The sequence below is a fragment of the Panthera pardus genome, unplaced genomic scaffold (assembly GCF_024362965.1).
Source record: "Panthera pardus isolate Hobbes unplaced genomic scaffold, ASM2436296v1 HiC_scaffold_19, whole genome shotgun sequence".
NCBI classification, from domain to species: Eukaryota; Metazoa; Chordata; class Mammalia; order Carnivora; family Felidae; genus Panthera; species Panthera pardus.
The window spans coordinates 13,307,013-13,448,200 of NW_026526754.1; the positions used below are offsets into that span (position 1 = coordinate 13,307,013).

Below are 141,188 nucleotides of genomic sequence, written 5' to 3' on the forward strand. Positions count from 1 at the left end.
GGGCCCCAGCACTATGGCCCCCCCCCCCCCCCACGACTGCAGGCCAGGAGAGGGCCAGGCAAGCAGAGGAGACCACGTGATGCCCTTGGCTGACTGGAGTCCTGCTGGGAACCAGTCAGGCTCTAGACAAACAGGCAGTGTAGCAGGAGGGCAGCAAATCACCGTGATGCTTTGGGGCCTAGCCGAGGCCTACACAGTCCCACCAGAATAAATTGAAACAGATCCGCACCGTGGCCCACATTTCTTAGAAAAGACGAGGCTGTCCCGCAGGCCCTACCCAAATGCCCATATCCCTCTCAGGGGAGAGCAAAGTTTATTCCGCCACCGCAGAGGATAGCCTTGGAAGCCAACTACTTCCTCCTTCTGGAGTCTGTGTGACCTCTGACCTCTAGGCCAGCACCCTCTCAGAGCCAGGTGTCAACTTTTGGCAAACTCTGCTGAGACCCAAGTGGGCTTGGGTTTCTGGGGAGAAGCACTGATGGAACGTGTATTGTCTTCATGGGGGGTGGGGGCAGGGCCAGGCACAAGGGCCCGTAAGCTGGCCTAGGGTTGTGCATCCCCCCCCACAGACTACCCGGGCCTTGAGTGTCTCCTCCCTAAACGGATGGCCAGACAGCCTCAGAGTCATCCTGTCTGGATCCTAGCAATGTTTAACGATAGTGTAGTGACCTCTTTCTGTAGAGCTTACAAAGCACATTCATACACGTGAGTTCCCTTAATTGTCGCAACAACACCGCGCAGTAGCAGTCACCCGTCTTGTAGATGAGGAAGCCGGGCTCCGTGTGTCTGAGGGACTTGCCCCAGGTCACCTGGCAAACACGTGGAGGGTCCCAGCTAATCCGGGGTTTCTGTCTTCACATTCCTGGACACCGGTGCAAATCTGGCTTAATTTACACCGTGGCCTTTTGAGTTCCCCCACATTCCCACAGCCCTGCACTATGCCGGGTAACAAAACCCAATTCTTGCTCCTGGGCTTAAGAGATAAACGTGGCGGTTCTCCCGTGTAGCATGATGCCCGGCACTTGGGACAGGTCGGAAAATATATTTTGAGGCCCGGGGGGGAGTGACTTTTGAGGGGCCCTGGCCCACTGCAAATGGAGGCCAGGGTGAGCCTAGCTTCAGGAGCTAGAAGAGGAGGAACTAAGGTGATAAAACACCAGACTTCTGACTGCCTGGGTTCTGAGATACCCTGTGTGACCCTGGGATTGTCACTTCTACTCTTGAGTGTCAGTGTCCAATGGTGTTAAGCAGGCCTTGTGCCTTGGTTTACGTGACATTTAGTTCTGGGTCCAGACTTTTTACAGGAGCCTGCTGAATATTTGGGGTGGGCACCTCCTTTCTTGCCTGGCAGATTGTCCCAGTAAGCATCTTCTAGTCTGATTTCTACCACCACAGATTAGTTTTATTGTTCTGAATTCCATATAAACCAACTCCTAGGATACGCACCCTTCAAGGCCTAGGTTCCTCTGCTCTCCAGGTCTATGAGATTCACCCGTGTTGTGGTCTGTATCAGTAGGTTGCTTTGTTTGTTTGGCTGGTAGTATTTCATTGGATTTTCATTCTCTTATTGATGGGCACTTGGGGTGTTTTAAGCTTCTGTTTATTATGAATAAAGTTGCTGTTGGGGCACCTGGGTGCCTCAGTCGGTTAGGCATCCCACTCTAGATTTCAGGTCATGATCCAGGTCATGATCTCATGGGGTGAGATCGAGCCCTGTGTCAGTCTCTGTGCTGGGTGTGGAGCCTGCTTAAGATTCTCTACCTCACTCTTCCTCTCCCTCTGCCCCTCCCCCTCCCTCTACAAAAATAAAGTAAATCAAAAGGAAATTGATTATTACTACAAGTCGCTATCAACGTGACTGTACAATTTAAATTTTCTTTTAGCAACCAAAAGAAAGAAAGAAAGAAACAAAAGAAAGAAAGAAAAGACAAAATAACCCAATTCAGGAGGGAGACATCATAACAACCGATACAGCAGAAATAAAAAAAACTTGGAATATTAAGAACAACTTTATGTCAATAAAATAGACAATGTAAGTACAATGGAAAAATTCCTAGAAAGACAAATTACTAAAATTGACTCACGAAGAATAAGAAATCTGAATAGACCAATCACAATGGAAGGCATCGAATGAGTAAGCAAAAATCCTCTCAGAAAGAGAAGTTTAGGTGCAAACAACTTCATTGCTGAATCCCATCAGATATTTAAGGAAGGAGTAATACCAATCACACATAAACGTTTCAGAAAGCACAAATGGAGGAGCATTTCCCAACTCATTCTGTAAGGTTGGTATCACACTGATATCAGAGCAAGACAAAGATGTCACAAGAAAATAAAACTATTGATCAATATTATGAATATGGCATGAATACTGACCCAAAAGTCCTCTACAAAATATTACTTACCTAGTAACATAGAAAAAGGATTCAACACCATGACCAGGTAGGATTTACTCCAGGAATGCAAGGTTGGTTGAGCATTAACAAAAGTCAGTTAATATGGGGCGCCTGGGTGGCTCAGTCAGTTAAGAGTCTGACTTCGGCTCAGGTCATGATCTCACCATTCATGAGTTCGAGCCCCGTGTCAGGCTCTGTGCTGACAGCTCAGAGCCTGGAGCCTGTTTCGGATTCTGTATTTGTCTCTCTCTCTGCCCTTTCCCTGCTCACGCTCTGTCTCTCTCTCAAAAATAAATAAACGTTTAAAAAAAGAAAGTCAGGTAATGTAATAGAACAAAGGGCAAAACCCGCACAATCACCCCAAAGACACAAAAAAAGTATCTGATAAAATCCCAAGCCAATTCCTTGTGAAAGTTCTCAACAAGCTGGGAATAGAAAAAAAAAAATCCTCATCCGGATAAAGGGCCCTGTTATGGGCTGGAATGTGTCCTCCTCCCCAAATGTATATATTGAAGTACGAATCCTGGTACCTCAGAATTGGAATACATTTGAGGACAGAGACTTTTTTTTTTAATGTGTATTTATTTTGACAGAGAGAGAGAAAGCACAAGCAGGGGAGGGACAGAGAGAGAGGGAGAGAGAGGATCCCAAGCAGGTTCCACACTGTCAGAGCAGAGCCTGATGCGGGGCTCGATCTCACGAACCGTGAGATCATGACCTGAGTGGAAATCAAGAGTCTGATGCTCAACCGACTGAGCCACCCAGGTGCCCCGGAGACAGAGTCTTTAAAGAGGTAATTAAGGTTAAAGGAGGTCATGGGGGTGGGCCCTGACCTAATATGACTGATGCTCTTATAGGAAGAGGAGTTAGGATACACATAAACGCTGAGAGGAGATCATGTGAAGACATAGAAGGTGGCCGTCTATAAGCCTAGGAGACATCTTGCAGAAGAAGCCGGTCCTGTTACACCTTGATCTTGGCTTTCTAGCCTCCACAACTGTGAGTAAAATACATTTCTGTTATTTAAGCCACGCAGTCTGGTACTTTGTTATGACAGCCCTGGCAAACAAATACAGACCCTGTGAAAATCCTACAGCAAACATCATACTTGATGGTGGAAGACTAAACACTGTCTTTCTAAGATCAGAAACAAGGCGAGAATGTGTACTCTCACCACTCCTATTCCACATTATGTTATTGGATGTGTGATTAGTGCGAGAAGGTGAGAACACTAAAGACATCCAGAAGGGAAAAGAGTTAAGTAAAACTATCTTTATTTGCAAATGATAGGCTCCTATATGTAGAAAATCCCGAGGAATGTTTTAAAAAACTACTAGGGTGCCCGGGGTTGAATACCCAACTCTTGGTTTCAGCTTGGATCATGATCCCAGGGTTGTGAGATTGAGCCCCATGTCGGGTTCTGTGCTGAGCGTGCAACCTATTTGGGATTCTCTCTCTCTTCCTCTGCCCCTCCCTCACACTCATGTTCTCTCTCTCTCAAAAATTAAAAAATAAAATTAAAAAAAAACCCTACCACAAAGGTTTTAGGATATAAAATGAATAGACAAAATCAATTGTATTTCTATAAATTAGCAATAAACAATCCAAAATAGGGGGCGCCTGGGTGGCTCAGTCGGTTAAGTGGCCGACTTCAGCTCAGGTCGTGATCTCACAGTTCATGGGTTCAAGCCCCGTGTTGGGCTCTGTGCTGACAGCTCAGAGCCCGGAGCCTGCTTTGGATTCTGTGTCTCCCTCTCTCTCTGCCCTTCCCCTGCTTGAGTTCTGTCTCTGTCTGTCTCTCTCTCAAATAAACGTTAAAAAAATGTTTAAAGAGAAATAAAAGAAGGTGAGAAATAGATCCTAAAATGTACATGGAAAAGGTGAAGGAATTAGAATAACCAAATTGTTTTCAAAAAAAAAAAAAAAAAAAACAAAGATCGAGAACTTGTACCTGATTTCAAAATGTGCAGTGAAACTATAGCAATCACAAATATGCGCTCTAGAGAAAGGATAGACCTACAGATCAAGGGAACAGAATAGACAGCTCAGAAAGAAACATTAAGTTTTATGGTCAACTGATTTTTTTTTTTTTTCAACGTTTTTTATTTTATTTTTGGGACAGAGAGAGACAGAGCATGAACGGGGGAGGGGCAGAGAGAGAGGGAGACACAGAATCGGAAACAGGCTCCAGGCTCCGAGCCATCAGCCCAGAGCCTGACGCGGGGCTCGAACTCACGGACCGCGAGATCGTGACCTGGCTGAAGTCGGACGCTTAACCGACTGCGCCACCCAGGCGCCCCAATGGTCAACTGATTTTTGACCAAGGTGCCAGAACAATTCACTGGGGGAAAGGATAATCTTGTCAGCACGTGGTGCTGGGATCATTGGATATCCATATTCAAAAACACAAATTTACAGTTATTTCAGAGTACCCACAAAATGAATTTCAAATGAATCATAGGCCTACATATAAAAGCAAGAACTGTAAAAGATCTAGGGGGAAAAAAACATGGGAGAATATCTTTGTGACCCTGAGTCAGGCAATGATTTCTTAGATATGACACCAAAAAGACAATTCATAAAACCAAAAAATCAGTAATTTCATAAAAATTAAAAATTTTGACTCTCAAAAGACACCAATGTGAAGATGAAAAGACAGGCCTCAAATTGAGAGAAAAAAAAATTTTAATGTTTATTTATTTTTGAGAGATAGAGACAGAGCATGAGAAGGGTAGAGAGAGAGGGAGACACAGAATCCAAAGCAGGCTCCAGGCTCTGAGCTGTCAGCACAGAGCCCGGCGCAGGGGCTTGAACTCATCAACTGTGAGATCATGACCTGAGCCAAAGTCAGATGCTTAACTGACTGAGCCACCCAGACTCCCCAATAGGAAATATTTTTAAATCATATATCTGGTAAAGGACTCATATGCAGTACACAAAGAACTCTTACAATGAAATAATGAGAAGACAAACGACCATTTTTAAAAATGGGTGCAGCACCTGGGTGACTCAGTGGGTTGAGCATCAGATTCTTGATTTTGGCTCAGGTCATGATCCCAGGGTTGTGGGACTGAGCCTCATGTCGGGCTCCGTGCTGACGGTGTGGAGCCTGCTTGGGATTCTCTGTCTCTGCCTCTTTCTTTGCCCTTCCCCCACTCACACTTAAGATTCTCTCTCACCTTCTGTCCCTTTCATGCTCTCTCTCGCGCGCTCTCTAAAAAAGGGGGAGGGCAAAAGATTTTAATAGATGTTTCATACAAAAAGACATATGAATGGAGAAAAAGCACACGAAAAGATGCTAAACATCATTAGTCACGAAGGAAATGAAAATTAAAGCTACAATGAGATACCATCACGCACCCAGGAGAAAGGATAGTCCGAAAGACAGGTCCAAGTTTGAGTGAGATGTGGTGAAATGGGAACCCGCATATATTGCTGGTGGCCGGGTAAAACTGTACACTTTGGAAAAGAGTGTGGCAGTTTCTTAGAAAGTCAAATATATACTTACCACGAACCCCAGAAATTTTACTTCTAGTTATCTGTCCAGGAGAGACAGACACACACGTCCATACAAAGACTTGTCCACAAGTGATGGCAGCAGTAACATTCATAACAGCCAAAAGCTGGAAACAACCCAATGTCCTTTGAAATGTTGAACTGATAAACTGTGTTTAGCCATAAAATGGAACACCATTCGGCATTCAAAAGGACCAAACGTTTTCCCCACCTTGCTTTACTGAGATATAATTGACGGTAATGGAACATGCTTTTGAGTCATAGTACAACTTGGATGAACTTCAAATACCTTCAGCTAGGGGAGTGGAATCACACAAGTGATATGTTGGGCGATTTCGTTTATAGGAAATGTCCACAAAGGCAACTCTCTAGAGGCAGAAAGCAGATCAGTGGTTGTCTAGGGGAGGGGGTGCTTGGCTGGCTGGCTTGTGTAGAGCACGCGACTTTGATCTTGGGGTTGTGAGTTCCAGCCTCTTGTTGGGTGTACTTAAAAAAATCAAAAATCTTTAAAAAAAAGGTTGCCTGGGGATGGGAATAGGGCTTGACTATAATTCATGAGAGAGGGGCGCCTGGGTGGCTCAGTCGGGTAGGCGTCTGACTTCAGCTCAGGTCATGATCTCACAGCCCATGAGCCCAAGCCCCGCGTTGGGCTCTGCGCTGACAGCTCAGAGCCTGGAGCCTGCTTCGGATTCTGTGTCTGCCTCTCTGCCCCTCCCCTGCTCACACTCTCTCTTTCTCTCTCACAAATAAATAAACATCAAAAAAATTTTTTTAAATTTCATGAGAGAACTTTTTGGGGCGACATAAAGGTTCTGAACCTGGATTGTGGGGACAGATGCCCAAATGTATAAACGGACTGAAAATCATTCAACTGTACATATATGATGGATGCAATTCCTGGCAGGTAAAATATATCCCTCTAAAGCTGTTTAAGAGAACAAACAAACAGTAGGAAACACCAACTCATTTTATGAGTCCAGCATCGCACAGATACCAAAACCAGACAGAGATACCACACGAAAAATTTTTAGGGCGACGTGTCCCTATGTCTGTAGTTTAGTTTGAAATGTGCCCAAACCAAGACTGATTGATAACTAGATGAACAAACACATGACAAAGGATGTTTAGTAGAATGGTAGGATCTAGCATTAGGTATTTGGGCATTCCCTGCAAAAATCCTTCAACTTTGCAGTACCTTTGAAATCTTTGATAATAAAACGGAAAAAGAAATGTATCCATAACACAGGACATGGCTCGGCTGAGAATAAATTTTATGAAGTCAAACAGTATAAATAATATCGATGTAATCCAAAAAGGAGAAGAAAGACAAAGTTTAAAAATAGGTGGCAAGAGGAAGGGACAAGTATGGGGGTGGGGTGAGAGCTACGTGGCCGTCTAAGTCGGTAGAGAGTATCTGGGCTTCAAGTCTGAGAAATACGAGTATAAGGGCGACTGAGGAGGTTGAGTTAATGACCAGAAGAAAGAGCTGTAAGAGTTGATTGAGAATTGCAGGGGTGGGGTTGTTCAGGGACCTGCTGTTTATCGTTCGTTATCGGCCTCGTAGTATTGCTCAACTTAAAACTGGTGTCTGTGTTACTTTGATAAAAATAAAAATTAAATTAAAAAAATTAGCCACAGGGGCGCCTGGGTGGCGCAGTCGGTTAAGCGTCCGACTTCAGCTCAGGTCATGATCTCGCGGTCCGTGAGTTCGAGCCCCGCGTCGGGCTCTGGGCTGATGGCTCGGAGCCTGGAGCCTGTTTCCGATTCTGTGTCTCCCTCTCTCTCTGCCCCTCCCCCGTTCATGCTCTGTCTCTCTCTGTCCCAAAAAAAAAAAAAACAAAAACAAAAAAAAAACGTTGAAAAAAAAAAAATTTAAAAAAAAAATTAGCCACAGGGGTGTCCGGGTGGCTCAGGCGGTTAAGCATCCAACTCTTGATTTCAGCTCAGGGCATGACCTCGAGGTTGGTGAGCTTGAGCCCGTACCAGGCTCTGCAATGACAGTGTGGAGCCTGCTTGGGATTCTCTCTCACTCTTTTTCCTCTCTCTCTCTTTCTCTGCTTTTCCCCTGCATGCTCTCTCTCAAAAATACATCAATAAACTTAAACATTAGTCACAAAAAGCTCATACTTAAGCTCTTGGAAATATAATAAGACCGGAAGCCTTTGCCTGTTTGGGGCAGATGATCAGGGAGAAGCCTGAAATTGCCCAAGACTGGCTCACTTAGGTCAGGGCTGCTTCTGTCTGGGGATGGCGTCTGGGTGCTGGAGGGGCCCCCACCCTCCAGAGTCTCCAGATCCTGCCCCTGCCTCAGTTGGGGGCTGGAGTTTGCAGGAGCCTGGAGGCTGTGTGCCCATCTCCTGTTCCTCTTGGCTCCTGGCTGGCTGAGCAGCTGGAGTGTGAGTTCTGGAATCCTGCCTGGGGGAGGAAGGCAAAGCCTAGCTAGGCAAAGAGAGTTTTACATTTGAGAGTAGGTGTGGCACTAGGTCATATGGAGAGAATCTGTGCCTAACCCTTACTGAGAAGAGTAGAGGGAACACACATTTACAAAGCATTTTGAGAAGAAAAGGTGGAGTCTAGAACAAGCAAGTGTTTCATCAGGCCCAGAGCTCTGGACTAAGTAGATTTGGAAAGGAGAATGGGAACTTGCTTTTTTGCGTCCAAATCCTCCATGTGTGTTGCCACTGGAATTTCTCCCTCCCACAATTCTGCTGAACTTCCATTGGAAAAGCTGCCAGAAAGGAGCGTCTGGGTGGCTCAGTCGGTTAAGCGTCTGACTTCAGCTCAAGTCATGATCTCACAGTTCGTGGGTTTGGGCCCCGCATCAGGCTCTATGCGGACAGCTGAGAGCCTGGAGCCTTCTTCGGATTCTGTGCCTCCTTCTCTCTGCCCCTCGCCTCCTTGCACTCTGTCTCAAAAATAAAAAAACATGAAAAAAATAATAAAATTAAAAGGCCAATGCTTAAAAAAAGAGTAGTAACAAAGGCAGCTCTCAGGCACTGATTGTTGTGCAAGGAGCCAAGCATTTTATACACATTGTTTGAGTCTTGCAAAAAAAAAAGTATCATTGCTAATTTTACAAGCAAGTAGATAGAAGCTAGGATGATTACTTTTTTTTAAAGTTTATTTATTTTGAGAGAGTTGTATACACACAAGCTGAGGAAGGGCAGAGAGAGAGAGAGAGAGACAGAGAGAGAGAGAGAGACAGAGAGAGAGAGGGAGAGGGAGGGAATCCCAAGCAGGTTCTGCAGTGTCCAAACTGGACACGAGCTTGATCCCACACTGTGGGAGCATGACCCTGGGAGCGTGACCTGAGTCAAGATCAAGAGTCAGATGCTGAACTGACTGAGCCACCCAGGCACCCCTAGGACGATTAATTTTATGCATCAACTTGGCTAGGCCATGGTGTCCAGAAGTTTGGTCAAGTACTCCTCTGGATATTGTTGTACAGGTATTTTCTAGATATGATTGACAGTCGACTGTTTGACTAAAGCAGATCACTCGCTATAACGTGGGTGGGCCACATCCATTCACTTCAGGGCATTAAAAAAAGCACCAAGGTCTCCAGAGGAAAAAGGAGTTCAGCCCCTAGCCTACCTTTGAACTCAAGAACCCAACATCAAACATTCTTAGGTCTCCACCATGTCCACTGCCCTACAGATTTTGGATTTACCAGCCCCTACAGTCTGGTGAGCCAAATCCTTAAAATAAACCTCACCCTCCATACACACATCCTATAGGCTCTTTCTCTTTTTCTAGGCTTTTTTAGGGTCTAATACAGAGGCAGGGCTTCCCTGCACCACACACCAGATCTGTGGATTGCCTCGTCCACTCACCACAGAAGACCGAGGCTGGAACAGAGAGGGCTGGAGGACTTCTGAGGCACCTGAAGAGGCAGAGAGGATAGTGACCCACTCAAAACAACTCAGTAGTCCTTTATTAGACACTGTCAGCTCAGCCGAAGCGTACCGTCTCACCAGAAGGCTATTTGACAATACCTGTCAAAACTGTACGTCATCACACTCTGTGATCTGGCAATTTTATTTCCATAAATTTACCTTAGGAAAATAACTGGACTCAGGTATATTGGTAGACCTACAAACAGGACTGTTATAATGAGAAAATAAATGTAATTAGAGGAGAGGATAAAGTTTTAAATGAGACACCCGGTCTATGCAGTACTATGCAGGCCCCATAAAAGGAAAATGAAGAACTCTCACTTCTGGGTAGGATGGAGTTGTTGGCAGCCAAATAATGTTCCCACTGAAAACAACTAGAAAAGCCAGAGGAACAGACGATATTTCAGGTTTAAGAGAGGTACAGAAGCAACAGTGGCCAGAAGGGTTAAGGATGTGCAGAGGGAGGAACCACGGAGGTGCAAAGTGACACCTTTCAGCCACCTGCAATTGCCAATTCTGGCAAGAGGCTAAGGATCCGGGTTTTCCCCAGGGGGAAGGCTGCAGGTGAGACAAGAGAAATCAGCAGAGCCGTTTATAATCCCACAGGCTGCAGTGACAAAACCGAAAGCCTGAGGAACCTCAAATATATGTTCAGTTATCACCATTACCTGAAGTCTGAAATTTTATAAGATGGGAACCTTAAAAGCTAAGCCCAACCTCTGTGAAGCAGAGCGGAATTTTGCAGAGTCACGGTGCTGAGAAGATAAATGATCAGAGTTTGACATCTCTCAAAAGGAAACCCTCTGCTGTATACACCAGGATTTCAGTTCAAGGTCCCAAACGGGTCAGCCCTAGGAACAAGGCAAATGAGTAGTAGATGGAACTCTATTAAAACTGCATTCCATACACTTCTAATTGTAGAAGGAATTCTGGAATTAGGAAGCCACCATTTGACAACCACCATAGGAATCATCACTCAGACAAGAAGCATCAACAGATGATAAAACATTTTGGGTTTGGGTAAGTTTATTTATTTATTTATTTATTTATTTATTTATTTTGAGAGAGAAAGAGCACGAGTGGGGGAGGGGCAGAGCGAGGGAGAGAGAGAATCCCAAGCAGGCTCCACACCATCAGGGCAGAGTTTGACCGGGGCTCGATCCCATGAACAGTGAGATCATAACCTGAGCCCAAATCAAGAGCTGGACGCGGAACTGAATGAGCCACCCAGGCACCCAGCCACGTGAGCAAAATTAATATCAACAGGAACGGGGCAAATAGACATCATGTGCCTCCTGATACGGGGCACTGAGAACACAATCTTTCGGTGGTATTCCTGTCATAAATGCATGCCTGAATCTGATCACGAGGAAACATCAGGTTTGAAGCATCAAACCCAAGTTGACGTATATTCTACAGAATAACTGGCCTGTACTCCATCGTGAAAGGTGAAAACTAAGGAACTGTTCCAGATGAAAGGAGAATAAAGAGACATGATAACTAAATGCAGTGTGTGATCATGGATTGGATCTTGGACCATATATATATATGGTCCATATATATAGAGAGACCATATATATATATATTATATATATATATATATATAATATATATATATATATAATATATATATATATATATATAATATATGTATTATATATATTATATATTATATATATTATATAATATATATATATTACTCTAAAGAATATTGGAGAGAAAACTGGTGAATTTTGAGTAAGATTTGTAGATGGAATCATATTAATGTTGGCTTCTTCATTTTGATCATTGTACTGTGTTACACGAAGACTGATGGATGACTTCTCATCAGAGATGATGGAAGCCAGAAGACAATGAAAAGACATTTAAAGTTCTTGCGTGAAAACAAACCAACCTGTCAACATAGAATTTTTTCTTACCTAATGAAACCATCTTGAAAATAAAGACGTTCCCAGATAAAAGCTGAGATAATATGTCACCTACAGGAATCCTAAAGGGAAATCTCCAGGCAAAAGAAAAATGACCCTAGATGGAAACAGGGAAATGCATGAAGGAATGAAGAGTAATAGAAAGGGTAAATATGTAGTTAAATATAAATAAATATTGTCTGTACAAAGCAATAGAAATGTCGACTTGAAATGTCTTGTAAGAACAACACAGAAGTTGGGAGGAGGCAAGTGAAGTTAAAATACTCTAACATTATAGCCTCATTAGAGAAGTGGTCAAAGTAGTATTATATTAGACCATGAAGTCAGAAATGCATATTTTAATCTGTAGGAGTAGCCACTAAAAGAATAATAAAAGAACGTATAATTAACAAGTTTTTAGAGGAGGGAATATTTTTTAAAAGAATCCACGGGCACCTGGGTGGCTCAATTGGTTGAACATCTGACTCTTGATTTCATCTCAGGTCATGATCTCACAGTTAGTGAGTCTGAGCCCTGCGTCGGACTCTGCACTCACAATGTGGAGCCTACTTGGGATACTCTGTCTCCCTCTCTCTCCCAAAAATAAATTGAAAAAAAAAAAAAAAGAATGCAAAAGAAGACAACAAATAAGAGAAAAGGGAACGAGAAACAAGGACTATAGTAGGTATAAACCCAAATATATTAGTAAATACGCTAAATATAAGGGGACTAAATTCTACAATTGAAAGACTAGGATAGACAGAATGGATCAAAATCTAACAACTATAACCTGCTAACAAAGATCACACCCTAAATATTAGGCCTTGAAAACACTGAAAGTAAAAGTATCATTATCACTGATACACCTATGCTAACATCAGATCAAATAGGCTTCAAGGCAAAAAATAGTACGAAGAGATGAAGATGTACACTTAACGATGTAAAAGGGTCATTCCACCAGAAAGACATAAACCCAGCCATTTCAATAACCATATTAAATGTAAGTGGTCTAAACACCTCAATTGAAAGTCTGATTGGACAGGAATCCTGTGGATATTCCATCCACAAGAAACCCACATAAGGACAAAAATAATTTAAAAGGAAAAGGATGGAAATGTCATACTATGCTACTATGATTTTTTTTTTTAACAAAAGGGGTAGTATCAAAATCAGATAAAGTTGATTTCAGAGCAAAGAATACTACTAATAGTAAAAAGTCTTATTTCATAATGTTAAAGCGTTCAATTCATTAGGAGAATGTAACCATCTTAAACACTTACACACATAATGGAATTTCAAAATAAAAGAAGCAAAAGTAATAGAACTGCACAGAAAGACAGACAAATCCACAATAACGGCCAGAGATTTCAACACCCATCTTTTAATATTTGATAGAACAAGTAGGTAGAAAATCGCTGAGGATACAGACGCCTTGAATAATACCATCGACCCATTTACAAAACGGTACTTACAGAGCCCTCCACCCAACAACCCCCAATTACGCTTATTTTTCAAATAAGGTTTGAACCTTATTTGAAACCAAATAAGGTTTGAACCACGGAACCTTTATCAACTTAGATCATATTCTGAACATAAAACAAGTCTTCATCCATTTACAAGGATTCAAGTCACACACACAATGTTCTTTGACCACAGTGGAATTCAATTAGACACCAATGACAAAGATGTTTGGAAAATTCCCAAATGTTTGGAAAATAACTTAGTTCTAAATAACCCATGGGTCAAAGAGTAAATCTGGAAGTATAGCAGTATTTAGAAGTAAATGAAAATAAGAAGGTGACGGGTCAAACAATGTGTGAGTGCTGCTGACACAATAACTGGAAAGAGACCCGGGGCATCTATCCAGATGATAAAAGTGCTCTAAGACTCAATGCTGGTTACAGTTGCACTGGTACATTGGTAAATGTACCGATAAACTTGGTACGTTTGTTGAAAACAACTAAATTGTACAGTGCAGCTAAACTGAGTGGATTGCGTGACACGTATACTTCACAGAAGTTGTTTCTAAAAACACCTAAGGACTGTTAAAGAAGAAATAAAATCGCATTTGCAGACAACCTAGTGGTAAACATAATAAAATTTTAAATGTATAATCTGTTAGAATTAATAAATGAGTTTATCAAGGTCACTGGATATAAGGTAAGTATAGAAAAATAAATTATAGTTCTATATTAACTATAAATAGACAATAAATTTAACAAAATACTACTTATGATAGCATCAAAACCAACAGATACCTAAAAATGAATCTTTTTTTTTAAGTTCATTTGGAGAGAGAGAGCACGCACACAAGCTGCAGACGGGGAGCGGGAGAGAGAGAGAGAGACCATGGCAAGCAGGCGCCGTGCTGTCAGCGTGGAGCCCCATGTGGCGCTGAAACTCTAGAACTGTGAGATGATGGCCCGAGCCGAAATCAAGAGTCAGACGTTTAACTGACGGAGCCACCCAGGTGCCCTCCCTAGAAATAAATCTCCTAAAACTATGCAAGTCCTCTACACTGAAATCTACACAACATTATTGAAAGAAATGTTTACAATGTAAGTAAGTGGAGACAGATACCACCGCATGCATTAAAACATTCACTGTGATGGAGTTGTCAGTTTTTCCTAAAGTGATACACAGCGTCAAACTTAGCTCGTCTTCGGAGCCATAAAACAAGTCTTAGTACATTTAAAAGTTCCCATCAAACCCCAGCAGGTCTTTTTGTGGAAAATGATAAGCTGATTCTAAAATTTTTATGCAAATGTAAAGTTCCTAGAATATCTAGGGCAATCTTGAAGAACAGCAGAGCTGGAGGAGTTACACTCCCAAGAACCAAAACTTTCAAGGGGCTGATGTAACGAAAACAGTGTGGTATTGGTGCAAGAATACACAAGGGATCAGTGGAACATGAGCCAGAATCCAAAACGTGTCTACAGTTTTATGACAAAGCGATGCTATAAGGCTATGGAGAAAGGACAGTCCTTTTGTGCTGGGTCAACTGGATATGCACATATGCACAAGCAGTGAGTTTGTTTGTTTGTTTGTTTGTTTTGCACAAGCAGTGAACTTTAACCTCCAACTCTTACTGGATTACAACCAAAAATTTCAGCTGGATTACACATCTAAATCTGGAATGTAAAACAGGAAAGCTTGGAAGAAAAGATAGGATAATATCTTCCTTCCTTCCTTCCTTCTCTTTCTTTCTTTCGAGAGAAAGAACGAGAAGAGGAAGGGCAGAGAGAGAGGGAGACAAAGGATCCTAAGTGGGCTCCGCGCTAACAGCGGAGAGCCTGATGCGGAACTGGAACTCACAAACTGTGAGAACGTGACCTGAGCCGAAGTCAGAAGCTTAATGAACTGAGCCACCGAGGCACCCCGAGAATATCTTTACCAGCATAAACCTCGGAAAGAAATCTTAGTAGGCAAAGATTTCTTAAATACGACACCAAAAAAAGTCCGTTATAATGGAAAAACTATTATGTAAACAACATTAAAATTGGGGGTGGCTGTTTATCAGAAGACACCATTAACAACAGCGAAAAGATCCATGGACTGGAAGATACAACACAAATAACCAACAGAGGAGTTCTATTTAGATTTTTAGTTATATAAAGATCTCCCATAAATCATGAACAAAAAGTCAAATGAACCAATAGAAACATGAACAGAAGATTTGAACGGGCCCTTCACAGAACAGGATATCCTAAAGGTCAACAAACATGAAAACGCGCTCAATGCCATTATTCATCAGGGAAACAGAAACTAAGACTATGGGGAGATTAAAAAAAAAAAAAAAAAAAAGACTAGGAGGACATCAGGCGCACGAGTACCTCAATGGCTAAAATGAAAAAGACAGGTAATTCTCAAGTCTCGGCAAAGATGTGGAGGAACGGGAATTCTCTTACACACGTACCTATCTGTTTTTGCTAATATCCCAAAACCTGAAGGAATTTTTAACCGTTAACAGCACTAGCGTGTGGGTTCGGGACCATGGGAGGTCTTAGGGCTTTTAATAAATCTACTGCTGTGTAATTTTACTTTGCAGGCTTTACTCTCACCGTCAGAAATGAAAAGTTTCACATTTTGAAAAGAACAAGTCTCTCCCATCACGCTCGAACACCAAGACCCAGGACGTAGTGGTATTTCCTCGCCCTCCTCTCTCTTGACCTTTCTGTGGCACTTACCTTGACCACTCCTGGGTCAAAGCCGGGTCTGCCTTCAAACCCCAGGGGCTGACCCCACTCTGCTCCCCTCCCACCCGTCCATCAGCCCTTCCGGTGCCTCAGTCTCGGTCCCTGGGATCTCTCCGTCACCCTCTCTCCTGGCTCCTGGACAAGCGCACTGGGGGTAGCTCTTCCCTGAGGGCTCCTCAGTTTCTCTCCGGCCTCATTTCCACCAAATTAGAGTGAGGAAGATCCACCCCCCCACCCCTGCATTCCCCATCCTCCAGCTTCCCCAGCCTGCAGACAAGTCCCAGTCTCCAGGTCCTGCAGATCCTGTCACACAGCTGTCCTCCCCTCCACCAAAGCCTCTTGAGCCTGGGTCACCTCCTGCCACCCGGATGGCCCCCAGCCTCCCGCTGCTCCTGCTGGCCCCAATGTCATGCCCCAGCCCATGTCACACACACCCCCCCAACTCCACCGCTTTCACCAGACCCCCATCTACTAGCTAGCTGTGTGACTGTGGACACCTTATCTAAGCCTCAGTCTCCCTCTAAAATGAGGGTTGTAGAATCTACCTCACAGAATTGTCATAAGGATTCCATGAGATAAAGTCCAGCATACAGTGCCTCCTTAATCAATGTCACCAGTTTCTACTCTTTCTGTTCAGCTCCACGGGACCGCAAGGCATGGGTGATCTGACCCCTTCCCCAAGTACTGAGACCGCCCCTCCCACCCCTCAACTGCCCCGCCCAAGCCCCTCTGTCTGTCCAGGTCCGGCCCCTGCACCTCCCCCGCCCCCCTTCTCGGTACCCTGCAGTCACTCAGGCCTAGGTTCCTCATGGGAGGTGGGAGTGAGGGGTCCACCCGGCTGTGCACCAGCCGCTCTCCCGCCTTCCGCTTCCAATAGTCCCCGCTACGCTCCTAAACCAGAATCTGTCCACAGTCACAAACCTCCATCCCCATTAAACGCGAGAGGGGCGCCTGGGTGGCTCAATCGTTGAGCGGCTGACTTCGGCTCAGATCATGATCTCACGGTGGTGGGACAGCTCAGAGCCTGGAACCTGCTCCCTGTCTCTGCCCCTCTCTCGCTCTCTCTCAAAAAATAAATAAACATTAAAACAGTATTTTAAACGGAGCGAGAGGCCTAATTAGGATCTGGGACAGGGAGAGGGGAGAAGCTCACCTGAGACAGAGCGCAGCAGCCAGACACACAGGGCCCAGCCACGCCAGGACGCCGGGACTCTACTCGGGAGCTTTGGTGGCAAAGCCATCTCTCTCCGTATCAGCCCGAGGCTGGACTGAGCGTGCAGCGCTTCTCCAACCAGGCCCTCACCGTGGCCCCAGAACGAGGGGCCTGACGTCGGCTTCCTCCTAGGTGCGGAGGGGGCGCGGTGGGGGGGCGGTGTACGGACACAGGCGCGGTGCAATTGTGGGCCAACCCCAATATCCGGGTCTCTCGGAAAGCCCCTGGAGGGGTGGGGGTGGGGCATCTGAGTGCTGGGGCGAAGCACAGAGGACTACTTGGTTTGCAAGCAGTTCAGCAGAGGACTTGGTTTACTGGCCCCTGAAACCAGTCTCGGAGAGGTCCAGGCCTCGGGTCTGGCTGGGTCCGCAGGCCTGAACTGTGATGTCAGAGGCACACCCCTTTCTTTGTCTCTGCTCTGTAGCCGTCTTTCTTTCCGTTTGGTTTGCGGGCAGGCTCTCCACACGTGATGGAAAGATGTCCCCCAGGGCCCAAGGCTCAGGTTGGCCAGCGTAGCCACCTCGGGGAAAAGGAAGAGTCTCCTTCCTGTTACTTGAAGCAGAGGTCGGACGCTGATGTTGGTCGACCTAGCCTGGACCTTGCACCTGCCCAAACCCATCCCTGTGATCAGTGGGCTGGCTGGGCCTGGGTCACCTGTGCCCTCTGGAAGCTGAGGCATGGGGGCAGTTTCAGAGGGTCTTTGGGGACTTGGAGTCACAGCATGGTGGTTCCCAGAGGAAAGCTGGATGCAGTCACCAGAGGGTCCAGAGCAGGCACCTACCTGTCCAAAGGGGCTAATGTAACAGAAGAAGCGGGGGGGGGGGGGGGGGGGGGGGACTCTCCGGCCCAAGAGGGGCCCCTCTGCTGCCTCCTTCCAGCTTTTCAGTTCGGCAGCCATGTCCCCACACCCTCTCACAAAGCCCCCACCTGTTTCTCCGCGTTGCTCTGCTTCCTGACTGTCCCAAGAAGTGGCCCGCAGTTTCTCCTGCGGCTCGGGAAGAAAAGCCTTGATGGCCTGCTCACCAGAGCCCTGAGACATCCTTCCGTCCCAGAGAGACCCAGACCTCGTGGTTCTGTCATAGCAACCAAGATAATCATAACAATAGATAATTGGCCACCTCCTCATCTTCCCTTCGGGTTGGGTTATCCGGTGGACTCGGCGCCAGTGCCACGAGGCACTTAGCACACACGGTACCCGGCATGTTGGAAGCACCTGGTGAATGAGGTAGGTCATGTTTTCCAACATGGCCTCCACAGTGCCTCTCCCCCCACACGCCCTTTCTGCTTCCACCCGAGTTGGTATTCATTTTCCAAGCTGAGATACAACTGACGCACAGTAAGCTGTACGTATTCAAAGTGTGCAGCTTGGTAAATTTTGACGTGCGTACGCCCCTGAAACCATCACCGCTGTCAAGATGTCGAACACATCCACCAGCCCTAAAAGTTTCCTGATGCCCCTCTGTCATCCCTCCCTCTCCCCACCTCTAGCATCTGCAGGCAACCGCGGGCGTGCTTCCCGGCACCACAGGTCAGTTTGCGTTTTCTAAACGTTTTATGTAAATTGAATAATACTGTGCATGCACTTTTTTGTCTGGTTTCTTTCACTCAGCGTCGTAACTTTGAGAGCCGCCCACGTTATTCCATGTACCCATAGTTAATTAATTTTTATTCCTGAATTGTACTTCACCGTATGCCATAATTTACTTACCTGTTCGCCTGCTGGTGAACATTTGGGGTGTTTCTCATTGTCGGCTCGTTCAAATAAAGCTGCTGTGAACATTCACGTGTAAGCCCTTGTATACACTCTCCTTCCTTTCGCAGTGATTGCCTTGGAGTCACATGGCTGGGTCACAGGGTAAGTGGATGTTTAACTTCCTAACAGACCGCCCGGCCCTTTTCCAAAATGTTTGTACGAGAGCATCCTTGACACCCCTGCGCATGGTCAGTCTTTTTTGTCTCAGACATTCTGGTAGGGGTGTAGTGATAGCTCATTGTGGTTTTAATTTGCCTCGTCTAATGACTGATAGTGTTGCTGGGTTGCCGTGCTGGGAGGAAGCCAAGCAGCGGCAGGCAGAGCCCACGTGTAGGTGTTCAGCTGACGACCAGCCACAGGCAATAGACATGTGGTGACCCTCAGATGGTCCCAGCCCCCGGCCTTCAGGCCCCCCCCTCCCCCCGCCGATGCCACACGGGGTGGAAATAAGCTGACGCCACCAAGCCCTGCCCAAACGACAGATTCATGAACAAAGTAGACGACTGGTGTTTTAGAGATGACTTTTTTAAGCTTATTTATTTATTTTGAGAGACACAGAGACAGCACGAGTGGGGGAGGGGCAGAGAGAGAGGGAGAGAGAATCCCAAGCAGGCTCCACGCTGTCAGCACAGAACTGGACGCGGGGCTCCAACTCCCGAGCTGCAAGATCCTGACCTGAGCCGAAGTCAGACGCTTAACCGACTGAGCCACCCAGGCGCCCCCAGAGTAGAGAATTGAGGAGCTTAAGCCCTCCTGTTGTGCTGCCTGGATTGGAATCCTTCCTCCACTACTTCTCCTCTAAGTCAACCAAATTCTTTAACCTCTCTGAGCCTGAGTTTTAGCTTCTTCAAATTGGGAACAGTAGAACCTGCCTCAGAGGGTGGTTATGAATCTAAAATGACCCGTGTCTGGCACAAAAACAGACATTCAGATCAATGGAACAGAATAGAGAACCCAGAAATGGACCCCCAAACGTATAGCCAGCTAATCTTTGACAAAGCAGGAAAGAATATTCAGTGGAATAAAGACAGTCTCTTCAGCAAGTGGCGCTGGGAAAACTGGACAGCGACATGCAGAAGAATGAACCTGGACCGCTTTCTTACACCGCACACACAAAATAAACTCAAAATGGATGAAAGACCTCAATGTAAGACAGGAAGCCATCAAAATCCTCGAGGAGAAAGCAGGCGAAAACCTCTTTGACCTTGGCCGCAGCAACTTCTTACTCAACACGTCTCTGGAGGCAAGGGAAACGAAAGCAAAAATGAACTACTGGGAGCTCACCAAAATAAAAACCTTCTGCACAGCGAAGGAAACAATCAGCAAAACTAAAAGGCAACCGACGGGATGGGAGAAGATATTTGCAAACGACGTATCAGATAAAGGGTTAGTATCCAAAATCTAGAAAGAACTTATCAAACTCCACACCCACAAAACAAATAGTCCAGTGAAGAAATGGGCCAAAGACATGAATAGACACTTCTCCAAAGAAGACATCCAGATGGCCAACCGACACATGACAAAATGCTCAACGTCACGCGTCATCAGGGAAATACAAATCAAAACCACCACGAGATACCACCTCACCCCTGTCAGAATGGCTAACGTGAACAACTCAGGCAACCACAGATGTTGGCGAGGATGCGGAGAGAGAGATCTCTTTTGCACTGCTGGTGGGAACGCAAGTTGGTGCAGCCACTCTGGAAAACAGTATGGAGCTTCCTCAAAAAATTAGAAATAGAAGTACCCTAGGACCCAGCAATTGCACTACCAGGCATTTATCCAAGGGATACAGGTGTGCCGTTTCGAAGGAACACACGCACCCCAATGTTCACAGCAGCGCTAACAACAATAGCCAAAGTAAGGAAAGAGCCCAAATGTCCATCGATGGATGAACGGATAAAGAAGATGTGGTACGTATGTACGATGGAGCATTATCTGGCCATCAAAGAGAATGAAATCTTGCCGTTTGCAACTACATGGATGGAACTAGAGGGTATTATGCTAAGTGAAAGTAGTCAGCCAGAGAAAGACAAGTATCATAGGACTTCACTCATAGGAGGACTTTAAGATACAAAACAGATGAACGTAAGGGAAGGGAAGCAAAAATAACATAAAAACAGGGAGGGGGACAAAACAGAAGAGACTCTTAAATGTGGAGAACAAACCGAGGGTTGCTGGAGGGGTTGTGGGAGGGGGGATGGGCTAAATGGGGAAGGGGCACTAAGGAATCTACTCCTGAAATCATTGTTGCACTATAGGCTAACTAACTTGAATGTAATTTAAAAACATAAAAAATAAATAAATTAAAATCTAAAAAGAAATAAATTAATACATAAAATGATCCATGGCAAGAACTTAGCCGACTCGGCCTGGCACCTGCTGCTGGTATTTTTACCAGCGTTGTCCGATGGCTGTATGGATATAAAAACGCCCTCCCTCATTCTCTCCCAGGGAGCTTGTCTGCCCAGCTCCTGGTGGAAAGGCCTCAGGTGTGTGGGTCGGATGAGTTAATATTGATTGGTCTAGGCAATCTACAAACATGGGATCGCTTGGGTTTTTAAAATCTGGACTCTCTCTGGGGCGCCTGGGTGGCTCAGTTGGTTAAGCGTCCGACTTCGGCTCCCGTCATGATCTCACAGTTCTTGGGTTCAAGCCCCGCGTTGGGCTCTGTGCTGACAGCTGAGAGCTCAGAGCCCGGAGCCTGCTTTAGATTCTGTGTCTCCCTCTCTCTCTGCCCCTCCCCTGCTTGCGCTCTCTCTCTCTCTTTCAAAAATAAACATTAAAAAAAAATTATTTAAAGTCTGGATTCTCTCCTTTTAGGGCATGTATTGCCAGGCAAATGTTCTATCCCTCTGAGCCTGCTTCTTGCCCCCCAAAACAGGGTTAAGGCTGTCTACCGAACAGGGTGAATACGTAGGGATGTTATAAGGCACCGTTCTGCCACAAAGTGAGTCCCTGATAAATAGCAGCTATTAACACTAGTAACACTTATCCTGTGATACAGCAGGTAACAAATTAATTACTTTGGAAGGAAAACAAGGGTGGGGGATAACCTTTTTTTAAGTTTGTGTTATTTATTTTGAGAGAGGGAGAGAAAACATGCATAAGTGGGGGAGGGGCAGAGAGAGGGGGCGGGGGGCGGAGAGAATCCCAAGCAGGCTCGGCACTGACAGGCCAGAGCCCAATGCAGGGCTCGAAGTCATGAACCGTGAAATCATGACCCTAGCCAAAGTCACATGTTTCACTGACTGAGCCACCCAGGCACCCAGGAATCACTTTTTAATGCAGAATTTGGGGAGCTTTAAAATTTTTGTATTATCTATATTGTTTTAAAATTGTAATCCACATTTTAATAAATTTTAAGAAGACTAATACATTCAAATTATCAATAAAAATTTAAATATGCTATATTGTGTGCCACATACAAATTTTTATCCCCATTTACAGGTGACTTGAGGCTCTCATTCGTTTCTACCAGACATTCCATTTGTGACCAACGGCCGCTGGTCAGAGCTCGGTTTCCCGACCGTGGTCACGCCAGTCTCCCTCCTGCTGGCCTTACAGAAAATCAACCCAAGTATCCCACAAACGACTAAATTCTAGAAAGTTACACAGCTGTGGAGGAGGGGAGGGGCTGTGCTCTTGGGGAGCCTAGATGGGGAGGGGCAAGGCCACGCCCCGGGTCCGCAGTGGTACAGGCTCCGCAGACTCCCGATTTTCCACCAGTGCCCTCCTCCCTGAAGAGTCCACACCTCGCAGGGAACTGGAGAATCAATAAACAAGAACAACGACATAATATCCTGCCTCCAGCGCTTATGAAGGTCCCTGCTTGAGGGGAGAAGACGGAGTGAGGGGGAGAGTGCTAGATTCATGTCAAAAACCAAGGGAACCAGCAGTTATCCCATAACAAAGTCCTCCAGCTCACGGGAGAAACCAACAGACAGACCTCCGTGGGATTCGGGGAGGATAAAGAGCCAGCTCAAGACTCTGCTGTGCCAGGAGGCGCCTGGGTGGCTCAGTCGGTGAAGTATCTGACTTCGGCTTCGGGCCTGATCTCATGGTTTGTGGGTTCAAGCCCCGCGTTGGGCTCTGTGCAGACAGCTCAGAGCCTGGGGCCTGCTTTGGATTCTGTGTGTGTGTGTGTGTGTGTGTCTGCCCTTCCCCTGCTCGCACTCTGTCTCTTTCTCTCAAAAATAAACAAACATTAAAAACACAAAACAAGACTGCGGTGCCTAAGTAAGTGGGTGGAGTGAGGGAAGGGAGAACACCGCAGCAGTAGTTTTGATTCATTCTGCAACGGTTAGGTCTAGTCACTTAGCCGTGCGTGGTAAGAGACTGGAAAACAATTGAAGAAAGATTCCCACTAACTCTGACGTAGGAGTTTCTCAGCGTGGGGCATCGATCGGGTTGTCTGGTGAGAGCTGGTGTCCTCAAAGCAAAGAGAAAACAGATTTTGCTCAATTACTCGCCACCGACATAACGGTCCGAGCGTCTCAAAGTGCTCACGTGAGCAGCAGTGAAACAGATACGATTACCTTGAAAGGGAAAAAGAAGATTCTGAGAGCCGACCACTGTCAGGTGGGAAACAGGAAGCCAGTAGCCCCGTGCTAAGTGATTCATCAGCAGATAACGTTGAGTGGCTTAACGTAAACACCCTGATGGAAGGCTGCCATTAGAGCTTCAACCCAAACCCCTCGAGGAAGAGGAGGAAGAAAAGCAGGAGTTTTCAGTTTTTAAACAGACAAATTTAAAAGTGAGTATTTCCTTAAGAAATAGAGGACACGTACACTACGCCCCCCCCCCAAATGTATAAGAAATGGTACACGTAGGTTTTTCATTGTAATTAAATTTTACTCCCTACCCCCTAAGAAAACAAAACCAAAAACCAAAAACTTGAAATACACATGGAACTCTAGTTAATGATACAAAAGCTGAACTGTTTTGGAGGAGGAGGGGTCAGCTTCCATGATGAAAGAGAATGCTCCTACCAAACTGACCTTCCAAACGGTAACAGTTACACGTTTAGGACAAAATACAGAACGCAATGACCCCAGCCGAACAAAGGCAGGCAGTTTTTAGAGGGCAGTCAAAACGGAGCAGCAACCTGACCCACCGAGCAGCTAAAACTCCAACAGTAAAACCCACCAAGCTCTGGACACCAGGAAAGGCGCCTCAGAAGAACCCAGGCTGCAAGAGAGCCAAGGGGAGCCTGAGAAAGGAGACTGTCAGAGAAGGAACATGCCCAATTACAGTGAAAACTCACTCAAGTCTTGGGCTGGCCCTAGAAATGTGCTTTGTGGTGCAAATCGTTTCAGATATGCCAACCCCTAGTCCCGGGAGCCCAACTTTTCCAATCTCTACTCTCTCCATCTCTCTCTCTCTCAGTATATATATGGGGAGGGAGGTATCTGGATATATACCCACATACCATATATATATATATATATATATATATATATGAGGGGAGCTTTAAAATTTTTGTATTATCTATATATAATATATATATTTATATATCTATATGTATAGATATATATCTATCTCCTATAGGGTCTCTCTCTCTCTCTCTCTCTTTCCATATGGTCTCTATTGGTGCCTAATCCAGAGGCGGCTCAGGAAAGCTAACATCCCAGAGTCATCCACCAAGGAAGAGGCAGCGCAGGCATTCAGACCCAGGCCAGGTCAGCTCCAAAGTTATGCTCTTGACCAAATAGGACAGCGACCCTCTGACCTCGGACTCTGGGGGACTGAGTCAGATGATGCCCCAGATCCAAGTGTCTGAGGGCCCCTAACTCTACAGAGGCCCCTCGAGGTGAGGACAGCAGGAAGGAAAGCGCACCTCCCTCTTTACGAAGCCGCACCAAAGAGCCTCTCCTCAGTCCCTCCCGTGCCACGGGGGCCGCATGGATTATCACCTCTCAGGGGGAGATTTGACGAGTCGGATTTGGGTTTCTAGTTAATCCTGACTACCTGCACTCCAGATGCGGGGCTGGGAGACCCGGGAAACCTCAATTCACGTGTCTCAGCGCCACCTACCGGTGAGTTGGTACGCCCAAGGCAGAAAAGAGTCCCCGAGGCCACGAGGCCACGACGAAACTGCCATTTCACAGATTGGCAAACGGAGCTCGCGCTCACCGCTTTCCCTCAACTAATCATCTGGTGGATGCAGGGCGCAGCACAAGATGGGTACGGGGAAGCCAGTCCTCTTGGGAGGGACTGACACGCGAGGAGGGGAGAGGACCACGTAAAGACAGAGGCGGAGAGAGTCCAGCGGGCCACACCAAAGGGAGACCAGGTATTGTGGGGAAGGGGAGGCTTCACCGAGAGATGGTGGTGATGTGGGCTGAGGTTCTGAAATTCTGGACGGTCTGCCAGGCTGACTGGAGGGGCTTGGAGGGGGGGGGATTTGATTCTAAATGGAGAACTCTTCCCCCAGCACAGCGGGACAGGTGCCAGGAAGGGCATCTTAGCGAGCGAGAGATGGGTCTGGCGGGTGTGAGTGGAGAGCAGGGTGAGAGGAAAGATGAGCCGCACACACACACGGGGCAAACAGGCCAGGAATCGGGCCCCAGCGTCGCACAGTGTGTGGGCCCAGAGCGAGTTCCACCATGAGGACCGCGCTCTGCCATATGCTAAGGAGTCCGGACGCAACCTCCGCAAGGACTGGAGTCATGAGGACGTGCTAAGCCAGGGAGTACAACGATCCCACGTGTTTTGGAAAGACAGCCCTGCAGAGCGAGGACAGGGTGGGAGCAGGAGCGGGGCCATCTCTTCGGGGATCGTCATCAAAGCGAGGGATGCTACTCTCTGAACGCCGGCAGCAGCGGCAGGAACGAGAGGCCGGAAGAGACCAGAGGTCCGGGGACACCACTCGGTGGTGCTGGGTGACGAACCGGAGGTACGGGGAGAAGCCAGCGGGGCGACCAGATGACCCCGCGGTTTCTGACCCGGTTGACCATTCGTGGACTGGAAATAAAAGGAGATTTGGATGATGAGGTCGTTCGCGACGTGTCAGCTTGTGGGGTCCTCACACGTAGCGGCTCAGAAGCTGGTTAGATGAGCGGAACAAAAGACCGGTGACTCCCGAGTTCGCGCCAGTGAAGAGTCCCTCAAGGAGATGGAGGCCCTGACTGCGTCGTTCCTGCGTGGCCACGCGGCCAGATGCCCTCTATTCGAGCCGCGAGATGGCTGCTACACCCCAGCCCGGGACCCGGTGCGTCTCACGAGCACTTGGCCTCACGCTTACGGGCCCGCAGGGGGCTGCGGTTTGGCGGGCGGCCGTTGCGGGCTGGGGGTCGGCGGGCTGGGCGTCAGGCCGGGTTCAGATCTGTTTCCCGAGTCTCCCCTCGGGTGTGATCCCATGACCCTCCAAGACACGGTGGCCGCTCGGGGCACCATCGCTGATGAAAAGCCGCACCCGGGAGGGCTACGGACGCCCGTAATTTGCCTTAGGGCCTCGCTCCGGGCCTGCACACCGCGGTCTCTGCCGACCTTTTATAAAAGTCCTCAGGACGGCTGACACGTATACTCCAACCCTTTCACGCACTGCAAGGTCACCTGGCAGACGGCACGAGGGCCTGGAAAGATCCGGGGAGCACAGGCTCCTTACTGTTACATTGCGTGCTCTTTTCTCGCTCTCTGTCCCCAGCCTCAGACGTCCTCCTGGCCACCTGCCCTATGCTACGGCGCAGATGGCTTCTGGATTCAGAATGAACACCTGGCTCCGTTTCTAGATCTTCCCACAAGCGGCGTGATCGTGGAAAAGTCACGTTACCTCTGAGCCCACATCGTCGGCTACAACCTCACCTCCTAAGATTGTCACAAGATCAAATGGGATGAGGTATGAGAAGAGCCCTGTCCGGCTCTAAGTATCTTCCTTAGGAGCCAGCGAGAGTCCTTCTGAAGCCACAAAGCTTTCACGGCTACCATTTGTCCTCCGGACTGCTCAACTCTTGGCACACAGCGGTTTCTAGACACGAGAGAAGTTCCTGGAAGCCTCTCGAGAAGTACGGGTCAGACTTCCAGCCTTGGTGACTCCAGTTCACTTAGAGGGTGTTGCTTTACGTGTCCCGAGACGATTCCGAGGCACCACCGCTGGTGCCTACCGCGTGCTTAGCACTTTCTTGGCTGGTTCAGTCTTCCGCGTGTTAAAGACTTAGATGGAGTCCTCACAACGTTCAGAAGAGTAAGGGAGGCTGTCTGTCTCTAGCCATGCCGCCACTGCGCAGAGGGTGATGGGATGCCTGTGTGTGCTGTGCCTTGGTTTCCAAACCCTGTTTTATGCTCTGGTAACACAGATGGATATGGTTTTGTGTACCGTGTTTATCCTCTGTTATGGCAAATACTTAACACCCTGTCGCCCAACATGAAGCACGTTTCCCAGTGGACTCAGCCAGAGTAATTAACGTGTCTGTTTATTCATTTGCAGACCCGGTCGCATGAAAAGAACACGTTAATTAGACTCCGGCTTGATGGAAATACAGGGTAGGATGTTAATACCGCGCCCGCGGAGGCAGAAATGCTGGTCACTCTGGGCGCCTCAAGTCCCCGGGGCTCCTGTGAAAGAGCCCGTGCCCTAAAATGCCTCACGTGTCCTCAGCACCCCATGCTGTCACTACACACACACAGAAAGGGGCTGAGCAAACTGCACATTTGCAAAATGTAAACAAGGAGTTACAGCGCTGTACGATAATTACAGTGGCATTTTCCTGTATCCCAAGAGCACACCGGAGAGTGAAGCGTTAACTGTGCTGCTAGAAACCCCTTGATTGAAACAAGCTGCAGAAACTTTCTACCCAGCAGGCCAGGCCTTTGATCTGGGGAAGAGAGGCTATGGGGGGTGGAGGGGAACCCTCAGACCGAGTGATTGACTTTCTCTTTGTCCTTCCTGTCTACACCTACCGTGGGACATCCTGGCGTAAGGCAGGAGAACCGAGAACCGAGAACCGGGCTTGGAGCAGAGAGGTGCTCCGAGCTCCAGTTCCTGGTGTGCAAAGGAAATCCTGGCATGGATCTCTTGAAACAGATGCTGAAACTATCCTCCCCACCCCTGGTAATTTCAGTCCTTGCGAGACAGAAAACCAAGAAGGCAGAATGTTTGCAACGGTGAATCCAAATACCACGAGTGAAAAGTCCTGTCAAGACGTGTAATTGTGCATGGGATGGTCTGCTCTGTGAAGTATCGTACAAGAAGTCACTCTGACGTTTCATGGAGTAGAAGCCCAGAAGACAAAACAGTCAGTCCTCCTGAAGAATAGGGCATTTGGTGGGTATGAGAGCCTCGAAAGTACAAGAATCAACGTCGACCATAAAGGAGCCGTGGGACTTAGCTTTTGAACGTGGAGATGTAAAATAGTGACGGTTGAGGGGCACCTGGGTGGCTCAGTCGGTTGAGCCTCTGACTCTTGACTTGGGCTCAGGTCATGATCTCAGCGTTGGTGGGTCCCAGCCCTGCATCCGGCTCTGCACTGGTGGTGCAGAGCCTGCTTGGGATCCTCTCTCTCTCTCCTTCTCTCTCTGCCCCTCTCCCCCGCTTGTTCTCTCTCCCTCTCTCAAAATAAATAAACATCAAAAAAATAGTGATGGTTGAGGTAAGCAGGGAGAAATGCGTACAGCGTGTTCACTACTTAACTGCACGTAAACAGAATGGAATTTACAACACCATCACTTCATTTCACCCACCATTTCGTACAGACAACTAGGTTTCTCCCCAATTCACAAGCCTGAAAGTGGCATAGGTGAAACTACTCATCAGGAAAACTTGTGAAGTTTTTCTCCCCAAACTGCCACATCTGGGCCGTCCTCAAGAATACAACCTCAGATGGGTTGGTCTATTTCCTCTCCCTTTTGGGCAGTCAGGGACACCAAGCTCTAAGCCATGAGCTAAAATACTGAAGAATTTCTCTGCACAGAAGCGCAGAATGTCTTAAACTTTTATGTGTCAGACTAGCAAGAGGCGGAGTTTCCATCCTCAGGCAGCCAGAACCCGGTGCAATGTAGCATGTGAGTTAACTGGCGAGTCAGTGGGTAGACAGTTATGCAGGTTGTGGGCCGGCCTGGTGCCACCGGGGTCCCTGAGCTTTCCTGCCCCCCCCCCCCAAATGGCAGCAGCCCTCCGGTTCTTGTGCACTGCGGAATCCCATCATCAGAGGCCAGAAGGAAACAAGACTGGCTCGTGTGGCAAGACGGGCTTCAATCCCAAGACCGGGACGTGCAGAGTGTGGCCCACCGTGCAGTGGCGGCCGTGCCCTCAGAACGCTCCCCGTTCAAACAAATACTGACTGGACCATGCGCCGAGCGCTGCTGCAAGTGCTGCGGTGCCTGAGATTGAGGTTCTGTCGCCAGGGTCCGGGACCTGCAACTGGTGGCAAAGGCAGTCAGCGAACACATACTTTAGATAGTGATGAGTTCCACGAGGGAAGGAAAACAGGGCCAAGCGATAGGAAGGGAGGACTGGACGGGAGGCTTCTCAGAAGATGGAGTGAATGACTCCGCTTCCTCGGGCCCAGGCCAGCCAGGAAGGTGCAGAGTGAGATCCCGCCCAGAGCTCAGGGTCGCTAAACCCGCCTCCGAGGTCGGGCCAGGCCCGCAGACCGGATTTCAGACGCTCTGCTAGAGCCTGGCCCAGGAAGAGCCGAGCGCCTTCCAGAGACAAGGGACTGTCGGTCCACGCCGCCCTTTTGCGCCAGGGACTGGAGTGGCTTTGAGCCGCGGACCCGCTCGGGGACAGAAGCGGCAGGGCGCCTGGAGGGCAGAGCGAAGCCCCGCGCTCCCGACACCCCGGCAAGGCCGGCGACCCACCGCAGCATCCCCGCTCCACTTGCACACTTCAGAAAGCAGCCGGGACCACTGGGGCGGGGGCCGAGCTCCCGGGGCGGGGCCTCGCGAGACCCAAACAAGCCCCACGTGGCAGGGGCGGGGCCGCCGCGGGGACGTCACGGCGCGCGCGTGCGCGTGTGCCAGCACGCGCGGGCGTACCCTTGCCGGGGGCCGTAAAGCGCGGAAGGTCGCGGTCTCCCGCTTCCCCGGAACTTTTTACTCCCTCCGCCCCGCCCCCTTCCCATTCCCAGTGCCCCGTTTCTGGCGGCGGGACCCCCGGCAACTGTTGTGGCGGCTGTCGCGCTGCCGCCGGGGTGCTGCTGACGGCGGAGCCCGCGGCGGCCCGTGAGGTAAGGAGACGGCGGCGGGGCCGCTCTGGCCTCCCCTCCGCGCGGGTCTCAGCGCCCCCCTTTTCGCTTTGGTCTTCCTCGGGGGTGGTCGCGGCCGCCCCTCGTTTCCTGTCGCTCCTGCCGGGTCGCTGGGGACTCCGGCGGCCCGGGGCGGGAATGGGTCTGCCTCGTCTCTCTCAGTCGGTCTGCGGCTGTGCGGCGTCCGGCCGAAGGGGTCCGGGGTCCGGGGTCCGGGCCTTGGGGCCCCGTGCACGGCTGCCCCCGGGCCTGCGCTCCGGCTGCTCCAGGCGTCCGCGGCTCAGCCCGATGTCCAGAGCGGCCGGGGTGCCCTCGCTTCGGGCTCCCCGCCTCGGGCTTGCACAGCGCCTGGCGCGGGTTTGGCTGGTCTCGCCCGCCCTTCTCCCTCTGCAGGTGCAATCGTTTTCCCGCCTGGAGACGTGCGGTCCGCCTCTGCTTCGCTAACTTGTACGCCTGCTGCAGGGTGCGGCAAGCCGAGTTACCGGGAAAAGTGTAGGCCAGGGTGGTGAACTGTCTTCGTGATGTTTGGTCACTCGGGACCCCTGTGAAGGACATTCACATTAGATTCGGGAATCTCTGTAAGCGTGACCTCCGGGCACGCGGGGGGAGGGGGGGGAGGGTGGGAAGGGGAGGAGGGGTGCCGGTGCCGGGCCACGGGGCACACTTTTCCAGCGCTAGGGATATGTATTAATTTCTTAAACTTGCCTGATCACCTGGTGGCACGTTTTGACAGATACTCCCCCGGGACCAGCAGGATCAGACTCTCCAGAGAAAGAGCCTGGGATAGTGTTGGGGTTTTTGTCTGTCTGTTTGAAAGAAATGTCCCAGGTGGCCCTTCTGCTGAGGCAAGAGTGGGAAGTGTGTCGGTGGAGCTCCACTCACTAGGCTTCCTTGTGGCCAGCGGCCCATTTGTACACACGCTGGGACCATACAGGGGAACAACCCAGAGGGACTTGGAGCTGTCCCTTGCTCTTCTTGTCGTAAGCAGGTGTGAGCATAACCAGTCCCAATATTGAGGTTGCCTTAGCGATTCTTCTTAGAGGGGGAGAATATTATAGGGCCATCTTAGTTTTTTGTTTTTTGTTTTTAAATATAACTTATTTTAAACCTGGCTACACCTTTTATTTCTTTGTCTTTGACATCTTCAGATTCTTCTCTACCGGCCTGGGTGGCTCAGTTGGCTGAGTGTCCCAGTCTTGGATTTGGCTCAAGTCACGATCCCAGGGTCGTGGGATGAGCCCCAGATCCGGCTTCATGCTCAGCGTGGAGCCTGCTTAAGATACTCTCTCTCCCTCTGCGGCCCCTCCCCGGCTCCTGCTGGCTCCCTTTCTCTCTCTAAAAAACAAAAAAAACCGAAAACAATTTTAAAAAATTACTCTATGTGATTTAGATATCCCCTGAAATCTTGGAGCCTAGCCTCAAGATCTCAGAGTCCTCACTGAATTTTTTCCCATCTCGTTTATTGTATATTCTCATTCCTCCGTTGATTATATTTCCTAGGTGCCTACCCTGAATGCCGGCAGAATCACGTTGAAGCGGTAACTGGTCTCAGCTCCCAGAGAGCTCCATTGTAAGAGGAGACTAAAAACTAGCACTTACTGAGTGCTTCTCGGGTGCCAGTTACCATGCTTTTCCTGTATTGTCTGACGTAGTCTTTGTGGCAACCCGGCCAGGCAGGTGTTCGTAGCTCACCTTGTGGATGAGGAGCCTGGAGCACAGAGGTGGAATGACTTGCTCAGAGCCATAGAGCTGATGAGAGGTGGGGGAGATTTTCAGACCCATACCTGTCTGCCCCCAAAGCCTGCATTTTCAGCGGGGTCGTTGTGCCGTTTCCCTGATTGGCAAACAGGCCGTGACAGTGTGGGAGGCTCTGTGCTGGAGAAGTGCAGGGTGTTGTGGGAGAACACAGAAGAGTCACCTGAGGCGGTATTGGGGGAGAGGGGGTCTGATAAGCTGCGAAACAGGGTGAGAGCTGAGGGGATTATCCATGTTTGGGGGGCAGGGGGGCAGGAACTATGCCGTGTGGTTCGAAGGAACAGTGTGCCCAGATCCTGGGGGTTTCAGAGAGACTCAATGCCTGTCCTGTTGGAGGAATTATGAGTATGTCCGTCTGGCTGGAGAGGAGAGAAAGAGACCAGAGGTCAGGAATGAGCCTGATGATGAAGGATCTTGCACACTTCCTGTTGAGGAGAATGCTTTTTTTCCTCAGGGCATCAGAAAGCCATTGCAGGGTTTTGAGTAGGGGTGTGAACAAGAGTTTCATTTGAGAAGCCTCCCTCCACGCCCCTCCTCGGAAGGATTGAGGGGGGGTGGGGAGAATGGTGTGCGGAAGCCCTGTCGGGAAGCTTCTGCCTTCATCTGAGCGGGGATGGCGGTCTGTACTCAGGTAACGGCAGTGAGGAGGGGGAGAAGTCGATGGTCTGAGGGAACTGTCGCCTGTGGAATTGTTAGTCCATGACGGTTGGCCGTATAGAGGAGGTGAGAGAGAGGGAGGAACCCAGGGTGACACCTGGGATTCTTGTGTATGGTGTCACTGCGGGACACAGAAGTGGAGCAGATTTGGAGATTGAGGCAGGTGGGTTTCCCTTCTGGATGTGCTCGGTGTGACCCACGGGAACCCAAGTGGACATGGCCATTGTTCAGCTCGAGGTGCGGATGTAAAGCTCGGGACTGTTGTGGGCTTAGACGTCAGTCTTGGTACGCGTGAAATGACCCTGGAGGGTGGCAAACTGAGAGGAGAAGCTGGTCCCAGACACCCCGAGGGACAGCAACACAGAAGGATGGGCAGGGGAGAGAAGGCGGTGTAGATGTGACCGGGGTAGTCGGTGTCAAAACAGGGACAGAGTGCGTGAGTAGCGGGAGCGATCGGCGGTGTTCAGTGCTGTGGAGAGGGTGAGTGAGATGGGCCCAGTGTCCCTGGAAGGTGGCAACAGTGGCATTCTTGGTGAGAGCAGTATTCCGGCATGCGGGACAGGAGCTTAACCGCTTGGGTTCAGGACGGTGGAAAGGGGGGAAAGTGACAGATACCATAGGAAGCCCTTCTTGTCAAGTGAAAAAGACAGGTTGTGACGTCATAGTAAATTTTGGTGTAACCCGCCGGCAGACTGTGCAGTCACTGAGGTGTAACAAAAAGGACTTTAAGACAGGTGGTGGCACACGGGTGGATGTCAGGGGAGCACGTGCTGCAAGATAAATAAGTCTGGGGAAATTTCATCAGCCCTGGAATTGAGTATTTTGCATGATGGGAGATCTTAATTTCCTTCTGCGTTTGTGTTGTTTACAAAGACCACAATTTTTATAATTCAGAATTTGTAAAATTAAAAATCAGCATTGGAAGACTGTTATGGAGCCTTTCTTGTATTTCTTAAGTCAGTTGGGAGGGACTTGAGCATATTAAAATGCTGAGGATTGGAGGGGACACTGAAGGTACGTGGAAGGGGACAGTTGATGGAGCGGAGTCAAGGGAAGGAAGGAGAGAGAGGGATCCAGGGCACGTGGGGAGGGATCAACTTTTGACCCTACGAGGTTGAAGGAAGAGGTGGTCGTAGATGCAGGTGGAGTTTCAGGGGTTGAGGAGACAGGTTTTGCGTTTGGAAGGAAGGAAGGAGGTGGGGGTCCCAGGTTGGGAGAGGAGCAGTGTTGTGGGTTCAGCACCTGAATGTCGACAGACATCTGCCTGTGGCTGAACGCGCAGTGGCCCGGGGCTCGCTACGGGGTGCCTGCTAGTGTGAGCCATGAGGGAACAGGGTCTTTTCAAGCATGACCAAGTGGTAATGGTTCTGAAGGGAGAAGGGTGCCCGCCTCCCCCCCTCCTGATGGCAAGGTCGGTGGGACGGGCTGGCCACGTGGCAGTGGCATTTCCCTCAGTAGAGCTGTGTCTCTGTTGAAGCAGAGGTGGAGAGAAGCTAGGTGAAGGGCTGCGTGTTCCAGTCTGGAAAGGATGTTCTGGAGGACACGGTGGAGAGGTTTGGAGGGGAGGACAGCAGAGAGAGAGAGAGAGAGAGAGAGAGAGAGAGAGAGAGAGAGAGAGAGAGAGAGAGAGAGAGAGAAATTGGTCATATGGAGATGAGATTGTGGGAAGTCTGGCTGTGGAGAAGCTTCTGTCTTGAGACGGTTTGGCGGGGACCAAGGAGGTGAGGCCTGGAGATCACCACAAGGTGGCCAAAGTAATCAGCCCTGCTTGGATGGGATTTCCTTGGGACGCAGTGGAGGCCTGCTCGGTCTCAGTTCTGAGATCCTGTCTGATGGATGGGCACCCACACCTTAGCCTTGGACGACCTGGGCCGTCGGGGGCCCTCCGTGGGTCCCGGGCTGGTAGCGGCGTGCTGGTGGGCGCACGGGCTGCCAGGGCTCTCCTCTGAAGTGTCGCCGTCTCCCCACACTCGGAGACCGTGCCTTCGCCCACAGGGCTGTCTGCAGTTTCTTAAAAATTGAACAGTCCTCTTATGCCCTTAGAGTAATTCTCCCTGGTGGCCGGAACCTGTCCGCTCCCTAATCTACCTCATGGTGTTAGTCATCTCCGAGGGACATGCGCTTGGTCGCAGCCTGTGACTCCCGTGGTTCGTCATAAGCCCGCCATGACCGGTCCTCCCCTGCTTTCAGGAAGGGGCCGTGGGACCTGGCGTCTCCAGTCCGTGGCCTGTGCAGACGCGGGGCACGCCGTCCCTCACTGCGGCTTTGGGTTCGTTTTCTCTTCTCTTTTCTCTTCTCTTCTCTTCTCTTCTCTTCTCTTCTCTTCTCTTCTCTTCTCTTCTCTTCTCTTCTCTCTCCCTCTCTCTCTCCCTTCCTTTCCAGGACCTCATTCTTTGTCACCGCCTCTCCTTCCTCCCCCACCTCTTTCCCTCTTCCTGGCCCTTCTCGCCAGCCCTGAAACAGTCTCCGTGGCTCCCACCTTTACAGACAAATAGCCTTGCTCCACCCCCATTCTCTCCTCCTGTCTGGGGTTTCTGCTCCCTCCGGGCAGCACGTGAAGAAGCTGTGCACACTCCCTCATCTCCTTGCTCTTGAGCTTGCTCTAGTCCGTGCTTCGTCCCTGGCACTCCCCTGGGAATGTCCTCTTTGAGGACACCAAGGACCTCTGTGTCGTCAAGTCCCAGCAGGCACATGGCCGTCTTGCTCCATCCCTGGCCACCCTCTGTAGTGAACCATCTCCTCTCTCAGCTTCTGTGACACCTCTGCCCGGTTCCCTTTCCGCCGCTCAGCCGTTTGGACGCTCTGTGAGTCTGCCCCAGCGCGCAGTCCCCCGTCCAGTACTTTCTTTCTCTTGCCAAGCTGTGCCTGCTGGGGAGCCTCAGAGTTGTTCCTCAGACTGCCGGGTCTCCGGATACCCCATGTCTTCCCCAGGCTTCAGGCCTGGTTATCTAGCTGCTCGGCACTTCCACGTGGATGCCTGCTAGGTGTCTCGCCCTTGACACCTCGGTATGCGCGCACGCGCCCTCACCGCCTCCCTCTCCCTCTCCTTCCCGCCTCCCTCCGCATCCCTAGTCCTTCACACCTTAGGAAGTGGCACCCGTCGCTTAACCTGGAAAGTTTGCCATCGTCCGTCTTTCTCCCGCTCCCCATCTTAACATCCGGTTTGTTGGCAAGTTAAGTACTGTCATTTCACCATCCACAACGATCCAGTCATGGCTCTGACTCCACCGCCACCATCCTTGTGTGAGCCTCCGTGCCCTCCCTCTTGGACTCCTGCGGTAGCTTCCTAGCCCTGCCTTTCCTCCAGTCCAGTCCCCACTGTGGAGCCAGGCTGATCTTAGGAAAAGCGTATCGGATCATTTCATTCCCTGCTTTAGTATTTTCCTTTGCACTTGGAGTAAAATCCCAGCTCCTCGTGAGGCATCCAAGCGCTTGTGTCATTGCTTTCTGCCTGCCTCTCCGGCCTCGTCTCTGGTCGACTGTGCCTTGCCGTCGAGCTGTGGGCACACTGGCCTCCCTTCTGTGCTCGGACTCCTTAAGGTGTGCCTCCCCTCAGGGCCTTTGCGTGTGCTTGTGCCTCTGTCTGGATGAGGCGTGATGACTATCATTCTCTGTTGCCTCCTTTTCTTTTGTCACTAATCCGGCGCACTGAGTACAGTGGAATGAAATCTGTTTGCTTTCTCTGTCTAGTTTGAATTGGGGAGAATCTCCTCTTTGGCCCAGTGGGAGCACATCTCCGAGCTGCTGACTGACAGACGTGATGTTTTCCCGGTTGCTGTCGGTGGCCCGGAGACAAAGGACCGGCCGAGGATGGCAGAACTGGTCGTCGGGGAGAAGCGGTGCGCCAGCTGCCGAGGCGCATTCTGTCGCCCTGCCTGCCCAGGCACAGGTGGTCATCTGTGGCGGTGGAATCATGGGCACATCCGTGGCCTATCACCTCTCCAAGATGGGCTGGAAGGATATTGTCCTTTTGGAGCAGGGCAGGTAAGGACCAGACGGGACCCGGCTTGGGGCCATGTTGCACCAACTGCGTGGGCTTCCCTCACCCCCTCTGCTCCCGGTAACCTGTCCCGGCAGTGGCTGACCTGTCGCTAAGCAGCATGAGAACAGTCACGGAAAGGCGAAATCTCCTGTCCGTGGTTTCACGATGTGCAATACCCGTGTTTTTGGGCTCTGAGACAGGTGGCAGATGCCGCGAAGCCGAGTATCCGAAGAGGGTGCGTTTTATTTCAGGGTCCGGGCACATCTTACCATCTTGTTCTCTGGGTAGGGGCGGTCAAATGGCAACGTAGACCCCGTGACTCTGGAGCTCCCTCTATGGGCTGAAATGAAATTGGCTGCATCCTGTCTTATTTCTGTTCCTTTTTTTTCCCCCACTGAATTAACTTATTTTAGAGCCGTGCTAGATTTACAGAACAAATGCAAAGGTTGTACCGAGTTCCCGTGTGCCTCACGCCTGTGTGCACCTGGGACTGACATCTTAGGTTGGGGTTACCGTTAAATATGATGAATCAGTATGGATACCTTATTACTGACTAAGGTTCACACTTGGTACAAGTTGTCTCACTTTCCCTTAAAGTCCTTTTTTGTTCTATTGCCTACCAGAAATTGAATGACATTTAACAAGTCTGTTGTAAATCTCTCCGAATAGGCAATGCATTTACACGATTCAGAATTAAAAACTGTAAAAGAGTGTGCAGGGAAAGTCTGCTTCTCATCCCTGACTTCTAGCTGAAGTTTCCCTCGCTGGAGGCAAATTAAGTTCCTGGTGTGTCGTTCCAGACACCCCCCGTGTATATAAGCAAACGTGTTGGTCAGTGTGTACACGTGTACGTGGGTCTTCACTTGCTATTTTTTTCTCTTTTTTTGTACAAGTTAGTAGCATATTAAGTAGTGCTCCTCCCGTGCTGTTTTCATTAGGATTCCCATATTGTTGCAGAAGAGCATTCTCGTGCCTTTTTTATGGCTGCGCGGCGTCCCGTCGTGTAGGTGAACGCCAACATTTGAAATCCCTCTCCTGTCGGGATATTTAGGTTTCCATCTTTTGATATCACAGTCGGTGCTAGTAACGAGGGTCTTTGAACTAGTTGCATTCACAGATATGCGAGCCTACCTAATAGCATTTTGGATCCATCCCGCAGGCTGGCCGCTGGCTCTACGAGGTTCTGTGCCGGCATCCTGAGCACCGCCAGGCACTTGACCATCGAGCAGAAGATGGCAGACTATTCCAACAAACTCTACCAGCAGTTAGAGCAAGAAACAGGGATCCAAACAGGTAAGCAGGTACTCGGCCATTTACTGGTCTGCCTGTGCCCCGGACTCGTTTAGTCAGTACCGTATGCGGTCCGACGCCACGCCTGCCTGGGGATTTTAGTTGAGGCTTGAGTTTCAGTCCGAGCTCTGCACTCGTCCTGGTCTCACCTCGGGCAAGTGTGTGAGCGTGTTGAGCTGTCTCCCGTTTCCTTATCTATCGAGGGGATTCGGTCATTATCTCGGATCCTATCCAGATGCCAGAATTCCTATGATGTGAAAGTTTTCCTGTGCCATTTCCTAGTTCGCGCTCTGAAGTATGTATTAGGTGGCCACATCTGGCTCCTGAATGAGGAAGAGAAGGAAGTGCTTAAGTTTTGGTGCTTGACAGTGAAATCGTAGTCTGGGCCACTGAATTTCACCAGCTGCGCTTAAGGATATTTGTGACTGTAAAGCTTAAGCGTACGTTACCCCTTGTGTGCGTCACCAAGGGAAAAGAACCCGGGGAATCGTGAGCCGAATACGACTGGAGCAGGTAGAACGGGGAGAGCAAGCTATGGGGCGGTCCCAAATGATAACAAGTAGGAAGCAGGTCTGTCAGCTTGTTGCGAGGTGACGGACTAGCCAGAAGCCCAGGGTTGGGCCTGTGTCGTAGCTGGTGAAACCGTTTGGCGGCCGCGGGAACTGTCCTAAGCGAGTAGCTGGGCCTAGTCGCTCGTGTAGCTCAGGGCTGCTCTTCAGAACACCTGCGTGATTCACATCACAGAGAAGTCAAGACTCCCCCTGACAAGGACGGTGGCTCGATCTGTGTGCCAGCTGAGGTGGCTCTGCCATGTGGTCACGGGGTACGCACGGCCTGTGGCTCACTTTGCCGGCCAAGTGGGAATTATGTGGCATATGACACAGTTTCCACTGGGGAAGGTGAGATTATAATCATTAGAGATTCTGACGACAGACTACGGTTTTCTAGCTTTCCCTTTCATATAATTCGTACTCTGGTGCAGTGTGACCTTGTTTGTCAATTCTGGGTTAAGATGAGCGTCCTGTAACAGGATCGGGTAGATGTGGCAGTGGAGAAGGGGAGATGCCAGGAGAGGAGCTACAGGCAGGCAGGAAGAGGCTGTACATGCTTGGGCACGTGAGCAGGGTTCCCCGGCCGGCCCTGCGCTGGCCCAGCGCTGAGAGCGGGCGCCTCAGCCGCCTCACCCTGGTCCCTGCCCGGTAGATGAGCCCGACTCCCGTGGTGTCCTCGCTCTCGGCCAGGCTTGCTTTTGAGAGGCGAGGACTCGCGAGCGAAGACGGTAAATGTGCTTGGTGCCTGCCGCTGCACCGTCTCGGGCTTCTGTTAGGGAAGATGCGGGATACGCGCGGGACGGGCGGGAAGAGTCCCTCTGGGTTGGATTTAACTTGATGGCAACCGGTACTTGAATCGGGTATCTACCAGGGATTGAGTCAGCAGAGGGTCCGTGTAATGGGCCCAGCGCCAGAACCGCTGACTTCCGGTCCACCGGTTCAGTTCCTCGTGCTTTGCCCGGCCTTGTGGTGCTCAGCTGGTTGGGTGCTAGAGGAATCAGGTCCTAGGCCTCCATTCCATAAGGTAAAACAATTTCCTTTGAGTTTTGGGTCACCATGAAACCCTTATTAGGTCCTGTATCCCCTTGATGCTTGTGGGACAGCACGGAAGTCAGGCAAGGGAGAGTCCGGGGATCAGTCAGTCCGTCACCCCCAGTGCAGTTTAGCGGTGGTGCAGTGAAAGGTGACTTGGGGTACCCCGATGGAAAATTCTGTACCCGGCAGAACGCGCAGGTGTGTGCTGCTTGGATCGCTGCCAGTCAGTGGGCTGGTTTTGAGACATTAAATGAAGACGAGTGACCTGTGTACAACCTGGACTTCACGATTAGGATACTACATGCTAATCTTCTGAAAATAGTTCATTTACGTGAGGGGTATGTTCCCTACTTAAATATTGTGACACATCAGTACTTCATGCAGTGCCTGTTCCAGACCATGTAGCCCACGCGGATCTTTTTTCTCCAAATTTTGCTTTACCTTTGTCGGTGCTGTTTATTTAAGAGTTTATCATAGGCTCTTTGTCCCATCTTTTTATTGGGGATTATTTCTCCACTCTGTGTTACTTTCTTGTTCCTCAAATACAGAAATACTTTTAAATATATTTTTAAACATTTATTAATTTTTGAGAGACAGAGTATAAGCGGGGGTGGGGGGGGGCGGGCAGAGAGAGGGAGACACAGAATCCAAAGCCGGCTCCGGGCTCTGAGCTGTCAGCATAGAGCCCGACACGGGTTGTGAACTCACGAACCGTGAGATCATGACCTGAGCCAAAGTCAGAGCTTAACTGATTGAGCCACCCCGGCGCCCCCAGAAACATTCTTAATAATAGTTAGATGAGGGGCGCCTGGGTGGCTCAGTCGGTTAAGCGTCTGACTTCGGCTCAGGTCACGATCTTGCGGTCTGTGAGTTCGAGCCCCGCATCGGGCTCTGTGCTGACTGCTCAGAGCCAGGAGCCTGTTTCAGATTCTGTGTCTCCTTCTCTCTCTGACCCTCCCCCGTTCATGCTCTGTCTCTGTCTCAAAAATAAAAAAAATAAATAAAAACGTTAAAAAAAATAATAGTTAAATGAATGTGTTTTATTAAGTGCTCTTCAAATCAGCTCATATAAATAACTCGTCGTGTTTGTTTATACCTGCAGAGGAATGTGCCATAGTATGTGTTGGTTTGTTTATCCATTTTCCCCTTACCTGACATTTACAGTTTCATCTTCTTTTTTTACTCATTTTTTTAATGTTTATTTTTGAGATAGAAATAGAGCATGAGTGGGGAAGGAGCAGAAAGGAGGGGGGGGGGGGGTACAGAATCCAAAGCAGACTCCAGGCTCTGAGCTATCAGCACAGAGCCCAATGCAGGGGTCGAACCCACGAACCGCAAGATCATGACCTGAGCCGATGTCAGGCACTTACCGACTGAGACACACAGGCACCCCATAGTTTCCTCTTTTTTTTTTTTTGTTCTAAATAATGATGCAGTAAAGATCCTTGTCAGTATATCTTTGTTTTCTCTTGTTATTTCTAATGGATAGATTTCTAAAAGGTGGATAATTTGAGCAAAGAGTGTGTGTATTTTAAACTCTGCTAGGTATTGCCAGATCAGCCTCTGAAAGGGCCACCCTCTCACCATAAGTGTTTGAGAGCAGTTATATCTTTTTAGTCTTTCAACGCTGGGTATTACTTTTTATATTATTTTTTTCTTAAGTAATCTCTGTGCCTAACATGGGGCTCCAACTCATGACCCTGAGATCAAGAGTTGCCGGCTCTACCCGCTGAGCCAGCTAGGCGCCCAACATTGGGTATTATTCTTTTTGCTAATCTGAGAGATGGAAGAAGTTATCAGATCCTAATTTGCGTCTCTTTCTTTTAAACATTATTTTGTGGGTTTATTGGCTATTTATATTTCTTTTCTAACTCGTCTTTTAATATTAGATGTGTACTTTGTTCTTATTGAATGTAAGAGTTCTATTTTATGGCTTCACACCTGTAACAGGAAATTTTGTGTCAGAAAGCTCTAGACCAAACTTTAAAAGTCCTCTGTGGGAAAACAACAGACCATTAATCTTGTTAACAGGTGATATGTTGTTATCACAGGTGGTTCTGTTGGGAAGAGCACAATTTGACATCACGTGTGAAATGCGATGCGTTGTGTAGCTTTGTATACAGTGACACTCTCCTCCCATGTGGGATCTTTGGTAGGAAGTAGGAAGTGACTGCTGAACCCTTTGCAGTGAGATTCAGAGTGTGATGAGCCAGTGAATTACTGGCCAGGATCACTGCACTGGTCTGGTGTAGCTACAGTTTTTATTTTTTATTAAAAAAAATTTTTTTTAATGTTTATTTTTGAAAGACAAAGTGTGAGCAGGGTGGGGGGGTGGTGGGTAGGTGAGGGGGACAGAGGATCCGAAGCAGGCTCTGCTCATGACCTGAGCCAAAGTCGGATGCTTAACTGATTGAGCCACTGAGGCTCCCCTAGCTATAGTTTTTAAAAGCCATTCTCTGAAATTTCAGTTCTCCAAACTTAGATAGACATTCTTGTCATGTCAGGGAAGGACATATTTATCTGATGGTTTCAAAAGAGATGAGGAAAATGTTTAAATGATCTTCTTGTACTGCCTTTTTAAGGTGGCTCAGTCAGTTAAGCATCCAACTTGGGCTCAGGTAATGATCTCACAGTTTGTGAGATCTCACAGTGGGTTCGAGCCCTACATTGGGCTCTGTGCTGACAGCTCAGAGCCTACAGCCTACTTGGATTCTGTGTCTCTGTCTCTTTCTGCCCCTCCCCTGCTCATGCTGTCTGTCTCTTTCTGTCAACAGTAAATAAACATTTAAAAAATTTAAAAAAAAACCAAAATGGTAGCTGATTCAGTTTTTTCATTGTTAGAACTGAGAGTCATTGCACATTAGGGGGGTCGTCACTGACCAAAGCATGATCACGGGTGTGTCATATATGTTGACTGCAAAGAGCAGGAATCAACTCTGGCCAGCGTGGGCAAAAGGAGTTTGTTGGAAGGCCCTCGGAGCCAGTGAGTTGGCAGGAGGCTGCCGGCTGGAGCAGGCAACGTGGAGGCCAGGCTGTGGGGAACCCACAACAGGTAGCCCCTCAACTGAAACAGGGCCGGTCTGGCCAGGACGCTGCTGCTTCCGAGATGACTGGCCTCCAGCCATTCACCCACTTGCTCCAGACCCAGTATCCCAGGGGGTCTGATTGGCTGAACTTTGGCCACGTGCCCATTGGCCATGCTGGGGAAGGAAAGGGTGGGTCTAGCTCCTGGGTGCCCATGTCGTGAGTGGCCTGCATTTAGGGCCATACTCCCACCTAAACCATGAGGAGAAAGCCTAAAAAGACCAAAGAAAGAGGTGGGTTCTGGGGGTACATTCCCCTCCCAAAGGCTTTGTAGCAACAGTTATCTCTCATTTTGACTTTAAGAGTGATTATTTAAAGGGGCACCTGCGTGGCTCAGTCAGTTAAGCATCCAACATTGGCTTAGGTCATGATCTCACGGTTTATGAGTTCGAGCGCCACCTCTGGCTCTGTGCTGACAGCTCAGAGCCTGGAGCCTGCTTCAGATTCTGTCTCCCTCTTTCTTTGTCCCTCCCCCACTCATGCTCTGTCTCTCTCTCTCAAAAATAAACAAACATTTAAAAAAATAGAGTGATTATTTAAGATGTACATTAAAATCCTACTCACTCCGCCCCAAACCCCAGCTGAGTATGTTTGGATGGGGCTATGCCAGGACCGCTCACGTGTCTTCTAACCTGTTACCTAGTGGGCTCGCCCACCTGATCCCTGTAGCTGGCCTGGTCTGCTCAGTCTGGGCTGGTTTTCCTTCCAGGTTACATAAGGACAGGCTCCATCTTTCTGGCCCAAACTCAGGACCGGCTCATCTCCCTGAAGCGTATCAACTCCAGGCTGAAGTATGTATGAGACTAGAAGCCTGTCCTGACACTCCTGTCAGACTGACCTCTGCCAGAGGGCCATGCATGTCATTGTCCCCTTGTGTTCTGTGGCAGTGTCATAGGCATCCCTTCTGAGATCATCTCCCCCAAGAAAGTGGCCGAACTTCACCCTCTCCTAAACGTGCACGACCTGGTGGGGGCCATGCATGTTCCCGAGGATGCGGTGGTGTCCTCTGCTGATGTGGCTCTTGCCCTGGCAAGTGCTGCCTCCCAAAATGGTAAGCATGTTTCTGGGTGAGGAGGAAAGAGGTCATGTAAGAAGGTGTCTCCCAATCGGCAGTGACCCCAACTCGGCTTCCATATTTGAACACTGGCTCTTAGAATGTTTGTTTGAATATCCTCTCTTAAGTTAATAAGTGTTTTTCCTCACGGACACATTTTTCTTATTAAAGTTCTAAGGAACTGCTTTTTAGTAATGACCATAAGTTCAAACTTAGGGGAATTCCCCCCCACAGAACGTGAGAAGCTCCAAGGGCAGAAGACCTGGTGGGAACTGAGTCCGAAAGCTGGTCATGTCCTGGGTTTGGAATGAATGAGGGGAAGACTAAGTAGCGTCCATGGTGTTCTGCACTTTGGATGAACTGATTCATGGTGTGGGTGGATTTGGATTTAAGACGCCCTATTTAACCTTCTTCTCCCCTCCCCCTTTTATGGTTCCTAGAATTGAATTGTGTATTAAAGTAACCTGCTGTTTTCAGTCACGAAAGAGGCCCATGGACACTGCCCAGGATGTGGTTCCTGGAAGTTTTTGTGTTTTTAAATTAAAGCATTGACCTGGCTTTTTCATCATTTCTCACGGGTTTAGAATCTGCTGCAGAATCTGCTGCTGCCTTAATTCTGGGCCATCCGAAGATGGATGCACTGCCTCTTTCTTTACCTTGGAACAGGTGTGCAGATCTATGACCGTACAAGCGTGCTTCATGTAATGGTCAAAAAAGGCCAAGTAACCGGTGTGGAGACCGATAAAGGACAGATTGAGTGCCAGTATTTTGTCAACTGTGCTGGTCAGGTAGGTTAGCAACAACACTGGGTCACTGATCTAACGTAACAACAGTCACTGCCGGGATTTGGGGCGTGAAGACGTAAGGTTAATACTGTGACGGACTAAGCAGGTGTCAGGGACCACCTATTCCTTGTTTGGACTAGAAACCTCAGAATTCTTGTGCACTCCATCAGAAGCCTGTAGCTAGTCCTCAAGGAAAAGCACCGTCGTGACCTTTTCCTTCCTCTACCCTGGGTTAATGCATGCTCTCCTGGCCAGGAAGGCCACAAAAACGGTTGGGCATTGACACATCCTCGTTGTTGGGTCTTCCTGTGGCATTTCATTTTATTCTACAACCCAGCACATAAGTATTAGGCTATCTTTTGTGTCAGGAGCCTGGATTCAGTTCAGAGCACTCAGCTGCTTCTACTTTTAAGGCATATTGGTGCCTTGCCTTCCACTCGACAATCTTCAGGTGACCTACGGGTACTTTTTGCCTCATGAAGATCACATATGATGGTATTTGGGGTTTGTAGTCAAGATCAGGCGTTTTGTTCGAAGGGCCTCACTTGCCCCCCACGAGCTCCTAAGTCTGTCGTTCTTTGGTATAAGAATAATGGTTATGGTTTAACAAGCATGGTGTTGCTCCCCCCCATGGAACTGAGCTAAATAAAGCAGGCTGCAGTGTGGCTTCCCGCCCCAGACGTTGGGACAAGAGCACACATAGGCCACTTGAAATTAAACTCTTTTCAAGCGGCTGAACTTGCTCATTTGTCTTTCTGTTCCTCTTCCCACCCACAAATCAATCCGTCCGTTTGTAGTGGGCATACGAGCTGGGTCTGTCCAACGAGGAGCCGGTTAGTATCCCGTTACATGCCTGCGAACACTTCTACCTTCTGACTCGCCCCTTGGAGACCCCTCTGCAGAGCAACACACCAAGTGAGGACTTACGCTTTGTCTTTAATCTCATTTCCTTGCCACTGTTCTGTCCTCTGAAAAGGAAGACTTTGTGCTAAGGACAGACTCTGCTTGAGAGAGCCTTGTCTTTTCTGAAGCATGTTACAGGGAGGCGGACCCAATCCTGACTTTCCCGTAAGAACTCCTTACGAAAGGATGGATAAAACGGGCATTCCACTGAAGCCGTGTTTTGGTTTGTTAGTTTTGTAAGCTAATTGCAGTCCCAAACAGAGGTCCAGATTGAGAATATTTGGAATATAACCTGGAGTTTTTGACTTGAATGGCATACGTTGTAGAGAGCTTATAGGTAAGCTACAGAGTCAGGTTGCTCAGGGACCCCAAGCACCACAGGAGAGGGCTTGACGTCACGTGGCAGGTCTCAACCCCTAGAATGAGCTCGCCGTACCCCCTTTCTGCTAGGCTTTCACGGTCACTACAGCAGTTCCATAGTCTGGTTGTGAGGACTGGACAGAGCTTCTAGGGAACTAAGCAGGTCAGGGATAGAGAAATAGTCTCCACTGTAATCTGAGAGGGAGGATCCTCCCCCATCACCTTGAAAGCTCTGTGTTCACTGGATGCTCTTCACTAACAGAGCCAGTAGGCGTTTTTGTTCTGCTTTTTTGTGTCCCTTCAGAAAGCTGGCTTGCCTCTAAACCTTGCTTTTCCCTTCTACCCACCCCACCCCCCACTCCCCTGTCATTTCTCTTCCTCAGCTGTTGTGGATGCTGATGGAAGAATTTATATCCGGAACTGGCAGGGTGGCATCTTGTCTGGGGGCTTTGAGAAGAACCCGAAGCCAATATTTACTGAAGGCAAGAACCAGCTGGAAATTCAGAATCTGCAGGAAGACTGGGATCACTTTGGTGTGTGAGCTACAGGATAACTATAATGCCCTGTGTTTGCGTAAGATGCTGTCTTTTTGAAAGCATTTTCAAGAAGAGATTCTTCTTTGGTCTTTGTAACAGCCCCATGAGGTGCTTACAGAAGGCAGTCCGCAGGGTCTGCCTGGTCTAAGGCTGCGGTCACCGGGTACTGGATTCGGGGGATGAAAATCTTGGTTAGGGGACCCCAGGCTTATTACTTAACTAAAACCATTGCTGAAATTCTAGGCTAGGAGGAAACCTTTTGCGTAGGACTGCGTGTAAGACTGAAGACGTTTTCAGAAAGCAGAATTGTTTTGTTAATACAGTCTTTTACTCGGTTTTTGCTTTTATTGAAGAACTGACAGACAGTACTGTACTAGTTTCACGTGTGCCTCACAGTGATTCGATATTTATGTTCTACTCAGTTTTGTGATAATTTTATTTACTGGCTAGTGAATAAAGGCCCATGTTTCCAAATTCAAAAGATAAGAAACTGTCTATAATGAAGAGTTTGCCTCCCAACCCTTGGTGGACCTTTTAAAAAATAAACTTTTTATTCTGAGGGATTTTAGACTGTCAGAAGTGGAGACAATAGTACACAGAACCTTCCGTGTACCCACCAGCCAGCTTTAGTCTGGTTTCATCTCTTACCACTGTCCCATACGATGGACTTATTTTCAAACAGGCCAAGGTCCTGTCTTCTGCAGCTTTTCCAACTGTAGAAATCCTTGCCTTTATCCTCTGTCTCCTCGAGTGTCACTGAAGAGCTTTCCACAAACAGTAATCCCTTGGAGATCTTATCTGTAGTCACATGTATCGTGTGCCCTTCCACAGCTCCTGGCCTTTGCAAAGAAGTGTCCTTTTTCTTAGTCTTTATGCCATGCGCTTTGTAGGTGTGTCCATTAATTACACCAGGGTTTCTACTTTCTGATCTAGGGCCCATTTGGCTCTTCTGAGAAAACCCCTTTCAAGTGATTTTCTGAAAGGAGAGGGAGTAGGAAAGTATAAGGAGTCTGAAGTCTTTGAATTCCCTAAAGCTGAGGACTCTATTTGGGTTTGTTTTTATGGCTCAGAGCCCCTGCTGAGTTCCCTCCTGCGTCGGATGCCAGAACTGGAGACTCTGGAGATCATGAAGTTGGTCAACTGCCCCGAGACCTTCACCCCAGACATGAGGTGCATCATGGGCGAGTCTCCGGCAGTGCAGGGCTACTACGTCCTGGTGGGAATGAACTCTGCTGGCCTGTCGTTTGGAGGAGGGGCTGGAAGGTAAGTCTCTCTTGATTAGACTCTGCTTGCTGGGCTCTGCTGTGCTTCCTAGAGTTGCTTGTTACCAACATGGTGTGTAGTGTGTGTATATAATCCGGTGTGTTGATAGTAAGGAGGAGATACACCTCATTTGAGAGTTGTCCCCTTCACAGTAATCACTGTGGGATATTCTAGCAGTGTCACTGTGCACAGGGTTTCAGTAACTCTTTTTGGAATTAGTCACGGAGCCTGTGGGATGTACTTTTCAGCTGTTTTGATCCTTTGAGTGTGCATTTGAGTTTGTAAACAGTAAGTATGGTGAGTGACACAGACGATCATGTTGAGTAGTACAACTTTTCTTTAAAAGTTACATATTGATTATGGGGCACCTCTGTGGCTCGGTTGCTTGAGCTGCCGACTCTTGACTTTGGCTCAGGTCATGATCTCAAGGTTCGTGAGTTCAAGCCCCACATTGGGCTCTGCACTGACAGTGTGGAGCCTGCTTGGGATTCTTTCTCCCTTTCTCTCTGTTCTCTCTCAAAATAAACAAATAAACATGTATGTGTATATGTAATAAAAAAATCACATACCGATTAAACAAGCCAGTCAGAAAGGACGAATACTGTGTGCAGTACCGTTCATGAAGACAGACAGTATCACAGTGGTTGCCAAGGCTGTGGACGGGAATGGAGAGGGACTGCTTCTCAGGTGGATGGAGTTTCAGTTTGGGAAGATGAAGAGTTCTGGGGGTGGATGGTTGTGATGGTTACACAGCAGTGTCAGTGTACTTAATGCCACTGAACCTCACAATTAGAAATGACTGAGATGGTTGATTTTATGTTCTTTGTATTTTGCCACAATTAAAAGTTACTTTTTTTATCAATGAGGCAACTTTTTTTTTTTTTTTTTTTTTAACTGAGAGACTGGTGGGAGAGGGGCAGAGAGACAGGGAGAGAGAGAATCCCAAGCAGGTTCGGCACTATTAGTGTGGAGCCCGACACGTGGCTCAAACCATAAACCATGAGATCATGACCTGAACCGACTGAAGAGAGTCAGAAACTTAACCAACCGAGCCACCCAGGCACCCCGAGGCCACTTTGTTTTTTAATTAAAAAAAATTTTTTTAATGTTTATTTTTGAGAGAGAGAGAGACAGAGTGTGAGTGGGCAAGGGGTAGAGAGAGAGGGAGACACAGAATCCGAAGCAGGCTCTAGGCTGCAAGCTGTCAGCACAGAACCCGATGCGGGGCTTGAACTCACGAACTGTGTGGTCATGACCTGAGTCGAAGTCGGAAGCTTAACCAACTGAGGCCACTTTTCTTGAGTGACTTGTAGAATGGTTCTGAAAACAGTCATGGAAGAGGAGTTACCACAAGTAGAGATATGATCAGATAGATGTATAACCTCCTGAAGGTTTTCCAGAAAAAGCCCATTGGATGTATGAATAGAGTATGTTTTTCATAGATGTCACTTATGTCTTAAAACACTTTCTAGGGAACCTTATCATTAGAACTAAGATTGTCATAGCAGATTTGAAAGCAGTAGATGGATCCGTGTTTGTTTCTTCAGAAAAATTAAGGAAATTGCCCAGAATTTCTCAACCAGTCTGTGACAAGACAGGATGTTTGATTCTGTTGGTTCTTGTTTCCTAGTACAGTTAGGAGAGTATCCCATCTGAGGCCCAGCAACTTCCCCATCTAAACAGGTACCTCGCTGAATGGATGGTGCATGGTTATCCATCAGAAAGCATCTGGGAATTGGACTTGAAACGTTTTGGAGCCCTCCAGAGCAGCCGTACCTTTCTGCGCCACCGGGTCATGGAAGTCATGCGTGAGTAGAGCTTGATCCCATTTGCATCTAGTCGAAGGTGTCTTCCTTGGGGGCTGTTGGATCATTCAGAGGAGCAGATCTTTCCCTCAGTTATTTAAGAATCGCTTCAAGTTGGCCTCTCAAGTTTGACTGGTAGGGGGCCCATGTTGGGGCATTAGGCCCATGTGATCTTTACATAACCATCTCTTTAGTATGTTGTCCTTTATTTACCTCTGGGAACAGGAAAGAAGAAAAGGACTTACAGGTGGTAATTGCCATCAGACTTCCCGCAGCAGCTTCTTGTATATTCCTAGCATCGTCTGCTTTCCACTTTGCTTGGAAAGCGCCCATGTCAGGTGAATGTTCTCTCTCCTCACTTGATCTTTGAGATTACAGTTTGCTTTCCAAGGCAGAGAAATCGATTTGGCTTGTTCTCAAAGCTTCAAGCTTCTCTGAGTGATTTTTGTCATAACTGTCACATGCTAGCAAGATAGGAAACTACTTCTCATATAAATACAAAACATACATTTCTGTTCTCCTCATTCCTACTTCTCTCCAGCTTCATTCTAACTTGTTACTCTACCATACCGGCATGAGTTTCTACATATGCTGTGACTGCCATCCTTTGACGATGAATTGTTGGTTTAATAGCAGGCGGTCCCGTTCACGGTGAGGCCTTTGAACGACCTTTAGCACCTGTGTGTTCACTCTTAGCCTGTCGTAGAGAACTACTGGTGGGAGACAACCCGGCAGCAGTATGGGTGGCCGCTAAGGTTATTTTTGGCAAATATTTTGGTTAAAATGTTGACTCGCCAGAAGTCTCAATTTCCCCAGCCATTTGTTACTTTAGAACCCGTGCAAATCATAATGGAGCTCGAGTTTCCCTGTGATGACCTGACACGCTGGGTAGCCTTCTCTGATTCTCATGTAATAGAAATGGGAGGCATGACAGGAAACGAGAAAAGGGTGAATAGAACCTAAAGTACCGGAGAAGACTGAAAAATTGTCGCAAGATAAGGCAACCGGCGTGGCTTCCTTCTCTTTAATTTCTCAGCCTCCTCCCCATTCTGATGTACCTCTTGTTTGGAAGTTTGAGGTCAGCTCTTCTCTTTGGAAGGGACTAGAGATCACACTCTTTCTGGCTATTTTTACTTATTGCTGTTGCAGATTGGACATTAGGAGAAATGAATTGTGACCCTAGCTTTGTTATGTGAATAATGTGACTGGGACAGTACTGTGCAGCCACCAAATCAAGGTATGCTGTGTTCCCTTTCACCTCAGAAACGGGTTAAATGTTAGAGAGGAAATGTGTCTAACAGTCCTGACATCCCAGCAACACAGGCACTGTAAAGAAGCAAGTGCCATGTTTTCACACTCTGCTCCTCAGATACAGTCTTCGTCTCTGCTGTGGGACTTAGCAAGGTTTACAAGCATGACCTTTCTCCCATTGTTTCTGCCTACTAACTTGACACAGTCATTGAGGACAGAGACTTGGAGTTGTTAACCTGACTCACGGCCCTGTAACTCTGTGGAAGGATCAGGGCAGCTCTTGCAACATCATTCTTTCTTCCGGAGCCTACCTGTTATACTGGGGACTGTTTGCACATTAGGTCCCGTTAGCCTGGAAAGCATGCTCTTTTGAACAGGAGCGACTCCCGAATCTAGAGATGCTGTGTTCTCGGCTCGGTGGTTTGGGTTTGCAGAGACTGTTATTTCTGTTCTAGCTCTGCTGTATGACCTGAAGGTTCCCCGTTGGGACTTCCAGACCGGGAGACAGTTACGCACATCTCCTCTCTATGACCGGCTGGACGCACAAGGAGCCAGGTGGATGGAAAAACATGGATTTGAGAGGCCGAAGTACTTCGTGCCACCAGACAAGGGTAAGAAGGCCCGTTCTCATGTTTATTCTTTTGTTGCCTTGAGAACTAATAAAACCCATTTTTAAATGTATTACAGTTAGAATGTGTTCCTGGAGGAATAAAGAAAAACCTGTCACACTATACTAATGCACACAGGGAGAGTCCTCAATATAAATGTCCTTTTCTCTTTTTCTTTTGTTGTTTGCCGGTCTGTAGACCTCCTGGCATTGGAGCAGAGCAAGACTTTCTATAAGCCAGACTGGTTTGACATTGTGGAGTCTGAAGTCAAGTGCTGTAAGGAAGCTGTGTGTGTCATTGACATGTCCTCTTTCACAAAGTTCGAAATAACAGTAAGTGCTTGAGAAACCCAAATAATAGATTAGAAATTTCTGAATATTGTCGAATGTCTCCTTTTTTATCTGCCACTTCAAAACCAATTTCGTAAGACCTCTGGTATGTTTTAGTGTTTTACTAAACTGTAATACATTTTTCTGAAGTTTTAGCTCTTTGTTTCTGGGTTTTCATCTGCTTGTAGAGGCCCCCTTAACCATTAGAATCAAGAGCCAGTTGGGGCGCCTGGGTGGCTCAGTCAGTTAAGCGTCCGACCTTGGCTCAGGTCATGATCTCGCGGTCTGTGAGTTCGAGCCCCGCGTCGGGCTCTGTGCTGACAGCTCAGAGCCTGGAACCTGCTTCGGATTCTGTGTCTCCCTCTCTCTCTGCCCCTCCCCCACTCATGCTGTCTTCTCTGTGTCTCAAAAATAAGTAAACAGTAAAAAGAAAACAAACAAAAACAACGAGCTTTCTTTGGAGCTTCTCAGTTGCAGTTGGGAACTGGCTAATTGAATTGCCTCAGGGGGTCACACTGCTCGGCAGACTGTGTTACCAACCAGCTGTTCTTGTGCTCACTCTCTCTGCTTTCTTCCCTCACCCTCCAGTCCACCGGGGACCAGGCATTGGAAATTCTTCAGTACCTCTTCTCCAATGACCTCGATGTACCCGTGGGCCACATTGTGCACACCGGCATGCTCAATGAGGGTGGAGGGTATGAAAACGACTGTAGCATAGCGCGGCTCAGCAAGCGCAGGTAAGGCTGGCTGCCGCCCTGCCCCCCACCCCCCACCCCTGCGGTGCGCTGCCTCCTGGAGGTGTCCTCGCAGAGCAGAACGCCGGCTCACAGTCCGGGAAACCATGACCATACTGAGGACGAAAAGACATTTCGGTAACTCCTGGCCAGTTCCTTAGCAATGCAGTGCAAATAGAAGCCACGGGGGAAAATGGGGAAGAAACATACCCGATTATATACAAATCGAGGTGGAAATAACAGTCCCCCTACTGGGAAAAAGTGTTCTGGTGTGTCAGTAGGTCTGTATATCTTGGCACTAACAGGAAGCCGGGATCTTCGGTGCTTATGTGGTATGTCCTAGAATTATGTGCCCCTGGCCTCCTCTGAAGGCGAAGAGGTCATTTGCCAGTATTCTGCTCATTCATCGGCTGCTTTGAAACGAGTTAACTTGACTGCTTCCTGATGCTTTTTCTGCTGCCTGGCTTACATTACTTTCCGGTCTCCCTTTCAGTTTCTTCATGATTTCCCCAACTGACCAGCAGGTCCACTGTTGGGCCTGGCTTAAGAAACACATGCCAGAAGACAGCAACCTGCTTCTGGAAGATGTCACCTGGAAATACACCGGTAAGCCGGCCCTCCAGGCTCAGCTGCACAAGAGGCCAGCCTGTCCAGATACGTCTTCTCCATCTGCCTTCTTTATAGCTGACATTTAGAAATGGGGGTCAGAGTGAGAAGCGTGCTGGAGGCGCCCTGGTCATAGAACACTGATCTCTGATATGTCCCTGCATTTTTGCAAGTGAGGGGTGAGTTGTGCTTCAGTCCGTTTGTCTTGTTTCCCGCTGTGCCCCCTCCAGCGAGGATGGAGGAGTGCAAATATTGGTTGGATGAATGAAAATTACTTCAAAAATACATTTTTAAATCTACTACCTAAATATTATTTTCTTCAAAATTTCTCCTTAACTTTTTTTTAAGTGAGTGAATAATTTTTGAGGAGGACTTAATTTCCTGATGATCTACCTCTTCCTCAGCAGTCTTGTCAGGGAGCAGCCCCTTCCCTCACCTCCTCATTCCAGCTTTAATGCTTGCCTATCCCCCACTTCACTGCCCCTCACCCCCAACATGTCCTCGTGGCCAGTTCATCACAGCAGCAGATCTGTTTGACTGTTTGCTACCAGATTGGCAAACTACACAATCTTACTGAACCGAAGTTGTTTCCTAGCCCAAGAGGGTGTTTGGGGTATAATTTCCACAGGCTGCTGTGCCATGACGGAACCTGGGCAGGTTGGGCCGCTCTCCTCCAGGTGCTGATCGGGGATTGGGCCGTTCTCACCATATAGCAACAGCGGGAGGAAGGAGGCGATGGGAACCGTGTGGGAGGTTTGTGGCCGGCCCTGGAAGTGGGCTCCTATCACCCTGGCCAGGACGCGGTCTCACGTTCCCCGTCTAACCACAAAGGCGGCTATGGGATGTTTCCCCGTGTCCCCGGGAAGAGGAAACACGCTGGCCAGGCTGTCTCTGGCCAGCAGTCAGCAGTGCATGCATTTACCGGGCCTGTCAGGAGAGGTGTCTGCCAGACTTGGGGCGCTCTGTGTCCATCCTGGGATTGCCTAGGCAGAGAGGCGCTTTCGTGGGCTTATCACCCAGGCCTGGCCGTGAGAGAGCAAGTCCCAAACAGACTTTTCCCTTTGGCTCAGCGGGGACTGGACTGGCCAGACATCTCTTGTTCTTTTATGTTTAGCCCTCAATCTGATTGGCCCTCGAGCTGTGGATGTGCTGTCCGAGTTGTCCTATGCCCCTATGACTCCAGACCACTTCCCAAGTCTGTTCTGCAAGGTGGGTGCTAATTAAGTTCTAGTTTTTAAATGGACAGGGAATATTTCTTTTATAGGGATAGCAATTACACAGTTTTACTACAGCGTTAATGTCCACAGAGAGAGGGTGTTGGGGCTTTTATGGAGCAAATAAAATGTCTCAATAAATTCGTCCCTTTATTTTTCACCTTTCTAGGTCTCCTTATTTAATAAGCATTAGGATATCTTTGAAGTGGATTTAACTTCTCTGAATATCAGTCTTTTCTATTTACTGCTTTTTGTAGCAGTGGACTAAATGTGCAAATTAAAGGATTAGGACACTAACGCCAAAAATGCCAGTTAAGGTCAGGTTCCTTCTCTCCATGCAGTGCTTCTTCTTTTCCATTCACAGAGTCACTTCTGTGTGTGTAGCATCTCCAGGTAAGAGATGTTCAGGTGAAGCCCCAAACAACTTACATAAGTTTCTTATATTTGGCAGCAGTAGCATCTTGGAACTGAGTAAAAGAAGTAGTAACAATACCGATAAGAGAGGTGCAGACAGACTAGTGTTTTGACAACCTGTAGCGAAACAGCTGTGGGGCAGCTACTGACTGATGGAGGCTCTTTGAAGTTCAAACCGAAGCGGAGATCCACGTACTCATTGTACAGTGTCCCTTTTTCTCCGTGGCAGAGTGAAAGCAACAGAACACTCTCACCGTTAGCCATCAGCAACCCTTCCCTGCATGGCCTTGGGTTCTGGAACGAATGATGCACATATGTGAGCCTACAGGGTAGCAAGTTATGTTGGGCTTCCTGTGGGAACAGTTTGCTCCAGTGCCTTCTGGGACTTAACCACTTGCCATTATAGGAACAGGGATTGTGTCAGAGGCCTGTTAGGTAACTGAGCTGCCGTAAACACATTTTGAATTAGAAGCCTCATCTCTGACCCCAGGGTAGCAGGTGCACCATGTTCTGTGGTCATCAGGCATCCTCTTTTGTAGGGCAGGTGCCCTGGACTTGCCTGCCAGATGCCCCAGAGAAGACACGGGCCTGGTCTTTGTTGCTCTTGACACTCTTGACTGAAATCTTCTTAAGGTTCTTTCTTTATTTTTAGAGACCGTGCACAAGTGGGGTGGGGCAGAAAGAGAGGGAGGGAGAATTCCAATCAAGCTCTGCACTGGGGCTCAATCCCATGAACCCTGAAATCATGACTTGAGCCATAATTAAGAGACGCTTAACCGACTGAGCCACTCGGGCGCCCCTAAAACAAACCTTTAGGAGGACTTTGCGAAAAGAAATGTTTCACGATTGTAAAGATTTCGCCTCCACTTCCCACCAGCAGCTTGGCTAGTGCCCCTGAAATGGTGATGTTTCATGAGAAGAGTGTAAAGACCGTGCTCCGTTTCTGGTGACCCCAGTACTCGAAAACAGACCACTCTGGGGATGAATTTCTCTCAGGCGCATGGCTCTGCCGTAGGGTCAAAGGGTGCGGAGCTGATAAGAGGTTTACCTCAGGAGTTCGTTCCTTTAACAAACATGTTGAGCGCTCACTTCCCCTGGAGACTCTCTGTGCTGACCTCCTCCCTTTGCTTCCACAGGAGATGAGTGTGGGCTACGCAAATGGGATCAGGGTGATGAGCATGACTCACACGGGAGAGCCGGGATTCATGCTCTACATCCCCATAGAGGTGAGTCCCGCGGAGGAAGGTGGCCGGCTTTCGCACGCCTGCCGGGCACTGGTGGGGTTAGAGAGCCAGATCTGACCGGGCCTCGGGAACGGAGGCAGGCTGCATTAGGGGCACTTTAACATTTTGGACTAAGTTACTTACTGTTTCGAATAGGAAATACGTTTACGTGGTTTAAAACCTATGGAAAGTATTTAGTGCCACCTGACCAGTTCCTATCAACCACTACCAGTGATACAACTATTAGTATTTGAAGGTCATGTCAGAGATTTTTGTGCATATGTGAGCAAGTTCAAAGACATTCTTAGTCCCGTTTTAGAAACATAGTTGGAAGCACACTGCTGTCCTTTATCTTTATCTCTTCACCAATTGATGGTATAGATCTGCCCTGTCAGTCCCTAAAGAGGAAGCACTCCCGGTTTCTTTTTTTTTTTTTTTTTTTTTTAATTTTTTTTTAACGTTTATTTACTTTTGAGACAGAGAGAGACAGAGCATGAATGGGGGAGGGTCAGAGAGAGAGAGGGAGACACAGAATCTGAAACAGGCTCCAGGCTCTGAGCTGTCAGCACAGAGCCCGACGCGGGGCTCGAACTCACGAACTGTGAGATCATGACCTGAGCCGAAGTCGGAGGCTTAACTGACTGAGCCACCCAGGCGCCCCCCGGTTTCTTTTTTTAACAGCAGGATAGTGTTCTGTCAGATCGTTGAATCATTAGGCTGGTACTAAGAGGCGTTTCCGGTTGTAGGCCTTTGCTGTTATAAACAGTTCCGTGTACAAGAGCTTCTCTTTACTTGTACGTGTGTGCGTGTACCAGTACGGGGTTTTCACACTTTGGGCTGACAGAGAATTGTCAGTGCAGTTGTAATTTTCTTTATACGTGGGATGAAGCAACTTTTTGTAAAAGGCGAAAGATTTATGCGATCTGAAGAGAAACCAGAGTATGAAGCAACTTTTTGGAATGCATTTCCAAGGAAAAGCTCTTCTTTAGGACCTGCACACTCCTGCCTGCCCGTCCGCCACCCTGTTCTGATGTGATCCTACCTTCTCTACCTGTCCCACTACTTGCTGGTCCCTGAATGTGCTGCTGCTCCTTCCCCAGGGCCTTTGCATTTCCTCTCCCTCTCCTGGCTCGTCTCGTCTCCCCTCCCCCCCCCCCCCCCCCCCCCCCCCCGGCAGACTCTCGCATCTGCGCCTGCTTCAGGTCTTATTTGAGTGGTATCTTCTGGATGAGGCCCCATCCCCTAGTTCCCCCGTTCCTCCTTGTCACTTTCTTTTTCTCTGTAGTGCCTACCACTGTCTGATAAAATCTGTTTTATTTTGTTCGGCAAGTTATCCTTGTTTAAGTGTCAGTTCTCCGAAGGCAGGAATATTTGCCTGTCTTAACTTTTATTTCCCCAGCACCTAGAGAAGTATTTGGCACATAGTAAATGTTTAAGAAATGTTGCATAACTGAATGTTCCGGTCATACCTTTGTACATTTTTGTATTGAATGATTGGTCTGTTTACCAGTTTCTGAGCATTGTCTGAGTCAGATAGTCCTTGCTGTAGAGTTATAAGTTTTTTTCCCAGTTTGTCATTTGTCTTTTCATTTATTGTCATGTAGAAGGGTTTTTTAAAAAATTAGGAAAATGTTTCATATGTTGCAGAAGATTTTTTTATTTTTATTGTAATTGAGTTGATCAGTCTTTTGTGCCTTCTAGAGTTTGATATATAAAAGGGACTTCTCCACTCCAGGCTTATAAAATTTTCCCAGTTTTCTTCCATTACTTTTACAGTTAGTGGTGTTGCTGAGTATGGGTTTGTGGTTTTTTTTTTTTTTTTAATTTTTTTAAATCTTTTGAGAGAGAGAGACAAGAGTGCGAGCGGGGAAGGAACAGAGAGGAAGACAGAATCCAAAGCAGGCTCCAGGCTCTGGGATGTCAGCACAGAACCCAATGAGGGGCTCAAACTCATAAGCTGTGAGATCATGACCTGAGCCGAAGTTGGACACTTAGTGGGTTCACTAAGCCACACAGGTGCCCCTGTGTTTTTTTTAAATATTTAAATGCCCCATCCTTTTGCAGTGTCTGTTGCTGTACTTGATGAGCTATGGATCACACATGCTTCCACATGGATGACCAATTGCTTTCACATTGTACCCTTACCAGATACTAAATTCTTGTATGCGTTCAGGTTTATTTCTGGACCTTTATTCTGTTCCCTTGGATTATCTGTTCATGATCCAGGATTATGCTATTTTAATTATGGAGTCTTTATTATATATTTTAATACCTGCTAGTGCTTATTGTCCCTTATAGCTTGCAAACTCTGGAAAAAAATAATTCCTGTTTCCTTATTTTCCTTTGGAAACTTTATAATTATCTAGTATAATTATACTGCTGCTGGTATTTTTTGGATTATGTTACATTTATATATTAGGGAGAATTGACGAAATATGTTAAATCTTACAAAGAATGCCTTTTAGTTTTACTCAAGTATTTTGGTGACCTTCAGAGGTATTTTGAAGTTTTCCTTATATAGATGTTACACATTTTTTAAGTTTACTTGAATAATATTTTGTTGTCGCTAGTTGTGAGTGGGAAGGGTGTCTTTGTTCCATTGTCTTTTAAGTGATTATGATTTTTGAAAGCTATTTTTTCTAGTCTATATTTCTTTACTAATTTATCTTACTATAGTTGTTTTTTAGTTGAGTACCTGGAATTTTCAGGGTTCAGTCTTATCATAGAGACAGTAATGGTTTTTCTTCTTTCTTAAGTTTTAATTCCTACAATTTCTTTGTCCAGTTGTGACAAGGAGTAGGGATTGTAGGCATCTTTCTTGTTCCTGATATTAGTTGTATTACTTTTACGGGGTTAGGCTTTCTTAGAGTTACTAACTGAAGCACAAATTTACTAGCCCATGAAATTCCATATGCTTGTCGAGACAACTGTAACGACACTAAGATGAAGGGATTATTCGCAATTTGAGAAGAGTTGCTACAAATGTAGCTGATCTGCTGTCCCTGTACAGGTAGGGGCTGGTTCTGAAATGTCACCTGGGTGCCCTTGTCATGAATTCACTAAACTCGATCAAGAGTGGCTCCAGCAGGTTTGTTACTCGAGGCCTTGGTTTCTACTCATTTTCCTGGGCTGGTCTTGTTTTTATGATTTTCAGTGAGTCCACAAGGTGGTTTGTGCCCTGCCTGGGTTCTTTACAAGCTGGCTCCTGTCCTCAAGAAGGGTATACAGCTGCCCCTGGCATAACATGGGGGTCAGGGGCACCGACCACCCACTCAGTCAAAGCTCCACATAGAACTTTTGACTCCTCAAAAACCTTAACTGCTAATAGCCTACCACTGACTACAAGCCTTACTGTTAACACACGTTTTGTGTGCTACACGTGTTGTATATTCTTCTAATACAGTGAGCTAGAGAAAACAAAATGTTATTAAAATCATATGGAAAATACATTTAGTCATGTACTGTACTTACTGAAAACTCCACATCGAAGTGAGACACACATAGTTCAAACCCATGTTAACTGTACTTGTCTCTTTGAGGGGAAACGAAAACATCCCCAAAACATGGGGACAGATGGCAGGTTCTTGTTTGGCTCACACTAAATCCCCAACAGCTAGAAAAGGAATATATGATGGGGACCTGCTTTTCTCATCTAATCCAAGACTAGTTACCTGCTTCAAATCTTTATTCCCTGGCCTTCCTCTTAACGATTCAGTTGGAGACACTGAAGCAGTGAGTGCAACAGAGATGCTGGCTTTTGATGATTCTCGTTTGCTGTCCATCCCCATGGGCCTCCTGCCCCCACCATTGCTCATTCAGGTGTGTCACTTGCACGGGGGCCGCACAGATTCTCTTTTTCCACAACTCTTTTCAAGCTGTCCTGACCACCGTGGCCGCCTCTTTGGCTGCAGGAGAGCAACACGCAGGGCAGCAGACCCAGCCAGGGTACAGAACTGCAACACCAGTGAAGCCAGTTTCTTTTCCGTCCTTCCAGTTTTATTGAGATATAATTGACATATATCACTGTACAAGTTTAAGGTGCACAGAATGATGGACTGACATGCCTGTGACATGACCGCCGTGGTAAGTTTCATTTTGCACCATTTATGTCTCATAGATTCGTGTGTCCCAGATCCTTGTGGGGCACAGGGTGGCTCAGTGGGTTAAGCATCTGAGTCTTGATTTCGGCTCACGTTACGATCTCAATTTGTGAGTTCGAGCCCACAGCATGGAGCCTGCTTGGAATTCTGTCTGCCCCACCCTGGCTAGGTCTCTCAAAAATAAACATTGTTAAAAAGCTTTTTTCCTTGGGATGAAGACACTTAGGATTTACTCTTGTAACAACTTGTGTTACTTGTCACACAGCAGTGTCTGCTGCGGACATCAGGTTGGGTATTCCATACCTAGTTCTCATTTGTCTGGTAACTGAAAGTTTGTACCTTCTGCCTCCCTTCCTCCAGTCCCCACTTTCCTCTCCCCACCTCTGCCAACAACAACTCCAGCCTCTTTTTCTGCAGATCTGGGTCATGTTGTTTGCGATTGTACACGTAAATGCGATCATACGACGTTTCTCTAATTTCTCTTGTCATCTTGTCTTTTTAGTTATTAAAGCTAATAATGTAGTCTGTTAGTAGGCTTTAGACGTCACAGAATATGTTTAAACATCACACAGTATGAGTATCTGCCTTCAGTTGAGAAAACTTTATTTAGGGTGTCTGATACTTACAGTTTCCAGGACCAAGAATAACATGAGAGGCTGGCCGTTGTGGGACACGGGTAGGGTGTGCCGCCTTCCTGGCTCAGTCGCTTGAGGGGGCGGGGGGGCGGGTCTCTGAGATGTGCCATCTGTGGAAAAAACAGACGTTGCCCACGGAGTCCTGTGTGACACACATTTCCCAGCACAGGCAATGCACGAGTGGGGATGGGGTGGGGAGTTGGGGCGAGAGCAGAGCCGCGGTGGCTGAGCGGACTGAGAGGCACTTGTGGGCCTGGCCGTTGACGGGGTGGTGAGTGTGTGTGTAGGATTCTCATTTGAGGACTGCTGTGTGCTTGGCTCCCTGTCCCAGGCTCCACAGAGAAGGGAAAGCTATGGGTCCTGCTTCCGTGGAGTGTAAGTCGGGTTAGGGTGACCCTGGCTCATTACTCCTGGGCAGTGACGCTTCAGTTGCTCGAGGATGAGACCACCTGAGAATTTCATACACCCTCCTCCCTTGTTGAGGTTCATGGTGTCCCCCATTGGGTGCTGCCAGACACACTCCGTGTTGAATTCTGAAGGTGTGCGGGCTGCTGACCTCTCGTTTCTCCCTCTAGTATGCCCTCCACGTGTACAACGAAGTGATGAGTGTTGGGCAGAAATACGGAATCCGGAATGCTGGCTATTATGCTCTTCGTAGTCTTCGAATCGAGAAGTTCTTTGCCTTCTGGGGTCAGGATTTAAACACCCTCACCACACCCCTGGAATGCGGACGAGAATCTCGGGTGAAACTGGACAAGGTACGGTATCGGCACGTTCCGCCCTAGCAAGGAAGGGCTGAAGTGGAGGCCCGCGAAGGGCCTCGGGTGGACGAAGACAGTGAGGAGTCCTCAGGATGAAAAGTGTGTCCGGCCTGATAGGAAAACATAGTATGTGGAGAACACTGGTTTTGAGCACCTGGCTTGCTCTTTGAACCGGACCCCCCTGAGGTTGGAGTTGCTCCACCAACTGCGGCAGCCGTGTGCCCCACTCGCTCCCTTTTAGATTGGCACTTGCAGGGAAGTTTTTCCAAGAACGTGCCACAGGTATTTGTAAAAATCAGTCTTCTATTCGACAGACTTTTCTCCCCCAGAGTAAATAGGAACATCATTTTTTACAAAGTCCTAGGTCAAGAGGATGTTAGTGACAAGTCTCTTTCCCACCTCTGAAGCCCAGCAAACTGCACTCCCAGCTGCAGCAGCTCGTCTCTGCTTCGAGAACTCTGGGTATGCAAACACACAAGCGAACACTTTCCCCACTTGAACCTGGATGGCTGGGCACCACATGCCTGCTGTGTTATTGCACTTTTTTGTTTTGTTTTGGATGTTTATTTTTGAGAGAGAGAGAGAAAGCATGAGCGGATTTCAAGCAGGCTCCAGGCTCTGAGCTGTCACCACAGAGACCAACGTGGCGCTCGAACTCACGAGCCAGGAGATCATGACCTGACCTAAAGTCAGACTCTTAACCAACTGAGCCACCCAGGCGCCCCACACCTTGTTTTTTTAGGTTAAACCTAACAAAATACCTTAGCAGTACAAAATACCCCTATCAGTACAGGAGATTTCTAGTCGTCTTTGTGAGCAATTACGGATCACTTTTTCTCTCAGGTATAAAAGTAATGAATACTAAATTTTGGAAAATAGGGAAAAATATGAAGAAAATTAAAAATCATCTATTTTATGGGTTTTTTTTTAATTTTTTTTTTTAACGTTTATTTATTTTTGAGACAGAGAGAGACAGAGCGTGAACAGGGGAGGGGCAGAGAGAGAGGGGGACACAGAATCTGAAACAGGCTCCAGGCTCTGAGCTGTCAGCACAGAGCCCGACGCAGGGCTCGAACTCACAGACCATGAGATCATGACCTGAGCCGAAGTCGGACGCTTAACCGACTGAGCCACCCAGGCGCCCCTATAAGTTTTTTTTTAATGGTTATTTTTAAGAGAAAGAGTGTGACTGGGGGAGGGACAGAGAGGGAGACAGAATCTGAATCCAGGCTCTGAGATGAGGGCAGCAAGCCTGACACAGGGTTCGAACTTAACAAGCCAGGAGATCATGACCTGGGCCGAAGCTGGACACTTAACCGAGATACCCAGGTGCCCCCCAAATCACCTATTTTATCTGTACATAATCACTTGAGTTTTTTTTTTACCCTGCTCATGTTTCTCGCACATTCAAATACATACATGTGTGGGTTTTCTCTTGAGATTATCTAAAAACATGGTTTTTTGAAAACAATTATAGCAAGTATTTTTGAATTTTTCTTCCTAAGTATTTTTTTTCTGTGTGGTCTTGTGGTTGAAATCTATGTTTACAAAAGAGAAAAACGTACACCTGTGTTACAGAAATTTTCTGAGTAGGTCTTCTATATTGTGAATGCAGTTTTTTCACAAGGTGGAAAACCTACATTTTCCCCAAATCTGGGGAGTGGGGGCGCTGCCCCCATGGCAGGGACATCAGGGGACCCTACCCACCGCCCGTTCTGCGCCCAGCATCAGCACGTCAGCCTGCTCTCAGCATTGCCGTTCTCTCCTAGGGGATGGATTTCATTGGCCGGGAGGCCCTGCTGCAGCAGAAACAGAACGGGGTGTACAAACGCCTCACTATGTTCATTCTGGACGATCACGACACCGACCTGGACCTCTGGCCCTGGTGGGGAGAACCCATTTACCGCAACGGGCAGTACGCAGGCAAGACCACCAGCAGCGCCTACAGCTACACCCTGGAGCGCCACATTTGCCTGGGCTTCGTGCACAATTTTTCCGAAGACACTGGGGAAGAACAGGTTGTGACGGCAGATTTCATCAACCGGGGAGAGTATGAGATTGACATCGCTGGACACCGGTTCCAGGCCAAGGCCAAGCTCTACCCTGTCACCTCCCTCTTTACCCACAGGCGCCGAAAGGATGATGTGGAGCTAAGTGACTTGCATGGAAAGTAATGCCGGGCTCCCCTCTGGTCCCAACCCTCTGCTTCCCATCTTTTACCTCCCGGATAGGATTTTAAGCTTCACCTGCTTTAAACCTTTTGCTTTGCAACCTCTCTTCTCCTTCCACCTTCCCTCCTCCCTTTTGCAGTGCAGTTAACCATCTAATACTCCCTCTGGGCTGTTCTTCCAGCCCCCCACTCCACCCCTCTCAGATCCTCATGGTGACACAAAGCATGTGTGACAGGCAGGACAGGTAAAGACTGCACTCGTGGAAGTGGGGAGCCAGGGGTCTGATTTCTCTGGCTGTGTCTAGAAGCAGGGGAAGCTGGTGGTATGCAGGCTGCAGGGCAAGAGTCCAGCTCTGTGAGGCTGACTTTTCTCGGAATAACCTGCTCACCTTGGCGGGTTGCTGTGGATCCGAGGCAGCCCCTTGCGAGAGCCCGTGCTGGGGGTTGGCACCGATCCCTCTACAAGAGGATGACCATCTACCTCATTCACGAGCGGCACCACGTGCATGTTCTTTGGTCTGTAGCAAACAGCCAGCCTGGGACATCCCAGCCTCCCTACTGACCCAGTTACTAGACTTGTGGATCAGGGCCACCCTCCTAACATTTCCTTCACGTCTTGCTGATCTCTAGAAGAGGGTCTGGGGGCCTGAGTAAACAAGCCAGTGTTTGAAAGGGAAAGACCATGTTGCCTTTTGTATTGATCTTCTTGGAAAATGTACCGCACAGAGGTGGTTTTCTGCTGTCCGAACAGTGCTGCTGCTTTCAGCTGCTCACTCTTCCCATCTTGACCTTCCTCTTCTCCAGGTGCATCTTTGTCCCCTCTCCTTACCTGCCCCTTCTGCAGCAGGCCCACTCGGCAAACACTGCTGTCCCTTTGGAACAGGGAGGGTGTGTGGTCCTGGGGAGGAACTAAACCATGCTGGCCGTGCAGAGTTCAAGAGCTACTGGACTCTCAAGTTTTGCTTCCTCGGGCACAGAACAGACAGATCTGCACAGAGATGACCCTCAGGAGTCTGGGGAGGGTCCTGTGAGAGTCTGCTCTTCATCCAGCCATCTCTCTGTAGCTCTGGAATAGAAAATGACCGGGCTCTCCACTCTCTTACGCAGTGTCTGTCTGCTAAAGGTGAGGCTGGGCTGTCAGAAACTTGTCCACCCTTTGCACTTAAAGTCCAATGGGGGCAGTTTCTATGCAAAGTGCTGTCACAGATTTGAATGAACTGTTGTCTTGATATCTTGGAAGCGTCAGCTCTGACGAGTCTGTCAGTCCATTATAGAAGGGCCTTTTGTTCTCCGTGAGCAGCTTAGGACTCTCACGTGTGTCTGCCTGCTCTGGCGTTTCTTTGGGGTCTCGGTTTATCCCCTTCATCTGATAGATTCCCTATAGAAACTTCTTGTCCTCTGCCTAGCCAGACAGTTCCTACTTGATTACTGATTGTAGTGTCCACTTTTTAAAAGAGGTCTTCGTTGATTTATTAAGGGAGTATGTGGTTACAACTGTTAGGGCCTCGCTAAGTGATGGGCTGAGAGATGCTGCCGCAAGGAGGTGGGGGGAAGTTGGGGGAGAGGTGTCACCTCGTAGGACAGGGCGCAGCAGCTGTGACACATGGGGGAGAGCAGGAATCAGGCACCTGCTCAACACAGGTGTTAGCAGCAGGGGCCCAACTGACCAAGAAAGCTGGAAACAGGCACTGTAGAGCTAAAGGTATCCCCTGCCCTGTACCACTCTCGCCTTTGAAGAATTTAAAAGCAGTTCTAGATTTATGTGTAAATTACATCTTGTCCATAAATAGGGGCACACTTTTAAGACTCGGGCAAGGTGTATTTATTGAGTGCCCTGACACACACACTCAGCTTTTGGCACTTTAAAATTCACCCTGGAAATCTTTCTTGGTTAACAATGTGAGTCTGGCACTTGTCTCTCTTTGGTCCTAACCCTGAAGTGGGTGACTCGTTCCTGACTTCAGCATACCTGACAGAACATCCTGCAGTCTGTCGTTCCCATCATGGGTTTGCCTTGTGTGTCTGCTCCTCTGTCCCTAGAGATTCAAAGGATCTGGATGCTTTGTGAATGCGTGGCGGGACTTGGGTCTCAGATGGCTGGTACTTTTTTCTCTGTGAAATGATCCTTCATCACTTCTTGTGGTCTCTTGAGGGAGGGGCTCTGTGTTCTTCTGTCTTGTCCACATATTCAACTGGACAATCTTGTTGTATCTGGAAACAGAAAGCGTGCCAGCCTCAGACGAACACAGAGCAAAAAGGGACGAGATCTACCTGCTTGGATAGCCTACCTGATGGCCTGTGCCCGGCTGGGGGCCCTGTACCCCCAAATACAAGAGATGCTGTTCAGAACAGGGGCCCACAGACCGTTAAGCTCAGTGAGTAACCTCAGTTATCCCGTTTCTGCAGGAGGAGAGTCCAGCTACTTGGACTCTCACCAGGAGACATGCTGTCCCTGGATTCTGCCTTCTTAAACACACCGACAGTTTTACCTCTTTCCCTTCTAAAAGTGGAAAGTAGCTCCACCTTTCTCCCTTACCCTGCCTCTGAATGCATTGGAAATGTTAACCCCGCCCCCCCACCATGGAAGTGGCAGGAATGACAGTTTTCTAAAAGCGGTTTTGCTTCACTGAAGGGAGAACCCACCACCTTGATTTCGGGCTCTTCTTATCCTCTGCCTGATGAACGCATGTGCTGGCATCTGAGTCTTCACCATCCTCTGACAACCTAAGGGAGATAAAAGGGAATCTTCCATAAGCTGTAGTCCTGGTGGTTCTGACCCCAGAACGCTGTGTCCTGGTACAACTGCACTGGCTTTGCTTTCAAGGGTTAGTGACCAGGTTCGGTGTTTTGCATCTTTGCAGCTGCATGGTCAGTATAATCAGCAAGGGTCCCCTTTAGTATCTGAGGTAGGGGTTTGGTCACCAGTGCTTAGTACTGAAGAACTTTCCATGGTTTTCATTTCCTTTCTGCACACCACCCTTAACCCACATCCCTCCCAAACTTGCCAGGAGCAGCTTTTCATCAGCATGAAAAAGGGAAAATTTGCACGAGTCAAGAAATGTCAGAGGGGATGATAGGGTAGGTGACAGAGTCTGGGAGCAAGCTCTGGGTCTCCTGGCTGTGCCTCTCCCCGCGACCCCCACCCTGGCCTCCATGCTAAGGTGCTGAGTTGTAAGGCTCCTCCATCATCCGTACAGGACCTGGGTTCACACTCCCTCATCACTACAGATGCACTATTTTTCAAGAGCACTATTTTTGTATGTCTTTGCCTTCTCTTTGTCCATTAAGCACCAGAGTTTAGTCATTGTATAATATGATTCTTGACTTCTGAGCAGAGAATCTGCATCCCTTGGAGAATTATACATTTCTTCATGGGCTTTCTTCCTCATATTTAGATGTACCTATTTTTATCCTTCGCCAACCTTCTGCCTTCTTGGTTTTCTGTCTCTAAAGGACAGAAATTACGAGGGGTGGGGAAGGTATTTTTAGTATCTGTTTCAAAAGATCTATGCCAGGATTTCCTTTGCACACCCGGAACTGGAGCTTGGAGCACCTTTCTCCAAGCCCAGTTCTCGTGCCTTACACCAGAATGTCCCATGGTAGATGTAGACAGGAAGGATGAAAAGAAACTTCGCTCAGTCTGAGGGTTTCCCCGGCCACCCCCCATAGCTTCCCTTCCCCATATCAAACAGGGATAGAAAGTTTCCGCAGCTTGTTTCAATCAAGGGGTTTCTAGCAGCACAGTTAACACTTCACTCTCCGGTCTACTCTTAGGATACAGGAAAATGCCATTGTAATTATTGTACAGTGCTGTAACTCCTCCTTTACATTTGTAAATATGCAGTTTGCTCAGTCCCTTAGTGTGTAGTGACAGGTGCTGCCGAGGACATGTGAGGCACTTTAGGGCATGGGATCTTTCTCAGGAGCCCTGGTCACTTTAGGTACCCAGGGTGACTGAGCACTTCTGCCTCTATGAATGCGGTATTAACATCATGCCCTGTATTTCTTTCAAGCCAGATTCCAATTAAGATGTTCTCTTCATGTTATTAAGTTTGTAAATGAATAAACAGACATTTTAATTACTCTGGTCATAGCAACTTGTGAAATGTTCTTCATCTCTAGTAACTTGATGTATTTGCCATCACAAGGGGTAAGCACTCCCCATAAAACCATTTATACCAAAGCGTAAAAAAAAAAAAAAAAATGTGGAAACCAAGGTAAGACACAAGCATTATGTTACCCTTTGTGTCGGGCTGGCAGGTGTAGAGAAAGTCCCCAATTATCTGAAGTTACGGTCTCAGTCACTGGATCTGACCGCCCATCCTGCCTTACGGTTGATTGCACAGTAAGGAACCTGGCACTTGACATATCCCCCATCCATGTGAAAGCCCACGCTGGTGTGGAAAAATGGGCTCTCTATATATTCTTGCACACACAGTAGGAAGAGAAGAAAATGGAGAGGAGCACCCAGTGATCTTTCCCTATAATCTAAAAATGTAGTCACCGGTCTTTGTTTACTGACCTATTGTTAAGCAGCCACAGTCTGTGAACTGAGATAGGCAAACATGTCTATAATAATCGCATGAATCTGTCTTCCAAAACCACTTGTTAAATTTCCAGATCATCGAATGATCAACATTAAATACAAAAGTACATCCCACAGGCTCTGTGGCAATTCTGATATAAGGGTTCCTGAAACCCTGTGCACAGTGACATTGCTAGAATATCCCACAATGATTCCTTGAAGGGGACAACTCTCAAATGAGGTGTATCTCCTCCTTACTATCAATACCCCAGATTATACACACATTCCACACCATATTAGTAACAAGCAACTCTAGGAAGCAGAGCAGAGCCCAGCAAGCAGAATCTAAGCAAAAACACTTACCTTCAAGCCCCTCCTGCAAACGACAGGCCAGCAGAGTTCACTCCCACTAGGACGTAATAGCCCTGCACTGCAGGAGACTCACCCAAGATGCACCTCATGTCTGGGGTGAAGGTCTCGGGGCAGTTGACCAACTTCACGATCTCCAGAGTCTCCAGTTCTGGCATCCGACGCAGGAGGGAACTCAGCAGGGGCTCTGAGCCACAAACACGAGGCCTGGCAAAGCACGAGGAACTGAACCGGTGGACCGGAAGTCAGCGGTTCTGGCGCTGGGCCCATTACACGGACCCTCTGCTGACTCAATCCCTGGTAGATACCCGATTCAAGTACCGGTTGCCATCAAGTTAAATCCAACCCAGAGGGACTCTTCCCGCCCGTCCCGCGCGTATCCCGCATCTTCCCTAACAGAAGCCCGAGACGGTGCAGCGGCAGGCACCAAGCACATTTACCGTCTTCGCTCGCGAGTCCTCGCCTCTCAAAAGCAAGCCTGGCCGAGAGCGAGGACACCACGGGAGTCGGGCTCATCTACCGGGCAGGGACCAGGGTGAGGCGGCTGAGGCGCCCGCTCTCAGCGCTGGGCCAGCGCAGGGCCGGCCGGGGAACCCTGCTCACGTGCCCAAGCATGTACAGCCTCTTCCTGCCTGCCTGTAGCTCCTCTCCTGGCATCTCCCCTTCTCCACTGCCACATCTACCCGATCCTGTTACAGGACGCTCATCTTAACCCAGAATTGACAAACAAGGTCACACTGCACCAGAGTACGAATTATATGAAAGGGAAAGCTAGAAAACCGTAGTCTGTCGTCAGAATCTCTAATGATTATAATCTCACCTTCCCCAGTGGAAACTGTGTCATATGCCACATAATTCCCACTTGGCCGGCAAAGTGAGCCACAGGCCGTGCGTACCCCGTGACCACATGGCAGAGCCACCTCAGCTGGCACACAGATCGAGCCACCGTCCTTGTCAGGGGGAGTCTTGACTTCTCTGTGATGTGAATCACGCAGGTGTTCTGAAGAGCAGCCCTGAGCTACACGAGCGACTAGGCCCAGCTACTCGCTTAGGACAGTTCCCGCGGCCGCCAAACGGTTTCACCAGCTACGACACAGGCCCAACCCTGGGCTTCTGGCTAGTCCGTCACCTCGCAACAAGCTGACAGACCTGCTTCCTACTTGTTATCATTTGGGACCGCCCCATAGCTTGCTCTCCCCGTTCTACCTGCTCCAGTCGTATTCGGCTCACGATTCCCCGGGTTCTTTTCCCTTGGTGACGCACACAAGGGGTAACGTACGCTTAAGCTTTACAGTCACAAATATCCTTAAGCGCAGCTGGTGAAATTCAGTGGCCCAGACTACGATTTCACTGTCAAGCACCAAAACTTAAGCACTTCCTTCTCTTCCTCATTCAGGAGCCAGATGTGGCCACCTAATACATACTTCAGAGCGCGAACTAGGAAATGGCACAGGAAAACTTTCACATCATAGGAATTCTGGCATCTGGATAGGATCCGAGATAATGACCGAATCCCCTCGATAGATAAGGAAACGGGAGACAGCTCAACACGCTCACACACTTGCCCGAGGTGAGACCAGGACGAGTGCAGAGCTCGGACTGAAACTCAAGCCTCAACTAAAATCCCCAGGCAGGCGTGGCGTCGGACCGCATACGGTACTGACTAAACGAGTCCGGGGCACAGGCAGACCAGTAAATGGCCGAGTACCTGCTTACCTGTTTGGATCCCTGTTTCTTGCTCTAACTGCTGGTAGAGTTTGTTGGAATAGTCTGCCATCTTCTGCTCGATGGTCAAGTGCCTGGCGGTGCTCAGGATGCCGGCACAGAACCTCGTAGAGCCAGCGGCCAGCCTGCGGGATGGATCCAAAATGCTATTAGGTAGGCTCGCATATCTGTGAATGCAACTAGTTCAAAGACCCTCGTTACTAGCACCGACTGTGATATCAAAAGATGGAAACCTAAATATCCCGACAGGAGAGGGATTTCAAATGTTGGCGTTCACCTACACGACGGGACGCCGCGCAGCCATAAAAAAGGCACGAGAATGCTCTTCTGCAACAATATGGGAATCCTAATGAAAACAGCACGGGAGGAGCACTACTTAATATGCTACTAACTTGTACAAAAAAAGAGAAAAAAATAGCAAGTGAAGACCCACGTACACGTGTACACACTGACCAACACGTTTGCTTATATACACGGGGGGTGTCTGGAACGACACACCAGGAACTTAATTTGCCTCCAGCGAGGGAAACTTCAGCTAGAAGTCAGGGATGAGAAGCAGACTTTCCCTGCACACTCTTTTACAGTTTTTAATTCTGAATCGTGTAAATGCATTGCCTATTCGGAGAGATTTACAACAGACTTGTTAAATGTCATTCAATTTCTGGTAGGCAATAGAACAAAAAAGGACTTTAAGGGAAAGTGAGACAACTTGTACCAAGTGTGAACCTTAGTCAGTAATAAGGTATCCATACTGATTCATCATATTTAACGGTAACCCCAACCTAAGATGTCAGTCCCAGGTGCACACAGGCGTGAGGCACACGGGAACTCGGTACAACCTTTGCATTTGTTCTGTAAATCTAGCACGGCTCTAAAATAAGTTAATTCAGTGGGGGAAAAAAAAGGAACAGAAATAAGACAGGATGCAGCCAATTTCATTTCAGCCCATAGAGGGAGCTCCAGAGTCACGGGGTCTACGTTGCCATTTGACCGCCCCTACCCAGAGAACAAGATGGTAAGATGTGCCCGGACCCTGAAATAAAACGCACCCTCTTCGGATACTCGGCTTCGTGGCATCTGCCACCTGTCTCAGAGCCCAAAAACACGGGTATTGCACATCGTGAAACCACGGACAGGAGATTTCGCCTTTCCGTGACTGTTCTCATGCTGCTTAGCGACAGGTCAGCCACTGCCGGGACAGGTTACCGGGAGCAGAGGGGGTGAGGGAAGCCCACGCAGTTGGTGCAACATGGCCCCAAGCCGGGTCCCGTCTGGTCCTTACCTGCCCTGCTCCAAAAGGACAATATCCTTCCAGCCCATCTTGGAGAGGTGATAGGCCACGGATGTGCCCATGATTCCACCGCCACAGATGACCACCTGTGCCTGGGCAGGCAGGGCGACAGAATGCGCCTCGGCAGCTGGCGCACCGCTTCTCCCCGACGACCAGTTCTGCCATCCTCGGCCGGTCCTTTGTCTCCGGGCCACCGACAGCAACCGGGAAAACATCACGTCTGTCAGTCAGCAGCTCGGAGATGTGCTCCCACTGGGCCAAAGAGGAGATTCTCCCCAATTCAAACTAGACAGAGAAAGCAAACAGATTTCATTCCACTGTACTCAGTGCGCCGGATTAGTGACAAAAGAAAAGGAGGCAACAGAGAATGATAGTCATCACGCCTCATCCAGACAGAGGCACAAGCACACGCAAAGGCCCTGAGGGGAGGCACACCTTAAGGAGTCCGAGCACAGAAGGGAGGCCAGTGTGCCCACAGCTCGACGGCAAGGCACAGTCGACCAGAGACGAGGCCGGAGAGGCAGGCAGAAAGCAATGACACAAGCGCTTGGATGCCTCACGAGGAGCTGGGATTTTACTCCAAGTGCAAAGGAAAATACTAAAGCAGGGAATGAAATGATCCGATACGCTTTTCCTAAGATCAGCCTGGCTCCACAGTGGGGACTGGACTGGAGGAAAGGCAGGGCTAGGAAGCTACCGCAGGAGTCCAAGAGGGAGGGCACGGAGGCTCACACAAGGATGGTGGCGGTGGAGTCAGAGCCATGACTGGATCGTTGTGGATGGTGAAATGACAGTACTTAACTTGCCAACAAACCGGATGTTAAGATGGGGAGCGGGAGAAAGACGGACGATGGCAAACTTTCCAGGTTAAGCGACGGGTGCCACTTCCTAAGGTGTGAAGGACTAGGGATGCGGAGGGAGGCGGGAAGGAGAGGGAGAGGGAGGCGGTGAGGGCGCGTGCGCGCATACCGAGGTGTCAAGGGCGAGACACCTAGCAGGCATCCACGTGGAAGTGCCGAGCAGCTAGATAACCAGGCCTGAAGCCTGGGGAAGACATGGGGTATCCGGAGACCCGGCAGTCTGAGGAACAACTCTGAGGCTCCCCAGCAGGCACAGCTTGGCAAGAGAAAGAAAGTACTGGACGGGGGACTGCGCGCTGGGGCAGACTCACAGAGCGTCCAAACGGCTGAGCGGCGGAAAGGGAACCGGGCAGAGGTGTCACAGAAGCCGAGAGAGGAGATGGTTCACTACAGAGGGTGGCCAGGGATGGAGCAAGACGGCCATGTGCCTGCTGGGACTTGACGACACAGAGGTCCTTGGTGTCCTCAAAGAGGACATTCCCAGGGGAGTGCCAGGGACGAAGCACGGACTAGAGCAAGCTCAAGAGCAAGGAGATGAGGGAGTGTGCACAGCTTCTTCACGTGCTGCCCGGAGGGAGCAGAAACCCCAGACAGGAGGAGAGAATGGGGGTGGAGCAAGGCTATTTGTCTGTAAAGGTGGGAGCCACGGAGACTGTTTCAGGGCTGGCGAGAAGGGCCAGGAAGAGGGAAAGAGGTGGGGGAGGAAGGAGAGGCGGTGACAAAGAATGAGGTCCTGGAAAGGAAGGGAGAGAGAGAGGGAGAGAGAAGAGAAGAGAAGAGAAGAGAAGAGAAGAGAAGAGAAGAGAAGAGAAGAGAAAACGAACCCAAAGCCGCAGTGAGGGACGGCGTGCCCCGCGTCTGCACAGGCCACGGACTGGAGACGCCAGGTCCCACGGCCCCTTCCTGAAAGCAGGGGAGGACCGGTCATGGCGGGCTTATGACGAACCACGGGAGTCACAGGCTGCGACCAAGCGCATGTCCCTCGGAGATGACTAACACCATGAGGTAGATTAGGGAGCGGACAGGTTCAGGCCACCAGGGAGAATTACTCTAAGGGCATAAGAGGACTGTTCAATTTTTAAGAAACTGCAGACAGCCCTGTGGGCGAAGGCACGGTCTCCGAGTGTGGGGAGACGGCGACACTTCAGAGGAGAGCCCTGGCAGCCCGTGCGCCCACCAGCACGCCGCTACCAGCCCGGGACCCACGGAGGGCCCCCGACGGCCCAGGTCGTCCAAGGCTAAGGTGTGGGTGCCCATCCATCAGACAGGATCTCAGAACTGAGACCGAGCAGGCCTCCACTGCGTCCCAAGGAAATCCCATCCAAGCAGGGCTGATTACTTTGGCCACCTTGTGGTGATCTCCAGGCCTCACCTCCTTGGTCCCCGCCAAACCGTCTCAAGACAGAAGCTTCTCCACAGCCAGACTTCCCACAATCTCATCTCCATATGACCAATTTCTCTCTCTCTCTCTCTCTCTCTCTCTCTCTCTCTCTCTCTCTCTGCTGTCCTCCCCTCCAAACCTCTCCACCGTGTCCTCCAGAACATCCTTTCCAGACTGGAACACGCAGCCCTTCACCTAGCTTCTCTCCACCTCTGCTTCAACAGAGACACAGCTCTACTGAGGGAAATGCCACTGCCACGTGGCCAGCCCGTCCCACCGACCTTGCCATCAGGAGGGGGGGAGGCGGGCACCCTTCTCCCTTCAGAACCATTACCACTTGGTCATGCTTGAAAAGACCCTGTTCCCTCATGGCTCACACTAGCAGGCACCCCGTAGCGAGCCCCGGGCCACTGCGCGTTCAGCCACAGGCAGATGTCTGTCGACATTCAGGTGCTGAACCCACAACACTGCTCCTCTCCCAACCTGGGACCCCACCTCCTTCCTTCCTTCCAAACGCAAAACCTGTCTCCTCAACCCCTGAAACTCCACCTGCATCTACGACCACCTCTTCCTTCAACCTCGTAGGGTCAAAAGTTGATCCCTCCCCACGTGCCCTGGATCCCTCTCTCTCCTTCCTTCCCTTGACTCCGCTCCATCAACTGTCCCCTTCCACGTACCTTCAGTGTCCCCTCCAATCCTCAGCATTTTAATATGCTCAAGTCCCTCCCAACTGACTTAAGAAATACAAGAAAGGCTCCATAACAGTCTTCCAATGCTGATTTTTAATTTTACAAATTCTGAATTATAAAAATTGTGGTCTTTGTAAACAACACAAACGCAGAAGGAAATTAAGATCTCCCATCATGCAAAATACTCAATTCCAGGGCTGATGAAATTTCCCCAGACTTATTTATCTTGCAGCACGTGCTCCCCTGACATCCACCCGTGTGCCACCACCTGTCTTAAAGTCCTTTTTGTTACACCTCAGTGACTGCACAGTCTGCCGGCGGGTTACACCAAAATTTACTATGACGTCACAACCTGTCTTTTTCACTTGACAAGAAGGGCTTCCTATGGTATCTGTCACTTTCCCCCCTTTCCACCGTCCTGAACCCAAGCGGTTAAGCTCCTGTCCCGCATGCCGGAATACTGCTCTCACCAAGAATGCCACTGTTGCCACCTTCCAGGGACACTGGGCCCATCTCACTCACCCTCTCCACAGCACTGAACACCGCCGATCGCTCCCGCTACTCACGCACTCTGTCCCTGTTTTGACACCGACTACCCCGGTCACATCTACACCGCCTTCTCTCCCCTGCCCATCCTTCTGTGTTGCTGTCCCTCGGGGTGTCTGGGACCAGCTTCTCCTCTCAGTTTGCCACCCTCCAGGGTCATTTCACGCGTACCAAGACTGACGTCTAAGCCCACAACAGTCCCGAGCTTTACATCCGCACCTCGAGCTGAACAATGGCCATGTCCACTTGGGTTCCCGTGGGTCACACCGAGCACATCCAGAAGGGAAACCCACCTGCCTCAATCTCCAAATCTGCTCCACTTCTGTGTCCCGCAGTGACACCATACACAAGAATCCCAGGTGTCACCCTGGGTTCCTCCCTCTCTCTCACCTCCTCTATACGGCCAACCGTCATGGACTAACAATTCCACAGGCGACAGTTCCCTCAGACCATCGACTTCTCCCCCTCCTCACTGCCGTTACCTGAGTACAGACCGCCATCCCCGCTCAGATGAAGGCAGAAGCTTCCCGACAGGGCTTCCGCACACCATTCTCCCCACCCCCCCTCAATCCTTCCGAGGAGGGGCGTGGAGGGAGGCTTCTCAAATGAAACTCTTGTTCACACCCCTACTCAAAACCCTGCAATGGCTTTCTGATGCCCTGAGGAAAAAAAGCATTCTCCTCAACAGGAAGTGTGCAAGATCCTTCATCATCAGGCTCATTCCTGACCTCTGGTCTCTTTCTCTCCTCTCCAGCCAGACGGACATACTCATAATTCCTCCAACAGGACAGGCATTGAGTCTCTCTGAAACCCCCAGGATCTGGGCACACTGTTCCTTCGAACCACACGGCATAGTTCCTGCCCCCCTGCCCCCCAAACATGGATAATCCCCTCAGCTCTCACCCTGTTTCGCAGCTTATCAGACCCCCTCTCCCCCAATACCGCCTCAGGTGACTCTTCTGTGTTCTCCCACAACACCCTGCACTTCTCCAGCACAGAGCCTCCCACACTGTCACGGCCTGTTTGCCAATCAGGGAAACGGCACAACGACCCCGCTGAAAATGCAGGCTTTGGGGGCAGACAGGTATGGGTCTGAAAATCTCCCCCACCTCTCATCAGCTCTATGGCTCTGAGCAAGTCATTCCACCTCTGTGCTCCAGGCTCCTCATCCACAAGGTGAGCTACGAACACCTGCCTGGCCGGGTTGCCACAAAGACTACGTCAGACAATACAGGAAAAGCATGGTAACTGGCACCCGAGAAGCACTCAGTAAGTGCTAGTTTTTAGTCTCCTCTTACAATGGAGCTCTCTGGGAGCTGAGACCAGTTACCGCTTCAACGTGATTCTGCCGGCATTCAGGGTAGGCACCTAGGAAATATAATCAACGGAGGAATGAGAATATACAATAAACGAGATGGGAAAAAATTCAGTGAGGACTCTGAGATCTTGAGGCTAGGCTCCAAGATTTCAGGGGATATCTAAATCACATAGAGTAATTTCTTAAAATTGTTTTCGGGTTTTTTTGTTTTTTAGAGAGAGAAAGGGAGCCAGCAGGAGCCGGGGAGGGGCCGCAGAGGGAGAGAGAGTATCTTAAGCAGGCTCCACGCTGAGCATGAAGCCGGATCTGGGGCTCATCCCACGACCCTGGGATCGTGACTTGAGCCAAATCCAAGACTGGGACACTCAGCCAACTGAGCCACCCAGGCCGGTAGAGAAGAATCTGAAGATGTCAAAGACAAAGAAATAAAAGGTGTAGCCAGGTTTAAAATAAGTTATATTTAAAAACAAAAAACAAAAAACTAAGATGGCCCTATAATATTCTCCCCCTCTAAGAAGAATCGCTAAGGCAACCTCAATATTGGGACTGGTTATGCTCACACCTGCTTACGACAAGAAGAGCAAGGGACAGCTCCAAGTCCCTCTGGGTTGTTCCCCTGTATGGTCCCAGCGTGTGTACAAATGGGCCGCTGGCCACAAGGAAGCCTAGTGAGTGGAGCTCCACCGACACACTTCCCACTCTTGCCTCAGCAGAAGGGCCACCTGGGACATTTCTTTCAAACAGACAGACAAAAACCCCAACACTATCCCAGGCTCTTTCTCTGGAGAGTCTGATCCTGCTGGTCCCGGGGGAGTATCTGTCAAAACGTGCCACCAGGTGATCAGGCAAGTTTAAGAAATTAATACATATCCCTAGCGCTGGAAAAGTGTGCCCCGTGGCCCGGCACCGGCACCCCTCCTCCCCTTCCCACCCTCCCCCCCCTCCCCCCGCGTGCCCGGAGGTCACGCTTACAGAGATTCCCGAATCTAATGTGAATGTCCTTCACAGGGGTCCCGAGTGACCAAACATCACGAAGACAGTTCACCACCCTGGCCTACACTTTTCCCGGTAACTCGGCTTGCCGCACCCTGCAGCAGGCGTACAAGTTAGCGAAGCAGAGGCGGACCGCACGTCTCCAGGCGGGAAAACGATTGCACCTGCAGAGGGAGAAGGGCGGGCGAGACCAGCCAAACCCGCGCCAGGCGCTGTGCAAGCCCGAGGCGGGGAGCCCGAAGCGAGGGCACCCCGGCCGCTCTGGACATCGGGCTGAGCCGCGGACGCCTGGAGCAGCCGGAGCGCAGGCCCGGGGGCAGCCGTGCACGGGGCCCCAAGGCCCGGACCCCGGACCCCGGACCCCTTCGGCCGGACGCCGCACAGCCGCAGACCGACTGAGAGAGACGAGGCAGACCCATTCCCGCCCCGGGCCGCCGGAGTCCCCAGCGACCCGGCAGGAGCGACAGGAAACGAGGGGCGGCCGCGACCACCCCCGAGGAAGACCAAAGCGAAAAGGGGGGCGCTGAGACCCGCGCGGAGGGGAGGCCAGAGCGGCCCCGCCGCCGTCTCCTTACCTCACGGGCCGCCGCGGGCTCCGCCGTCAGCAGCACCCCGGCGGCAGCGCGACAGCCGCCACAACAGTTGCCGGGGGTCCCGCCGCCAGAAACGGGGCACTGGGAATGGGAAGGGGGCGGGGCGGAGGGAGTAAAAAGTTCCGGGGAAGCGGGAGACCGCGACCTTCCGCGCTTTACGGCCCCCGGCAAGGGTACGCCCGCGCGTGCTGGCACACGCGCACGCGCGCGCCGTGACGTCCCCGCGGCGGCCCCGCCCCTGCCACGTGGGGCTTGTTTGGGTCTCGCGAGGCCCCGCCCCGGGAGCTCGGCCCCCGCCCCAGTGGTCCCGGCTGCTTTCTGAAGTGTGCAAGTGGAGCGGGGATGCTGCGGTGGGTCGCCGGCCTTGCCGGGGTGTCGGGAGCGCGGGGCTTCGCTCTGCCCTCCAGGCGCCCTGCCGCTTCTGTCCCCGAGCGGGTCCGCGGCTCAAAGCCACTCCAGTCCCTGGCGCAAAAGGGCGGCGTGGACCGACAGTCCCTTGTCTCTGGAAGGCGCTCGGCTCTTCCTGGGCCAGGCTCTAGCAGAGCGTCTGAAATCCGGTCTGCGGGCCTGGCCCGACCTCGGAGGCGGGTTTAGCGACCCTGAGCTCTGGGCGGGATCTCACTCTGCACCTTCCTGGCTGGCCTGGGCCCGAGGAAGCGGAGTCATTCACTCCATCTTCTGAGAAGCCTCCCGTCCAGTCCTCCCTTCCTATCGCTTGGCCCTGTTTTCCTTCCCTCGTGGAACTCATCACTATCTAAAGTATGTGTTCGCTGACTGCCTTTGCCACCAGTTGCAGGTCCCGGACCCTGGCGACAGAACCTCAATCTCAGGCACCGCAGCACTTGCAGCAGCGCTCGGCGCATGGTCCAGTCAGTATTTGTTTGAACGGGGAGCGTTCTGAGGGCACGGCCGCCACTGCACGGTGGGCCACACTCTGCACGTCCCGGTCTTGGGATTGAAGCCCGTCTTGCCACACGAGCCAGTCTTGTTTCCTTCTGGCCTCTGATGATGGGATTCCGCAGTGCACAAGAACCGGAGGGCTGCTGCCATTTGGGGGGGGGGGGGCAGGAAAGCTCAGGGACCCCGGTGGCACCAGGCCGGCCCACAACCTGCATAACTGTCTACCCACTGACTCGCCAGTTAACTCACATGCTACATTGCACCGGGTTCTGGCTGCCTGAGGATGGAAACTCCGCCTCTTGCTAGTCTGACACATAAAAGTTTAAGACATTCTGCGCTTCTGTGCAGAGAAATTCTTCAGTATTTTAGCTCATGGCTTAGAGCTTGGTGTCCCTGACTGCCCAAAAGGGAGAGGAAATAGACCAACCCATCTGAGGTTGTATTCTTGAGGACGGCCCAGATGTGGCAGTTTGGGGAGAAAAACTTCACAAGTTTTCCTGATGAGTAGTTTCACCTATGCCACTTTCAGGCTTGTGAATTGGGGAGAAACCTAGTTGTCTGTACGAAATGGTGGGTGAAATGAAGTGATGGTGTTGTAAATTCCATTCTGTTTACGTGCAGTTAAGTAGTGAACACGCTGTACGCATTTCTCCCTGCTTACCTCAACCATCACTATTTTTTTGATGTTTATTTATTTTGAGAGAGGGAGAGAGAACAAGCGGGGGAGAGGGGCAGAGAGAGAAGGAGAGAGAGAGAGGATCCCAAGCAGGCTCTGCACCACCAGTGCAGAGCCGGATGCAGGGCTGGGACCCACCAACGCTGAGATCATGACCTGAGCCCAAGTCAAGAGTCAGAGGCTCAACCGACTGAGCCACCCAGGTGCCCCTCAACCGTCACTATTTTACATCTCCACGTTCAAAAGCTAAGTCCCACGGCTCCTTTATGGTCGACGTTGATTCTTGTACTTTCGAGGCTCTCATACCCACCAAATGCCCTATTCTTCAGGAGGACTGACTGTTTTGTCTTCTGGGCTTCTACTCCATGAAACGTCAGAGTGACTTCTTGTACGATACTTCACAGAGCAGACCATCCCATGCACAATTACACGTCTTGACAGGACTTTTCACTCGTGGTATTTGGATTCACCGTTGCAAACATTCTGCCTTCTTGGTTTTCTGTCTCGCAAGGACTGAAATTACCAGGGGTGGGGAGGATAGTTTCAGCATCTGTTTCAAGAGATCCATGCCAGGATTTCCTTTGCACACCAGGAACTGGAGCTCGGAGCACCTCTCTGCTCCAAGCCCGGTTCTCGGTTCTCGGTTCTCCTGCCTTACGCCAGGATGTCCCACGGTAGGTGTAGACAGGAAGGACAAAGAGAAAGTCAATCACTCGGTCTGAGGGTTCCCCTCCACCCCCCATAGCCTCTCTTCCCCAGATCAAAGGCCTGGCCTGCTGGGTAGAAAGTTTCTGCAGCTTGTTTCAATCAAGGGGTTTCTAGCAGCACAGTTAACGCTTCACTCTCCGGTGTGCTCTTGGGATACAGGAAAATGCCACTGTAATTATCGTACAGCGCTGTAACTCCTTGTTTACATTTTGCAAATGTGCAGTTTGCTCAGCCCCTTTCTGTGTGTGTGTAGTGACAGCATGGGGTGCTGAGGACACGTGAGGCATTTTAGGGCACGGGCTCTTTCACAGGAGCCCCGGGGACTTGAGGCGCCCAGAGTGACCAGCATTTCTGCCTCCGCGGGCGCGGTATTAACATCCTACCCTGTATTTCCATCAAGCCGGAGTCTAATTAACGTGTTCTTTTCATGCGACCGGGTCTGCAAATGAATAAACAGACACGTTAATTACTCTGGCTGAGTCCACTGGGAAACGTGCTTCATGTTGGGCGACAGGGTGTTAAGTATTTGCCATAACAGAGGATAAACACGGTACACAAAACCATATCCATCTGTGTTACCAGAGCATAAAACAGGGTTTGGAAACCAAGGCACAGCACACACAGGCATCCCATCACCCTCCGCGCAGTGGCGGCATGGCTAGAGACAGACAGCCTCCCTTACTCTTCTGAACGTTGTGAGGACTCCATCTAAGTCTTTAACACGCGGAAGACTGAACCAGCCAAGAAAGTGCTAAGCACGCGGTAGGCACCAGCGGTGGTGCCTCGGAATCGTCTCGGGACACGTAAAGCAACACCCTCTAAGTGAACTGGAGTCACCAAGGCTGGAAGTCTGACCCGTACTTCTCGAGAGGCTTCCAGGAACTTCTCTCGTGTCTAGAAACCGCTGTGTGCCAAGAGTTGAGCAGTCCGGAGGACAAATGGTAGCCGTGAAAGCTTTGTGGCTTCAGAAGGACTCTCGCTGGCTCCTAAGGAAGATACTTAGAGCCGGACAGGGCTCTTCTCATACCTCATCCCATTTGATCTTGTGACAATCTTAGGAGGTGAGGTTGTAGCCGACGATGTGGGCTCAGAGGTAACGTGACTTTTCCACGATCACGCCGCTTGTGGGAAGATCTAGAAACGGAGCCAGGTGTTCATTCTGAATCCAGAAGCCATCTGCGCCGTAGCATAGGGCAGGTGGCCAGGAGGACGTCTGAGGCTGGGGACAGAGAGCGAGAAAAGAGCACGCAATGTAACAGTAAGGAGCCTGTGCTCCCCGGATCTTTCCAGGCCCTCGTGCCGTCTGCCAGGTGACCTTGCAGTGCGTGAAAGGGTTGGAGTATACGTGTCAGCCGTCCTGAGGACTTTTATAAAAGGTCGGCAGAGACCGCGGTGTGCAGGCCCGGAGCGAGGCCCTAAGGCAAATTACGGGCGTCCGTAGCCCTCCCGGGTGCGGCTTTTCATCAGCGATGGTGCCCCGAGCGGCCACCGTGTCTTGGAGGGTCATGGGATCACACCCGAGGGGAGACTCGGGAAACAGATCTGAACCCGGCCTGACGCCCAGCCCGCCGACCCCCAGCCCGCAACGGCCGCCCGCCAAACCGCAGCCCCCTGCGGGCCCGTAAGCGTGAGGCCAAGTGCTCGTGAGACGCACCGGGTCCCGGGCTGGGGTGTAGCAGCCATCTCGCGGCTCGAATAGAGGGCATCTGGCCGCGTGGCCACGCAGGAACGACGCAGTCAGGGCCTCCATCTCCTTGAGGGACTCTTCACTGGCGCGAACTCGGGAGTCACCGGTCTTTTGTTCCGCTCATCTAACCAGCTTCTGAGCCGCTACGTGTGAGGACCCCACAAGCTGACACGTCGCGAACGACCTCATCATCCAAATCTCCTTTTATTTCCAGTCCACGAATGGTCAACCGGGTCAGAAACCGCGGGGTCATCTGGTCGCCCCGCTGGCTTCTCCCCGTACCTCCGGTTCGTCACCCAGCACCACCGAGTGGTGTCCCCGGACCTCTGGTCTCTTCCGGCCTCTCGTTCCTGCCGCTGCTGCCGGCGTTCAGAGAGTAGCATCCCTCGCTTTGATGACGATCCCCGAAGAGATGGCCCCGCTCCTGCTCCCACCCTGTCCTCGCTCTGCAGGGCTGTCTTTCCAAAACACGTGGGATCGTTGTACTCCCTGGCTTAGCACGTCCTCATGACTCCAGTCCTTGCGGAGGTTGCGTCCGGACTCCTTAGCATATGGCAGAGCGCGGTCCTCATGGTGGAACTCGCTCTGGGCCCACACACTGTGCGACGCTGGGGCCCGATTCCTGGCCTGTTTGCCCCGTGTGTGTGTGCGGCTCATCTTTCCTCTCACCCTGCTCTCCACTCACACCCGCCAGACCCATCTCTCGCTCGCTAAGATGCCCTTCCTGGCACCTGTCCCGCTGTGCTGGGGGAAGAGTTCTCCATTTAGAATCAAATCCCCCCCCCTCCAAGCCCCTCCAGTCAGCCTGGCAGACCGTCCAGAATTTCAGAACCTCAGCCCACATCACCACCATCTCTCGGTGAAGCCTCCCCTTCCCCACAATACCTGGTCTCCCTTTGGTGTGGCCCGCTGGACTCTCTCCGCCTCTGTCTTTACGTGGTCCTCTCCCCTCCTCGCGTGTCAGTCCCTCCCAAGAGGACTGGCTTCCCCGTACCCATCTTGTGCTGCGCCCTGCATCCACCAGATGATTAGTTGAGGGAAAGCGGTGAGCGCGAGCTCCGTTTGCCAATCTGTGAAATGGCAGTTTCGTCGTGGCCTCGTGGCCTCGGGGACTCTTTTCTGCCTTGGGCGTACCAACTCACCGGTAGGTGGCGCTGAGACACGTGAATTGAGGTTTCCCGGGTCTCCCAGCCCCGCATCTGGAGTGCAGGTAGTCAGGATTAACTAGAAACCCAAATCCGACTCGTCAAATCTCCCCCTGAGAGGTGATAATCCATGCGGCCCCCGTGGCACGGGAGGGACTGAGGAGAGGCTCTTTGGTGCGGCTTCGTAAAGAGGGAGGTGCGCTTTCCTTCCTGCTGTCCTCACCTCGAGGGGCCTCTGTAGAGTTAGGGGCCCTCAGACACTTGGATCTGGGGCATCATCTGACTCAGTCCCCCAGAGTCCGAGGTCAGAGGGTCGCTGTCCTATTTGGTCAAGAGCATAACTTTGGAGCTGACCTGGCCTGGGTCTGAATGCCTGCGCTGCCTCTTCCTTGGTGGATGACTCTGGGATGTTAGCTTTCCTGAGCCGCCTCTGGATTAGGCACCAATAGAGACCATATGGAAAGAGAGAGAGAGAGAGAGAGACCCTATAGGAGATAGATATATATCTATACATATAGATATATAAATATATATATTATATATAGATAATACAAAAATTTTAAAGCTCCCCTCATATATATATATATATATATATATATATATATATATGGTATGTGGGTATATATCCAGATACCTCCCTCCCCATATATATACTGAGAGAGAGAGAGATGGAGAGAGTAGAGATTGGAAAAGTTGGGCTCCCGGGACTAGGGGTTGGCATATCTGAAACGATTTGCACCACAAAGCACATTTCTAGGGCCAGCCCAAGACTTGAGTGAGTTTTCACTGTAATTGGGCATGTTCCTTCTCTGACAGTCTCCTTTCTCAGGCTCCCCTTGGCTCTCTTGCAGCCTGGGTTCTTCTGAGGCGCCTTTCCTGGTGTCCAGAGCTTGGTGGGTTTTACTGTTGGAGTTTTAGCTGCTCGGTGGGTCAGGTTGCTGCTCCGTTTTGACTGCCCTCTAAAAACTGCCTGCCTTTGTTCGGCTGGGGTCATTGCGTTCTGTATTTTGTCCTAAACGTGTAACTGTTACCGTTTGGAAGGTCAGTTTGGTAGGAGCATTCTCTTTCATCATGGAAGCTGACCCCTCCTCCTCCAAAACAGTTCAGCTTTTGTATCATTAACTAGAGTTCCATGTGTATTTCAAGTTTTTGGTTTTTGGTTTTGTCTTCTTAGGGGGTAGGGAGTAAAATTTAATTACAATGAAAAACCTACGTGTACCATTTCTTATACATTTGGGGGGGGGCGTAGTGTACGTGTCCTCTATTTCTTAAAGAAATACTCACTTTTAAATTTGTCTGTTTAAAAACTGAAAACTCCTGCTTTTCTTCCTCCTCTTCCTCGAGGGGTTTGGGTTGAAGCTCTAATGGCAGCCTTCCATCAGGGTGTTTACGTTAAGCCACTCAACGTTATCTGCTGATGAATCACTTAGCACGGGGCTACTGGCTTCCTGTTTCCCACCTGACAGTGGTCGGCTCTCAGAATCTTCTTTTTCCCTTTCAAGGTAATCATCGTATCTGTTTCACTGCTGCTCACGTGAGCACTTTGAGACGCTCGGACCGTTATGTCGGTGGCGAGTAATTGAGCAAAATCTGTTTTCTCTTTGCTTTGAGGACACCAGCTCTCACCAGACAACCCGATCGATGCCCCACGCTGAGAAACTCCTACGTCAGAGTTAGTGGGAATCTTTCTTCAATTGTTTTCCAGTCTCTTACCACGCACGGCTAAGTGACTAGACCTAACCGTTGCAGAATGAATCAAAACTACTGCTGCGGTGTTCTCCCTTCCCTCACTCCACCCACTTACTTAGGCACCGCAGTCTTGTTTTGTGTTTTTAATGTTTGTTTATTTTTGAGAGAAAGAGACAGAGTGCGAGCAGGGGAAGGGCAGACACACACACACACACACACAGAATCCAAAGCAGGCCCCAGGCTCTGAGCTGTCTGCACAGAGCCCAACGCGGGGCTTGAACCCACAAACCATGAGATCAGGCCCGAAGCCGAAGTCAGATACTTCACCGACTGAGCCACCCAGGCGCCCCCTGGCACAGCAGAGTCTTGAGCTGGCTCTTTATCCTCCCCGAATCCCACGGAGGTCTGTCTGTTGGTTTCTCCCGTGAGCTGGAGGACTTTGTTATGGGATAACTGCTGGTTCCCTTGGTTTTTGACATGAATCTAGCACTCTCCCCCTCACTCCGTCTTCTCCCCTCAAGCAGGGACCTTCATAAGCGCTGGAGGCAGGATATTATGTCGTTGTTCTTGTTTATTGATTCTCCAGTTCCCTGCGAGGTGTGGACTCTTCAGGGAGGAGGGCACTGGTGGAAAATCGGGAGTCTGCGGAGCCTGTACCACTGCGGACCCGGGGCGTGGCCTTGCCCCTCCCCATCTAGGCTCCCCAAGAGCACAGCCCCTCCCCTCCTCCACAGCTGTGTAACTTTCTAGAATTTAGTCGTTTGTGGGATACTTGGGTTGATTTTCTGTAAGGCCAGCAGGAGGGAGACTGGCGTGACCACGGTCGGGAAACCGAGCTCTGACCAGCGGCCGTTGGTCACAAATGGAATGTCTGGTAGAAACGAATGAGAGCCTCAAGTCACCTGTAAATGGGGATAAAAATTTGTATGTGGCACACAATATAGCATATTTAAATTTTTATTGATAATTTGAATGTATTAGTCTTCTTAAAATTTATTAAAATGTGGATTACAATTTTAAAACAATATAGATAATACAAAAATTTTAAAGCTCCCCAAATTCTGCATTAAAAAGTGATTCCTGGGTGCCTGGGTGGCTCAGTCAGTGAAACACGTGACTTTGGCTAGGGTCATGATTTCACGGTTCATGACTTCGAGCCCTGCATTGGGCTCTGGCCTGTCAGTGCCGAGCCTGCTTGGGATTCTCTCCGCCCCCCGCCCCCTCTCTCTGCCCCTCCCCCACTTATGCATGTTTTCTCTCCCTCTCTCAAAATAAATAACACAAACTTAAAAAAAGGTTATCCCCCACCCTTGTTTTCCTTCCAAAGTAATTAATTTGTTACCTGCTGTATCACAGGATAAGTGTTACTAGTGTTAATAGCTGCTATTTATCAGGGACTCACTTTGTGGCAGAACGGTGCCTTATAACATCCCTACGTATTCACCCTGTTCGGTAGACAGCCTTAACCCTGTTTTGGGGGACAAGAAGCAGGCTCAGAGGGATAGAACATTTGCCTGGCAATACATGCCCTAAAAGGAGAGAATCCAGACTTTAAATAATTTTTTTTAATGTTTATTTTTGAAAGAGAGAGAGAGAGCGCAAGCAGGGGAGGGGCAGAGAGAGAGGGAGACACAGAATCTAAAGCAGGCTCCGGGCTCTGAGCTCTCAGCTGTCAGCACAGAGCCCAACGCGGGGCTTGAACCCAAGAACTGTGAGATCATGACGGGAGCCGAAGTCGGACGCTTAACCAACTGAGCCACCCAGGCGCCCCAGAGAGAGTCCAGATTTTAAAAACCCAAGCGATCCCATGTTTGTAGATTGCCTAGACCAATCAATATTAACTCATCCGACCCACACACCTGAGGCCTTTCCACCAGGAGCTGGGCAGACAAGCTCCCTGGGAGAGAATGAGGGAGGGCGTTTTTATATCCATACAGCCATCGGACAACGCTGGTAAAAATACCAGCAGCAGGTGCCAGGCCGAGTCGGCTAAGTTCTTGCCATGGATCATTTTATGTATTAATTTATTTCTTTTTAGATTTTAATTTATTTATTTTTTATGTTTTTAAATTACATTCAAGTTAGTTAGCCTATAGTGCAACAATGATTTCAGGAGTAGATTCCTTAGTGCCCCTTCCCCATTTAGCCCATCCCCCCTCCCACAACCCCTCCAGCAACCCTCGGTTTGTTCTCCACATTTAAGAGTCTCTTCTGTTTTGTCCCCCTCCCTGTTTTTATGTTATTTTTGCTTCCCTTCCCTTACGTTCATCTGTTTTGTATCTTAAAGTCCTCCTATGAGTGAAGTCCTATGATACTTGTCTTTCTCTGGCTGACTACTTTCACTTAGCATAATACCCTCTAGTTCCATCCATGTAGTTGCAAACGGCAAGATTTCATTCTCTTTGATGGCCAGATAATGCTCCATCGTACATACGTACCTCATCTTCTTTATCCGTTCATCCATCGATGGACATTTGGGCTCTTTCCTTACTTTGGCTATTGTTGTTAGCGCTGCTGTGAACATTGGGGTGCGTGTGTTCCTTCGAAACGGCACACCTGTATCCCTTGGATAAATGCCTGGTAGTGCAATTGCTGGGTCCTAGGGTACTTCTATTTCTAATTTTTTGAGGAAGCTCCATACTGTTTTCCAGAGTGGCTGCACCAACTTGCGTTCCCACCAGCAGTGCAAAAGAGATCTCTCTCTCCGCATCCTCGCCAACATCTGTGGTTGCCTGAGTTGTTCACGTTAGCCATTCTGACAGGGGTGAGGTGGTATCTCGTGGTGGTTTTGATTTGTATTTCCCTGATGACGCGTGACGTTGAGCATTTTGTCATGTGTCGGTTGGCCATCTGGATGTCTTCTTTGGAGAAGTGTCTATTCATGTCTTTGGCCCATTTCTTCACTGGACTATTTGTTTTGTGGGTGTGGAGTTTGATAAGTTCTTTCTAGATTTTGGATACTAACCCTTTATCTGATACGTCGTTTGCAAATATCTTCTCCCATCCCGTCGGTTGCCTTTTAGTTTTGCTGATTGTTTCCTTCGCTGTGCAGAAGGTTTTTATTTTGGTGAGCTCCCAGTAGTTCATTTTTGCTTTCGTTTCCCTTGCCTCCAGAGACGTGTTGAGTAAGAAGTTGCTGCGGCCAAGGTCAAAGAGGTTTTCGCCTGCTTTCTCCTCGAGGATTTTGATGGCTTCCTGTCTTACATTGAGGTCTTTCATCCATTTTGAGTTTATTTTGTGTGTGCGGTGTAAGAAAGCGGTCCAGGTTCATTCTTCTGCATGTCGCTGTCCAGTTTTCCCAGCGCCACTTGCTGAAGAGACTGTCTTTATTCCACTGAATATTCTTTCCTGCTTTGTCAAAGATTAGCTGGCTATACGTTTGGGGGTCCATTTCTGGGTTCTCTATTCTGTTCCATTGATCTGAATGTCTGTTTTTGTGCCAGACACGGGTCATTTTAGATTCATAACCACCCTCTGAGGCAGGTTCTACTGTTCCCAATTTGAAGAAGCTAAAACTCAGGCTCAGAGAGGTTAAAGAATTTGGTTGACTTAGAGGAGAAGTAGTGGAGGAAGGATTCCAATCCAGGCAGCACAACAGGAGGGCTTAAGCTCCTCAATTCTCTACTCTGGGGGCGCCTGGGTGGCTCAGTCGGTTAAGCGTCTGACTTCGGCTCAGGTCAGGATCTCGCGGCTCGGGAGTTGGAGCCCCGCGTCCAGTTCTGTGCTGACAGCGCGGAGCCTGCTTGGGATTCTCTCTCCCTCTCTCTCTGCCCCTCCCCCACTCGTGCTGTCTCTGTGTCTCTCAAAATAAATAAATAAGCTTAAAAAAGTCATCTCTAAAACACCAGTCGACTACTTTGTTCATGAAACTGTCGTTTGGGCAGGGCTTGGTGGCGTCAGCTTATTTCCACCCCGTGTGGCATCGGCGGGGGGAGGGGGGGGCCTGAAGGCCGGGGGCTGGGACCATCTGAGGGTCACCGACATGTCTATTGCCTGTGGCTGGTCGTCAGCTGAACACCTACACGTGGGCTCTGCCTGCCGCTGCTTGGCTTCCTCCCAGCACGGCAACCCAGCAACACTATCAGTCATTAGACGAGGCAAATTAAAACCACAATGAGCTATCACTACACCCCTACCAGAATGTCTGAGACAAAAAAGACTGACCATGCGCAGGGGTGTCAAGGATGCTCTCGTACAAACATTTTGGAAAAGGGCCGGGCGGTCTGTTAGGAAGTTAAACATCCACTTACCCTGTGACCCAGCCATGTGACTCCAAGGCAATCACTGCGAAAGGAAGGAGAGTGTATACAAGGGCTTACACGTGAATGTTCACAGCAGCTTTATTTGAACGAGCCGACAATGAGAAACACCCCAAATGTTCACCAGCAGGCGAACAGGTAAGTAAATTATGGCATACGGTGAAGTACAATTCAGCAATAAAAATTAATTAACTATGGGTACATGGAATAACGTGGGCGGCTCTCAAAGTTACGACGCTGAGTGAAAGAAACCAGACAAAAAAGTGCATGCACAGTATTATTCAATTTACATAAAACGTTTAGAAAACGCAAACTGACCTGTGGTGCCGGGAAGCACGCCCGCGGTTGCCTGCAGATGCTAGAGGTGGGGAGAGGGAGGGATGACAGAGGGGCATCAGGAAACTTTTAGGGCTGGTGGATGTGTTCGACATCTTGACAGCGGTGATGGTTTCAGGGGCGTACGCACGTCAAAATTTACCAAGCTGCACACTTTGAATACGTACAGCTTACTGTGCGTCCGTTGTATCTCAGCCTAGAAAATGAATGCCAACTCGGGTGGAAGCAGAAAGGGCGTGTGGGGGGAGAGGCACTGTGGAGGCCATGTTGGAAAACATGACCTACCTCATTCACCAGGTGCTTCCAACATGCCGGGTACCGTGTGTGCTAAGTGCCTCGTGGCACTGGCGCCCAGTCCACCGGATAACCCAACCCGAAGGGAAGATGAGGAGGTGGCCAATTATCTATTGTTATGATTATCTTGGTTGCTATGACAGAACCACGAGGTCTGGGTCTCTCTGGGACGGAAGGATGTCTCAGGGCTCTGGTGAGCAGGCCATCAAGGCTTTTCTTCCCGAGCCGCAGGAGAAACTGCGGGCCACTTCTTGGGACAGTCAGGAAGCAGAGCAACGTGGAGAAACAGGTGGGGGCTTTGTGAGAGGGTGTGGGGACATGGCTGCCGAACTGAGAAGCTGGAAGGAGGCAGCAGAGGGGCCCCTCTTGGGCCGGAGAGCCCCCCCCCCTTCTTCTGTTACATTAGCCCCTTTGGACAGGTAGGTGCCTGCTCTGGACCCTCTGGTGACTGCATCCAGCTTTCCTCTGGGAACCACCATGCTGTGACTCCAAGTCCCCAGAGACCCTCTGAAACTGCCCCCATGCCTCAGCTTCCAGAGGGCACAGGTGACCCAGGCCCAGCCAGCCCACTGATCACAGGGATGGGTTTGGGCAGGTGCATGGTCCAGGCTAGGTCGACCAACATCAGCCTCGGACCTCTGCTTCAAGTAACAGGAAGGAGACTCTTCCTTTTCCCCGAGGTGGCTACGCTGGCCAACCTGAGCCTTGGGCCCTGGGGGACATCTTTCCACCACGTGTGGAGAGCCTGCCCACAAACCAAACGGAAAGAAAGACGGCTACAGAGCAGAGAGAAAGAAAGGGGTGTGCCTCTGACATCACATTTCAGGCCTGCGGACCCAGCCAGACCCGAGGCCGGGACCTCTCCGGGACTGGTTTCAGGGGCCAGTAAACCAAGTCCTCTGCTGAACTGCTTGCAAACCAAGTAGTCCTCTGTACTTCGCCCCAGCACTCAGATGCCCCACCCCCACCCCTCCAGGGGCTTTCCGAGAGACCCGGATATTGGGGTTGGCCCACAATTGCACCGCGCCTGTGTCTGTACACCGCCCCCCCCGCACCCCCTCCGCACCTAGGGAGGAAGCCGACGTCAGGCCCCTCGTTCTGGGGCCACGGTGAGGGCCTGGTTGGAGAAGCGCTGCACGCTCAGTCCAGCCCCGGGCTGATACGGAGAGAGATGGCGTCGCCACCAAAGCTCTCGAGTAGAGTCCCGGCGTCCTGGCGTGGCTGGGCCCTGTGTGTCTGGCTGCTGCGCTCTGTCTCAGGTGAGCTTCTCCCCTCTCCCTGTCCCAGATCCTAATTAGGCCTCTCGCTCCGTTTAAAACACTGTTTTAATGTTTATTTATTTTTTGAGAGAGAGCGAGAGAGGGGCAGAGACAGGGAGCAGGTTCCAGGCTCTGAGCTGTCCCACCACCGTGAGATCATGATCTGAGCCGAAGTCAGCCGCTCAACGATTGAGCCACCCAGGCGCCCCTCTCGCGTTTAATGGGGATGGAGGTTTGTGACTGTGGACAGATTCTGGTTTAGGAGCGTAGCGGGGACTATTGGAAGCGGAAGGCGGGAGAGCGGCTGGTGCACAGCCGGGTGGACCCCTCACTCCCACCTCCCATGAGGAACCTAGGCCTGAGTGACTGCAGGGTACCGAGAAGGGGGGCGGGGGAGGTGCAGGGGCCGGACCTGGACAGACAGAGGGGCTTGGGCGGGGCAGTTGAGGGGTGGGAGGGGCGGTCTCAGTACTTGGGGAAGGGGTCAGATCACCCATGCCTTGCGGTCCCGTGGAGCTGAACAGAAAGAGTAGAAACTGGTGACATTGATTAAGGAGGCACTGTATGCTAGACTTTATCTCATGGAATCCTTATGACAATTCTGTGAGGTAGATTCTACAACCCTCATTTTAGAGTGAGACTGAGGCTTAGATAAGGTGTCCACAGTCACACAGCTAGCTAGTAGATGGGGGTCTGGTGAAAGCGGTGGAGTTGGGGGGGGGGGCGGTGTGACATGGGCTGGGGCATGACATTGGGGCCAGCAGGAGCAGCGGGAGGCTGGGGGCCATCCGGGTGGCAGGAGGTGACCCAGGCTCAAGAGGCTTTGGTGGAGGGGAGGACAGCTGTGTGACAGGATCTGCAGGACCTGGAGACTGGGACTTGTCTGCAGGCTGGGGAAGCTGGAGGATGGGGAATGCAGGGGTGGGGGGTGGATCTTCCTCACTCTAATTTGGTGGAAATGAGGCCGGAGAGAAACTGAGGAGCCCTCAGGGAAGAGCTACCCCCAGTGCGCTTGTCCAGGAGCCAGGAGAGAGGGTGACGGAGAGATCCCAGGGACCGAGACTGAGGCACCAGAAGGGCTGATGGACGGGTGGGAGGGGAGCAGAGTGGGGTCAGCCCCTGGGGTTTGAAGGCAGACCTGGCTTTGACCCAGGAGTGGTCAAGGTAAGTGCCACAGAAAGGTCAAGAGAGAGGAGGGCGAGGAAATACCACTACGTCCTGGGTCTTGGTGTTCGAGCGTGATGGGAGAGACTTGTTCTTTTCAAAATGTGAAACTTTTCATTTCTGACGGTGAGAGTAAAGCCTGCAAAGTAAAATTACACAGCAGTAGATTTATTAAAAGCCCTAAGACCTCCCATGGTCCCGAACCCACACGCTACTGCTGTTAACGGTTAAAAATTCCTTCAGGTTTTGGGATATTAGCAAAAACAGATAGGTACGTGTGTAAGAGAATTCCCGTTCCTCCACATCTTTGCCGAGACTTGAGAATTACCTGTCTTTTTCATTTTAGCCATTGAGGTACGCGTGCGCCTGATGTCCTCCTAGTCTTTTTTTTTTTTTTTTTTTTTTTTTTTTTAATCTCCCCATAGTCTTAGTTTCTGTTTCCCTGATGAATAATGGCATTGAGCGCGTTTTCATGTTTGTTGACCTTTAGGATATCCTGTTCTGTGAAGGGCCCGTTCAAATCTTCTGTTCATGTTTCTATTGGTTCATTTGACTTTTTGTTCATGATTTATGGGAGATCTTTATATAACTAAAAATCTAAATAGAACTCCTCTGTTGGTTATTTGTGTTGTCCATGGATCTTTTCACTGTTGTTAATGGTGTCTTCTGATAAACAGCCACCCCCAATTTTAATGTTGTTTACATAATAGTTTTTCCATTATAACGGACTTTTTTTGGTGTCGTATTTAAGCAATCTTTGCCTACTAAGATTTCTTTCCGAGGTTTATGCTGGTAAAGATATTCTCGGGGTGCCTCGGTGGCTCAGTTCATTAAGCTTCTGACTTCGGCTCAGGTCACGTTCTCACAGTTTGTGAGTTCCAGTTCCGCATCAGGCTCTCCGCTGTTAGCACGGAGCCCACTTAGGATCCTTTGTCTCCCTCTCTCTCTGCCCTTCCTCTTCTCGTTCTTTCTTTCTCTCTCTCAACATAAATAAATAAATAAAGATATCATCCTATGTTTTTTTCCAAGCTTTCCTGTTTTACATTCCAGATTTAGATGTGTAATCCAGCTGAAATTTTTGGTTGTAATCCAGTAAGAGTTGGAGGTTAAAGTTCACTGCTTGTGCAAAACAAACAAACAAACAAACTCACTGCTTGTGCATATGTGCATATCCAGTTGACCGAGCACAAAAGGACTGTCCTTTCTCCATAGCCTTATAGCATCGCTTTGTCATAAAACTGTAGACACGTTTTGGATTCTGGCTCATGTTCCACTGATCCCTTGTGTATTCTTGCACCAATACCACACTGTTTTCATTACATCAGCCCCTTGAAAGTTTTGGTTCTTGGGAGTGTAACTCCTCCAGCTCTGCTGTTCTTCAAGATTGCCCTAGATATTCTAGGAACTTTACATTTGCATAAAAAATTAAGAATCAGCTTATCATTTTCCACAAAAAGACCTGCTGGGGTTTGATGGGAACTTTTAAATGTACTAAGACTTGTTTTATGGCTCCGAAGAGGAGCTAAGTTTGACGCTGTGTATCACTTTAGGAAAAACTGACAACTCCATCACAGTGAATGGTTTAATGCATGCGCGTGGTATCTGTCTCCACTTACTTACATTGTAAACATTTCTTTCAATAATGTTGTGTAGATTTCAGTGTAGAGGACTTGCATAGTTTTAGGAGATTTATTTCTAGGGAGGGCACCTGGGTGGCTCCGTCAGTTAAACGTCTGACTCTTGATTTCGGCTCAGGCCATCATCTCACAGTTCTAGAGTTTCAGCGCCACATGGGGCTCCACGCTGACAGCACGGCGCCTGCTTGCCATGGTCTCTCTCTCTCTCTCCCGCTCCCCGTCTGCAGCTTGTGTGCGTGCTTTCTCTCTCCAAATGAACTTAAAAAAAAAGATTCATTTTTAGGTATCTGTTGGTTTTGATGCTATCATAAGTAGTATTTTGTTAATTTTATTGTCTATTTATAGTTAATATAGAACTATAATTTATTTTTCTATACTTACCTTATATCCAGTGACCTTGATAAACTCATTTATTAATTCTAACAGATTATACATTTAAAATTTTATTATGTTTACCACTAGGTTGTCTGCAAATGAGATTTTATTTCTTCTTTAACAGTCCTTGGGTGTTTTTAGAAACAACTTCTGTGAAGTATACGTGTCACGCAATCCACTCAGTTTAGCTGCACTGTACAATTTAGTTGTTTTCAACAAACGTACCAAGTTTATCGGTACATTTACCAATGTACCAGTGCAACTGTAACCAGCATTGAGTCTTAGAGCACTTTTATCATCTGGATAGATGCCCCGGGTCTCTTTCCAGTTATTGTGTCAGCAGCACTCACACATTGTTTGACCCGTCACCTTCTTATTTTCATTTACTTCTAAATACTGCTATACTTCCAGATTTACTCTTTGACCCATGGGTTATTTAGAACTAAGTTATTTTCCAAACATTTGGGAATTTTCCAAACATCTTTGTCATTGGTGTCTAATTGAATTCCACTGTGGTCAAAGAACATTGTGTGTGTGACTTGAATCCTTGTAAATGGATGAAGACTTGTTTTATGTTCAGAATATGATCTAAGTTGATAAAGGTTCCGTGGTTCAAACCTTATTTGGTTTCAAATAAGGTTCAAACCTTATTTGAAAAATAAGCGTAATTGGGGGTTGTTGGGTGGAGGGCTCTGTAAGTACCGTTTTGTAAATGGGTCGATGGTATTATTCAAGGCGTCTGTATCCTCAGCGATTTTCTACCTACTTGTTCTATCAAATATTAAAAGATGGGTGTTGAAATCTCTGGCCGTTATTGTGGATTTGTCTGTCTTTCTGTGCAGTTCTATTACTTTTGCTTCTTTTATTTTGAAATTCCATTATGTGTGTAAGTGTTTAAGATGGTTACATTCTCCTAATGAATTGAACTCTTTAACATTATGAAATAAGACTTTTTACTATTAGTAGTATTCTTTGCTCTGAAATCAACTTTATCTGATTTTGATACTACCCCTTTTGTTAAAAAAAAAATCATAGTAGCATAGTATGACATTTCCATCCTTTTCCTTTTAAATTATTTTTGTCCTTATGTGGGTTTCTTGTGGATGGAATATCCACAGGATTCCTGTCCAATCAGACTTTCAATTGAGGTGTTTAGACCACTTACATTTAATATGGTTATTGAAATGGCTGGGTTTATGTCTTTCTGGTGGAATGACCCTTTTACATCGTTAAGTGTACATCTTCATCTCTTCGTACTATTTTTTGCCTTGAAGCCTATTTGATCTGATGTTAGCATAGGTGTATCAGTGATAATGATACTTTTACTTTCAGTGTTTTCAAGGCCTAATATTTAGGGTGTGATCTTTGTTAGCAGGTTATAGTTGTTAGATTTTGATCCATTCTGTCTATCCTAGTCTTTCAATTGTAGAATTTAGTCCCCTTATATTTAGCGTATTTACTAATATATTTGGGTTTATACCTACTATAGTCCTTGTTTCTCGTTCCCTTTTCTCTTATTTGTTGTCTTCTTTTGCATTCTTTTTTTTTTTTTTTTTTTTCAATTTATTTTTGGGAGAGAGAGGGAGACAGAGTATCCCAAGTAGGTTCCACATTGTGAGTGCAGAGTCCGACGCAGGGCTCAGACTCACTAACTGTGAGATCATGACCTGAGATGAAATCAAGAGTCAGATGTTCAACCAATTGAGCCACCCAGGTGCCCGTGGATTCTTTTAAAAAATATTCCCTCCTCTAAAAACTTGTTAATTATACGTTCTTTTATTATTCTTTTAGTGGCTACTCCTACAGATTAAAATATGCATTTCTGACTTCATGGTCTAATATAATACTACTTTGACCACTTCTCTAATGAGGCTATAATGTTAGAGTATTTTAACTTCACTTGCCTCCTCCCAACTTCTGTGTTGTTCTTACAAGACATTTCAAGTCGACATTTCTATTGCTTTGTACAGACAATATTTATTTATATTTAACTACATATTTACCCTTTCTATTACTCTTCATTCCTTCATGCATTTCCCTGTTTCCATCTAGGGTCGTTTTTCTTTTGCCTGGAGATTTCCCTTTAGGATTCCTGTAGGTGACATATTATCTCAGCTTTTATCTGGGAACGTCTTTATTTTCAAGATGGTTTCATTAGGTAAGAAAAAATTCTATGTTGACAGGTTGGTTTGTTTTCACGCAAGAACTTTAAATGTCTTTTCATTGTCTTCTGGCTTCCATCATCTCTGATGAGAAGTCATCCATCAGTCTTCGTGTAACACAGTACAATGATCAAAATGAAGAAGCCAACATTAATATGATTCCATCTACAAATCTTACTCAAAATTCACCAGTTTTCTCTCCAATATTCTTTAGAGTAATATATATATATAATATATTATATAATATATATTATATATATATGGTCTCTCTATATATATGGACCATATATATATATGGTCCAAGATCCAATCCATGATCACACACTGCATTTAGTTATCATGTCTCTTTATTCTCCTTTCATCTGGAACAGTTCCTTAGTTTTCACCTTTCACGATGGAGTACAGGCCAGTTATTCTGTAGAATATACGTCAACTTGGGTTTGATGCTTCAAACCTGATGTTTCCTCGTGATCAGATTCAGGCATGCATTTATGACAGGAATACCACCGAAAGATTGTGTTCTCAGTGCCCCGTATCAGGAGGCACATGATGTCTATTTGCCCCGTTCCTGTTGATATTAATTTTGCTCACGTGGCTGGGTGCCTGGGTGGCTCATTCAGTTCCGCGTCCAGCTCTTGATTTGGGCTCAGGTTATGATCTCACTGTTCATGGGATCGAGCCCCGGTCAAACTCTGCCCTGATGGTGTGGAGCCTGCTTGGGATTCTCTCTCTCCCTCGCTCTGCCCCTCCCCCACTCGTGCTCTTTCTCTAAATAAATAAATAAATAAACTTACCCAAACCCAAAATGTTTTATCATCTGTTGATGCTTCTTGTCTGAGTGATGATTCCTATGGTGGTTGTCAAATGGTGGCTTCCTAATTCCAGAATTCCTTCTACAATTAGAAGTGTATGGAATGCAGTTTTAATGGAGTTCCATCTACTACTCATTTGCCTTGTTCCTAGGGCTGACCCGTTTGGGACCTTGAACTGAAATCCTGGTGTATACAGCAGAGGGTTTCCTTTTGAGAGATGTCAAACTCTGATCATTTATCTTCTCAACACCGTGACTCTGCAAAATTCCGCTCTGCTTCACAGAGGTTGGGCTTAGCTTTTAAGGTTCCCATCTTATAAAATTTCAGACTTCAGGTAATGGTGATAACTGAACATATATTTGAGGTTCCTCAGGCTTTCGGTTTTGTCACTGCAACCTGTGGGATTATAAACGGCTCTGCTGATTTCTCTTGTCTCACCTGCAGCCTTCCCCCTGGGGAAAACCCGGATCCTTAGCCTCTTGCCAGAATTGGCAATTGCAGGTGGCTGAAAGGTGTCACTTTGCACCTCCGTGGTTCCTCCCTCTGCACATCCTTAACCCTTCTGGCCACTGTTGCTTCTGTACCTCTCTTAAACCTGAAATATCGTCTGTTCCTCTGGCTTTTCTAGTTGTTTTCAGTGGGAACATTATTTGGCTGCCAACAACTCCATCCTACCCAGAAGTGAGAGTTCTTCATTTTTCTTTTATGGGGCCTGCATAGTACTGCATAGACCGGGTGTCTCATTTAAAACTTTATCCTCTCCTCTAATTACATTTATTTTCTCATTATAACAGTCCTGTTTGTAGGTCTACCAGTATTCCTGAGTCCAGTTATTTTCCTAAGGTAAATTTATGGAAATAAAATTGCCAGATCACAGAGTGTGATGACGTACAGTTTTGACAGGTATTGTCAAATAGCCTTCTGGTGAGACGGTACGCTTCGGCTGAGCTGACAGTGTCTAATAAAGGACTACTGAGTTGTTTTGAGTGGGTCACTATCCTCTCTGCCTCTTCAGGTGCCTCAGAAGTCCTCCAGCCCTCTCTGTTCCAGCCTCGGTCTTCTGTGGTGAGTGGACGAGGCAATCCACAGATCTGGTGTGTGGTGCAGGGAAGCCCTGCCAGGGCTCATGTCTTATCTTGGTACCAGCAGTTGAAGGGGAGTGGCCCCACCTTCCTGCTGAGTCAGCGAGAAGGGGCTCCCCCCACCTATGGTTTTGGTGTGAATCCTCGCTTTCTGGCAGAGATGGACCCAGCCCAGAATGCTGCGCTCCTGACTGTGGGCAATGCCAGCCCTGCTGATGAGGGCACCTACTACTGTGCCATATGGTTTTCAGGCCAGTATGTCTTTGGAGAAGGTACCCAACTGCTCTATCAGGGTGAGTCTAAGAGCGTGGGGATCTGGTGCCCCTAGTGCATACGATTGCAATGGAGCTGGTGGCAGTGGGCAGAAAGGTATAGATGGTGGAGCCCCCTTGGAGGAAGCTGTTGTCAGTAGGACGAGGGAAAGAGAAGGAGGGCCCAGGAGAGTAGACTGCCAGCAGGGAAAATGCTCAAGCTTCTTGATGGTGGAATTGGCTGGAAGCATTTGAGGATGGACAGAAACACCTTAGACCAGATTTTTAGGCCTGGGAGGGGAAGCCTCATCAAGAACATTAAATCCCTTCCCTTCCCTTGCTCTGTAGTAAGGATACTGGAGGCCCGGAGGACAGAAGGTACATGTGGCAGAGATAAGCTCAGCTCATATTCTGCTCAACAGTCCAGAAGGCCAGTAGTGGGGCAAAGTAGATTCTGACAAAGGTGAGGGAAGGCCATAGAGGAAGGGTAGAAGAGTCTCCAGAGGCCCCAGATGGAGGGGGATCAATAGGACTGAGTTTGGAAGAGGCTGGTGGTATTGGGTAACATCCTTCTTCCTCTCATTCCCCACAGCTAAGAGGCAACCCCTGGCTCTGCAGCCACCTGAGCTGAGCCTGTTCATCCCAGCCTACGGCCCTCCCTTCCATGTACTTTGTGTGGCCCTAGGACATAACCCTGACCCTCTGAGGGTGTCCTGGGTCCTGGAAGGCCAATACCAGGAGGAAGAGGACTCCACTGGGGGAGCTGGGGATCCCATGGTCAGCTGGCTGCAGCTGCCTCAGGAGGTGGCAGGAATGTCTGTGACTTGCCGAGGCTTGCACCAGAGTGGAGCCTTAGAAGTCGTGCTGCCCCTGCCCTGGGGCCGAGGTGAGTAGAGAGGACCCAGGGGTTGTGCTCCAGTCTTCCTGATGCAACCACCTGGAACCCAGACATCAATAACTCCCTGGCAAACCAGAAAGTCAAGATAAGCACTGCTGTGTGTGGCAAAGAACCCCTGGCTCTGCCCTGGCTTCTGGTGAAGCCTGGACGTGGCTTTGGAGCCCGTGCAGTGTTGTGGGACCAGCTACCCCCAAAGTCCTAATACCTACTCTGTCACTCCTGGCTTCTGTGTTCCCTAGTGGTGAATGCCTGCTTATTTCCTTTGGGGGACAGAGCAGAGGGAAGCTATACGAAGGGCATCTGCTCTGTTCCAGGGCACAGGAGAACGCTGGAAGTGGAGAATGCGAACAAGAGTGGACACATTCTTCTAGGTACGGACCCCCCAACACTGACGTGGGACCCCCTGGGTGGTGAAGCCTTGACTTTTCATGGTCATCGACTCATTCAGCAATCATTTTATGGAGTACTAAGTATTTGCCAGGGCAGAGAGGTGACTGGAACACAGTCTGAATATTAGTGAGTCTAGAGGGGTAGGTCAGACACTGAACCAAGGTTTAAAATGCAAGGAACACTGCACTAAAGGTCCTAGGACAGGAACACAGGAAATATTCAGGAGCTCAGCCAGGAGAGGGGCCCTCCCGCAGGGGGGTCTGGGAAGCTCCTGTGTTGATGCAGTCAGAGCTGAGCCCTGAGATTCTGACTGGAAAAGGTGTAGACCCAGTCCAAAGCACCTGGGTCTAGTCCTGGTTCAGCCTTCAACATTCTGTGGCCCCTAGGGTGGGGGGGGGGGGAGTGTGGGGGGGAGGTGGAGGAGGAGTCTTTTACCCTCTCTTGGCCTCGGATCCACCTACCTACTTACCCCATCCAGTCCAGACCATCTCTGCACTTACAGATCTTAGGTCTAACTTTTTATCCTATAAATGGGGAGTAACACAACTTCACAGAGGATAAAGTGAGCCAGAGAGGCCTCCTTAGGAGGAGCCAGGGGCAGGGAGAAGCCCATGAAGATGCATTGTTCATCGTGGGCCCACTTTCACCCTGTGCCTGTCTCCCTCACAGTGGAGCTGGAGCAGATCCTCAATGCCACCACCTACTGCTACCTGGGACTGCTGGGCGCATCTCTCATCTACGGCCTCATCCTGGCCGCTCTCTGGAGGAATCGCTGTTGTTGGGCCCACGCTACGGAGCCACTCCCCAGAGGGGGTCAAGGAGCGGCCCCCGGTTCCAGGGCACAGGTGGGCAGGAGGTGCACTCCTGCCGCGGCCCCGGAGCACAAGTGGCCGAGCCCCAGGGGCTTCCACGTCCTCCGAGGGGCTGCCCATGCCCCGGACCCTCCCTCCTTGCTCCGGCCGGCTTCCTCCTAGTCTGCTGCCTTTCATTACCCATCGGGTCCCCCTTTCTCTCTCAGGCTGTCCAAATTTCTCCATAAATACAGGGAATTTGAGAAGTTACTGCTGTGCTGTGGGTTGTTCTGGGCAAGGGAGGTGGGATCCTGGGACCAAGGCCAATAGCTTCCAGGGGAGGGACATCCAGGGTATGGTCTGGCTCTGAGGACAGGTCAGCCACTGCAGGCTGGAGCCTGAAAGTCATACAGGTCCCAAGGCCACTCTGGCCGGTCAGAGGGAAACGCATGTGGCAGGGGCAGACCGTCATGTTTTGCTGCTCACTAGCTGAGAAAACCGGGTCACACCCACCCTCTCTCACTTCTTCATCTAGCAGAGGGTTGGGTATCTAAAGTTCTCCCCCTTTTTGGCTAAAATCCTTTCATTCCTCAGCCCCTTTTGAGAACAAATGCCAAATGCTTCTGAGGATTTAAGTTGGCCAAGGGTTTTTAATCCGAAAGATCACACAGAATTTGAGGGTAGAGTGATTCCTTCAGAGACTGCTAAGGCAGCACAGTCCCCACTACTGCTGTGGCATCCCGTCAAGGGGCCGATGCTGCGAGCTGGGGAACCCACTTCTCCCTTGTGGGAATACCAGTGACTTCATTTCCCACACTTGCACCACAGCAGGCAGCTTCTCTAAGACTCTCAGGAGCATCTGGCCCCAGACTCCTCCCATCCAGGGCGATGGCTGCCCAGAGTTCCTTACAGAGTGTTTCCAGTTGTTCTCTCTTCCTCTTTTGTTCTTCTACGCTTCGCCTTCTCCTGGCCTCCACGCTACACGCAGGCCCACCATCTCCCATGTGACAGCTGCAAAAAGTGGATCTGAGTTCTGGAAGAAACCCTGGGCCCAGGGTCCTCTGGTCCTTTCTCACCGGGCATCCTAGCACTCAGATCCTGGTACAGATGTTTCTACTTCGAGAAATCCTTGTGTCCATGCAAACTCCTTAAGTGAGGATTTTGTAACACCCACATGCAAATTCGCTTTGCCATAGCGAAGGAGACAGAAGCCTCAGGAAGGGTGTCACAGGGGTCACTGGCCCTGGGACTGGGCTGTTGGAACGGGGAGGTGAGGGCTGATGAACAGGGACCTGACAGGGCACGGACAAGAAATGTGGCCTAGTTCTGGGCCCAGAGGGAAGGTGACCACTAGAGACCAGTGCATCCACGTGCCTTATGTGCAACGATGGGTCCCAGCTACGCTCTCCCCAGGAAGGAGCCTTATGATGTGGTTTCAAGTGAGTAATTCCCGACACATCAACCTGACGGTCAGAAAACCTAGGATCCGGCCTCTAAAGTTCCTGTGGTCCTACCCTGCTTGACCTATTTAGTTGAGGAGACAGAAACGACACCACCAAGTGCAGCGAGTAGGGTCAGGGTGCACAGCTCGGGAGATGCTCCTCACAGAGCAGTTGGTTGGGGGCGTCCTCCCAGTCACCAGAGAAGATTTAACAAGTAAAAACCTGCAAACTCTTTATTAAATTCTCCCATTTCATCTGTACAGAAAAAAATGCACATTATGTTCAGGATCTCAGTAACATCTCAAAATTACACAGCATGAACATGTAAAAACAAGGAACTGCTGGGATTTTATACATAGAAAGAAAAATCATTTACAAAAGAGGCTTGTTAATTTTACTTTTCTGTATTTTCTCTTTCTTAAAAAAAAAAAAAAAGTTCAAGGCCTAAGATGTCACACAGCATCTGCTGTTCAGTCTGTTTTCCTGCTTGGACTGACCTGGGAATACTGTGCCGGGAGAAGCTGCTAGGAAGGCTCCTGCTGCCGGCTGTCCTGCTGGCCACCCGACCCCGTGCACTGACTGCAGTCTGCCCGGGGCCTCTCCAACCTCCCTAGCTCCTGGCATAGGCCTGCTGGGCTCTGGGGTCCAGGTTCCATGGGTTCCATGGGCTCCATGGGTTCCATGCTGGGGGAAGGCAAAAACAGAATATAGAGGCACTATCTGAATTTTCTCCTTGCCCAGGAAGGTTTCTCTACTCCATGTATCCCAACAACATCCCTACCGGTGTGTTGTGACAGATCTTGGGGAGGAGGAAGGAGAGGAAATCACCGTCAGGATCCTGCTACCACCAGACTAAACAGATAGTTCCACCCTGTGCTCCAGATAACAAGCAGTCCTGGGGTCTCCATAGTGATCTCACTAGATGGCTGGGAGAAGCTTGTCACTCAGAAGAGTCAGTCTGTGTTTGCTATGACTTATCTGTTGTCTGAGGTCAGGGCAAGAAGGGGGATTCGGCTTCAGACTTGAATGCCCTAACATGCGACCCTGGTCCTAATGGAGAGGAGGACCAAGAGGAGTGTATTAGAGAGATGGCCAACCAAAGACAAGAGAGAGAGATAGAGTGAGGGAGGACGGGAGGAGGGGCAGGCCAGAACAGGAGCTGTGGCCCCACGGCCCTTGGGAATCAGGGAGCAGTGGAGAAGAGGTGAAGGAGAGAAGTGTCCCTGAAGGCCGAGGAGAAATTCAGGGTACCAGAATGCTGCATTCGATAAAGCTACGTAGGTGCTGTCCAAAGCAGGGGAGAAAGAAAGGATCTTTCAGGTTTCCCAAATCCATAAGAACCTGAAATACAAATATATATACCAAAATGCACACAATTCAAAAAGCCCTATGCTTGTGGTTCTGTGGCCAAAATTTAGGTTGAATGGGTCAGGCTGGATTGGCTGGCTGCCACGGGTCCCTTCCAGCTTCCTTCTCTGTATCTGCTTGCTTAAAAGAAGCTGGATGTGGAGAACATGTAGTTTTTGGTGGGGGAGGGGAAGAAACGGGATATGAAAGCTTTTTCTCAGAAGAACTTGAGACCAGCTAAGTAAGAAAGGAGGCCCATGAAGCCATCTCTCTCCCCCTGGATGACTCCCTAGAGTGGGGATCTGTGGGACAGAAGCTGTACCGCAAGCCTGGGGGTGGGGAGGATGGGAGACATTTCCAGAAGTCATACTCACACAAGAGAGTGAATCTTTTCTTGGGAAGACAGGGAAGTCGGCACAGAAGTCCCGTTCCATTTTGTCTGATGAGTAAATGGATACTATAGACCTCTTTACCACTGGATGCTTTTATGACACAACTTCAGGAAATAGGAAGAAGTGAACTCTGACAATTCTGTCACCTCTTCTAGGAAAGCAGAATCTCCCTCCCTCTCTCCCCCAGGCAGAGCTGCTCACTGTTCCCCAAAAAAGGAAGCACAGGATATCAGACAGCCGGAGGCCTGCAGTGAATTCGAACCAATGCCTGCTGAGTACCAGTACTCAGGATGCACTGGTTTGGAGTGCGTTGACTGGACCCACAGAACTGGCAGTGGCAGCCAGAGGGTCTCCAGGGAATGTAGAGGAGGAAGACTTTCCTGCTGGAGTGAACCCAAGCCTCGGCTATGCTCCTACCTCAGCACATCTTGCTAGCACACGTCTCCTGGGAGAGCAGCAATAGCAGAGGATGGTCAGGGCCGCACCAGGGAAAGGGTCTCACTTCCAGGGCTACCCTTCTGGGAGAGAAATTCAGTTAGAGGGAAGAGTCTTGTTCTTGACAGTCGCCCTGCATTTCCGATCTCCTGTACCGGAGGGCCTCCAGGCCAGGAGAGTAACTTCTCGGGGCCTCTGGAGTGTTCTGGGGCACACTTCATATGACTTCCCCAGACCCTGGAGAGAGCTAATAAGGTCAGATGAGTTACCTGGATTTTCGGCAAACGCCTGAGGCCTTGACTGTGGAAAACCCCCCACCAGCTGCTTGTTATTGTCCACAGGCTAGACATCAGAAGAGATAAAGGCCAAGGTCCATCATCAGCTTCTCCACTAGGGCGATTTCTTCTTGAGTCGACTAGGTGATTTACTCATGATTGACCTCTGAGGCCAGTGACCAGAGGTGCCCCAGAACCTGTGTTATTATACCAAATGGGGGGCAGAATGGATACAGTTGAGCTGCAGGTTCAGAAGGTGCTGGGCCCCCTGCAGGTAGAAAACTGCTCAGGACACTACCTGGGACTCTCAAGAACCAGTCATATGAAACTATTCCAAGCAGGATGGTGAAATGCTTTCTAGCAAAAGCAACAAAAATACTGGCAGAATTATCCCTTTTATTTATTGTATCATTTCTAAAGATGATAAATGTTTCAAGAATCAAAATCCTTTTCAAGCTTCCAGATATGCTTCAGACAAAGCCAAAATGTCCAGATACCTTAAACTATTGGTTTGTTTTACAAACACTAGGAGGGAGAACGCAGAGATGGAGAATGGTAGCCGCACACTCACCAAATGGTGAATGTTTTATTCTATCCTGTGAACCATGCCAGACAGGTCAGTGGGGGCCTGCGTTGAGAGGACATCCCCGGTTCTCAATCCCAAGCCCCCAGGCCCAGGTGGGAACTCCTGGAGGTGGACTATCCGGACCAGCTCAATTCAGTCCAACAATGGTGGTGGTAGGGGTATGCTGCTCGGACTCCGAGAGTTTCAAGTTTTGGAAGAACCCCAGGACAGGTGCTGACAATCAGGAAGACCCTAAGAGCAGGACTGAAGGGACCAAGCAGCTGAGCAGTTCCCCTTGGTAACTCGCAGTACCCTAGGCAGGGGGATACACCTGGCTTCTGGATTGCACTGCCTCCCGGAAGGGGAGCAACGAGCAAAGAAAACCACAGTATTCAAATACACATCATTCAGGTGAGACAAGGAGTAATCTGCATCAACCGATCCACAAACTGACCCACTTTATATCGAACACATTTCAGGGGAGACAAATGTTGCATACGTCCCGCAGCACATGTGGACAGTGGCAAAGGGGGGGCAGGGCAAGGAGGGGCGCCATGGTCTATGTGGACAGTTTTAGGCACGTGATTTATAATACTCTGTGGACGTCTAACAGGTTAATAAAATATATATTATATAAATATATCTCCTACTGTACATGCCGCCCTCTTGTGCACCCACTGTAACTCCCTGCCCCAAACTCAAACCAAGGTGTGCCAAGTTGCACTGTGATGCCTGCACTCCTCCCCTTTTACACTCCAAACCTGCCATCCCACACTGGAGGGACGAAGGAGGACGGCCAGGAAGATTGCTTCCATAAAGCTAGATTCTGGAAGTACAACATCTGATGATTCATCAAAGTACAACACTCAGCCAATGCCTACTACAGTGGGTGTACGCAGCAAATGGACAGAAAGAAAAAAACAGATAAAAGGCTCCATCTTTTAACGTAATAACTTTCCAAGTCCTCTCTACAAAGAGGCATAAGGGAGCTTGTCTGGGAAGGTGGCCTTGAGCCTGCACAAGGGTCAGGTTGGACTGCCAGTCACATCTTGAGACCACACTAAATCTTTATAAGCCATTGTCTTTGACTTGCACTGTTGCCTAAAAACTGAGCAAAGTGAATCAATCCCTGCTCCTCCTTCCTGCCCCGAGCTCCCTCTCTGCTTCAGTCCCTGCCTCCCCGCAGGCCTTCCAGACTAACCACTATCCCCAGCAGGGTCAATCCGAATGTAACTGAGTCCTGTGCTAGCCTGGAGGAGGAAGATTCCTGGGATCCTGCTCCTCGGGACTCAGGGTCCAGCCTCTGACCAGCTTCCCACTTTTGATCTCCTCCCCAACCCATCTGCCTCTGGCTTAGGGAAGCTCATGCTTGCTTTACCTCACTGAAGTGAGGGGGTCATAGAAATACTCATGGCCTGGGGTCCTGACCAGCAGTGGCTCTATTAAGGTGAGATCTGGAAGGCATCACTGTTTTAGCAGAAGAAAACAAGACCCAAAGCAGACTGGTCACTGATTTCCCACTCGTCGGTGAAGTCCGTGGCCCCCACATGGTCCAAAGGTGCTTTTGAGAAATGAGCAAGACATCCCAGTTATATAGCATATTGGGTGCTGTGTTTTCCCCGTAAGTCCTGCTTCATTTTACAGTCACAGAGAAGAAATAACCCCATTGCCCAAGTCAAGCCTGGAGGAGATGTGTTATTATATACATTTTTTTCTTTCTTTAAAAATTTCTTTTTTTCTTTTCTTTCTTTCTTTTTTTTTTTTTTTTTGGTGGTTTTTGTTTTGTTTTGTTTTGTTTTTTAAAAATCATTTGAGTTGCAGGTCAGGTAAGTTGGTTCTGGAAGTACTGGTAGTTCCATTGGTACGAGAGAGACTTGTCTACGGGCAGGTAAACCCAAATTTGCCAACAAAGGCAATAACCAAAGCGGCCAGCTGCTGCTGTTGCACAAATGGTCGAGAAGGAGGAGGACACCATGGACACGGGCGAAGTCTGAGATGGGACAACGCAGAGGACACCTGCTGCTGCTCTAACATGGGTGTTGATGCCACCTCCTAGAAGAACGAGGTGAGTGGGTACACTATACAGGAGGGCTGTACAAACTGGGCACTGGACAGGTAGTTCCTTTGGTGGTCACGGTGGCTCTACCTGTCCTTGAGCTCTCGTGTTACTCGCTTGGTGATACGTCCACACATCAGGCCAATCAGGAACAATATACAGATGCTCCCGCTGATCACAGACAGAATGTAGTTCTTTGATGGAGATGTCATCACTTGCATGGCGAGGTCAGAGAAGCCATCAGCCGGGGCCACCTAGAAGGACACACAGCAGCATAGGCCTTGGACACAGAACTGGGTTGGAGGCAGGGCTAGCTCTAACTTGCCCCTCTCAATTCCTAGTTTAATTTATGTCATTTCCTTTTGGGAGAAAGGGCAAGGGACAAGACAATCAAACACAGAGCTACAACTCCTTTTCCTGATCACACTATGGTATATATCTACTACACAAGGCGAGAAAATACAGACAACTACAAAGAGGTGGGGTCTCATATTATCCACCTCACGCCATCCCCGCCCCTGCCAACCTGACAGCAGCCCTCACACTCAAGACCTGGCCACATAAGCCCTCGCAGAGCACTCAACAGGTTTTCGATCATTTAGTCCTCGTACCAATCCTTGAGAGTAGATTGTATTCCTCCCATTTTACAGATGAAGACCCACAGGCCAAGGGGTGGGACGTGATTACTTGTACCAGGTCACACAGGGTCTTAGGTATTCTGATTTATTATTAAAAACCACAGAGAACAAACAGTTGAGATTGTGTTGGATGCTGGTTCTGTATCTTGACTTCCCGTCACTCACCATTAAATAAGGAGCGCGGTCCCATCAGAAACAGTGTGCAAGTATGACTCAGGCTGACCGAGTACACTGCATTGCTCCTGTAATCACAGGCTCTGCAGCCTAGCCAGTCTTCATTCTCAGTTAGCCTCACTGCTTTTCTGAACGGACCTCTCTCTATGCAGCCTGCTATGGCAGAATCAGGGCCAAAAGGCTCCCCGGGTGCACACGGACCTGCTCTTTTGGGTCTCAACTTAGCCTGGGTGCCTGAGAGGGTGTGCCCAGAGATGTCTGGCTACATCTGTTTCTATGCTCGTCCCGCATACGTAGAGCAGAGTGAGATTAACGTGATCTGAGCGCTGACATCTGTCGACACAAAACAAGCAGTGGAATCCCTTTGCAGCAACGTTTAGTAGCTCCCCGGCAGAAGCAGAGAGAAGGAAGAGACTGACTTGGCCCCTCTCCGCTGCCTCACTTAACGGAGGGCTTCCAAGCCAACTTCGTTCCTTCGGGAGAAGGGGTGAGGGGCGTATGTGCTACTTGGACAGCTGCGATCCCTTCTCTTCATTTCCCTTACTTCTAGGTGTGAAGACTTGTCATGGTCTTTCCTGTTTGCCTGGTACCCTTGACCTTTCATGTGGGTGACAGGAGGAACTGGCCAAGAAGCAGGGGGGGTCCTCATGATCGCTTTCTTAATCTAAGGCAACTGGCAATGTCCATCCCGATGTGGGGTGATAGAATGTGGATCTAGAAACCTGACTTTCTCGCTGAGGCACCTTGGGCAGGTCACAGCTTCCTCCATTGTAAAGTGGGGAAATAATCACTCCACTTACCCTGCTGCGTTTCAAGGTTCAGTGAGGTAGTATGTCCAGCGAAGTGTTACGCACCACAAAGCAACGTGCACATGAGAAGAACTGTTCCTCTTCTCGCTGAGGCTGCATTTTTGTAGGAAAAATCTCCCCTAGCCCAAGTTTGCCTGGGTATCACACACATTCACCTGTCCTGATGTCTCTCTACCCTATCAGCGTTCCTGTTTCAGCCTAGTTGAGGGCGAAGGCCGGGGCTAGTCCCACATACATATGCTCCTGCCAAACACTGACTAAAATCAGAAAAACGAGCTTTAAGACAACAGTGGCCAGCCTGGTTGCTTTCCCCTGGGCATGATTTCTGGTTCTCTTTGCAAAGCTGGCTTTTATCCCATCCTTTGGGTGACTCACTTTTCCACGGTGGACTATGGGCAAGTGAGGAGAAAGCAGTGGCCCCGGCAAAGCCTGCAGACACTGGCAAAAGGAGATGGTGGCCGCAGGCTCAGAGACAGCCAGGGAGGCTTCCAAGGGCAGTGACAGACTTTTCAAATACACTTACTGCTGGTCTCGCAACAAGGACAAAAAGACAAGTGGAATATCCGGGGAACGGACAGAGATGGCCACTTCAGGAGATTCTCTTGGGCATTACCTTTGCTGCATAACTCCACATTTCAATCCGGTCATTGAGACGTTTTTTGCACTCAGGTTGTAACCTCACCCGCTTATCCTCCAGGGCCTCCATGAGACAGGACATTTCTGTGAAAGAAAAGGGATGAGAAGAGTCTAAAACTTTACAGAACAGAAATTTCTATGAGGCTGGGGAGGAGGGCACCTTATCACCAGAGAATTCAGATGTATAGGCTACACAAAGTTAAATCCGTTCTAGGAAATTTGACCAAAGATTTAACATGGAGAAAAATGATGTTGAGCTTCCAAGGGACCAGCTGCCCAGAGACCCTTAAAACCTTCTTATTTTATTGGGCATGTCTGGCTCAGAAACAACTTTCTTCTACCTGCCCGGGATCCACCCAGTGTGGCCACTGGGTGAGCTGATGAAGCTGCTCTAGTTTGGCCAAGGGGGAAGAGGCCATGATCATGAGTTAAGTTTTGCTTCCCTGATAAATAACTCAACCTTCCCTTTTCATCAGAACCTTACCTCTGGTTATGGCTAGGTCAGTTCAAACCTGCAGGATTATTCATTCCTAAATTCATTCTGCCACAAAAGCCTAGTCCCGGCATCAACCAGGCCCCCAGAGGATGTTGTCTGTGGTTGTGCTGCAGCTAGAGAACAGAGTACCCGCAAGTGCTGTCTCAGAAGGAGTCTGTGCTCCTCCCAAGGTAGTTCAGAGAGGGCCAGAGTGAACAGTGACTTACGACGCCCTCGGCCGGGGGTAATGGCTGCACAGTGGTGCTTAATGTCCAGGGCACACGCTGTATGAAGAACTGGGTCCACAAAGATGTCTGCTTTGCTTTCCTTCAGCATGTTTAACACTTCCTAAGAAGGAAGAATCATCGTAGAGCAAGCTTTTATAGAGGAAATACATCAGATTTGTTATCTGCAAATACTTTACATACGAAGAGTAAAGTCAAGGAGGGAAGGGTGTGGGTTAACAACAGAACTTACTCTGAGACAGGGACAATGTGGTGATGACACAAAGAATGCAGATTTTTAGCAACTGATTCCATACACTCGGAGGCCTAGTATGATCAAAGCTATGTGCTAAACGAAGCGGGGGCTACAAGATCAGATGTGGGTTTCTGGCAGTCTGGTGGGCTGTAAATGTTGCATACTAAATGCTAGTATTTATATCGGTTGGTATAATACGGCTATTTTCTTAAGAAAAATGAAAATGTGAAATCTAAAAACCAGAGTTTTGGGGCACCTGGGTGGCTCAGTTGGTTAAGTGTCCAACTTTGGCTCAGGTCATGATCTCACAGCTTGTGAGTTTAAGCCCTGCCTTGGGCTCTGTACTGACAGCTCAGAGCCTGGAGCCTGCTTCAGATTCTGTGTGTGTGTCTCTCTCTCTGCCCCTTCCCTGCTCGCGATCTGTCTCTATCTCTCTCTCAAAAATACATAAACACTAAAAAAATATATTAAAAAAATAAAAAAAATAAAAACCAGAGTTTTAAAACTCCCAGGCAAACAAAGAAAAATGTTTGCATAATGTTTCATGTTACCTCCGTTATCCTCAAAAGATAAAAAAGATTCACAGAGCATAATTTTTACTGCAAGAAAAACTCTTAGTGAGTCTAAAGATGTCCTAAACAAGAGGATCATAACCATGATGGAAGTGACATCAGCTCTGCAGACTTTCCATTTAGACTTGAAAGAACAGGAGGTAACAACAGGCCAAAAGTGCTTTCTTAAATAAAAATTAGTTTGCTCTCAAGAGAAAGACTACAGGCCCTGTAAAGCAACAATAATAAAAACAAGAAAACAAAAAACAAAACTCAAATATTACTCTTCAAAGTTAAATGGGATCATCTGATGACAAACTAGTCCAAGGAAAACATCTGGATTTAGCTTTTAGCCATCTCCCATTATTCCTCAGGCCGTGTGGAATCAGAAACATTTCAGCAGATGAAAATATCTGTGTACAATATTCAGTGACTCAAAAATGACACCACTCAAACACTTTTCAAAAAAAGACAAAGCTTTTTTAAAAAGATCAAATATATTATTTCATTTGCAATTTTCCAAGATAATGCATGCTTAATAGTCATGTTTTGATAACTTCGTTTTTATAAGCTATTTCTGAAATGATTTTTATGAATGCAGTATCTTTACTGATACTATTGGACTTGACATTTTGCTTTCAGTTCTGCACTCACAGGGCCTTAAACCATGGCCTGGTCATGGGGATCAGACATGTTCATGAATAATCAGTACATGTGGAAGGATATTTCAGTTATAGGTGATTAATTGTCAAGAATCTAGTGAAAGTTTCGTAAGAGGGAAGAAACGTATAATCCCGGGAAGGAAGGTTTAGATGTTCTTGCTAAGATATGCAGACTACAGCATCAGAAGGGAAGAAAAAGTTTTGTGAAAAGCAGGCAGGGAAACAAGGCCATTGGCGGTATTACCTTTTTACATGCGTCCGTTTTGATTTTGAGCAGGTTAACTTTGAGGCACTCTTCTACTTGACCTGTCTGCTCTTGGGCAGCTGCTTCCTCAGCACACAGATTGGAGATCTGTTCCAGAGACACACAAAACACATCTCTGCTGTCACCAGAAACCCTGTCTCTGAAACCTGCAGGTTTGGTGACCCTCCCATATGGTCTGGATGTCTCCTCAGTCTCCTAGTGGACTTCACGCCCCGCCCCCTGTCCTGGATGAGATGCTGGGCTCCATTCACTGTCACAAAGACTGGCACACAGAGTCAAAAACCAGTCAGTATACTGACGTTTATGCTGTCAACCCTGACATTTGAGTCAGAGTGTCCCAGGACTGGTCACAAAGAAGGCTACTCCTTGATTCCACAGGAGGAAGGTTACATAGCCAAGTGAAATACTAAAAGCAAATGGCTAACATTTATAAAGGTTCAGAGTCAACCTCAACTCACAGCTTGGCAACACACACACACACACACACACACACACACACACACAGGTTCTAAAACACAGTCCACACCAAAGATTAAAAACTTAAGTCTTCCTTGGGAGCTGTGAGTGAGCATCTTTAAAAAATCTTCAGCTATGAACCCCTAAAACTGACATATGTCGAACACAGTTCTCCACATGGGCTTTTCTAGCTAGGAAGTCAAAGTCCAAAGACAGGCATTTCTTTAGCGCTATTATAGGAGCACTTTCTTCCCCCCCCCCCCACGCTTTTTTAACATTTATTTATTTTTTTTTGAGAGAGAGAGAGAGAGAGCGCGCGCACGCAAGTGGGGGAGGAACAGAGACAGAGGGAGACACAGAATCTGAAGCAGGCTCCAGGCTGTAAACTGTCAGTACAGAGCCCAATGTGGGGCTCAAACCCATGAACTGTGAGATCATGAGCTGAGCTGAAGTCGGACACTTAACCAACTAAGCCACCCAGGCACCCCAGGAGCACTTTCTCTTTCTGGCAAGTCTTGGGGAATTCTAGGTTGAGCATCAGAATAAGGAGAAAAAAGAACTATATGGAGACAGATATAGTAAAAGAACACTCTAGTACAACAGAGAAATATAGAACCAACACTCTATAGTGATAGGATGAATGTCAAGTCTAATTCAGTGTCACAGGGAACCAGAAACTCAAACAATGAAAAGTCCAGAAGATGGGCCCTGGATTCAGGGCTAAAGGGAAAGACGGTACAGAACTTTTCTTCAATAAACACTTCTCTGACCAGCTCTGTTCACAACCAGCTTCAGACCCAAATCCTACCTCATCTGAGCAGTGTAGCTGGAGCTGAGGATCTAGTCGGTAATCCAGAGCAGACTCCTGGATAATAATCCGGATCTGGTCTTCACAGTCCGAAGAGAGCCGCTACATGTGACAAAAGGAGAGTTCATCAGCCTATTAGACAGCTTCAGCTTTTTATTTGGTCCCTGGTTTGGGAAGGTACGAAAAAGGTCTTGGGAAAGTAGGAGTAAGCTAGGGGCTTCCACAGAAAAACCTGCCAGGAGTAGAGGGGCCTCTATAAACACACCTCTGCAGAGAGCCCAGGACTGTTTACCTGGTCAGCATATCTGAGCTTGAGGCACGAGATGACTTGGCCTTCCAGTTCCGAATCATCCTTGGCCTTAGTCAGGATACCATGGCAGAATTTAGGAATGTCAGCTTTACAGGCTTTCCTTAGCACAGGGTTTAAGCGGTAATCTAGAGTGGAAAGTTGTCAGTATGTGATAAAATATTCCACCTGGATTCAAAAATATTCAAGATCTACCTTTCAAAAGGGTACATGTTACATCAATGACCACAAATAAACTATTGATTTGTTTATTTGCTAAACATTTACCAAGCATTCATTACACTGTTTTTATTTTTTAAATTAAAAAAATTTTTTTCTGGGTGCATGTTTTAATTTTTTATTTTGGGGGGGGAGAGGAAGAGGGGGGGAATATTTTAAGCAGGCTCCACGTGGGCTCAGCGTGGAGCACAACACAGGGCTCAATCCTAAGACCCTGGGATCATGACCTGAGGTGAAATCAAGAGGTGGATGCTCAACCTACTGAGCCACCCAAGAGTCCTGACTACACTGCTTTTAATCAGCAATATAATTAAATGAAAGGGTAGATGTGGACACAGAGACTCCAGGAATTCTACCTTGCAGCACGTCTGTGGGGTCTGCTGGTACCAGTACTCTTTAGTAGTTCTCAAAAAAATCACTCAGCCATCACCAACCTTCCCCATAACAGATGTTCTGGAAAACACTGAGAATACTGGACTCATCTTGCCCACTATGTTATAAGGTCTTGCAACTCAGAGCTGAAATTTCTCTGTTCTAAAAAACATTACCCATATATTCTCCTGCCACGTGCATGAAGTTTTGTTAAATCTCTAGACTTTTCAAAGAACTCCAGCCTTGACTTCCTCTGTCTCCTCTTTCCTATGACTTTCATTCTGTTCTGCCAAATACTCTTTGAAGGAAGAATATGTTATTTTCCTTACTAGATCCAGACTCTTCCCTTGAAATCCACAGGCAACAAAATATCTGTAGTTTAATTAGGTAGATATATGTCGACTCAGCTCCATTTAAGCCACATTCAATGGAACCAGGAAAGCCAAGCCATGATGTTACCTGTGTTCTGAGTGATCTGGCGCTTGGTTATCATCTGTTTGCATTTGGGATCCATCAATTCACTGTTCTTATTTTGCTTCAAGCACTGCAACATGGTTTTGGAATCTGCCTCTGGACAGAACCTCTGCAAGAAACAAAGATTTACAAACGTAGTTATCCAAATATGGCAATGAACATCATCTGCATCACCCTTCCACCTACTGGTGAGCTAATGACAAAATCAGCTTGAAGATATCACTTGGTACAAGAGAAACAGCTAAGCCTGAATAAACACCCAGACTCTACTTCTCCTTTTATTGAGTCTCTACTATATCTCTCACATTTCTTCCTACTACCCTCACTGTTTCCTATTTTGCACAGGATTGATTCTGTACCTGCATGGCTATGTTACATTACATGGCATCTCATGATCTTAAACACTGTTTAAGTAAAAACATAACATTGTACCAGGTGGCCAGGTAGCCCTCAAGCCATATCCACCCAATCCCAATGGGAAATTTAAAAATTACCCACTGAACAATGTGAACAGGAATGTGGGTTAAGGACCTGTCTAGTTCATCTTTTAACTATGGGGGCTATAATGCTACCAAACGGTGTGGGGCTAGTCCCTGTACACTTGTTAGTGTCCTTGAAGTCAGAGATCCATTTTGGACTAACAATAAATTCTACCTCTATCTGCTAATCAACAGTGTATCTGCTAATTACAGCCTACGGATATCTTAATATAAGTTGATGACTGATTTTTACAAAAGTCATCAAAATCTTACAAAATTCCCTCAGATCAGAGCCTGGCATTTCAGCTTTTACACAGGACTCAAATCTACCAGGGTCAACTAAAGACATTACTAACTTTCACAATTCTATTTGGTATCTGAAAGAGTGAAAAGCAGCATTTTATTTTATTTTATTTTATTTTATTTTATTTTATTTATTTACTTACTTATTTTTTATTTTTTAATTTAATTTTTAAAAATTTACATCCAATTTAGTTAGCATATAGTGGAACAATGATTCAGGGGTGGATTCCTTAGTGCCCCTTACCCATTTAGCCCATCCCGCTTCCCACAACCCATCGAGCAACCCTCAGTTTGTTCTCCATATTTATGAGTCTCTTCTGTTTTGTCCCCCTCCCTGTTTTTATATTATTTTTGTTTCCCTTCCCTTATGTTCATCTGTTTTGTCTGTTAAAGTCCTCATATGAGTGAAATCATATGGTATTTGTCTTTCTCTGACTAATTTCACTTAGCATAATACCCTCCAGTTCCATCCACATAGTCGCAAATGGCAAGATGTCATTCTTTTTGATTGCCGAGTAACACTCCATTGTATATATATGCACCACATCTTCTTTATCCATTCATCCATGGATGGACATTTGGGTTCTTTCCATACTTTGGCTACTGTGGACAGTGCTGCTATAAACATGGGGGTGCATGTGTCCCTTTGAAACAGCACACCTGTATCCCTTGGATAAATACCTAGTTTTGCAATTGCTGGGTCGTAGGGTAGTTCTATTTTTAGTTTTTTGAGGAATCTCCATACTGTTTTCCAGAGTGGACCAGCATTTTATTTTAAAAGTAGTATTTTATTTTTTAAGTAACATTTTATTTTTAAAAAGCATTTGCTTTTATTTTATCTTAAGTGTATTAGAACCTTAAATTTAAATCTCTTTATACATGTGGATACGACAAGGAACTGGCATTTAGGTTCTCAAGTTAGCCTGTTACAGAGAACGTTCACTGGAGAAGTATACGAAACAAAAGAACATATAAAATAGAAAAGCCTTTTGACTGTGGTAGGTGGATGATCAAGACATTTGGTGGTGACTTTCTCAACATACTACCACTAACTGCCCTCAAAATCAATCATATATTTACTGGGTATCTATTTACTTGTGCCTTAGGTCAAAGTGAGGTCAGTTAGCTTAGCTCAATGGTTGTCAAACTTGAGCGTGCATCAGAATCAACTGGAAGGCTTGTTAAAGCTATTAGCTCTGCTCCCAGAGTTTCTGATTCAGTAGGCAGAGGGTGGGGCCCAAGCATTTGTAAGTTTCCAGGGGCTGATGATGCAATTGAGCTAGGGACCACACCACGAGAACCAATGTCTCCTCTGTATAAAACAGGTTGAGTGGAAAGATTATAAAATTTGCTCCAAAGTTTAAAGAAGCTTATGTTGTTATTTTTATTTACCCTGTACTTAGCCCCTGGTTTGGGATCCCTTACCTTTATCATCTGCTTGCAGACTCTCATGAGTGTATAGTCTAGTTCTGGGTCCATCATCTCTGTCTCCTGTAGCTTAAAAACTTTCTGGTGGCAACGAGTACTTAGCTGCTTCTTGTTTTCTTTCAGGCATTCAATAATCTAGGGCATAAGAATTATGGTCAAGTTAAGGGATGTATCAGGGATTGATAATCCATATGTTCTCACTACAGCATTCAGTTCTTAGTGCATCCCCTCTCTTTCATTCCATTCCTAATTCCAAGGTAAGAGGAGTCAGAATTTCCTCACCAAGGAGAATTATGCTTACAGATTTGCAGCTTTAGGTCTAACAGTGAACCAGACTGTATAAAAATAATGGATGAGTTGAGCAGGCTGCACTGGAGGCTAAAGGAAGGAATCCCCCTCAAAACTCTTGGTTTTTTCTGTCCTCTAGCTCTTCTTTGTCAAGACTCCTTTTGGAGCACACATTAGGCACTCTGCTTTTCTAGGGAGCAGTATCCCTGACTAGTCAGTAGGCACAAGCTAGGAGGTTCAGTTCCACTCACCATTTACCCCATGAGAATAGAGCATTAGATGCCAGGTATGAATGAGGCCCAGTTGCTACCCCTGATAAATACGCAGTCTCACAGGGCAAACTTTTATAAACAACTACAATAAACAAATCAAAAAATAATAAATAAATAAAACAATGGGTGACTCAGTCGGTTAAGCATCTGACTCTGGATTTCAGCTCAAGTCATGACCTCATGGTTCGTGGGATCAAGCCCTGTGTCAGGCTGTGTGCTGACACTGCAAAGCCTGCTTGGGATTCTCTTCCTCTCTTTCTTCCCCTCCACCCTCCCCTCTGTTTCTCTCAAAAAATAAACAAATATCTAAGAAAAAAAAAAAGACGAGGGGTGCCTGGGTGGTTCAGTTCATTGGACATCTGGCTTCGGCTCTGGTCATGGTCTCACAGTGCGTGAGTTCAAGCCCTGTGTTGGGCTCTGTGCTGACAGCTCAGAGACTGGAGCCTGCTTTGGATTCTGTATCTCCCTCTCTCTCTGACCCTCCCATCCCTTGCACTCTGTCTCTCGCTCTCTCAAAAGCAGACTTAAAAAAAAAAGATGAGGGGCGCCTGAGTGGCTCAGTCAGTTAAGCGCCCGACTTCAGCTCAGGTCACGATCTCGCGCTCCGTGAGTTCGAGCCCCACGTCGGGCTCTGTGCTGACAGCTCAGAGCCTGGAGCCTGCTTCGGATTCTGTGTCTCCCTCTCTCTCTGCCCCGCCCCCGTTCATGCTCTGTCTCTCTCTGTCTCAAAAATAAATAAACGTTAAAAAAAAAAAAAAAAAAAAAAAAAAACCTTAAAAAAAAAAAAAAAAAGATGAGCGGGTTAACATAAAAGCATAAAGTGCCATATGATGGATTTTAAGATAGTGAATTGAGTATAAATCTCCCCTTCCTTACACCAACCTTTTAGATATTATTAAAAAAAAAATGAGGGGCGCCTGGGTGGCTTAGTTCGTTAAGCCTCGACTTCGGCTCAGGTCACAATCTCAGGGTTTATGAATTTGAGCCCCACGTCAGGCTCTGCTCTGATAGCTCAGAGCCTGGAGCCTGCTTCGGATTCTGGGTCTCCCTCTCTCTCTCCCCATCCCCTGCTCACACTGTGTCTCTCTCTCTCTCTCTCAAAAATAAACATTAAAAAATTTTTTTAAAAAATGAAATAGGGGCGCTTGGGTGGCTCAGTCGGTTGGGTGGCTGACTTCGGCTCAGGTCATGATCTCGCAGTCTGTGAGTTCGAGCCCCGCGTCGGGCTCTGTGCTGACAGCTCGGAGCCTGGAGCCTATTTCAGATTCTGTGTCTCCCTCTCTCTGACCCTCCCCCATTCATGCTCTGTCTCTCTCTGTCTCACAAATAAATAAACGTTAAAAAAATTAAAAAAAAAAAAAAAAAAGAAATAAATGATAAAGAAGGGAAGCAGATGGGAATCTGCAGGAACTAGAGCTGTAGCATAAAGTCATGAGACTTCTATGAAATCCTCAAGGGACAACCAAGAATCACCAAATAACTGAGAGGAAAAAGTAAGAGAACAATTAAAAAAATATATTTAATGTCCTCAGAACAATACAGAAAGAAATGGTAAACCAGAATCAAGAACAGATGGTTATGAGAGGAACCAGTAACAGATTCTGGAAACAAAAAATAAAACTCCCAACTGGGAGTCTCTCTAAAAACAGAATGGACACAGCTTAAGAATACATCTTTAAGCTGGGAGATAGACCTGAGGAATTACCTCAATGCAGTACAAATAACAAAGAAATGGCAAGTATGAAAGAAAAAGTGAAGAGACATGGAGGACAGATTCAGATGTTCCAACTGTCTAATATGATTTCTAGAAGGAAGTAAAAGCAAGGCAGTATTTGGAAGAAAACAATAATTGAGAATTTCCCCAAATTGAGAAAAACATGAATTCTGAGACTGAAAGAGCCAACTAAGATAAAGAAATAAAAAAAAAAACCCAAACCCATCCCTGATTACATGCCAGCGGAATTATGGATCATTAAAGATAAAGAGAAAATTCAGAGTAGATGATCTGCACAGACACGAGAGTGAGATAGACATCAGCAATAGCAGATACAAGACGATAATGAAGCCACTATCTCAAAGGCTAAAGCACCAGTGTGGTGCTTTCAGGGCAATTCCCTGAACTAGAAAACGTAGCCGAGTCACTAGAAGAACATTATAAGAAAAAAAAAAAATCACTTCTTTGTACTTCATTCCTGACTAATACTAATTCAGGACAGGGCCCAGTTCTGTGCGTTAAAGAAACAAGATTTCCCAGGTGATTCCTATGTGACTTCCAGTTAAGAACTTTTGTGCAACAGGCACAGAGTAAGGGAATAATCAATTCTGGAGGTACACGGTGTTAGAAAAACTACAGAGAGGAGGAGACATTTGAAGGATTGTGAAGAGCTTCTTAGCAAGGTGGAGAAGGACAAGCTAACCTGAAAGAGGGAAGAGAATGAACAGGAGAACATGAGGAATGCAGGTAAGGAACTTCCTTTGGGAAAGTCTGGTAAAGCTTAGGAGGGGATGACTAGGCTGGACAGAATGTGATGAGGCTCATTCCACCAGCAAAGAATTCACGGCTAAAATGTTAACTTCACATTTTCTTTTTTTTTTTTTTTTAAGTTTATTTATTTATTATGAAAGAAAGGGCAGTGAGAGATTGGCGGGGGGGGGGGGGGGGGTACAGACAGGGAGAGAGAGAATCCCAAGCAGGCTCTGTGCTGTCAGTGTGGAGCCTGATGTGGGACTTAAACGCATGAACCGTGAGATCATGACCTTAGCCAAAACCAAGAGCCAGACACTTAACCGAGTGAGCCACTCAGGCGCCCCCCCTCTTTTTTTTTTTTTACTTAAAGTGTATTTTGAGGGGTGCCTGGGTGGCTCAGTCAGTTGAACGTCCAACTTTGACTCAGGTCATGATCTCACACTCATGTGTTCGAGCCCCACATCGGGCTCTGTGTTGACAATGCAGAGCCTGGAGCCTGCTTCAGATTCTGTGTCTCCCTCTCTCGCTGCCCCTCCCCCCTCGCACTCTGTCTCTCAATCTCTCTTTAAATAAATAAACATAACAATAAAAAATTTTTTCAAGTGTATTTTGAGAAAGTGAGAGAGAAAGAGCACAAGCGCACAAGTTGGGGAGGGACAAAGAGAAAGAGAGAAAAAGAGAGAGAGAGAGAGAGAGAGAGAGAGAGAGAGAGAGAGAGAGAGGGAGGGGGAGGGGGAGGGGGAGGGAGAAAGAGAATCCCAAGCAGGCTCCTCACAGCCAGCAGAGAGCACAATGTGGGGCTCAAACTCATGAACCATGAGATCATGACCTAAGCTGCAATAAAAAGTCAGACACTTAACCGACTGAGCCACTTAGGTGTCCCAAAATGTTACCTTCACAGTTTCACAATTAAAAAATATAAACAGTTGGGGCGCCTGGGTGGCTCAGTCGGTTAAGCGTCCGACTTCGGCTCAGGTCACGATCTCGCGGTGTGTGAGTTCGAGCCCCGCGTCGGGCTCTGTGCTGACTGCTCAGAGCCTGGAGCCTGTTTCAGATTCTGTGTCTCCCTCTCTCTCTGACCCTCCCCCGTTCATGCTCTGTCTCTCTCTGTCTCAAAAATAAATATAAACGTTAAATAAAAAAAAAAATTTAAAAAATATAAACAGTTACCTGAGCATTGCCATACTGCACAGTGGAACAGTAGTTCTTGATGTCACTCTTGCAAGCTTCATACAGATCTGGTTCCAGACGGATGTCCTCTGTCTGTATGGGAGGGGGCCAGCATGGAAAAGTGAGGTTACTCGAAACTGGAGATGTCAAATGTTCTACATATTCATGTACTGACCAGATCTTGTCTAGTGACCACAATCTTTACACAGCAAAATAGGAGCAGTGGGGCCACCGCAGTAAAAGGAGAGCTGGCATTTAGTTTCAATTCTGCACTAACTAGCTAGATGGCCTTGGACTTTTTTTTGCAAAACAAAATGCTGCCACCTACCTGGCCCCTTCGCAGGACTGCTGTGAAATGAAGTAAGATAATATGATGTGGAAACCACTTCAGGAAATTAAAGCATTATATCAATGTAGGGTTCTACTTTTATTATTGTTTTATTGAAAGAGCGAGGTCCAACGCTAGGGACCCAAAGTCTCAATTACACTAGGATATCGAGGAGAGCTCCACTTAACACATAATTACCACTGCATCACTCCCACCCTACGTGAAAATCTGGTAACGTAACTTTTGCAATATTACTGGTGTTTGGTGTTCATTACTAGTTTTTAGTTTTTATTTAGACTGAAGTAAAATAAGTAGAATTCGCAATACAGAATATACTAAACATTTTTAGCTGTTTAGCTTAACCTCAAAAGTAACATAAGTTTCCCCTTAGAGCGCATGCTGCATTTGACCTGCCAGTAACTGTTGTACCTCGTGATCTGTAAGCTCTTCAGGGCATGGCATTCCCCTGGAGACTGTTGTTGGTCAGGGAGTGGGCACAGATCTCCAGCTGACACGAGCAAATTGAGGGGAGGATCTGGCTACAGGCTGTGGGGGAGGGAGGAGGTCTCTCCTGTTCTACTTTCCTGCTGGAGACGACGTGGAGCAGGAGGCCAGAGCCGCTGCAGGTAGCCACGGTGAGGGGAAGCAGCCTTACCATGAAGCTGGTGCCATGAACAGCAAAGCAAACAGGGAGAGACCCTTGATCCTTGAGGGCATTACTGATGCACGGACTGTATCATGTGCTTACAGCTTGTCCTATAGTGAGCTTCCAGTTACATGTGGTAAAAATACTTCATCGGTTAGGAAAAGTGCAGCAAGAAGCTGTCACATGGTAAGATCTGAGCACAAGGTTCCAAGTCTTAACAATCATAATAATGGCTAAAACCTTTCAATTTGCCCTCACCCTTCACCCAACTTTCCAGACCCGCCTCTGTGTTTCTGGGACCAGAGGCTGTGCTACGAGGCATTACCATCTCTAGCTCCTCCACCCGCAGCTGCTTGCGGCACTTCAGGGACACCCTGTGTTCCTTGGCTTCCTGTAGAGTGTCATTGCGCACGGTGGTGCTCAGACAGATCACCACGTCCACCCTGCCAAGGAAAGGAGAAGGCTGAGACTGGCTGGAGCCACATGAGGGCAGAGAGCCAGGGGCTGAGCCGGGGCAGGGGCCACATCAACACTCCAGAACGCATGACCCTCTTTACCACGTTTTTGAATGCTTTTTCTAGAAGTCTCATTGTGTTAAAAGCACTAAAAGCAGTAACCTGACTCTCTATGTCACAAATGACTGAAGGCGCACTACAATCCTGACAGGTAGGGAGGCCACAGAGGGGACGTAAGGACAGTTCAATGCTTGTTTTGCTAAAAACATGCGACCAGAGAGGAATGCTGCTCTTAACTCTAGACTGTGTCTTTCTTTGATGAGCTGTGAAATTCATTCTTGAGAGGTACAGAACCTTGAGCAAAATGGGAACTTGATTTATATGAGGCAGAGAGATGTGTTCTAGAAACATGCCTTTGCAAAGAGTAAGATGGAAGAATTCAGGCAGCCATGCTGTAAAAGCCCATCACTGTCTTCACTGAGACCTAATTCTTTTTTTTTTTTTTTTTTTTTAATGTTTATTTTTGAGAGAGAGCCAGTGTGAGCAGGGGAGGAGCAGAGAAAGAGAATGAGAATCCCAAGTAGGCACCGCACTGTCCACGCAGAGCCCGATGCGGGGCTTGATCTCATTAACTGTGAGATCACAACCTGAGCCAAAATCAAAAGTGGGACGCCTAACCGACTGAGCCACCCAGGCACCCTGAGACTGAATTCATAAATGAATAAAGTTTTTGTTTCCAAACTAGACCTCTAATTCAGTAAAAGCCCCTGCTGCTCTCCCAAAGAGTTAACATAATGGAATGATGTTGGGAGGCAGTTAACCTCTTATTCATACTATAACTGGCTTCTCTAAGTAACAATCTAAATCTGCCTCTTCTGTCAGACAGCCTGAACCTGGGAACATTAAAATCGCCCCTTTAGCCTCCAGGCTCTCTGTGTCAGAACCACCACCGTCCCCTGTGGCTGCAGGCAGCCACGAAGATCACGTGGCCACACAGCCCAAGCGCATGGCCATACTACCAAGGGAGTGTGGAGGCCTCCAAGGCTAACCCTACCAGTACACAGGACATTTGTCCAGAGTTTACGGAAGCAGAATTAATCAATTAAACGTTACATACTTCTTTTTTATGTTGGGACAAAGTTTCAACACATCCTCCTTGCAGGCCATTTTAAACTTGTAAGAAAACCGAAAATCCTTCATCTGCACCTGAAAAAGATGATAAGAAAATCAGCAGCTCTGTGGCAAGTTCCGATTGGCAGTGCTGGCTGATTGCACAGAGACTGCAGAAGCCTGCCTTCCATGCCCTGTGAAACTTGCCCTCCATCTCGGACTTCGTGACCTGCCAACCTCCCCATTATTCCCTCTGCTAAGGGCACCCTGGTGTCCCTGCCATTCCAATCATGCTGCTCCCTCTGCCACGAAGCTCTTCTCCCAGATCCTCCCTGGTCCGTGCATCACCTCCTCAGCATTTCTACTCAAACATCTCCTTCTCAAGTCCCCTTTCTCCTTCATCCTCTAGCCCTTATGCAGCTCTAGCCCACCTGAGATTCTGTACTTATTTATAAACGTGTTTTGTGTCTTTCTCTTACTAGAACACAGAACAGACAAGGGCAGGGTTTGTTGCCCAGTGTCTCCAGTACCCACACTCCAGAGGCCCTCAATATCATTTGGTAAAGGCAGCCATGTAGTCCATAGGCCCTGGGAAGAGATCAATTTTATACAGATGACAGATTCCATCCTCCCGGGAAGGAAGTGCTTGCTTTACCAGAAACACTTTCTTTAGACATGTGTAACTGTGAAAAGTACAGTTTAACCTTATGTGGATGCCAGACCTGGGTAGTATGATTTAGAAGAAAAAAAAAGGCTTAAGAGTTCAGTACACTGATAGACATTTGGGCTGCTGCACTGAACAATGACAAAACAGCAGATCCCACTCATACTTGCTGTGCAAGCAAAGGTTAACGTATCTTACGAAAAGCAAACAATGTGACTCATCTCTATTCCTGCTGGACCGCCTGTTCCCTAAGGGTACAGACTCCATCTTTATTTAGCACTGCATTCCTAGAGCCTACCATCGTGCCTGGCCATAGTGGAAAAGACCGTATTTTTTGAGAACCAGAGAGGACATATATTTGGAAAAAAAAGATTTCTCACAGAAGAGGTGCCCTGATGCTCTGGAAGAGAAAGGAATTCAGAGCCATCCAAGCAGCCAAGACGGTCAGGATTTGCCTGGTGTTACTCACCAGCTGGAAGTGGGTAACTCCAATGGCGCACTTCTCATTCATATCCTTCTGGTGTTTGTTCTGAATCAGACACTCCATCAGGTCCCCAGAGTCTATCTGGTTATCTGCCACATCCTGGGGAAGGCAGTGCACATTTACATTTCATTTCCAACAATTAGTGAACAAATCGTGCACCCTAGTTCATAGAAAAATGGAAAACGAGACTGATTCTAGAGACTTCACCAACAACATACCTCATAAATTATACCAAAATAAGCCTGCGAAATTACAAGGGATGTTTATCAGTATTTATCAGTATTGGCACAGCAAGCTGCCCTGCATGAAGCTCCGACAAGAACATGTACACTGCAGGGTTTTTACTCCTTCCCCTATAGGACGCCAGCAGCTGACTTTCAGCATCACACCCAACATTGCCTCCTGGTTCCTGCATGGTTTCACCCCTGTAATTTAGCTAGTTCAAAATAACAGAATTAATTTAATTTACAAGAAGAGAGTCGGGAGGTGCAGCTACTATTAATGCTAACAAACCCCAGGCTGATGTATTGGCGGCAACACAGCTATGCTCAGGAGGGCCTCCCCCTGCCCCCTGTAAAGGGCATCTCCACAACTGCCACTAACCACATACCAGGTCATCTACCAATGATAATCAAATAAGGTTTCTGAGGATGGTGGCACCCGTCTCTTGATTTTGTTTACATTTTTCACTTTAATTTGTCAATCTGATGATCACTCAGGAGTAATGTATGCCGAAGACAAGGAGGTTAGTGCAACACACAAAGTCCCAGTGAATTTGGTTTTGTTTTGAATCCATTTCTCCAGACATTACTTACGTGGCAGAAGTTCTGAATTATGGGCTCACAGGCTCTCATCAGTAAGGCTTCGATCTGAATATCCTGTAGGAGATTAAACATATGAATAATTCTGCTTTAGAAAGAGCCAGTAGTTTAGGAAGCGGGGCAAGTGTGTGTTTCTGAGTCAGTAGCAACTGATGGGCATTTGCCATCGCCATAATCTAAGGTGTCCATCTGGAAGCTAGTCTGGTCTTTAGGTTAGACAGCCACAGCACAGAGAGAATTGCTCCTTCATTATATTCTGAAAGGCAAGGTTTTCTAGAGGCAGATACCCCTTGGGCCTGAGCAAAAGATAAGGCAGAATTAAGAACAGTACAGAAAATAAAACATTTAACAGTAATCCTAGTGTTTAGCCTTTGGAGTTTTTCCAAATGGCTAAGCAGTTCAAAATGAAAATGCGGGTAACTGACATCTGTCTTTAGCTTATAAGCTCCTAAAACAGACGACAAACCACTGCCTCTGGGGAACATACACAAATGCCTTTAAGCAGACAGCAACCTCTGTGCAGCACTAGCTGCTGAAATAACATCTTCCTTTAAAGAGTGACACACCCCAGAATGTCCTCAAAAGCCCATAAGGACAATGAAAATTGGAGAAGGGAGATGACAGAAGATGAAAGAAAGCAATAAACTTTTGAAAAATAGAAAGCAAAAAAAAAAAAAAAAGACTAGCTGAGCAATGTAATTGTACGTATTGATACTTCTGACAATTCAAACAGTTCTAAAAGGCTTATGATAAAAAAAAATAGCAATTTCCCGTTTCCCTGATTTCTGCCCCCACAAGACCATTTTAACATTTTTATCTGCTCCTTCCCCAGTAATGCTGTATTTCTAAATAGTGTTTCTTGCTTATGAGGCTTTCTAATTTCTTTTTTAATATTTTAGTGAGTTACAGGATGAAACACGGATAAACACGTGTATTCAATCTTCCACATTTAAGTGGAAATCCCAGCCTTTTATTTTCTTAATGATGACACAAACATTACCAGATGACCTAACCGAAAGAGCTAAGGTAAGAGAACAGGAACGGGAATGTTCGGACTGGTCTTGCACGTGGTTGAGAGAGCTGAAGCACAGCTGCTAGCTTTTCTTAAAGGCCAGGGAAAAGATTGGTCTAATCACTGTGATAATTCTAATTTATGAAGAAAACCAAAGGGCTAAATGTATGGGCTATTTCTCTGGAGAAATGAGGAGAGGGGTTTAGGAAACAAAACAAAACACTTCTTGGTAAAGCCAGCGGAGAGAAGTGACACTCTCGGGGCTGAAAAACAGCAAGCCTGAGAACAGGGGACAGGTTGCTGCCAGGGCTGCCGCCATCTACAAGCTGCAGACTGCTTACCTCAGATTCTAACTCAGTGAGGTTGCCGACTATATCTCTGCACTCTACAGCCAGGTCGTCAAGGTGGTCCTGGAGGCACTCTAGCTCCTGCAAGTAAGAAAGCAATCCCTTGGCACGTGTCAATTACATAAATGAACAAGGGAAGCAGAGAGAACAGGGTCTACTACTTCCTTTTCAGTGGTCCTCCTTATCTTTCCTTTTAAAAACTATTTCACTGAACAGAACACTAAAGCTTTATTTGAGTCCCCAAACTGGGATTGTTGAAAAATAAGTACTTGATGTAAAAGGGTGGTTAAAAGGGTCACAAGGGGCTACAATAGCCATGCAAATCCTCCAGAAGGCCCAATCAGTAAGTCCAACAAGAATCAATGTCGACACGTCCTCAGAGTCTAAAAATTTTATCAGGCCTTTATTCCACTCTATCAACAACCTGCCATTCAATTTTAACCTATGTTTTGATCACCTTTGCTCCCATTTTAAATCTGCGCACCAATAATAATCAACGAACAACAGATTTACAGGGAAAGACATGGAATATTTTAAGACTTTTCATGAGCAAAGTAGGCTGGGACCCAGGATCCAAAACACAGCATAGAACTTATAGCTCCTGCAAGTCAAATGTGGGATTCTAACCTTGGCCCACATAGAAAGATCCTGAGGAAAACTGCAAAGCAAGTGAGCACATTAGGGTTTGGACATCTAAACACTATCTTGTCTAGGCTTTGGAAACTGACCTGGAGAGACCTCGTAGTATCATTCCATGACTATTCCCTTTAGAAACATAGAGGTTTTAAGTAGAACAGAAGCTTATTTTCCCAAAGCATATCAACAGCTATTTCTCAGCAAAGGGCTCTATTAAAGGATCAAGTTTAACTTACTATTTTGCAAGAGTCTCTGTTTTGGAATTAGAATAGGAAGGGATGAGCAGGGGGGTGTAGGAATTATACAATGCCCAGAAAGCGGGGGTGGGGTGGGGAATCCCTAAAGGAAAATGCATAAAACCTCGGGAGTAAGATAAATGGCTAAGGGAAAAATCCCAGTCATAGAATCCTTTCCTGAGCCAAGCTTCACAGCAATGGACTGCCACACAGCATAGCTTTCTCACTGTTACTTCAAAGGGGGTATGGAAAGAAACTGTTTTCTGGGATTCCATGTGACCATATCTTTTGTTTCATTAGACAGAGGCAGCAGAAAGCTGAACTGCAAGCGTTTTCTAACAATAAATTTGACAGAACTGCAGCAGGCCCAGGAGGTAGCCTGCTGAAAATGGCATTCCCAGGGTGAGCAGATCTGAATAGTGAGCCATGTTGCTTCTTAAACATACCCAATTCCTGCACGGGTAAGTTTTTAATAGTTTAATCCCAGAGGATGTTCTGGAGTAGTAAAAATGGAACCTGGAAACCTGAGTTCACACTTTGTTCTAGTATTACTGGAGCTTTAAACAAGGACTTACTCCTCACCACAGAGGACACACTACCTTCTAACTTAATTTGCTGGAAAGCAGTAATGTAGCTTTTCTATTTTTTTAAAGCAGGCACAAAATCGTTAGGCACCATTCACAGCATGCATGTAATTCTGGGGGCTGCTTCTTCTCTATGCTTTCCGGTACGGAGAGGTTATGACACAATGGACCAGATGTCTGGTTAGGATTACACCTGAGTATTAGGAAAGGAAGTCACTTCTTGAGTCTCAATTCTGTCAATTACCAAATGGAAAAGATAATTCCCATTCCTACATATCTTATAGGACTACTGGATGGCATGCATGCTATTCATGTACGCCAGTATTTAGAATTGTTTATATTTATACACTGCCTTCTCTCGAAAGGACTTAACGTACCTTATAAAAGTGAGAAGAGAAAAAAAAGGCAATATAAAATAAAGTTAGAATGAGTTAAAAAATAGGAAGAAAAAGAAAATATGGTAAAGAAGGGGGGAGGGAGCTAGCAGCAAACCTGGTACACAAAAGCCTCCCACAAAATCTCATATACTTGCTAGAGGCAGGTCATACCTTTGGCTCCAGGCTTTTGAAGAGGCAACACGAAGGGGGAAAATAATCGCTTACAAAATACAGTAACCATAATATAAAAACGAACCAACGGCTTAGGAAAAGTAGTAGTACTCCTTCCACAGAGACGAAAGAGAAAAATTTCCTTAGGATTTCTTATGAAGAGGACACTGAATAATGTAACAAAAATAAAGATTGTATTTTATGGTCTGTACTCTATATAAAATGTTAGTTGTGATGATGATGATGATTATTACTACTATAAGATAAATAGGTGGCTATGTGAGCTACCTGTCCAGTCTCTGTTTTTTCACTGCACCATTTTCCCAGATCAATAAGGCATTTATCCTGAAGGCCAGGATCCAGCTTAACATCCATGGCACGCTGGTGTAGGATCCTTTGGACTTCTGCTCGGCACTCTCGTGAAAGCTATATGAGAAAGAACAAGCAAAATACTTTAAAAGTACCAGAAGCAAGGGTGCCTGGTTGGTTGAGCATCCGACTTCAGCTTGGGTCATGATCTCATGATCTCATGGTTCATGAGTCTAAGCCCCACATCGGGCTTGGTGCTGTCAGCGCAGAGCCTGCTTAGGACCCTCTGACCCCTCGCTCTCAGCTTCTCCCCTGCTCACACTCGCTCTCTCTCGCTCAAAAATAAAATAAACATTAAAATAAAAAAGCACCATAACCGAAACAAAAAAGCACTAGATAAAGGATATCTGTTGTCAGGAAACTAACAGAGAACGTTATAGTAATTTATATAAACTTTATACCTCAAATCTCTTCCAGAATAAGGATTAAATTTTCTAGGAGACTTCTAAAAGCCTGTATCTCTAGGAATGAGATTATACATTCAATATTTTCTAATACACTATTGAGACAACATCCTTTTCTCAAAATACTCTGATAAAAAGTGAACCGGATTTGTTCAGGTTAGGTTAGAGTTTTTTGTTTAGCGGAACTAACCTGCTATTACTCTATGAATGTAGAGTAGAATGCGGGCTCTAGTTCAGGAAAAGGCACACACTTGGGTCAGGAACATTAAGTTCAAATTTACCTAAACTCACAATAAGTCTAAAAACCATCTGTATCCTGGTTAAGAGCTTCTAATGGAACTTTAAAGTTAAATAAAGTTAGGGTGGCAATATTTGTCTATTTGTCATTTAGATTTTGGTAATTTAGGGGCGCCTGGGTGGCTCAGTCGGTTGAACGTCCGACTTCAGCTCAGGTCATGATCTCACAGTTTGTGAGTTCGAGCCCCGCATCAGGCTCTGTGCTGACCGCTTGCTCAGAGCCTGGAACCTGCTTCAGATTCTGTGTCTCCTTCTCTCTCTGCCCCTCCCCCGCTCATGCTTTGTCTCACTCTGTTTCTCAAAAATAAATCAATGTAAAAAAAAAAAAAAATAGATTTTGGTAATTTAAAGAAAAAACTGGAAATGTCCCCTGACTTACTTTGTTGAAAATGTAAAATCAGATGGAAAGAAGCTGGTGAAGCAACTCTATGTATAGTCACTGAATAATGGAAGTTTCTAGTAGTGCAGCAACCCCTCCCTGCCAGATATACTAATAAACAAAGTGTCCTACAATGACAGAAGTCAGCACAATACAACAAACTAACTAAAAAAACAAATGGTTGATAAGAAGAAATGAAGTCAGTATTGAATGCATACCCTCCTGCCCTGTTCCTCCGTGCGGTAGGCATGTCTATATAAGCAGGAGAACACAGCTCCGGGAGGCATAAGTTCACTGGTTTCATTCCAACCATGGGTGTGGCAAAGACGAGATGCATCTCCCTGGCACTTGCGGTATAAGACAGGGTCCAGCCTATAAAGTTAAAAGATATTCCTGAATTTTGTTCTTCAGGAACACACAGTGGTCAATCTGTAGAAGCCTGTTGACCTTGGCACAGAGGATTTAAGTTCTACCTCAAAGAGGCCAAGACAGCTATGTAAGATGCGCAACATTACAACAGCAGACTCAGCACTAACACGCCCAGGCTGAAATGAGAAAATAAGGGCTGTAGCTTATCACCAGGCAATTCACAACTTTCCACTCAATACTTTTTTTCTAAGTGTGAAATTCAATCCTATCTGATACACTAGATTCAATAGGATCAGGAAATGGCAAGATAAACAAAATCCCTCACTCGACTTCCTTTCCAGTAAAACTGTTACTCTTCTTCCTCCCACGCAAGCTAAGGCAGTTCCATTTTTAGTTTACCTGAATATGCTTATCAGCTTAAAAAACTTGACATTTAACTCTGACTCTGGAGACAATGGATTAAGGCAATGAGCCTGCGGCTTCTCCAAATCAGACCAATAGATGCTTAATTCTGTCCACATCATAATGTCAACTTCAGGGGAGAGCTAGTGAATGGGAGGAGAAAAGCTAATACTTAATGAGTAGCTTTTAGGCCTGTGAAGCATTTTTTTGATCACGGGTAAAGGAGTTGCAGAAGAGGAAAAACAGAGTTTTGATTAAGGCAGTAAACTCAGTAAACTACGTAAACAGAGTTTAGACTCTGAGTCTAAACTCAGGCTTAGACGGCCTGAGAAAGTACAGAGAAATTCCCATGTACTTTTCTGTAGTCCTTTCCAGAGCTAATCTGAGGACACAGAAATAAAAATACATTGAACCTTCTGAATAATCACTTCCCAGTAAAGTTTGTGGGTGACATACTCAATCACTAGAAAAAGTTAATGACCAAACTCCAGGGGTTGAGATAACTGAGTCAGGAAGGAGCTGAGCCTGGGTGCGGCAGGAAAAGCCAGCTTCCCAAGCAGTCGGGTCCTGGCTGCTCTGGAAGTGGAGGGGAAACTGAGACATAAAAAGAGGAGGGCACTGAAGCCAGTAAGTTACAGCGATTCTGACTGCAACACAGATCCTTCTTCTATTTCGTCCCCTACCCCTCCTTTCTTGACTAACAGGATGAGAAGAGAATTAGAGAATCAAGTTGTCACTTATTGATAAGAGCCTCTTAAGATAGAAAATTCAGTAACTTTGAATAGTTAAAGGAATAAAAGTAAATTCCCGTATCCAGCACAAATCAATAAAAATTAAAATGCACTAGTATCTTCTTAGAAACGTATCTGAAGACGCTTCTGCTGCCCCACAGGTGCCCAAGTCCTTTCCGGATAGATGTTTGTGGTATCAGAAACATTTGACTCTGACTTCCAAAATAGTAGTGAATGGGGGCACACGGGGACAGACCTGCAGGGGCTGCCTCAGTTTTGAGATACTATTCTGAAAGCAAGAAAGATTTCTCAAAGGATTGGAGTGTGTCAGCTATCCCAGAACTTAAAAACATATTCCTACCGGTTATTTCAAATAATACAAAAGATATTGACTACACAGGAGAACATGCTGAGGCTTACACTTGATTCTGGCTTCAAAATACTCACTTCCAATCTCGGGAGATGAAATACTGCAGCTCTAACAGACGGTGTTCACAATCTTCCACCATTTTCTCCGTGTACAAGTGCTCCATCAGGCACGAGAGGATCCTGGGAATAAAACAGGGATGAAATTGTAGCAACAGGTTTGGAATTCTCACATCAATATTTCCTTGGTCTGTAGAAAAAGTCATTGAGCTATTTTTGAGGGCAATCAGGGATTTACTTTTCTGAGAATAACTCAAATCAGTCTGACAATGATTATGGCTTCTAACTTCAGGGCCACTTAGCACTTAGGACTCAGCTTACTTAAGATCTGTGTGCAGCTGCTTTATTTTTAACTGTTAGTTGTGAAAAATCTCCAACACACACAAAAGTAAAGAATCATACATTAGCCACCTTCCCTTCCCATAACTTTATCAACGTATGGCTAAGTTTGTTTTAATTCTACACCCCCTTGCTGGTATTTTGAAGCAAATCCCAGATACCTTATCATTTTATTCATAAATACTTGAGCATGTTTCTCTATGAGAACATAATACTACAACCCACGAAAAGAAATTAATTTTTAAAATCCTTAATGTCATGTAATATCCTGTTAGTTTTCAAATTTTTTCCCAATTCTCTTATGCCTTTTTATATGTTCATTCAAACCAGGACCCAGAAAAGGTCCACACGCTGCATTTAAGTGATAGTCTCTTCAAATGATTTTTAGCTATAGCAGTTCTCTCCTTCCCTCCCTCTCCCTTGACCCCTTGTGCTCAATGCAGTTATTTTTATATTGGTAAATATTCTTAATTAGTCTTCACTGTGTTTGTCTATCTCCTCCAACTGCATAAAAAACTTTAAAGAAGAATACCCTTTTTTAATCCCCTGCTATAGCATGAACAGCGGGAGTGTATGCCTAACAGAATGATGACAAATATGGACTGCATTCATTTTATCGTTGATTACTGCCAGCTGCAGGCTACGAGGATTTGTGCAGAATGGGAAACCTGTTCTTTACTTGCAACCTGGTTTTAAAACTAGTTTGTGCATCACATGGAGAAAACTACTGCATGACATTCAAATACTTTAGTATAGCATTTTATAGCTTTCCTAAATCTTGGACGCAACTTCAGAGCTCATTTTGTTCATGATTATATCCTCCAACCACAACAGTTTTTATTTCAATTAGATTTAATTAATTTCTAATAATTATCAAGTAGCCAATGTATACAATGAGTCAATATACAAACAGGATGAACTACAGAGACAAAGTAATGTGTCACTTTATCCTGAGTGTTTCTCTCTCGTTTTCATTTGACCATTAAACAGATTACTCAGCGACTTAATGCACAGGCCCATACATGCTCGGTCACAGTCAGTGAACTTCAGCACAATGCTGGGTCTCAGCGTCTCTACATCATGGATGAGGCAGAGCCAAGGGCTCCAGTTCAGTACTGGTTCTATCAAAAGTTGGTATGTGTTTCTGTTTAGAAGGAATGTTTCTGGCGCTACACTGCCAAATACAATACAATGTAAATAAATACTACAAATAAGATAACCTACATTGGGTCTCCCGATCTTATGTGTTTGCAGGCCGTCTGTATAACAGATTCACAAGCTTCATTGAGAGCTCTATCAATGCGGTAATCTGCGCCAGGGTCCGTCTCCTGAATCAGTGTTTGCAGCTGGATTAAAAGAAAATTAAGAAAGAGGAACATCTCTTACATATGAGGGAAGAGCAATGTCATCTTTTCAAATATTTACTTGGTCTGGTATATCACAATGTACTGTTAACAAGTTTAACAATTAACAATTGTCACTGGCCAAGCATAAGAGCTCCTGTCAAATACATTCCAACTGGCTTCTCTATCTTGAGCCTCAGTTTTTCTGTTTAAGCTACTGTGGGGATTGCTTGTCTACCTGTCTGGATCATCTCTGGACATTTCCAAAACAAAAGCTCTTTATGATATAAAGCCTGCCTTTTCCCTCATATCTGCCTATTTGTTAATCAGATTGCTAAATCTGACCCTCACGGCCAAGCCAGAATTGAGTGGACAAGGGTAAAGAGAAGACATTTCCAGTCAGAGACCTAATCTGGTCGTAAGAATCTAGAATTTGGATTATGCAGCCAATACACTGGCATTAAAACAAGCATGCTCCACACTATTAAAAACAAATGTGAGATTTCATTTAACTTGTAAGAAATATCAATTAAAAAAACAAGAATGCAATACTTATAATTTCCATTTTTCCTCAATTATCTTTTTTATATAACGAAGAGGTAAAGCAGAACTTGCTCATTATACATATCCAGAAAAATACTTGTCGGGGCGCCTGGGTGGCTCAGTCGGTTGAGCGTCCGACTTTGGCTCAGGTAATGATCTCGCGGTCTGTGAGTTCGAGCCCCGGGATGGGCTCTGTGCTGACAGCTCAGAGCCCGGGGCCTGCTTCAGATTCTGTGTCACCCTCTCTCTCTGCCCCTCCCCTGCTCATGCTCTGTTTCTCTCTCTGTCAAAAATAAATAAACATTAAAAAAAAAATACTTGTCATTATACAGCTGAAAGTGAGAGTATTTTCTTTAACATCTATTTTTGCCTGGTCCATTCTCTGTCATGGAATAAAGTGAGAGCATAAGAAGATGGGCCTCTAATTCTTTTTTCCGGTCTTTGAGGAGAAAGCAGTTGGGGCAGAGGAAAAACTCCAAATTAGGGATCAGAGGACCTGAGTTCTATTAATAGTTCTGGCTCTGACAGAAATTAGTTTTGAGAACATGGTCATGATTAACCTCTAGCTGCAGTTTCTTGAACTGAGGAAGAATTACAAGAAAGAGTCATATACAAGAGAAGGATGTATAAACTGCAAAGCATTTTACGTATGTAAAAGATCATTATTAGTACAGATGGATAGCAGATGGTGTTTTGGGGTGGGAATCTTAAATAACAGACAACAAATTTAAAAACTAGAATCCTTCTGGTTTGGGTTCCCTATTTTCCAAGTTAAAGTCCTTTCTGTGTCACAGATTTAGCCTTTGGAGGAGAGTCTTCTCTGATCTTCATACATGTGACCTACAATCCCACAGGGGCTCATACGAAAGCACTGACCCCATCACACATGGGGGGAGAGAACACAGATCAAAAGGAAATGAAGAAAGAAAATCCCAATTCTATCTATCCTGAAAAGTCAACAATCAAGATGAGAGAAATAGAAAAGATTTCTGGGGCGTCTGGGTGGCTCAGTGGTTGAGGATCTGACTGGTTCAAGTCATGATCTAGTGGTTTTTGAGTTCAAGCCCTGCCTTGGGCTCTCTGCTGTCAGTGAAAAACTCACTTTGGATCCTCTGTCCCCCTTTCTCTCTGCCGTCCCCTGTTTGTACTCTGTCTCTCCCTCTCTTAAAAAAAAAAATGTTTTAAAAAGTATTAAAAAAGAAAAGAAAACAAAAGATTTTCAATATTCTGGGAAGGGAGTTATTTATACCAATTGTCGGTGGCAATTTGGAGAAGCTACAAAATGCTCTGCTTAGCTGATAGGAAGATTATCATCAATTTTAGTAGTAACGTTTGCTGACAAAGACCAAAATATTTACATCTTTTTCTGAGGGAAGTTTTAAGTATCATGGGGATCTGGAAGTCTCTGCAAGAACTGTACAGGTTAAATATCCATAAGTGACAGGCAAACTTTGAGAATTCAAAATGAACACACCAGACTGCAGCTCCTAAAAGGAGACAATGACTGCCTTACAGACTCTAGAGGGCTAACAGCCCAAGGAATCACTGCCACTCTGGAGCCCAGGGACAGCAGTGTGGGAAACAAACATTATGAACAAAAATCACTACATGATTATATATCTATTCCAGCCCCTGACTGCTTAGGAAAAAACTGGGGAAATGCTTGTGAGAAATTTTCTTCTAGACAAAAAGGGTGAGACGGGAGGTCTGTATTTACCTTCCAAGATGAGCCACTAGTTCTTTTTAACAAGCTAAATTTCAAAAAGCCCTGGAGGTAGATGGTGTGAAATTAAGTTAAACCAACTTACTTTGGGTTTTTTTTGTACACTTTGGTATAAGTGTAGCCTCAGTAAAGAGGTTTATTCCTGACCAACTCCCTCCCCTTTACATGCTGCATTAAGGATGAGCTTCAAGTATAGGATGTCTTGATTCACTCTTGGTCTGAGGCCCAAGCACACATATTGTCACAGAGGTTTCCCAGGACAATCACCAGCAAGGATTGTTCCTGAAGAACCACAATGTTCCAACTAAAACCACAGTAGATTCCTGAAGCCTTCCTTCTAGCTGGGTTTGGGATTCTGGAGAATATATATATATTTGTCTATTTTTTCTACCACTGGATGTATAATTTACTTTCGACTCTGGGTCAGGGTGAGTAAGAGAAGCGAAGATGAAATTTTACTCCACATCAAAATGCTATGGACATTTTGTGTTTCAGATTGTCAAATTCTGGTTTTCTATAATACTCATTTTTTAATAAAAATGCCAACAACAAAAAACAACTGAATTGTGGTTTTCTAAAGTTTCACTGAGAAACTCAACTCCCTAATTTAGGATACAAAGCTAAATGGTATCTTTTGTGCATTCTAAGGGATGTATGGGGTACACTGTACAGGGTACCACTGTTCCATTTGGTACCGAGAATGGTTCAAAGACTCTTATTCAGTAAAAAGTAATAAATGTGGACAATGGTAATGAAACAGATGCACTGCATCTATAGTATTTTGTTAACTTTATATTATGCCCCTCACCTGTAGTTATTCAACTGTTCATGAACCCTAGATCAAGAATAACTTTATCTTTAAAAAAAGGGAAAAAAAAAAGGAATAACTTTATCTTCCCAAGAAGTACACTCATCTTTTCCAAATATCTTTATAGAATTCATGTACAGTTTGGGGCCAGAGAAAGAAAGACCCTTCCATGCACAGTTGCCCCTGGTGTAACAAGAAAGATGGTGTCATTTTGAAAATAACATGCTCTCTTGATCCTTGTGGCCAAGAATTCACAGTATGCTGCACATTAATAAAAAAAAAAAAACAAAAACAAAAAACAAAAAACTCTTAGAAACTTTCAATTCCTTTCAGCTCTTTTTCAGCCTCAATCTAATCAAGCCTATAGAGAAAGGCAAATCGTCTTTTGGTGCAGGATGTTTTCTAATTTACCAGAACCTGGTTTGCCTTGGTGCTGAGTTTACAAATTTCACCTAGCAAGTTACTTTCCTTTAAAAACTCCAGCAAACAATGCATTTTACCTATTTCTTTAAGTATATATATATAGCTCCATTTATTGTTTATGAATTCAAACTTTTGCTCTGCAGCAAATTCCATGTTCTTATTAAGGTATGCCTGAACAATATTCTGTGTCTGGTTCCTAGTGCCCAGTGTTAACTGTGATGCCACAAACGATCTAGATAAAGGAAGCTGGGACAGCATCAGGAGGAGACTCCTCAGCCGATAAAATAGAACATTCCAAATGGCAGTAGAAAATTTTTCCTTACCGCTTGCTGGCAGTTCATTCCAAGGTTCCCTTTTTCCCCACGAACTACTTTCATTAGACAATGCAGAGTTCGCCCTTTTCGATGTAATCCAGAACAGTGGTGTTCGATCTCCCCCCGACAGCTCAGGATGATCTCGGGGCTCAAAGAAAAGTCTTCCATCAACATGCGCCGGTAATCTAACATCTCCCCCTGGCACTCACTGCTCACTTGTCGTCCTAAGTTAGGATTTAAGTCACGACATTATGGATGGTGCGCATTACAATCAGATATCACCACACATAAAAGTACATGTTTTCCTCTAGAATATAAAACCAGTTATGCTATTAGCTAGACTGAAAAGCTTAGGATATAGCAAGCATCAGCATAAAATGAGTTTGAGACTTCAGAGACTAGGGTTTATCTTGACAGTATTCTGCATTATACAGATGTTATACTACTAAACTAATAATGCAAATGCTGTGCCGATGGCAGTCTTATTTTTTTTTTATTAAAAAAAAAATTTTAATACTTATTTTTGAAGGAGATAGAGACAGAGTGCAAGTGGGGGTGGGGCAGAGAGAGAAGGAGACACAGAATCCAAAGCAGACTCGGGGCTCTGAGCTGTCAGCACAGAACCTGACGTGGGGCTCGAACCCACAAACTGTGAGATCATGACCTGAGCCAAAGTTGGACACTTCACTGAACCACCCAGGCTCTCCATCGAAGTCTTATTAATAAGGTAACTTTTAGAGTAACAATGAAAGCTAAGAACAACCCCTACTGGTATGCACAGTTAAAGCCTGTGGAAAAGACTACACTTCAAATATTCACTACAGCCTCTTCAGCCCCCTTCATTGACCTAAAAAATGCCAACTGGGAAATCTTAAGAAAGTTTTTTAAAAAACAGCTTTACTGAGGTGTAATTAAGATAAGATAAACTATTTTTAGAGCGTACAATTGGAGAAGTTTGACATACGTATACGTTGTTGAAGCCATCACCACAACGAAGATATTGAACATACCCACCAACTCCAAAAGCTTTTCTTATGGTCTTTGAGAATCTCTCCCTCCCTCTCCACCTAAGCCCCTCCCCTATCAACTACTGATCTGCTTTCTGTGACTACAGACTAGTTTACTAGTTTCTACTTTTTAGAAGTTGATATAAACAGAGTCAGACAGTACAGTCTCTTTTTTTGTCTAACTTCTTTCACTCAGCAAAACTATTTTTAGATTCATCCATGTATCAACAGCACATTCCTTTTTATTTTTAAGTAATATTATTTCATGACATGGACAGACTACAATTTCCTTATTCCTTCAAATGTTGTTGGACATTTGGGTCACTGCCAGTTTGGGGCTATTACAAATAAAGCTGTTATGAGCACTCAATTGTAAGAGTTTATATGGATATATGCCTTCATATCTCTTGGGCACATGGCTGGGTCATATGGTAGATGTGTGCTTAACTTCTAAGAATTTGGCAAACTATTTTCCAAAACTGTTGTACTATGTTAAATTCCATCAGAAGCATTAGATAGTCCAGTTCCTCCACATTCTCACTAACACATAATATGGTCAGTCTTTTTAATATTATGCAATTGGTATAATTTTTCTGAATTATTGCACATAGCCTCTGGCAGTGTATTTACTGAGTCTTCCTGTGTTTCTTATTAATCTGCAGTTTAAGAATATTAACTTTTATAAATACCAAAATTAGATTATATTATGCATACTGTTTCACAATATTCTTGTACTAGTCAATAATCTCTACCTTTCCATTTTAGGACAATCTCATCTAATATTCACACCATAATCAACAATCTCCGTTTGTCTCCAAAATGTCCTTTATTTGGTATTCAACCCAAGACCATGCATTGTCCCAGGTTGCTATTCCATGGCTTTGAAGCTTAGGAGTTTTTCACTATCCAGATATGGGAAAAAAAAAAAAAAAAAAAAAAAAAATCACCAAAAAGTTCCGAGTTTTATTTAATGATTGATTTTTCCCCTTATCTTTTCAATCACTAACCAACTGTCCCAGCATCATTTATTTAATAAGAGCTAGGAATTTAATTTTTACAGCTTACAGCCAATATTCAGAAAGACAACCCTCATCTTCTATATGACCTTCTTGGTTCCTTTTCAGGGGTTGACTTTTGGACTCAACAGACCATGAGTGTGGTTCTAAGGGGTCAATCCCTTCTTCTTTTGCTGCTTAGTTTATTATTATTATTTTATTTATTTATTTTTTTAGAGAGAGAGAGTGTGAGTGGGGGAGAGGGGCAGAGTGAGACACAGAATCTTAAGCAGGCTCCATGCTCAGTGCAGAGCCTGATGTGGGGCTCAGTTCTACGACCTTGGGATCATGACCTGAGCTGAAGTCAAGAGTTGGAAGTTCAACTGATTGAGCCACCCAGGCATCCCTACTGTTCAGTTTCTTAGTATCATCGATGTTGTAACAATAACAGTACCTATCACTTATTGAATGTTAAGTGCTATTCCAAATAACCTCATTCAATCTTCATAAGAACCCACCATAAATATTATTTATGTTTTTTGGATAAGAAAAATGAGTTTATGGGGCACCCGGCTGGCTCAGTCAGTTAAGCGTCTGACTTCGACTCAGGTCATGATCTTGCAGTTGAGTTAGAGCCCCACATCAGGCTTGCTGCTGATCCTCTGTCCCTCTCGTCTGCCCCTCCCCAACTTGCGCTCCCTCAAAAAAAAAAAAAAAAAAAAAAAAAAATCTTAAAAGAGAAAAAGAAAAATGAGTTTGGGAGAGATTAAGAAATATTAACAGTGGTCACTTAGCCATTAATTAAATTTGGTGATAGAGCCATTAATTTAAAGCCATGCCTCTCTGACCCAAAGCTCATATGCTAAATTACTATGCTATGACTCTCCTAAAAATGTTGAATATGCATTTTAAAAATTAAACTATTTGAGGGGCGCCTGGGTGGCTCAGTCGGTTAAGCGTCCAACTTCGGCTCAGGTCATGATCTCGTGGTCCGTGAGTTCGAGCCCCGCGTCGGGCTCTGTGCTGACAGCTCAGAGCCTGGAGCCTGTTTCAGATTCTGTGTCTCCCTCTCTCTCTGACCCTCCCCCGTTCATGCTCTGTCTCTCTCTGTCTCAAAAATAAACATTAAAAAAAAAAAAATTAAAATTAAACTATTTGGATTTGAGACATATATCTTAAAAAAAAAAACAACAAGTTGGCATGTAAAGAAAAACAAAATTGGCAATTATTGAGCTAAGAGAAAGAGGCCTTTAATAAGGCTTAGGGATACTAAGCCTTCAGCTCCAGGAGTTATGCTTGCAAACAAAGGCTCCTGAGTCACAAGGCACATGTAAACTCAGAAGGGCAAATACAGGAGGAAATTAACATTTACGTGTACAAGAGACGCTAGAATGTGAATCCAAAAGGAATGAAAAGGAGAAAAATAAATTAATTCTTACCTCTATGCACAGCTGACTCCAGACACATCAGAAGGTAGGAGAGCCTTGCTTCCCGAGACCGTGGAAGGTTCTCCACATTACACCGGTATTTCTTCAAGTCACTCTTACAGGATTTGGCCAATGAATAACTGACTTTATAATCCTGGGCAATCAGCTTCTGGCGGGTTGTTAGTGCTTCTCGACACTGAATAAAGAGTGTAGCAAAGAGTAAGACCACTCAGGTGGTTCGGCTGCTCACACATACAAGCAGAGGCTCACGGTCAAGGGTATGTCAACAACTGCAGTTGTTACCAAAATGCCTACCTTTAAGTTTGGCTAAAAGTGAACACAAGTGTGCTGGGGTAAGAGGCAGGGATAAGTGGATGGAGAAACCCTTGGAATTCTACAGTGAATTACTGATTGTTGCTGCAACAGTACCTAAAAACATACTTGGTAGATTCTAATACATTAGCTTGACAAAGTATGCTTTTCCTCTTCAACAATATCCCTAAAGTAAATTTCACAAGAATCAAAGTGGCAACTGACAGAGCACTCTGTAAGTTACATTCTATGCTTTTAAAATATAATTATTCAATAGTAAATTATATAAGCAACTGAAATGAAACATTTCTTCAGCTGCATATGACAGTAAATGGCAGGAGAGCAAAACCAAGAATAATTATTCTTTTAAAAGTCATAAAAGATTCTTGCATTTATCCAGGAACAGCAGACTAATGGTAATGAGAATGCTTAATGAGAGCTGCCGAAAAATTAAATAGCTAATTACCTGCAAAGCACATTGGTTTAGT

At 47.4% G+C, this 141,188-nt stretch overlaps 4 protein-coding genes across 15 annotated transcripts in view; 2 read left to right on the forward strand and 2 right to left on the reverse strand.

Moving 5' to 3' along the window:
* Window positions 1–29,839: 29,839 nt before the first annotated feature.
* PDPR (pyruvate dehydrogenase phosphatase regulatory subunit) lies at window positions 29,840–67,248 on the forward strand. Of its 4 annotated transcripts, XM_053906668.1 has the most exons (19): window positions 30,850–31,051; window positions 31,564–31,822; window positions 36,166–36,459; window positions 37,617–37,750; window positions 43,127–43,208; window positions 43,305–43,468; window positions 44,138–44,259; window positions 45,054–45,171; window positions 45,903–46,052; window positions 47,126–47,318; window positions 49,002–49,126; window positions 50,830–50,985; window positions 51,181–51,314; window positions 51,900–52,048; window positions 52,539–52,651; window positions 53,766–53,860; window positions 55,416–55,505; window positions 60,813–60,995; window positions 62,768–67,248. In XM_053906668.1, exons 3-19 carry the CDS (start codon window positions 36,236–36,238, stop codon window positions 63,170–63,172), a joined length of 2,637 nt encoding a protein of 878 aa, XP_053762643.1. In that variant the 5' UTR covers window positions 30,850–31,051; window positions 31,564–31,822; window positions 36,166–36,235; the 3' UTR covers window positions 63,173–67,248. The 4 variants fall into 4 exon arrangements, with proteins under 4 accessions (XP_053762644.1, XP_053762641.1, XP_053762643.1 ...); XM_053906666.1 differs by lacking the exons at window positions 30,850–31,051; window positions 31,564–31,822 and adding an exon at window positions 29,841–30,045; XM_053906667.1 differs by having other exon boundaries at window positions 30,850–31,822.
* On the reverse strand, window positions 60,183–77,736 carry LOC109245709 (pyruvate dehydrogenase phosphatase regulatory subunit, mitochondrial-like). 6 transcript variants are annotated; one of them, XR_002071036.2, is made up of 8 exons: window positions 77,441–77,736; window positions 76,845–77,029; window positions 75,853–75,922; window positions 75,664–75,770; window positions 71,070–71,363; window positions 69,779–69,912; window positions 68,057–68,249; window positions 65,812–65,892 (listed from the first exon to the last, which is right to left on the reverse strand). XR_002071036.2 is itself a non-coding variant. In XM_053906670.1 (7 exons), the coding sequence occupies exons 4-6, from the start codon at window positions 71,291–71,293 to the stop codon at window positions 68,059–68,061; spliced, it is 549 nt and encodes a 182-aa protein (XP_053762645.1). In that variant the 5' UTR covers window positions 71,294–71,363; window positions 75,664–75,770; window positions 75,853–75,922; window positions 76,435–76,657; the 3' UTR covers window positions 65,812–65,892; window positions 68,057–68,058. The 6 variants fall into 6 exon arrangements, 4 of the variants coding, with proteins under 4 accessions (XP_053762646.1, XP_019268743.2, XP_053762645.1 ...); XM_053906670.1 differs by lacking the exons at window positions 76,845–77,029; window positions 77,441–77,736 and adding an exon at window positions 76,435–76,657; XR_008423562.1 differs by lacking the exons at window positions 75,664–75,770; window positions 75,853–75,922; window positions 76,845–77,029 and adding an exon at window positions 60,183–60,347 and having other exon boundaries at window positions 65,138–65,892; window positions 77,441–77,655.
* A 12,499-nt stretch (window positions 77,737–90,235) lies between these two features.
* LOC109245707 (immunoglobulin alpha-2 heavy chain-like) lies at window positions 90,236–100,243 on the forward strand. 2 transcript variants are annotated; one of them, XM_019413191.2, is made up of 5 exons: window positions 90,236–90,411; window positions 97,577–97,936; window positions 98,487–98,780; window positions 99,107–99,163; window positions 99,852–100,243. In XM_019413191.2, the coding sequence occupies exons 1-5, from the start codon at window positions 90,324–90,326 to the stop codon at window positions 100,154–100,156; spliced, it is 1,104 nt and encodes a 367-aa protein (XP_019268736.2). In that variant the 5' UTR covers window positions 90,236–90,323; the 3' UTR covers window positions 100,157–100,243. The 2 variants fall into 2 exon arrangements, with proteins under 2 accessions (XP_019268736.2, XP_019268737.2); XM_019413192.2 differs by having other exon boundaries at window positions 97,802–97,936.
* A 1,391-nt stretch (window positions 100,244–101,634) lies between these two features.
* Window positions 101,635–141,188, reverse strand: part of GLG1 (golgi glycoprotein 1) — a 149,275-nt gene continuing 109,721 nt past the window's right edge. The window contains exons 7-27 of one of the 3 annotated variants that reach the window (XM_053906674.1): window positions 140,401–140,584; window positions 136,969–137,183; window positions 133,030–133,151; window positions 131,488–131,589; window positions 129,757–129,910; window positions 128,378–128,515; window positions 126,080–126,166; window positions 124,721–124,783; window positions 123,891–124,004; window positions 122,765–122,853; window positions 121,518–121,635; window positions 120,219–120,311; window positions 116,019–116,156; window positions 113,797–113,920; window positions 112,732–112,874; window positions 112,440–112,541; window positions 111,155–111,262; window positions 109,445–109,565; window positions 108,720–108,826; window positions 106,576–106,739; window positions 101,635–105,530 (exon numbers count right to left, since the gene is read on the reverse strand). In XM_053906674.1, the coding sequence (XP_053762649.1) occupies window positions 105,455–105,530; window positions 106,576–106,739; window positions 108,720–108,826; window positions 109,445–109,565; window positions 111,155–111,262; window positions 112,440–112,541; window positions 112,732–112,874; window positions 113,797–113,920; window positions 116,019–116,156; window positions 120,219–120,311; window positions 121,518–121,635; window positions 122,765–122,853; window positions 123,891–124,004; window positions 124,721–124,783; window positions 126,080–126,166; window positions 128,378–128,515; window positions 129,757–129,910; window positions 131,488–131,589; window positions 133,030–133,151; window positions 136,969–137,183; window positions 140,401–140,584 (2,562 nt within the window). In that variant the 3' untranslated portion in view covers window positions 101,635–105,454. Of the gene's footprint in view, window positions 106,740–108,719; window positions 108,827–109,444; window positions 109,566–111,154; window positions 111,263–112,439; window positions 112,542–112,731; window positions 112,875–113,796; window positions 113,921–116,018; window positions 116,157–120,218; window positions 120,312–121,517; window positions 121,636–122,764; window positions 122,854–123,890; window positions 124,005–124,720; window positions 124,784–126,079; window positions 126,167–128,377; window positions 128,516–129,756; window positions 129,911–131,487; window positions 131,590–133,029; window positions 133,152–136,968; window positions 137,184–140,400; window positions 140,585–141,188 lie in introns of all 3 variants that reach the window. The other 2 variants (XM_053906672.1, XM_053906673.1) reach the window with 2 other exon arrangements.

Bases quoted from the DNA above. Each gene is read 5' to 3' on its own strand.
- PDPR (XM_053906666.1), top strand. From the start codon at position 36,236: ATGTTTTCCCGGTTGCTGTCGGTGGCCCGGAGACAAAGGACCGGCCGA. The intron at 45,172-45,902 runs GTGAGGACTTAC...TCTCTTCCTCAG, and splicing joins TCTGCAGAGCAACACACCAA to CTGTTGTGGATGCTGATGGA. The intron at 46,053-47,125 runs GTGTGTGAGCTA...TTTATGGCTCAG, and splicing joins GGAAGACTGGGATCACTTTG to AGCCCCTGCTGAGTTCCCTC.
- LOC109245709 (XM_053906670.1), bottom strand. From the start codon at position 71,293: ATGTTTTCCCGGTTGCTGTCGGTGGCCCGGAGACAAAGGACCGGCCGA. The intron at 69,913-71,069 runs GTAAGGACCAGA...TCCATCCCGCAG, and splicing joins GTCCTTTTGGAGCAGGGCAG to GCTGGCCGCTGGCTCTACGA. The intron at 68,250-69,778 runs GTAAGCAGGTAC...TTTGTGGCTCAG, and splicing joins AGAAACAGGGATCCAAACAG to AGCCCCTGCTGAGTTCCCTC.
- LOC109245707 (XM_019413191.2), top strand. From the start codon at position 90,324: ATGGCGTCGCCACCAAAGCTCTCGAGTAGAGTCCCGGCGTCCTGGCGT. The intron at 97,937-98,486 runs GTGAGTCTAAGA...CATTCCCCACAG, and splicing joins TACCCAACTGCTCTATCAGG to CTAAGAGGCAACCCCTGGCT. The intron at 99,164-99,851 runs GTACGGACCCCC...TCTCCCTCACAG, and splicing joins GAGTGGACACATTCTTCTAG to TGGAGCTGGAGCAGATCCTC.